The sequence below is a fragment of the Strix uralensis genome, chromosome 23 (assembly GCF_047716275.1).
Source record: "Strix uralensis isolate ZFMK-TIS-50842 chromosome 23, bStrUra1, whole genome shotgun sequence".
Lineage (NCBI taxonomy): Eukaryota > Metazoa > Chordata > Aves > Strigiformes > Strigidae > Strix > Strix uralensis.
The window spans coordinates 5325120-5439130 of NC_133994.1; the positions used below are offsets into that span (position 1 = coordinate 5325120).

Sequence of the window (114011 nt, forward strand, 5' to 3'; positions counted from 1 at the left end):
CACCAAAACATAACAACAGTCAGGTAGAAGGCACCAGCTCTGTGGTGATGCGTCAGGGAATCCCTCAGAATCGTTCTCATCTTGGTCTGAAAGTGGAAAGTTCTTTTAAAAGTAGCTTTTAAAAGTCGTGGTGAGGAGACTGGTCAGGGCATTCCCAAAGAATTTAAGTCTCACAAAAATGGGCTACCACTTGCTGTCAAACACCTCTTGTAACTGTCAAACAGCTACGTGATGGCAAAATGCTTTTATCGGGCTGCTGGCTAGATCTGTTCTTTATCTGAAAAGCTATCATGGATGTTTTGCTGCTGTTGCCAGTTCCTGATTTTTTTTCCAGTTGTGCACTAGAGTAACCTGTTAACTTTTTCTGGTTGCTCCTCTGACAGCTCGTTTAATACCGCAGAGAAGCCACTGTTTTACTGCTTTCAGATTCCTTCACTCTCAATGCTGCAAAATAAGGTGAACGAAAAAGTTGATGGGTCGGTTTGCTACCAGTCTCCATGTTTCAAATGTGCCTTTAACAGAAGGTAAACATGCTTAAAATGTAGGTTTGTCTTGGTGATGCATCTGACTGTCATGGATCAAGGGTACGAAACCAGCTTTCTTCTCTTGAACGTGATTTTAATCTCAATGCTGACACAAGGGCAGGTTTTGTTTCTTTTACCCAAATTCTAGGGCACCTCAAAGACAATCACAGCTGTGATACCTGAGGTGCGCTGGCTGCAGCCGAGGAGGGTGTGACAACAGCTGCATTTAAGGCAGTGAATACTGAATAATTAATGGAGAGAAAAGACAAAGTACGCGGTGCCTGCTGGCTGCTGTTCCCGTGTCCCTGGGGTACGTGTGGGGCTCCCCTTCTGCTGGAGGATGAGCCTGTGTCCCCGTGGTTCTGGCCTTTGCGGGGGGGACAGCTCAGCCTTTGGAGAGGGGACAGCCCTGGCCTGGGCCACCGTTCCGGTGCTCGGGGCCGCCTCTGCCCCGTTCCCGGCTCAGGTGCGGCAGTACCGAGCCGGGGGGGTCTGTCCCTTTAAGGGGACGGGGCGCGCGACCCATCGGCCCATGGGCGGGGGGCGGGGATTCCCGGCAGAGCCAATGGGCGCGCCCCGCCCCGCCCGCACGCTGAGGGCCGAGCCGGCGCCCGCCGCAGGCCGAGCCCCGGGAGCTGCTGCCGCCGCCGCCGCCGCCGCCTCCAGCTCCCCCCTCCAGCTCCCCCCCAGCTGCGCTCCGCGCCGCCGCCATGGCTCAGTGAGTGCGGGCAGGGGCTCGGCCGCCTTCGCGCGTCCCTCAGGCGGGACCGTGAGCGGGCGGGGCCTCGGCACGGGGGGGGGGGGCGGTGCCGAAAGCGGCTCGTGGTGGTGGGAGAGCCGGGGGGTGACCCCGCTCCCGGCAGAGGCCTCTCCTGGGCAGAGGCGGGAGCGTGTCCCCGCGGGCTGCTCGGGGGGAGGCGGGTGATGCCGCGCGGTCCCCGCTTTCCCGTTGGGCCGGTTCCGCGGTGCGTCCGGGAGGGAGAAGGCGGGAGAGGACGGGGCCCTCCAGCCGCCTGACGGCGGGTTAGTTCGTCACCGTTAGAGGCTCTGGGCGGCTGAGGGACCAGCAAAGAGAATAAGCGGGTTGGCTGAGAGACTTTTTGACAAAATCCGGTAGCGATCAGTTTTGGAGTCATGACTGTGAAGAGGAAACTTATTCGTGACGCGAGGAATAGAAGTAGACAGGTTGGGCTTCTCTGCGTGCACGTCCCTTGTAAACGGAATTAGACAGCCTCTAGCAGAATATCTAGCATTTTGTTTGCTCACCCGATATCTGAGACAGTTTGCGTTGGAGAAGCAAAAAAAATGGTGTAGTGCTCAGAGGTGATGTTCTAGTGCAGCATCTTAAACGCGGAGCTGTGATAGAGCTGGATCCATCAGCAATGTATTAGAGCCGCTCTCTTTACTCCCTGCCTCCTAGTGCAATGTTCTGGATAGCTTACTCTTCTTACTCATCTAGTTGCGTTTTGGTAGTTAGGAAGAAATCTTAGTGACCTGAAACATGCTGTGTGTCAGTCTCTGCTCTGTCTGCTGGGCTGACTGGGAGCCCCGCGGGCCTCTTGCTGTAATAACCTACAGAACCAACTCAGAACATGTGCTACAGTGTTTGTAAGAAAGGGGTGGGCTGGCCTAGCAGTTGACAAGAGCAGAACAGCCTGATGGAGGATATGGATGCTAGTGCTCCATCGCTGCTGCTGAGACTTACCTGGTGTTTTTGTTCTTCCACATTCCAGAGCTGACATTGCTTTGATTGGACTGGCTGTGATGGGCCAAAACCTTATTTTGAACATGAACGACCATGGCTTTGTGGTAAGCGAAGGAAAACATTGTTCAGAAAGGCTCACTCACTAGTACTTGGGCTTGGAGCTGAGCATTTTGTGGGGTTTTGATTTTTTTTTTAACTTGTGATGGTCTAATGGGTGTTGTTTCCTCCTTTTAGTTATAATCTAGGCTGCCCTTTGCCCTGTTTCTAGAGAAAAGCAGCAGTGCGTGCCTGTACTCAGCCACCTGATGTGTTGGCTACGTATGATTTTTCCCAGAAGTTTGCTTTGGGCTTGGCCATTGACCGTAGGTTCCCAAGGCACTTGCAGAGACATGCTGCAGGTTCATCCCTGCTCCGTGTCTTTAGGGAAGGTGGAAATGGGAGAGCACGTGATGCTGAACCTTGCCTCTGTAATTTGTGGTCAGAGCTAAAGTAACTGTTCCGTTGGCAGCTTTTATTAACGTGTTTTCTTGTGCCCCCAGGTTTGTGCTTTCAACAGGACAGTTTCCAAAGTGGATGACTTTCTGGCCAATGAGGCCAAGGGAACCAAAGTGATTGGTGCTCACAGCCTGGAAGAGATGGTCTCAAAGTTAAAGAAGCCCCGTCGCATTATCTTGCTGGTGAAGGCTGGAAATGCAGTGGATGACTTCATCAATAAATTGGTGAGGCAAACATCCTTTCTACCTGTGACTTCCTGCTGTCTTTTGGAGAAGTTTCCCCTAGAAGATCTCAATTATTCATTATTAATGAGGTTTCGAATACATGGAGAAAACTGAAACGCTGATTTATGTTTGGCAGGTGCCATTGTTGGAGACTGGAGACATCATAATTGATGGTGGAAATTCTGAGTATAGAGATACCACGGTAAGCCTGTTTTCTGCCTGAAGTGGATGAATAAAATACACATGATTCTTTCTCCTCTGATCATCAGAATAGTCAGTCAATAAGATGCCGTCTCCCCCTCTGCTCAGGGAAGGCCAAACTGAGTTATCTCTGCCAAACTAGACCATGCGTACTATTAAAAAGCAATTGTTACAGTAGTTAAGGACTGTTCTATAGTATATTTTTATAGAAGTTGCCCGAATCGTCAAAGAATATTTTTACTGATATCTTTTAAAGAGTGAAGGCATTTAGAAAATCTCCTGTTATTATCTTGAAGAGTTTTCAGGGAGATTTGAAAGTCTAAGGGTGTTTATAGGTTTGTTGTTATATCTTAATCCTACATGACTATGGGAAAATTCAGTAAGACAGAACTGCTGGTTTGGCTGTCTTGGTAATGACAACAGCAGAGTAATTATCTGTTTTGTTTTGTTTTGTTTTTTTTTTAAAAAAAAGCACTTGCTTGTGAGCAGGCTGTAACTACAGAAGTTTTAGAAGTTACCTTAGCATATCTGGGGTGCTTACATAAAAATATTGCATTCAAATTGGTACTTCTGAAGCTTAGAAGGGGTGCTGGTATTAGTCTTTCTGCTCTGACATCCTGATCTTGGATAAGTGAGTTGGCCATGCCAGAATAAAAACCAGGTACTAAATGAGGATTAATACTTGGGAAGCTTGCAGCTCCCCTTAGGGATGTCAGCCTGTGCTTCTCTCCCACTCAGAGGGAATTAGTTTCCCTTATAGTTGTTCATGCTTGCCCCTTCACTCTGCAGTGAACTCAGCAACTCTCTTGTCTGCCTCCCCCGCATCTTTGCACAGAGCGTGTATCACCTGACACTTAATTCTGAGCCTTTTCCAGCCTCAGTACTGCTCTTTTCCATCTGGTGCTTATAAGGACTTTGTTTTCTCAGCATGTCACTTTTGCAAGGATCCGTGTCAAAGCAACAGGAAGTTTCGTAACATTCACTTTGGTGTATGTACAAGCTTTCTTTGAGGTTGTCTTCTAGCACATCCAAAGCAGAACTGAAAAACTAATTTTAGGTCTGAATTGCTAACCTTTGTTTGTAAGTCTGCGGCATTAAAATAAATTAAATAATGCTTGTCTGCTCTTTGTTCCAGAGACGTTGTAAGGAACTGCGGGAAAAGGGCATCTTATTTGTCGGAAGCGGTGTTAGTGGTGGAGAGGAGGGTGCCAGATATGGTCCTTCGCTCATGCCAGGAGGAGCCAAAGAAGCCTGGTAAGCATGAGCTAGTATATTCTTCTTCAGGATGGTCTGCAACAATCGTCTTCTGTTTGTGTTGAGAGCTGAGGGAGGGAAGGAGGAGGGTGTGGGTGTGGAGAGAACAAGATATGTTGCCATATCACTTCCTCAAGGCTCAAGATTTCTCAGCCTAGCTGGGGTCATGGGGCAGTGCTGACTTTTCATGGCAGGCAGAACAAAGGCAGGTTTTTCTTCCAGGAATTCACAGGCAAAAGTAGTACCTACAGAAATCTGAAGGCAGAAACGTGTGCCAGGGGAGAAAAGAATTTTGTTGAAATTTTTAAAAAGTACTGTTCTTGATTATGATTTTTCTTCTGGAGCCCTACGCACTTGGAAGGCTGTTAACCATGAAACAGGCAGCAGCAAACACCCCTGCAGTGACACGCATCATAAAAAGAGGCTTCAGTACTCCTTTGTACTGACTATTGAATACATTAATTTTTTTGCAAGTTTCTGCCATGCTGCTCTTTTGTACTCATGTTTCTGTGAAGGACTGTACAGCAGTGTTCATATTAGACTTTATCCCTGGTTGCTCATTCTCTCTGTAAATGTAGAAAGAAAATGTGTGTCTGGGCTTTACCTGAGCTTTAAAATTTCTTAAGTCCCTGTCTTTTTGCATTAGTATTTCGTACCAATATCAGCCTGTTCAAATTTGATGGCACAAAGCCAGAAGCGACGTAACAGTAATCTGCTGTCTGATCATTTTTTTGCCATAAACAGCTCCGTAGACACCTTCTGTTTGCCACCCTTACCTGAACTGTGTCCCCCACCTCTGTCAAGCACCTGCAGCCCATGTGCCACCCATGCTCCTTTCCCAGGGGTCGTTCTACATGATTTACTACACTTGGAGAGCCTGGCAATGACAAAAGCTCATAATTACTGCAGTAACACAGATAACTATATCCTGACTTGCATTCGTGGAGTTTCTTCCCTCCTTCCCTCTCCTCCTCCAGATCACCCTGGATTTTTCTTGTGGCTAAAGAACAGAATGGGATTTTGTTTCAGCTCCGAGTGTGAGCCTGTATCATAACTTGCCTCTATTTCCCCATTTCTAAAATGGAGAAGATAATATTTGGGTTCCTTTAGGTTCATTAAGCTTGTCTGCACAGTACTGTAAGTGTGACATGGGCTGTCCTCATTTCTAGCAAACAGTGTCTAGTTCTGGGAAAAACATACATTTTATTTGACATTGCTGTGTGGTGGGTTATCAACCTGCCAGCATGCCCTCACCCCAAGCTGCCTTTTGGCATCATAACGATGGATATTATTTTTTTTTTTTCCTTGTGGTGTTTATGTCCTCTGCCTATCTGCTGAGGCATATTATTTCTCCCCACAGGCCCCACATCAAGACCATATTTCAAAGCATTGCTGCTAAAGTGGGATCTGGGGAACCTTGTTGTGACTGGGTAAATATTTATTTGATACTGACTTTAACTTGTGGTTAGAGCCATGCTTAGGTAGATCAGTTGCTGAAGCTCATGCATGTTTGTCCTTAATAAAATCAGCATCATTAGTGAGTTGATTTTTTGGCTGACTGCATTCAGTTCAAATCTACTGTCTCTGATAACTTGTCCTGTACAACGGAAAGACAAAGTCTTATGGCTGGGTCGTGCTGGGGGAGCTAAATGGATCTGTGACCCACAGTGTTTTCAGTTAGCACTGGGCTTGCGTACTTCCTTCCTTTAGGCAGAAGGAAGCCTTAGGCAGGTATAAAACACTGGAAGTGGGGACAGCACTGTTGCTGATGGCATTTTTGGATGTTTCCTGACAGGTAGGGGATGAGGGCGCCGGACACTTTGTGAAGATGGTGCACAATGGGATTGAATATGGAGACATGCAGCTGATCTGTGAGGCTTACCACCTGATGAAAGATGTGGTGGGCATGGAGCATGATGAGATGTCAGAGGTAATCGCTGGTTTTTAGTGTCTTGCCTTCTTGAGCCATGCGGCTGGCTGCCGTTGATGGAGGCAGCTGGCCTTGAGTAAAGCTGCTGTATGTACGTGAAGTTAATTTTTCTGACGTGCCTTTTGCCACGGCAGTGCACCATATTCCTGAGCTTCAAATGGGGTAGGGAGCAGCAAGCACGTGCACCTGAATGTTTATAGAAGTTGTCTAAACTCCCAGTCTACAGTTGATTTCTCCCAGGAAGCACCTTCTTGTATAGAGATATGAATTACTTGAGCGTTATAATGAAGCAGGCAAATCTTGCAAAGACCTTGTTGAAGCAAGTTAATAAATATGATGTGTCTTGAGAGGGCAGTTCTGTTTCCCACCTTCAGTGCCTGCAGTGATGGGCAACAGGATGAGCCGTGCCTCTGCCCTCGCAGTTGGAGGTGGGTGCTCTGCAGCTCTGAGTCTGGGGTGTGCTCCTTCCAGTGCCGGGCTCCTGCACAGTGGCCTTACAGCAGCGCTGGAATTGTCGGTAGATGTAACCAGTAACAGAGATATATGGCCCTCTTCTGTATGTATACACATATGTGTGTTCATGTATACTTACATCGATAAATCAGTTTATATATATGTAGTAGATACATAGTAAATCAGGTGTGTTTTCTCCTCTTCCAGGTATTTCAGGAATGGAATAAGACAGAGTTGGACTCTTTCCTGATTGAAATCACAGCCAATATTCTCAAGTTCAAAGACAGCGATGGTAAATACCTCCTCCCAAAGATCAAGGACAGCGCAGGACAAAAAGGCACAGGAAAGTGGACAGCCATTTCCGCCCTGGAATATGGAGTTCCTGTCACACTCATAGGTAACTGGTTCTTTTGGTCTGGCCTCGTCTTTCCTACCTGCATGTACCCCATCACAGTAAGGAGCGTGGTGATAAGTAATCTCAGAAATGAGCCCACACGAGGCTTGCAGAAGAGGCTTTTCTAGGTGTAGCTGTTGCAGTCTTTCTACCCTTGAGAGCCGTTACTGTTTTTCTTTGCTGGACTTGTTTTTACCTTGTTATCATGCCTTTGTCCACGGTATCCTCCAGTGCTGGTGATGGCTCGGAGACAGGTTAACGTAAGTGCCGTGCTAGAAGCGTCATGCTAGATTGATGCAATGTTCCTCCCTGTAATCCTCCACCTTACTTGCTACTCCAAGTCCCACCATAGCCTAAAAAAAAAAAAAGGTGGAGGCAGGACACCCTCAAAACCTTGTTGCTTGTCTACTGCTTGATAAGTACTTAGACTTCTCTGAAGGCATAAATTACTTTTCATTATTTTTTTCTACCTAAGTCTTCTGTTTCTGTGTTTCAGTATAATTTAGCTAAGCCAGCATTAGTGTGACTAAACAGGAACACGAGGGCCGGACTGTATTGTGGGTTGAGAAGCACAGACAGATTTTTTTGAGAATAGCAGCAGACTGCTACCTTATGATGGTGGCTGCTGTTTTTCCACCACGACACTTGATTGTGGTGTTTCTTTATACACTCTGGACTGCTGCTAGTTTTTCTTTTGTGGCTAATCAGGCTGCTGATCCAAAGCCAAACTAAGATGATGGAAATGTATTTTGTAATTGCTTTGACTTATATCCCTAAAGATTGAGAACTTACCTGCTCACATACATCCCTAACAGTCTCCTTGCCTACCCTTCAATCTAACCTGGCTACTGAGGGGACTTGTGACACAGGAGGTGTAATACAGCCACAACACATTCAGAGTGCTCTCTTGCCACGGGTCCAATGTAGACTTTCTCACTGAGTAAATAAGATGACTCAACAGGTTCTTTGCTCTTGGATTGGCTTTAATTTTCATGGTTTCTCTACCTCATTTTCCTTTGCCTTGGACGGTCAAGTCCTGTTGTATTAGAAGATAAGAAAAACTATGTTCAGTAGGCTAAAAGAGTAACTGCAGTGATAGCTATCAGAGAAACATGGCTGCATTCCAACAACATATTTTTACAAAACAAGTTTTGTAAATGGTTTAAATATTCTACTACAGCTATAAGCTTTCAGTTCTAGGCTTGAAACGGTGTTTCTTGCTTGTGCTGTCAATATTCTCCTGTTTGGGCTTCTTGCAAAGACCAAGGGTGGAGGGGACGCTCCCTAATTAGTCCTCTGCAGTGCCTGGGGAGCATTGTTAGGTAATGATGAGTTGATAGGGAAGTATGTGCAATAGCCCTTGTGCAAACAGGGCCGTTCTTAGGGCAGTTGCTGTGTGTGTGGTTTTACCACATAAGCATGACTTGCAGACTTCTGCTTGTAAAAGCAGTGTCATGCTACTCCTGCTTTTTCCTGGTTTTCCCCCCACACTTCTCCTCCCCAGTGCAGGAGGACGTTTTTGCAGAAACGGAGAGGAGCCAGTTCTGATTTTGTTAATCCTACTGCAGGGAGGATCCAGAGTCTTGTGAAAACATTACTCATTCATCTTTTTTTTGGTTGGTTTGTTTCAGGGTTTGGGATTTTTTTTGTAATTCATGACTCACTTAAAAGGTGGAAGAAAAGTTCAGTATGAAGACTATTATAAACTTGATCGCTTTCCTTCTATCAGACCCTGGAAAGGAATTTTTTTTTTTTTTTTTCCATTTAACAATACTGTCTTCAATTGCAAATAAGTACAACTTCAAACAGCATGATTAGGAATGGACTGAGCCAGATCAAGAGATTGGCATTCAGGCTTTCTCTTTAGAAGCTGAAGATAGTGCTTGGCGAACTCCGTAGCCCTGGTGAATGACATTTAGTAACCTGCTTAGTGATGTTATAAAACTTTCTTACGGGCTTCTGAATACTAGTGTTATGGGCCTATCAGATTTGTAAAACTTATTTCCTCTTCTAAGTTAACCTGCTGATTTATTCTTGATTTTAATTGCTCTTATTTTGTATGTGTGTATTTCAAAGCACGTCTAGTTAATGTAAGTTGGCATTTATGCAACAGCTTTTTATCTTCAAAACATGATACAATAATAAGTGAAGTCTTCAGCCTCACCTGTCCCTAGGCTGCAGTGCAACAGTCTGTCTTTTATAGAGAGGAAGAGAATTTGAAGTAAATTCTTAAAACTAAGAGCTGGTGAAGGTTCCTGGGGATAAATTTTCATGTGGGTGACTTGTGGCTTTTTTTCTTTATCATTTGAGAGCTGTATCAGTCAATATTTACCCCGCGGTTATGCTGACTGGCAGTTTGGTCCCTCAGTAATGCTGTTAATTGATTTCTACATCTCTCTTCCCCTGTGACTGTCTCACTGTGTATGTGGCTCATCATTCAGTGGCACTGTCACTGCGTGCTTGAGGACAAGTATCTCAGGCCTTACCAGTGATGCTGAACTTTCTAATTTCTCCCCTTTCCTACCATACTTAAAGGTGAAGCTGTGTTTGCACGGTGCCTGTCTTCCCTCAAGGATGAGAGAGTACAGGCCAGTAAGCTGCTGGGTGGGCCTAAAATTACTCAGTTTGGTGGGAACAAGAAGGCTTTTCTGGAGGACATACGCAAGGTGAGTCATTGTGCTTGCCAGAGTGCTGTATTAAAGCTGCATATCAAAGCAGGTTTTGGATGCTGCAAACCCTGGTGAAGAGCTCTCGTGTTTACATTTCATGACAGTTGGTTCCTGCTTCAGCTGTCCCGTTGTGTGTTGTCTAGTGGTGTCAAAAAACCTAGTGCGACCAGTTCTTTTCCTGACCAAAGAACAGGCCTGAAGGAATTCAAGTCTAAGCCACGGTGGGCAGTGACAACTAGCTGGAGTGCAGAGGTCATAATTCATGCACGGGAGCTTACTTTTTCATACCTCAACACTCCCATCTTTGTAATGGGGATAATAGCTCTTGATCGCTCTCTGTTGAGCCCAAACTTCCGAACAAGTAGAATGGATATTTTGGTTCTCAAATAGCTGGAATGGCTACTGTACTCATCCCTGACGAGATGTGGACTGAACAGAACTTGTACACTGGGCAGTTTCTCGTTCAACTTTGAGGGATTTCACTTCGCATGTGAATTTGGTTTTTTAGGCCCTGTATGCTTCCAAGATTATCTCATACGCTCAAGGCTTCATGCTGCTGAGACAAGCAGCCAAAGAATTTGGCTGGACGCTGAATTACGGTGGCATTGCACTGATGTGGAGGGGAGGCTGCATCATCAGAAGGTAATTGAGATGAGGAGGTAACTTAGTTGCTGAGGGGAGAAGAATGGACAATTTAGCTTATGTGGAGCTAGACTGACAAGCCTAGAGATTTTCCTGGAAAATCCATGGTGCTAATCTGCTGATAGGATACTGAGAGGCTGTTTCTGTAGATGGCACTAAAGGTTACAAGATGAAGCCAATTAGCTACTGCAGATTTTCTTCAATCTTTGTTTTGTTTGCATCTTTCTCAGTGTTTGGAATCCGAGTCTGACAGAGTCAAATTTTGGCACTGTAAGTTTTGGATTGTGTGCCTTTATTGGAAGCTGTGAAATTTTATTTCTGGTTTACATGTGTTCTGCCTAGTGTGTTCCTGGGAAAAATCAAAGATGCTTTTGATCGAAACCCTGAGCTCCAGAATTTGCTGTTGGATGATTTCTTCAAGACAGCTGTTGAAAACTGTCAGGTGAGTTTCTAAGTAAGAAAGAACATAAAACCAATAGTTTACAGTCTGGGCTTCTTCAGCTTCTTTCCCGGGAGTTACGTTCACAAGTATATTTAGACTGAAAAATGAAAAGGTAGAGAACACCCTTGAAACCTATTTATACAGCATCCTTAATCCCAAAGATCTCTAAAACAATCCTTAAATTCTTTGGGGCTGTGTATGTGTATCTGTAGGCACGTAATGTATGCATGTAGGAATTCATCTTCTATGGCTTCATGGTACCCTTCTTTAGTAGAACATAGCAGTCTTACAGGAACAGGACAGGAAGAAATCTGTATAGCTGGAGCTGGTTAAAACTGAACAAGAAGGTTACTGTGATGAGGTAGGCTCTGCTGAGGTCCAAACTAGAATCTTGCCAGACACCAGGGTTAGCGACCTGTCCTTGAAAAAATGCCTACAAATGCCTCTTGCCTCTATTTCATCAGAAAGTTGAAGAATATTAGTTCTAAATGAAGGAAAAAAGGGGTTGCATCACTGAAGCACTGCTTTATAAATAAGCATCCAGATACATCAAGCGATGAACCCAGGTCTCAAGTAATGTTGCAAGGTAGATTTGTACCGTCAACCTAAAGATAATACAGGAGCAATCAAACATACAGTCCTTGTTGTGTCACGGTTCTTCCCTTTGATACTAGCCATGCTACTATTAGAAAGTTAAGGCTTTCATTTTACTACTACAGAAGAGCCTTAGGCAGAAATCTAGCAATTCAGAAGAACCACGATGTCAGGAAAAAAGGGTCTAGTCTGTGTGAACATTCTCATCACTGCCCTGTATCTTGTGCCTACTGTGCACTTGGATTTCAGTTGTGCAGAGTATAAAGCTTCTATTACCATTGTTTGCAGTAGCACTGAAATAAGAGTGTTCCAGATTCGGACACTGTCCAAACTGTCCTGATTTGGATGGAGTTGACAGGCAGAACTAAAACCAGATTATCTGACCAAAACAGTCATATATTATCATTAATAATTCTTTTAACTGAAGCTGAGTATTCCATGCAGGTTAGTAAATCAGATGTACAGTTGAAATGAGAATTATCCACATGTCTGAAGTATTGTGCTGACCTCTTATGCCCTTGGGATGGGCTTTGTACTGTGCTTGATTAGAGGTCCTGAAAGTGCCTCAGTGTTTGCTCAGTATGTTCCCCACTGTCTTCGTGCTTTTGGGATGCACTGAGTAGGCTTGTGCAAGAGCAACGTGCTTGGTTGCATGTGAAGTGTATGTCAGCACTTACTGGCCTGTTTGTCAACTCTGTCTTACTTGCCATTAATTTGGGTCAACCTTGTTTATGTAAAATCAGGAATGTTGCTCAGAAAATGAGAAAATTGCTCAGACTTGGTCATTAGATTTCATATAACATGAAATAGGACATGCTATTGTACCCAAATAGTTCATATGCCTGCACATACCTCTGAGCAAGCACTGATTACTTTCTTTTTTCTTTCCCCCCCGCCCCCTTCCTCTGTCCCAGGACTCCTGGCGACGTGTGATCAGTACGGGAGTACAGATCGGTATCCCTATGCCCTGCTTCACTACAGCACTTTCTTTTTATGATGGATACAGGCATGAAATATTACCAGCTAACCTGATTCAGGTAGGTGCCTGAAATAGTGTAGCAGATCTTCTGGCTATTGAAATATCATGATGTTATTTAAATACTGGTCTAAAGGCCATGATGGCAGCATGTCCTAACCACTCCAGCATTGCAAAGATAAAGGCATAGGTTGCCTAATATAATTCTGTTAAACCCGAAATTCACAGCAGTGAAAGTCTATGAGATGTCTGGATAAAGAAGACCAGAGGTACTGGTATGACAGTGCCCAGCATGTGTTAGTATTCAATCTGTGAACCAAGGGTAATGACATCTTTGAATCAAAATGCTTTATAAAAAGAAGTATCTTTGAACCTTTGGATGTATCTCAGTGCTTATTTTTTAGATTAGTACATAGCAGAAATAATATAATTGTCTTTCTACAGAACTCCTAATTACTAGTTATTAGTAAATGTTTCATTGCAGTGATTTTGCTAATAATGAGAAAATAAGTTTGACTGTTATAATATTGGAGTCAGATCTTATTTCTAGTATTCCTATAGTCAAGTATCAGTAGGTGCAACTTCTACTACTCATATGCCTGTGATATTGATGTGTCTGTTTTGTGTGTGTGTGTGTGTTCTTATTCTAGGCTCAGCGCGATTACTTTGGTGCACATACCTATGAATTACTATCGAAGCCAGGTGTATTTATCCATACTAACTGGACAGGCCACGGCGGAAGTGTGTCCTCTTCTGCCTACAATGTCTAATGGAAATACTTCCTCTTGAGGCCCAGATACTGTAGATCTCAGATGTTCCTCCTAGATTACCACTTTTTACTGTACTGAGCTAGAACTTGTGTTTGTACACTTTTGTAATAACTTGTGGGTATATTTCATATATATATATCTCAATATATATATATCTCATATAAGAAAACTAAATAAATTTGCTTATAAATGCATTGAGGTGTTTTCTTTCCGCTGCTGCTGGTCAAAACTGGCTACAATGTCTTTTGTGCAGTATTTAATAGAATACATTTTATAATGATAATATTTCTGATGTATTATAGTGCATAAACTCGTAGGGATCAAGATAGAGATGACTGCATTTCAATAATTGCTAAAGTGGAGAATGGCAGACAGCACAGCAACGCTACACCAGATTCCAGGGAGGTAAAGGCCTTTTTTTGGTTGCCGTTGTTTATTCATAACAGGCAGTAGCTTGGTTCTTAAAGATGAATTTCTGGGTGTTCGCCCGCACACAGTCTCGCACACAGAGCCCTGCTTGTTTTCTGTGAAAGGCTGAAGGGTGGGATGGGTTGTGGAGAAACTTGAATGCAGGTCAAGGGTGTCAAGACTGATACTCCTGTCACTAAGCCATTCTCCTTCCAACCCTTGTTCCCAGTTTTAAGTTCTGCCATAAACTGTTGGCTTAGCTGTGTGCTTGCAGGCTTTTCCCCAAATCTCCCCGCTTCTTTGCCTCCTCTTCCCATGGGGCAATTAAAAATACCTGCAGTAGCATGCAAAGCTGGCCCTATTTGATATCCTCTTCCTCCAATCCCACAGTAAATAATTTTCAGGACTTTTGAAAATTCACCTGGGTGCCTGTGCCTTTTTTTTCCCTCAGAACCTCTCAAGTGTTAAATTTTGTGCTGTGCTGTGATTTTTATATTAATTTTTTTTCTCCATTTGTTTCTGCTAAGACAGCTATTTAGTTATTAGTTGAATATCTGTGTAATTAGCAAAAGATTGCTTTGAATTTAAAGCAACTTTTCTCCAAATTATGTTGTAAGACTTAGGAATCCCGTAAAATAAATGTGTGACAGGTTGCAGGCAATAGTGATAATCTGGAGGGTCACGAATATTTTCGTGGTCAGTTTGCCCCAGCATCTCCAGCAGGAGAACGGTATTAGAAACTACCGGGGTGTACAGCAGGAACAGTTTTGCTGGTTTATTGTGTGTATAGGCCTTGTGTTTTGGGGGTAAAACGGGACCCTCCCGCCACGCTACGATACTAGTGCTGGGGAAAATACCTACTCTGGGGTCCCCTTGTGCTGCGCCCTGAGAGCTGCTCGGCCGGGGTCAGAAGGGTGTGCCCCGAGAAGGGGAGGGATGGGACACGGGCTCATCTTGCTTGACGTCCGTCTTACGAGCTTATGTTTGATCTCCGCCGGACACACGCACTAACTCCCGGGAGAGGGACGGGCTGCCTTGGTCCGGGTGGGCCCAGGGGGGTGTTGGGCCAGGCCGGGCGCTGTCACCACGGCCTGGAGCCGGGCCGTGCCCGAGGCAGCGGCCGCACAGGGCCACGCGCGAAGCCTCCGGCCGGCCGCGTCCTGCTGCGGACACTGTTTTTCCTCGCCGGTAGAAAAGCGCCTTCCAACACCCAGTTTAGCAACAGGGCGGCGAGCGGGTGGCCGGGGCCGCTTCCTCCGCCCGCCGCGGAGCGGTGACGGAAGCTGGGGAGGGCGCGGGTCTCCCCCCGCCGCGGCGGTAACGGGGCGGGCGCGTCCGACATGGCGGCGGCGCAGCTCCGCCCCGCCGCGCTGGGCGGGAAACCCGGCCGGGCCGCTGAGGGCCGCGCCATGGAGGCGGCGGAGGGCGAGGAGCGGCTCCTGCTCACCCAGGTACGACGGGGCTGGCGCCCCCGCTCCGGCCCCGCCGGGGCTGGTCCCCAGCGCCGCCGGGGCAGGGCCCGGCCGGGACAAGATGGAGCCGTGGCGGGGGGGTGTTGCAGGGTGTGCTGGGGCCTGTCAGCGGCCGCTGGTGTTGCGTCCTTCTAAAAAGCCTTGAGGATTTCCATAAGAGCCGGCATGGCGGCCTGCGGAGATCTGACTGTGCTGCTTGGATCCTTGCAGAGGCTGAAGGCTGCGGTTCACTACACGGTTGGCTGCCTGTGCCAGGATGTTGCAGAAGACCAAGAGGTGCAATTCAGCAAACAAACCATTGCAGCTATTTCGGAGATCACCTTCAGGCAGTGTGGTACAGAAGTTTGCATATTATCTATTTGTTCAAGAGCAATTGGTGGAGAAACGATGCTTTAAAAAAAAAATAGTACTGAAAGTATGAGAAATAGTGATTCTATTTTTCAGACCTGGAAAAAGCATTTAATGTGTGTGGAAATATTGTGTGGGGCATCTGTCTGTGCAACAGAGTGGCATGTAATAACAAGTTGTGGTTGCTTCTCATAACGAACTTGGATAAATTGCAGTTACATCTTTCTAACAGCTAGAACTGTATTACGTATATATCTTCCTACTCAGAGTTAGCATTTTAAAATATGTGGTGTCTTCTGTGTTTTCCCCAGAGAACTTTGCAAAAGACCTTGAAATGTTTGCAAGGTAGGTACTGAAACACTTGATTTTTACAAACGCTTTCTTTGCGTTCAGCTCCAGTAACTAGCTAATCCTTAAATTATGCGTTGTAATTCAAGCTTTAAAGGGTTCTATTGGCTGATTAAGTAGTGGCTGTGAAGTTAGGAAATAGATACTGCCCTGTAGTTCTTCCTGATCTTGGAAGTTCATGCAGTACAAGTGATTGTTTAGATTAATGAGTCGAATGAGTTGATACATAGCAGTGGTGGATGGTTTGGGAGTGACAGATGTTTACTAGCATGCCTGTGTTTAATCTGGTCGCTCCAAGGAGGTCAGGGAATGTTGTAAGAAGTCAAAACTTAACACAGTGACCTACTGGGAAGTAAGAGGGAATGGTGCTTGAAGTTCTGGTTGCTAAATTCTGTTGTTTTTACACAAGAACTGTGGGAATTTAGATGTACATGTACAAACTTGTAAAACAGGGTTTTGTCTATTATAGTTGGAAAAGATAGGTATGTTTGGTTTACAGGGTCCCTATTGAGCCTATTGTTCTGAATTAGATGCTGAATGGCCTCTTACAACCTGTGTTGGCAAACACATTAAGGGGTATTTTTAAATTTTATGCAGGCATGCAAAACGAACCACAGTCACTACAGAAGACGTGAAGCTTTTGGCTAGAAGGAGCAGTTCTTTGGTGAGATTTACTGTATTTTCTGTCTCTCAACATTCTTAAACCAGTTGGTTAATTCCTAGGAGCATTTGAATGAAGGCTATAGATGATGAAGCAACTATTGCTTAAGCAATTTCAGTGGCTTAGATGTGATGGATGGGCACAATCCAGTGATTTGTTTAATTTTCATCTTACTTTGCTTCATGACAGTGTGACAATATTACTGTGGGAACACAGATCTGATTGCAATTCAAGCAACAATGTTCTGGTTGCAGCAGGGCTGCGGGGGTTCCAAGAACAGACACATGACAGCATTGTCAATCTTGGAAGTGAATCACTTGGTTTTTTCCTGATGTTGTGTTCCTTTGTTTTAGCCTAAGGTCAGGAATAGCTTGAGTCCACCTTGTGGTGCTAAGTCTCTTAATGAATGTAGTGATGATTCACATTACTGTATTCTCTCATGTGCTGATCTGTACCATGTTCAGTGGACTTAAATTCACTAATCTGTTACAACATACCTGTAAATGCTTCCATGAAGAATGCTAACAATACTAATCTTATGTGAGAGGATTTTTTTCTTTCCAGCTGTGATTTGAAATATGCAACATGAACCTGCCTGAGAAGGCATAGTAAATGCTGGAGCTGAATTTTGTGTTCCTATCATGTGCTGTTTGTCAGCTGGGTGCAGAGGAATCTTGCAGTGTTTCTGTACTCAGACTGTATCTCCACAAACTACAACTCTGAGTAACTGCTAATGTTGCTGTCTTGGTTCTAGAGATGGATGTAACATACATTTATAAAGCCTAGTCTTGGCAGGGCATCTGAGTATCTGAGGATATCCAGTTTAGACTGAGGGCTTTGTGCAGGCATTAAAACTAGTTGATGTTTGTCAGCCTTTTTGTCTTTTTTGCAATAAGAATTTGCCATGTTAATTTCTCTTAAACATTTCTCTCTAATTTCTCATGAATAAATGAAGTTCCTCAGTAGGTGACTGATTAGTTTATTGTTCTCAGCTAAAGTATATCACCCAGAAGAGTGAAGAGATCACATCAAGTCACATGGAGCAAAAGGAGAAGAAGAAAAAGAAGCCCATTGCAGTTAAGGGAGGGAGAACTGGCAAACAAGAAGCACCTGTGAGTGAAAGTGAAGATTCCAACATGGCATGATTTATCTTTCAAGTAACGTCTCTGGTCGTTTTCTCTTATTATGCTAGAGGAACCAGAGTTAGCCTATTAGAGATTTCTCTTGCAGATTAGCAACAGTAATGAATCTTTAGGTTTTTAGGTGAACATGATTAGTTGGATTTTTTTGTTCCGAAAATGAAAGGTCTGTTAGAATTCAGTAAAACTTACAGCCAAAATGCCTTAATTGCTCAAAAAAGGTATCTTACTGTTATTAAAAAGAAAATCTTTTAAATGAAGTGTTTAAAGCACAACAGTCTCACTGACCATAATACCTCAGCATGTGCTGCTACTTAGTTTCTCCAGTAATTATTTGAATTCTTCTTTCCTTCCATTTTTGGTATTTTGAATATCTTATTTTTGTTTTAACAGCCATATCTCTCACTTGTTGTCTTGACAATTAAAACATGTTTTGTGTCATTCTTCACCTGTGATCCTGGTGGTGTGCAAGCTATAAGTTTTATTGTATTTCTAAGTTTGCCTAGAGTATCATGGCTCCGGACTGGCGGTCAGGGATGTCTCGCCACTGTCCTCTGCTGGACTGACAGCGGCTTACCGAGTGCTGGGGGTGGAAAAGCAGAGTTAAAGACTTAAGGTAGATACAGCCAAGTGAAGTGAGAAGGCTGCTTAAGCTACTACGTGGGCAAACTTTATCAAGCAAGAATACGCTTGCCAAGGATAGTCTAAAATATGCAACAAGAGAGGAAGGACTTGAAACAGTGTTTCTCTTGGTCAGCCCTTGATTCAGAAGGCAAGCTCTTCCTTGGAACCACTTGTTCCTTCCTGAAGGATACAGTTTAGGGCAATTCCACAAAACCAAATTTGAAATCATCAGGTTTTCATTTTATTAATAATACCTTAAATACTACCCCAGGATGAAGAAGGTACGAGATGACAGAATATTTTTGATCACCCTTGAATTTCTGGGTGTAGTCTTGCTCCTTGTTTAAAACCCTTCTCTTGAAAGAAGAATGCACTTTCTGGACTAGAGTCACTCAGTGACACCATGGAAAAAGACTAATGCTCTGGACTCCTTACATGTGCTGCTCCCTTTTATTCTTGCTCTGTATTTGAGCTATTAAACGGTAGTGGATAGGGAAAAAAACCACATGCCTCGTGTAGGCTGGAACTATCCACTATTTATCAAATAATAAAGTGCTACAGTGTAGAAGAAAATAGGAAATGGCATGAATCCCTATCTCTGGCTCTGTACAGGACATTTTACACAATGATACTTTAATCTCCCTTCCCCCTATCCCAGACTGTTCCACTTTCAGGGATGAGGTATTTTTTAGAAGAATTCTTCTTCTCATGGATGTAGACTAGGTAGATAATAAACCACCAATTCTGTAATCAACAGGAAATCTGTCTTGGCATACCAGTGCTTACATTACTCGGTTTTCATTGCTTTTTTTTTAGTGCCACTATACATTATACTCTTGAGGTTCGTGAGGCTTTATTTACCTCAAGGTACCTGGGTCATCAACCCAATCCCACAGGAGAGGCAAAAAGCTTTTCTTGGTGCTTTATGGGAGAAATCATTAATGCAGTGTTGAAGAGCATTAATTGAGGATACTCATTCGTGGCAAATCTATTGCTGAAGAAGTAATCTGTTACAAGCTAGGTTTGTCTACTTGAATGTATTAAAGACTCAAGGCTTTGATGTTCTAAAACTTTTACCCTGAAAAAGGTGTAATGGCAGCCACCCTAGGTTTCCACACATCTTCTGGCTATTTTACAGACCTTCCATACTGTATCCCTCCCTCTTGAACACCTATACAAAATCTGTCCTTGTGAATCATGGGCAGGTCAGTCACCCTGTTCAAAACTTGTTAAATATTACAGGAATAAGATCAAGGAAATGCTAATTTTTGCATAGGTCTAGTTGATAATTTGAATTCTATAACATAACAACTGCAGCATTTAATAATTTACAGACAGCTAAAGGGCTCTAACCTTGATAACAGAAAAGAGGAAAAAGCAGCAGTGAAAACCCTCCATCTTTTTTTTTCCTTAAGGCTAGATTGGAAGGACCATCACTGCCTTCCTACAAGAATGATCAGCATGGTCTCTGTGACTCCATCTCAGTGTTTGCCTGGAAGTAGGTGAGTTAAAGTAATGATGCTATCTGCTAAGTAGATGTGGAAAAGCCACAGGCAAAACCCTTCTTTCCTCTTGTACAGCATGAGCAGTAGAACTTCCATAGCCAAGTTGAGCTTGAAAAAAGCAAAAGCATTGCAGCTTTGGGCAAGACTGAAAAACTGGTTTATAATGGAGAGAGTGGTAATCACAAGCTGAGACACAAGCTGACAGAAAAAGCTTGCTAACAACTAGTCTACTCCATGCATGCTACAGCTGTTGGTAGTCAGTGTAACTAGCTTTGCGTGCAGTAGAGCATGCTTCAAAAATTCTGTTAATGCACAGCTATATATGCTATTTCAGAAAAATAAAAACATAAAAAGCTTGTAACTGTTTAAAGCAGCAGGAAACCTTTTTACCTGCCCTGGCCTATAACGTTACAAGCCAAAAGTGTATATTGTAAGAAGCAGTTACTTGCCCTAGCAAACCAGACTGACCAAAACGCTGACTGCAAGCTTCCCCACCAAGTCCAGTCATTTCCCCTAGGGGCAGCTTTATCTGAAGTTACCCTAAGTGTTTTTACTCACTTGCTCAAAGGCACTAAACTGTTTAGTATATTTATTAGTTACACTGGCAGTCTAACTTTGAGTGCGCAGTAATTCAGCTGGAATGTCTCTATTCAGTGGTTTCATCTGAATGTCTGCATTTGGCACCCTGTACCATTCCAGGTTGTGTTAAATCAGGGGGTTTTGCATGATACTAGAAAATATTTGTACCTACTAAACTTTATCAGAAGTTTTAGCTCACTTTTCAGATTTTTTTCATATGCATCTTCTGTTCTCACAACAGAAGAACAGATTGTGCCAGGTGAGAGTTCTGGTGCAGTGTCACCAATACGAACATTAATGTCTTCTTCCTCTATCCTTAAGGTAATAGTGTACTCATCAGCACATTCTTTAATTGTAGCAGCTGATGGGAATATCAAAACTAGTCCAACAGTAAGGTAAAAAGGTTTTAATGGTATTAGAAAAAAAGACTGTAACAAATTTAAAAATAAGCCTGTTAATACAAAAGCATCATGATACTACCTTAATGATTAGGAGAGTAATACAGACAGGCCAAATACAAGCCTTCTGCCCCACAACCTTACAAGGCAAGTATTTCCACCTTTGCTGTGCATTACAAGTTAGTGCTTACACTGCACCCAAGAAGCAGGAGTTCCTTACAGAAAAAGCACATAAGTTAAAGGACTTTGAATTTACTTTAACTGCTGAAATTAGCATGAGAATTCAACTTGGTTGACCCCAGGCTGGAGCTTAAAGCCAGACAGCTGCTGGCTAACCCCTCTGCACTGTTCATGAACTGTGCTTCCCAGTGTCTTCCAGAGGTCATCCATCCTTTACATTGAAAATGGTGGGAAGACAAAGTAAGCAAACTGCCTGCGGCTTCAGAAGCCAGATCCATCATTATCAGATGGAAGCCTCTGGCTCCCAACCAGGTATTCAGAGCTGAACCCTTACATGCTGTGTTTAGCAATACCATTGTTCTAGTATGCTGCAGAAAGTCAAAATCCCTTTGGTTACACATGATTTGAATCATCACAGGAGTTTAAGCCTCAGGACAATGTCCAGATTTTAGTTGTCTATAGCCAGACCACAGTATGACCAGCAAACTATGGCTCCCAGGATCTTTCTTTGTATTGATTCTAATGCAAAACAAAAAATTGCAAGCAGCACTACAAGTCTTATTTCTTGCGTTTTGAACTAAGCCAGTCTCCCCAGGGTAGCGTTTTCTTGCCCTTTGACGTGCTCCTTAGGGAATGCAAAGTCTGCACTTGTTGTAGACGCTTGGAGAGCTCCTGATCACAGGCTTGCTGCAGAGCTTCAGCTTTCTGCTTGTCCCACCTTAGAGCCGAGGCCAGGGCTTGTGTGTCTTCTTTCAAGACCAGCTGTAGCAAGACAGATTTCTAACCATCTTTTCTGCTGATGCTCCTCCACCACTAACCCCTCTGCCCACATTAAGAACAGCAGTAATGAGACCCCTGTTTAATACTGGTAATTTGGTATTGAAGATGTTCCCAGCTTTCATCATCTATCCTGTGGGCTAGTGTCTTTTCAGTATTCTACCAACACTTAGAGCTTGAAGCTATATTCAGATGTTCAGAGGAACAGAAAACAGTTAGTTTCTACAGCAGGTAAAAAAGAGGAGGAAATTCATAGTGTTAGAAAGAACATACCTTCTAAAGGTTAAAGTTTACCTAGACTTGCCAAGCTATGGGTTTATTTACACTGTCTTCCAAAATAAGGAGATTTTTATTTTGATTTGGGATGGATAAAAAAAATATAGCTAGATGCATTTGCATACAAAAAAAACCAACCCTTGCTGTTAAGACAGACAAAGCACTGGCTGACTGATTTGACAGAGATCAAAACCAAAATTATTTTGTGGCTTTTCAGAGGACAGACTAGAGTACTTTGCAACAGCCAGCTGACACTACTCTGAGGAGCTCCAAGCAGGGGGTAGCGTTACCGAGGAAGAGAAACAGATTAAATCTCACCACATTGAGACTGAGATATATTGACATTAAAGCTTCCAGAAGCAAGAGCAGCTTCCCCTATAACCTCTCTCCCCAGAGGGAGAGATTTGCCAGAATGTGGTTATGTCATTCTCACCTACCTCTAGATCTTGACTGTCCAAGCAGAGCTCTGGAGCAGGTTTCTCTTTCAGAGCAGCAAGGATCTGGTCACTGAGCGCTGTTTTGGCTGAGGTGCCTGTACTGCTGGTACCTGTGTCAACCACGTCCATCTCCTTTCTTGGTACAGTCTCAGATTCTGAAAAGCAGCAGAATCATTACAGCCTGTGACAAACACAGGACAGGAAAAATGGCCTGGACTGCTTTGATGGTTTTGAGATTAATAAAACAGGCATTCTATTTAGGTGCATCCTCTAACTTAAGAAATCTGTAATGTTAAGGATGACTACGTGATTTAAGCTTTTCTCCCAGTATTCTACTTTCAGGCATTGTGAGAAATGTGACGCAGCAGTGAGAGGACTCCTGCTCTCTCCCAGTCACAGAATTCTTACACTACACCAGCTATTAACCGCAGTAACAGCTGCTAAGCAAGTGACTCACTCCAGTCCTTCACTGTCTTAATTTATTCCACTCAACTACTTCAGGCATTTCTGAAAACCTCCTCCTCTAGCATCCTAGTGCTTCCTACCTGCTACTTTGCTTAAGATACTGTCTTCATTTTTCAAGGCCTCTAGGTAGAGTTCCAGGAGCTGTCTTGACTGACGTTCTTCTTCCCGTCTGTCCAGCACCTGCTGCAGGGTGTCCTGCAATACTTGGATTTTGGTTTGACTTTGGGCGAGTTCTTCTGCCAGGTCTGAACGTGGTACGTCAATCAGCACCTTAAAACAACGAGAGCGCTCTTGTTACACTAGAAAGACGCTGTGAGGGACACTTGGTGATTAAGAGCATCCTCCTCAGATACTTGTGAGAGAAATTTGACTCTCGCACCACAACTAAACAACTGCAGCTGAATTAAGATCGAGATCTTGTTTACTTAATTCTGTTCTCTGCCATCTACTGAGATAAATGGATGACGGGCAGAGCCAAGGACAGGAATTAGAGATTTCCCCACTGTACCTGGAGGTCGTCTTCAGACATCAAGATGATATTAGACAGGTCATCCTTCAGCTGCCTGGCCAGCTGCTTCCACTTCTCTGCAGCACTGTCCACTTCATCCACAGCCTCCGAGAGCCAGGCCGCTCCGCTGTCTGACACAAGAGTCACCAGTTTCACGGGTCAGTCCTGATCCACCCGAGACAGCCTAATTTCACGAGGTGTATTCCAAACGCCCCTCCCCTTCCATGCTCCCTCACCCTCGCAGTACCTAAGCTTTTGCTGGACCATTTCTCATTCTTGGCCAGTGCCACAAACTTGGTGTTAGACGGCAAACACAAAAAGTAATCTTCATCATCCACGATGGTGCCATCTTCTGCCAGTACTATGGTGATGGGCTCCCTGGCCTTGTCAATAGCCAGAATGCCACTAGCTGCAGAACAGAAAAAAATACTTGATGAAATAATAGAAGTGACACACGCACTGCCCTTGTACTCCACCCCTCACAAAAGACAACTCTTAGTAATTCAGGCTAGAGCCCAGGGCCTGTCTCCACACAGCTCTGCACACCGGCTCTGGTTTAGCCCCTAGTCATGAGTTTCCCCCCCAGAAATCAATATTGATTGATACTCGAATCAATCGGGGCATACGCACGGAAGAAGGCGCGTTTCAGTGCCGCTCCGGGCGCTTACCCTCCGCCTCCCCCCTCAGCAACCGCCACCGAGGACCCGCTCCCCTCCCGCGGCACAGATCGGGCCCAGCCCCGCCGCCCCCCCGCAAAGAGCGGGCAGGGCAGGGAGCCCCCCGGGGACGGCCCCGCCGGCTCCCGCGCCCCTCACCCTTGTCCCGCAGCTCCCGCAGGCAGGAGGCGGCCACGCCGTGCTGCTCCCGCCCGTCCCTCCGCCGCAGCAGGCAGCGCTTCAGCGGCGCCGCCATGGCCGCCGCCGCGGTGCTCGCCGGGACGGGCCGCGGGGCGCGCTGGGACGCGGAGTTCTGCGCGGGACTCGGCGGGGGCGCGGGGCCGCTCGGTGGCCGCTGCGGGGTCCGCTGAGCCAGCGGCCCGGGCTCGGGCAGTCACCGCGCGGCGGGGGCTGTTCCTCAGACCTCGTCTGCGCTTCGGCGGCCGAGAAAGGCGCTGTAAAGCCCTCGGACGGCTCTTTGAGCGCCGGCAGCCATTTAATTGCTTGTGAAACAAAGGAATAGGACGAGTGTGCCCAGGTGTGTGCGAGTAACGCGCTCCCTCGCAGACAGGTGTGCTGGGTGTGAAATTAATACATAAACAAGAAATACAGGCACGCAGTAAAGGCACCCGGGCACTATCGGGGTGCGAAGCCTCGGTGTTGTGGCCCTCCTAGGAGCTCTTGCCGGCCCTATGAAATTCGACTTGTTATTTACGGCTTCTGGGAGCCGTAAAAAATAGCAGGGAGTGATATCCATGGTTACACCCCTCAGCAGCGACGCCGAAGCGGCGCACGATGGCCCTGCCGCACCGCCTGGCTTTTGTCAACGGCCCAACTGGCTTTTCCAGGCAAGGAAAACTTTTGTGCCAAGCAAGGCAGGGCGCTGCAACCCACACAGTCTCGCAGTCTGTGGCTCGCTCTCCGCGGCCCTGCCCCGAGCCCTCCCACCCGCTGGCTCCCGTCCCGGCGGGAGTGCCGCAGAGGCCGGAAACTCATGGCAGGAGTGGTTCCCCGCGGGGCGCATCGGTGCCCCGGCGTTCGACTCGTTCTGCCTGCAGCGCGAGCCGGTGGGGCCGCGCGGGGCGCGAGGGGAACGGCGGTGAGGGCGTTCCATCGGTTGGGCGGGGATGGATTAGCCGGGCCTGGGAAGATGGCCTCCTCGGAGCAAGCGGAGCAGCCCAGCCAGGTAAACGGGGCCGGCGCTGCCCGCTCGGCGCGGGCAGGGGGTGGCAGGGGACGGGCGGGGCGGGGGCGGGGGCGGGCGAAGGCGCTGCCGCCGCCTCGGCGGGGGAGCGGGCGAGGGGAGGGCGCCGCGCTTCTGCCCCCACACCCCCCCCCCCCCCCCGCCTCCTCCCGCCGTGAGGGGCGCGCGCGGCGCCGCCGGCCCGCTCCGCGCCTCTTCCCCGCGCGCGGCCTCGCCGCCGCCTCCGCCCCCGCCGTAACGGTGCCCCGGCGCGGGGGCGGCTTGTGCCGCGTCAGCCCCCGCCGCGCTGGGCCTGAAGGCGCCGGAGCCCGGTTGCCTTGGCGAGGCACCGGCACCTGGCGAGGAGTCGGCGGCGGCCGGTGACAGCGGCTCCCTGAGGGGCGCGTTGCGCTTCCCGCCCTCCGTCCCTCTCTCCCACCCTCAGGGTGAGGGGCTGCTGCCCGGGGCAGCCGGCACGGCCGGGGTGACGGCCGGTGCTGCGGAGGGCCGGGTCGTCCTGCTCGGCGGCTCTGCGCGTCCCGGCATGGCTTTCGCCCCGAGTGCACGGTGGCACCAGCAAAGCTTCGCTTGGGGGCAGTTGGGTTTGCGGTTCGGCATCCTGGCACGGGCTGATGCGGGGCGCGCTTCACCCGGCAGCCGAGGGCAGCTCGGGTTGGAAGAGCTGTACAGGCCGGGCCCCGAGACAGTGGGTGAATTTTCACCTTAGGGTCTGTATCAGAAACTCAATAAAGCACTTGAATGGCGGGAGGGAAAAGAAAAGGCACAGCCAGCTGTTTACCTGTTAGCTGGGTTTTGAAATGAGGTGGAGTACCAGTTAGACAAATTGTTGTTTCTGGCTTGCTACTGCCAGGGAGAAAGATCCTTGAACCAGCATCACAAAAGGGCAGAACAATGATAGATGTAGTATAAGCATTGTCAAAAACTGAATGGAGAGACTAAAAGAGAAGTAAGTTCACTGCCTAGAGTGCGTGCTTAAGATATTTTTGAACTGGAACCTGAAATGAATGGAGGAGCCAGAGGGAAAAGTGGAAGTATGATGTTGTTGTATATAGTGTAGGTTTGCTTATGATCCAGGGTAACTTGTATTTAATGGTAAACTCTGTCTCCCTCAAATTTAGTGACCTCCTGGCAGCTCTCTCATCTCACCAGTATCTCGGACAGACACCTGAGTATGTGATACCAACGGAATTTTGTAAAATCCTTTAGGTGGCCACAGAGGGCCCTCCTGCAGGAGACGAAAGGTCTGGCTGTTTCAGCAACAGGGAAGAAAATAGAGCAAAATCTGCCACTGACATGCTTTTAGTCATTCAAATCTATCCAGATTTGTCTAAATCACTGTGAACCTCTCTGTTGATCCTTTTATTTTGGACTGAGGAGGCTGAGTTTGTAGGGAACATTGTTGAACTAAACTGAAATAGAAATAAATTACATAAAATTCATACTCTTGACTAACGAGCACAGCTCTCCTAGATTGTGAAAGGCCAGGTTACCAAACTCACAGTAGGTTTGCTGGGAAGTTTTGTATCGGCCACATGCTTTCATCAGTCATAGTCTGAAGTGCAGGCATTAGAGTCCCTTCCTCATGCCTTGAGTGAATGCTTTCAGAATGAGGAAACCTGGAACAACCTGTGACTGATCCATAAGCTGCTTGGGCGGTCTACAAGGCACTTGACTAGAGGTTTCTGAGAAAGCAATCTGGTCAGTTGGCAAAGGTGGTTGCCTGAGAAACATTTGAGTTCTCTTGAGTTTGGATATAGTATCCTCCCATCGCACCCTTTTTTTTTAACACTTATTTAATGTTGCTTTACCTCAAAAGAAGGATTGATGTTTGGAAATAGGAAAGTCTTGCTTTTTAATGGGCCTCATAAATGTAGCCAGAGCACCCCCTGGGTTTTAAAATTAAGGACGTGAAGAAAGTCACTCTGTCACTCTCCATAGTGAAAAATGGGAATGGTAACTCTTACCTTACACGTAACCTGGAGAGTTTTTCAGGCACTGCCTGTAAAGAACATAGTGGAGTTAATGCTTGTGCTGCTTTCTAAATCAGGAAGAATTTGAGACAAGGCAGAATACTCAGGCTGCAAAGTTAACTTTTCACCACAGAGACTCTTCTGTGTCAGCTCCTCTGGGGAGGGAGGTGGTCTGAAGCCACTGTGGGTGAAAATGGTCAATTAACTGCTCCCCAGCCGGACTCTGTCACATTGTTTGCAAAATGCTGGACTCTCGAGCAGTAGCAAATTAGTTGCTCCCGTTTTGGCTCCTGGCCTGTCATGACTTCATTAGTGGCAGAGTTTGTTTAAAGAGCAGCTCTGGTGGTCTGCCTTGCTTCAGGTATGTGAGGTAACGCTCGAGTTCAGCTAGAGGGTAGCCACACTCATTTTACCCCCTCCACACACACACCAGGAGCAGCCCTGCTTGTATATTAACTTTCCTCCTTCTCCACACTGTGTGCTTGTGTGGAGACGGAAGGGCTGTTGTGTCTGTCCGAGGCTGTCGGTGCCTGCTGGTGACAGGTATCCCCACCTTCGCCATCTAGCATGTGCCTTACGCTGACTGCACGTTCCTCATCCAGATAGCTGAGAAGTGTTCAGTGCTCTCAATCTGTTGGCTTGGGTGGGATTTGAGAGAATCTTGCAGCTTTGGCCAGAAAAAGGGGGTTTGACTGAAGAATATGTAGCACAGTAGATGAATTCTTCAGGGGACAATTTTGGAATAAAACAATGAAAATACCTTTATTAGTCTAGCAGAATGTAAATGCCACTCCTCTTATGCAACCATTGCAGTTTTGATGCTATTGTCAATGCGTGTAAAAAGTTGTCCCCACTGCATGCTAAACGTTTAGAGAATTTAAAAATTATTTACTTTCTACCCCTGATGATGCTTGTTTATTTATTGCCAAGCATTCCACATAAAGCTATGAGTAGTAGCACTGCCTTGCTTAACATTTTTATGTTTGGGTCCTATCATGTTTTCTATTACAAATCTAGTTAGTTTAGATGCTGAAAAGGGAGTGTCAAATGTCTTTTGGCTTATTATCTGTCTTTCTTAGTTTAATTTTCTCATTCTCATGAATTAATATATTGCTTCAAGCACTGTGGGGAAGGGGGAGTGTTGCAGCTCAAATGAAATAATTTACATAAATAGAATTATATTTTAAAGGCAATAAACATTTCTACCAGAGGTTTTAAAATACTTGTTTTTGTTTAGGAATCATGTTCCTTGGGCCTTTAACAATGTCTTTACAAAAAATCAAACAGAAGAAAAGATCTCATCTCATTGTTACTATTCCTCATAGTAAAAGTAAGGAAAAAGCACGATGATGGTACAGCCTCTGAACAGAATGACTGATTTCTGATTTTTGTTGGCTATCAGTATTTCTCTGATGCTGAATACTTTGACAGTGTATTTGGTGAGTCTTCTTGGCTCAGCTAGCCAGCAACCCAGTCCTCTGGTATTCCATTTAACCACAAATCCCAGTAGTGTGAAATTATTTAACATTAATTGGCAGTAGTGCAGTTGGTTTAGATAAATATGTTGACATTTTTCCAAGCTGCTTAGTTTGGGACACAAAATGACACCTAATTATCTGTACAATTTCGTGCAGAAGCTGAGAATCCCGTAGCCTGGAAGTCAGGGTGTAGCTGGTCTGTGCGAGTCATAAAAGGCTTGAAATTGTTAAAATCAGTGGCTGAATTTGACTTGGGACCCAAATGGTAGTGCAGCCATTGAGGTAGGACAGGCAGAGCGGATTCCATGTGTGGGTGTCCTGGGTTCGGCTGGGACAGGGTGGTTTGTTTTATAACACTGGAAGGCTCACTGTGCTAAAAACAGACTACACATAAATTTAATGTAAGAGACTGAGAAAGGAGAGATGATAACGTGAACAGAATGCATTGGTGTTCCAACATCTTTTATACTTGGTGATGTTCTTACATGTGGTTTAGTGGGGAAGCAAGCAGAGTACAAAGGCCCAAATCTTGCTTGTTTTCTTTCTAAAGCTTCATTATACCCACTTTGGATTGAGTCTACCATCTAGCTGTGTTTTTTCTTCACATAAGGAAGTAGTTAAAGCAAATTTCAAAGATGTTGAAAGATGCCTGATTTGTTGTTCCAGAGACTTAATTCCCTAGTTGCACTGTTAGTCAATATATACATAAATTTTTCTCCCCACTTGCCTGTAGCTCTTGACTGTTAAGCCTCTAGATTCTCTGCCTTAAAGGATGGTTTATGGTGAAGAACAAAGGTCTCTGGACTGTGATGTCCATTGTTTTCATTAAATACAGGCTATTGAACAGCCATCGCGTGGGGATGAAGTCTTCTTTGACTCCTCTCGGAGCTGACATGTTCTGGAGGGTTGCTGTCCCCTACCGTGTAAGACCCATTCCTTTGCTGTTACACTGTGCCTTGTACTTGGAAATCTTGCTGGAAGGAAAATGCAGATCTCATTTAAAATGTTGGTAGCTTTGGACAATGCAGTCAAAGTACCTTAAATTATCCAACCAATCATATATATGTCATCAGGTTATGTACAAGCAGATGTCAGAATTTTTGAGTATTTGTCTTCAGGATCAAGACTTTTACCTGTTTTTACCTATTTTACAATACATGTTTTCTCACGGTAACTTAGGCTTCATTTCAAATCCTTCTTCAGGCAGTTTCCCAGATTGGCCAAATTTTGTGTGGAGTGACAGTCCATGAACTAGTGCAGCTCCTTAGGGCAGAACATACAAGCTCTGGCACTTAGGAAGCTCTGGGAATTTTCTGATGATATAAATTCTGTGGTGGTTTCTTTCTTCTTTGTGCCTTTACTGTTTGCACCACACTTTGGTAGTTTTTCTCTTTGCAAAGTCAGCTTAAGTAGTTAAAATGCTTTGAATTTTCTTTGAAACATGCTATAGAAGAGCAAAATACGTGTATTCTTAGAAAACAACACAAGTGGCTTGATGGAACAATTCATGGAAATAGTAGCTAACAGCTATAGGTGCTTTTCTGAAGTATTCAACTGGAATTGTATCTGTGCTGCTCTTTGTCTGCCTCTTCTAAGCAGTTCTGACCCTGTGCTAACTAAATTTGATGAGAATCTTTTACTTGAGTGTGCTATGAATCAGGCCCCAATATTTTAGAGTATTAGCCATAGTGAGTTACTCCTGGGGTTTGACTGAAGAAATAACATAGAGCATATGCACCAAATGAGTTTATCCACAACCTAAACAGTTTCAGTTAACTTATTAATGAATCATGCAAGCCTTATTCTTGTGTTGATTCTCATAGATTTCCCATATTTTTTGAGAAATAGATGGATCTTGAGACTGTTCATTATTTTTCTTTCATCCAGCTATAAAAAACGTGAAAGCAGATACACTATGCATATGAAAATGGGAAGCCAGTGACAAGGTGCCGTGGTTTAACCCCAGCTGGCAACTAAGCACCACACAGCTGTTTGCTCACTCCCCCTGCCCCAGCAGGATGGGGGGAAAGAATAAAAAAAAAAAAAAAGGAAAACTCATGTGTTGAGATAAAGACAGTTTAATAGGACAGAAAAGGAAGAAAATAATAATAATGGTAATAATAAAATAATTAGAATATACAAAATAAGTGATGCACAGTGCAGTTGCTCACCACTTGCCAACCGATGCCCAGCCAGTTCCCGAGCAGCAGCTCCGGTCCAGCTTTCCCCTCCAGTTTATATACTGGGCGTGATGTCATATGGTAAGGAATATTCCTTTGGCCAGTTGGGGTCAGCTGTCCTAGCTGTGACCCCTCCCAGCCTTCTTGCTGGCAGGGCCTGAGAAGCTAAAAAGTCCCTGACTTAGTATAAACACAACTTCGGAACTGAAAACATCAGTGTGTTATCAACATTATTCTCTTGATCTAAAACACAGCACTATACCAGCTACGAGGAAGAAAATTAACTCTATCCCAGCTAAAACTGGGACACAATGTTGAAGAGAGAAGTGCCCTTTTCTTGGTATCACAGAGCATTGTCTCCATTACAGATAGACCAAGCAGTGTGACTTCCAGTATAGTGCTGGAGTTGATGTTTACAGTGGTTATGTCAGGTGAATTTTCAGTGGCTGAACTTTTGCAGATATGTAGTGGAGTAACAGAAATGACGATGAAGGCACATGAAGGGCCTCTCTAGAGAATCACTGCCTAGCTGTGAGATCTGGCTGGGCCCCGGTGATGATGCTTATGTCTGGAAGCAGCTGAGTTGCAGTATTATTTGAGTTTCTGGCGCCCTCTTGTGGTAAATACGTATTTTTATCTATATTTTTTCTGTATTTTGTAGATGGGGAAAAAAAATCTTGAGATGCTTTGAAAGTGTGATATATTGCACAAAAGTGATGAATAAAATTGAAGGCCGAAAAGTCACTTAAGGACCTTTATGCTATCACTTAAAAGTTTTTTTCCCTATGCTCAATGAATAGGATTCCTTTTCTTCTAACTGAGCCTCAAAACTTGTCCTCATTACTAATAAAACTGCAATTTTTTACCATTGAGGTAACCAGTATGTGTCACTTCTCCTAAGATTAAAAAAAACACAGTGAAGGCAATATGGTTCAGACCATCTTAACATTATGTGAATCCCATTTGAAGGTAGATGGTTGACCAAGATAAGTTTATTTTATGGTAAAGCTTAGGTGTCTCTACCTTGGGAGAGCTAATACATGCTAGTTACACAGAGACCAAACTGCTTTCTTTTGGATGTGAAGAAAAGCCCAAAGAGTAATTCTGTAAAACATGGGACTATGCTAAAATGTTGTGCCTGTTCTTGATGAGTGAATGAATACAAGCAAAACTGCAGGTGAGCCTGGAGGGTGGAAGCTCCTGAATTTTAAGTCTAGTCCAATCTTTGGCTTGCTGTCCTGCTTTAATCAAATAGTTTCCTCCTGTTACTCTTTCCTAGTGTGCAAGGTAAGGTGTTCAGCATTTGCCCTAAAACTATGTCTCTTAATTATGTGTGGAAAACAAGGATGGTACTGGTATTGCTGACATTTTGTGAGATTTAGTTAAATCATAGTTGCTTTGAAATCTTTAGAAGCAGAAAACAAAGGGTGCATTACTGGATCACAGAAATGGGAGAAGCTTGGTGTCAAATTAAGCTTAGTCCTTCTAGAGAGGAGAAGGTGAACCATGGAGACAGAGTGAGGTACTTCTGCATCCACTTCAATAGCTGTACTTGGGACTTCTGCAGCATTTCTTCCCCTTAGTATCGCAGAATTCTTTGTGGATGTCAAGGACTCATCAGGTCCCTTTGAGACAGGCGTATATGATGAACATGTCCAGTCTTATACCATGCAGTGTGACAAGTGTTGCAACCAAGAGTTTAACGGAGAGAGTCCCAGTTTCACGCTGTGTTTGTTTACTGCACAATGTATTCCAGAATTTGAGTTAGGGTGAAAATTTCTTTCATGACATCTCTCTGTAGTCTCCGTGGCTCTTAACTGCTGGCTCCCTAAAGAAAGTTCTGCAGATTCTGTAAATTCTGTTGTTTTAAATGGGGACTGCTGGAACTAATTTTTTTCTGTGATTCTAGCCATTTTGTCTTCAGTCCATCACAGAACTGCTACTGATAGCAGAAACAAGCGTGTCTGCCTAAATCCTGCTCCTAGGAAGAGTTGTTTTATCGGACAAGTATTTCTGGTTGTGTCCATCAGGTGGCAATGTAACCTCACTCTTCTTTTTGCTTTACAGGCTGGCTCCTGCCCTGCGACTGAAAATGCAGCATCTCGAGAGCCACTGGTAAGTTCTTCGAGAAGCAGCATATAATTTCTTGCTGATAATATAATATACATGAGTTGTTTTCTTTGATGCATCATTTTGCATCCACTGTTTTGCGTTTCTAAGGAGCTGGTGCTTTGTGAAAAAGGTGTAAACTGCCTTATGTTGCCCTGCTGTTGACATCTGAATTCTGACCTGTAGCCATAAGCTCCCGTCTTTTGGCATTAGACATGGCTCATCTAGGCCACTGAGTTGTCCTTGAGCATGGGCTGCTTGTCCTAAGTGTGTGCAACTTATGCTCTTGATCAGTGCTTATTAGTAAGGAGTCTGTGCAGCATAATTTAAACTGAGATTCTTAGTGCTATTGTCTAATAAAAAACCCCTCTGCTGCTCAGAGACCTCATTCAAGCTGTCTTTATATTCAAGTGTACTCAGAGTGAGCTTAGAAGTGTCTGGCAGCTGACAGTGCATGTGATCCAATGTTTTCACTCTAGAACTGTTTTGGGAAGAGCTCTGGGATTTTTTGTGTATGAGGATAACTGAGAGAACCCTGTTTTGTTTTCTTTTTTGTGGTGATGCGGAGTGGGAAGTGAGCCACCACTCTCTGGAGCTGCAGTATATATTTTTTTTTTTTTTACAACCTTCTTTTTCTTTTTTTCCTTTCTCTTCAGCCATCCATAACTCAGTCAAAACCTTGCCAAAGTTCTTAGCCCATGTTACTGTCCTAAACATGTAGATCTCCCATTGAGTTTCTTCTCTGACTTCCATTTGGTGATCATAGTGAATACAAGCTGTTTGCAGTGAGAAGACTCAGGTACTTACCATAATGGTGTGGCACTGGCCACATAAAAGTATTTTCACATTGTAACTCTTATCTGGAGAACCCAGGAGATGATATTTAAAGGAGAGAGATGTGAGTAAAGATTCTGAACGAGGAAGGGTCAGTAAAATGCATCTAATGAAAGGGCTGTTCGTGACTTCTGTTAATCTCTGCAGTGAAGATCTCTCTAGTCTAGTAACACTGTGCCATCCCTTAATTGCATAGACATCTGTACGTGAGGTTACCTGAAGTTCTTATTGACACCACGTGCTTTGTGATGGATTTGGTGGTTTGTTTTTTCGGGGATTGGGTTCCCCCCCACCCCACCCTTAGGACGGTCATACCAGGCAGCAGATCATCACAGCCTATGCTGGTCGACAGTTCCTTCTCTTTCTCAAGGCAGATTCTAACATTACCTTTGATTTAATTAATTTCTTACTGTATATGCAACTGAAGAATTGCTCCGAGCGAGCACGTAGCATTTGTGTGTCTTTCTGTATAGGTGTATATTCCTACCACATAAAAATATGTATACATTTAAAGAACTCCAACATAAACTTTACTCTCACAACAGTGAGTCTTGCACATCAGCTAATTAGAGCCCTTTGAAAGGTAGAGGTTTTCTCCTTATTTTTTCATTAATTGTTTTTTTTATATTAAACTCTCTCAGTCTTTGTCACGTTTGCTTAGGAGTCATTATTGCTTCCAGCTGAGTATCTGTAGAAGCCTTATTAAATGAGCAGTTCAGTTCTGTGAGCCAGATGACCTAACTTCCACCACACTACTGTGGCTTCTCTGTAGCCAGGATCATGCATGCTGCCTTCTAATGCATGCAGTAGATCTCAGTCCATGAAGCAGACTTGTAGGCACATGGCGCCATGTCATAAAAATGTTTACGGAAACACCAGAACAAACTGTGGCATGAATCCAGCAAATGGCTCTGTACAGGAAAGCCATGTGCTCAGACATATCGCTGCTGACTTCAAGTCTGGTGTTCAGCAGTTGAAGAAGACTTACAGAATCCAGAGGAAGAAGAGGAGAACCTCATGACCAAATTCTGCTCTGTACGCCCTCATCTTTATTAACATAATTGGTGACTGAAAATACTCAGCGACTCCTAGGACTGAGACCTGTTTGGAACATGTCAGTGGTGCTATGCACAAGTACAAGAAAGCTGTAGAATTCAAACCTCTTGCATTGTAGCAGCAGATGTCATTATAGACTCAAACTGGTTTTGTATTGCATTTGTGATTCTACTGGGCACTGTATCCTGCAAGGTGCCAAATACCTTCTGCTCTGTGCTCAGTGGCACTGTCTTCTGTGCACTCTGTACCCCACAGCCTGCTGCTTTCAACAGGAATCCAGGAGAAGCCATGATTTCTAGCTGTTTGCAAGAGAACTTCAGTGTTCTGCAAGACCATGTAGCAGATGCAGTCTGAGACATTATACCGTGTCCTGCATTTTGGGTCTTCCGGGCATACCGTGCTAAGGTTTACGGCCTTACTGAGGCATTCATAATGCAGCCTTACAAACTCATGTCACACTCCTGATTGCTCTTTCTTCAACCCACTTTTGATGTTTTGAACTACCAAACTGGAGATAAGGGACTCCATGTCCATGCCATTAATCCACTGAGTTATCCAGTGTCCTTACAATAAACCATCCCAACTGAAAAATGCTCCCTAATAAGAGGTCATTGTGTTACAGTACTGACAGTGGAGAATGAGGTGGAGGGGGATGGGAAAAGCTGTAATTTTTGCAGCAGAGAGCGGACACTCATTTCCCTAGCTGTCGGTCTTGGCCCATTAAAATTTGCCGTGTAGCTCCATAGTGGGAAGTGTAACCTTGTGTTAGCAGAGTGTCAGCATCTCGCTCTGCTGCTGTTTACAGCCACGTTTGTCATCGTCAGTGCGGGATCAGCTTCTCCTTGAGTCCAGCTTATCAGTGAACACTGCTGCATCCCTTCCTGCTTGTATGTGCAGCCACCTCTGATAATGGTCTGAACACTTGTGGAATTGGAATAGGTTTGTCTTTTTGCAGCCACTCAAAGCAGAGTCCTGGTATGTACAAAAGATGTAACTGCATAGGTTAAAGCATTAGAAAATCCCCTTTTCTTCTCAAATCTTAATTTCTTTGGTCTAATTTCTCTCTTTAGTGTAATTACGTAGTCTTTTTTGCTTCTGTTTTTAGCTTGTTTTCTCTCTCCCTAGCAGCATCTTGTAGCTTTTTAACCATCCTGTCCTGCTTTTGAGATGTGTTCAGGAGCTTGAATATGTTTGCTGTTGGCCTTTGCTTTCTGCTGAATCTGCTGCAGTCTAAATTACAGCTATGATGGTTATACCTATGAGAGCCTCTAATGTGAGCCTGGGTTGTAGGAAGCATTGCTTATAAGTGAGGCCTTTCCACATGCTGCTTGTTTGTTGGTTGTTTTTTTTTCCTGCCGTGAAACATCCTCATTCCCTTGCTGGTGCTTGGTATCTGGAAGAAGTACTAGTTGTAAATATAAAAATACTGGTTGTAAATGTAAAACTGTCTTTTGGTTTCTCACTAAGTTACAAAATCCCCGGATCATAGTATGAGGAGCAGGGTATTTTCTTTTGCAGGATTATTTAACTTTTCTTCTTTTATTTTTAGCATGTGCTGTTTCTTTCTGTTTCTTGCTGCAGATGATAGCAGTTAGCACTGAAATATGGACATTTTATTCCCTTTTTTACAGGCTGTTGAAAGGTACAAGGTAACAAGAATTACTGCTGCCTCTATAGCAATTAGTGTAGAGTTTCTTGGGATGTGCTGGAGCCTTCATGGCTTTTCCCCACCTTTTGTTAAACGGATTTTCAAATTTTTAAGGGTCATGATAACGGCCAGAATACTTTTAGCACCCTTTTTTATGCAAACATCATATGGTTCACTGCAGACATTAATTACTGTGTTTAGGGAATATGTCTGTGCTATCTCCATTTTCTAGAAAAGCTAACTGTTTAGCCAGGTTCATTCAGCAAGTTGGTGGCATAGATGTGAGACCTAGTCTGTTGGCCTGGTAAAGGAGGTAATTTCTATTTCAGGGACTTTATTCTGCCCCTTTTATGTCTTTGGAAAAGCCTTTAGCCTTGTATGTGTAATACATGTTTTAAAAAGTGAATGTGGTGTACTGCTACTTCTTCATCCTTTTTCTGGTTTTAACTACTTTTCCGGTGATTGAGGAATAATGGAAAAAATGGAGAGCAGAAGAGAGACTTGACATTTCTATATCCATCACGTATCCACAGGCACAAAGTCTCATCAGTCAGTATGTCCATGCTGAACACATTCGGTGTTTGTATCTATCTTTGCTTTCCTGAAGCATCAGTTGAGATCTCAAGTGGAAGCCACCATTGGGACTTGGTTATGGGCATATTTAGTTCCTCTACATTTTTTGTGTTCAGTAGCTAGGTTTCCTTGGACATAAACCAGAAAGTTTGTGGTAAGTGTTTACAATGGATAAAACTGTTGAAACTGAAAGTGGACAGTTACCCTTTTTGTCAGCTGCCTGAATTTGGGTGCTTGGCATTCAGTGACAGACAATAGATTTATTAGATCCTCCCTGTTTTGTTGCCTCCTTTTAAACCTTACCTATTCTGTTAATCTTTCTCTTAAGTAGTCTGTGGTTAAAGAGAATGTAGTTTAGGTTTCTGAGGAAGGAGCTTTGCAATCAAGATTTTAAGTTTGACTACTTTTAGCTCTAACTGGTGTAACTAGAAGTTGACGGAGCCTAATGCTAACAATACTGTTCTCTTTAAGCATGTGAACAAAACCATGAGTGGGAAAGAGGAGAGGTTACAGAACTGTGTCATAAGATTTGAGAGAGCTTGTTGGGGCTAATGTTAGTTAAGGGTACTCAGAATCCACTTTTTATGAACAAATCTTTAGGTACCTTGAGAATTCACGTACCTCTTCTCCTTATGAAGTCATAGATGCTGTTTCTGCTCTGTCAAACCCTACAGAAAATGAGATACATGGGAATTTTTTGAAGATTCTTCTTTGCCTGAAATTGTTTGAAATGAAGACAAGAGCAGTATTTTCACTGAAAAACTCATACTTTTTTTCTGGAACACAGTCGTATGCAAGGGATACCATGTAGTATCCTTATCCTTTCTTTTAAAGTTCAAAGGTCCTAGTCTAGATTTGTAGAAAAATGTGAATTTTTTTTAAGAAGAACTTTTATTTCCAGAAATGAGGTGAGGGACCAGAGTATACTGGACGGATGCTTCCCATCACACTTTTGCTTTCCATTTTCCCCCCCTTTATTGTTTAAGACAAGATTTATACCTGTTTACTGTACAAATGTTCTGTCTGCCACAATAGGTTTGTTCGGAGTGGTGGCCTACACTGAATGATTCTCTAAAAGTAAATCTATCCAGAGGGGATTTCCAGACAGCAAGAGTCAGTAGGCAACTAACTTATAGCCCCCAGCGAAACATTAGTCAGGATAATTTACCACTGTCAGCAGGAGAGAGAGAGACTATCAGCTTTGTGACCTCCCGTACAGGAGTAACCCTGGTGGTGTGATAGTGCTTCAGCTTGTTTGGGGAGGTCTTCAGTGTGTTGCTGTGCATTTCCAGTGCTGGACAATAATTCCATCAGGCTTTGCAGGGCAATTGCTGGGCAGATTTTGGTTTTATTGGGCCAGGAACAGGGAGACAGAGGGGTGTGACTGCCTTACACAGTGTCCTTTGGTTTGCTGCAAAGAGCATTCTATGATTTCCTAAGCAGACCTCTCTTGTGTTTGACCTTCTGATAAGTTTGAGATTATTGGGTTTTTGCCTGTTTTTGTCTCTTACTTGTGCATATTCATTGACTTCTTTTGTTGTTCATGCAAAATGTACTCGCTTAATCTGTCAATTCCTTTTACTCTGTTGATTTAGACAAATATATTAATATGTGCAAAGCACGCAGATGCAAATTTACTTACTGAGCATAGTTAAAGGAACACTGTCATGTCAAGTTAAATTGCCCGTCTGAGGTCAATGGGAAGTTTTTCTTGGAATTCCTTCGAATCCCAATTTTAAGAGGGTGGACTACAGTAGTTTGTCTGTTGTAGCATTATATGTTAATGTATGAAAGCTAGAAACTTGCAGCAGGTACTGGCCAAAGCAGGTTAAGACCCTATCAGACTGTACAAAATGTAATAATGGCTTTGCCCGTCCCTAAGAGCTTACAGGTTAAATGACACTTCAGAGCCGGTGGGTGAGGCAGCATAACAACTAGGATAGGTACAGTCATTTTCTATTATTAACAGTGTGGTGAGCTGCTAACTAGCAGCTTATAATCTTTTCTGTGTACTTGTGCAGAAGAGAGCTCTGAAAGCAATTCCTACTTGCTTTTCAGACGTTACTGGTCACAAGACTTTTAAAATGGTTTTAAAATAGTTGTAAGACTCTAAGTTGGTCTTTACAAAACATGCAGGGAAATTAATGTACTAGGAATTAGGTTAGAGTCTTTTTTAATGTTAGGTATGATTTGACTTCCAGAGATCCCAGATCTCTCACTGAGGGTAAAATGGAAGCTACAGTGCTTTGTGACATTGGAAAAAAGCACTGGCACACAGTTAGGAAATATTTAGCATTACTTGATATTTTCCCCTTGAGAAAAATGAATTTTTTTGTTTATGTTCACATGATGTTTTGCTGGTCTAAACATGCTACACCTACAAACAGTTTTTTACAGATTGTGGCCTGCTTTGCTATTAGCTGGCTGTTCTGAATCGGTTGCCAGCCCAGCTCTTTGCCTACTCAGAAGGATTGGGAGCGCTTCGCTGTGTGCACCCCAGCTGTTGGAAAGGGTACCTATTAATTTCAAACAGGTGACGGCACACAGCGAAGAGGTGCCTGCATAGTGTGCACTTTGGTAATGATGGGTTATGGGATCAAGGTGAGATAATAGTATCATTTCAGCTACATGTGTGTGGAAAATACGCTATGTGCAGAACAACTTGTAGAGGGCAGCAATTGCCCACAGTTCTTTCTGCTTAGGGAGTGGAGGGACAGACTTAAGAACTTCACAGGAGTGTCTGCCTTTTTAGCTTCTTGAAATAACTTTATGCAGGAGACTTGTTCTTTGGAGTGCCTCTTGACTCCACGTTATTAAATTCCTAATCTGCAAAGTGTTGCTAGAGATTGTTAATTTCTCTCCTACCTCTAATACCACTGCAGTTGGACTCCTTTTGCCTGTATCCCGATGCTGCCTGTGTCATTGTTACTGCAATCAAAAAGAGTCTAGTGACAGCTAGTTATTCTTACAAGATTATAACTGCCTACATGCAATAATTTTCTTCACTTCTCAGCTTCCTCCTACTTTTAACTGGGAGACCACACTGTAAGAAAAAATTTGCAATGTCTGTGGCTTCCTTGTTGTACCTCAGAGCAAAGGGTATGTTGCATCTTCATCACATTAAAAAGTAAGGTAGCTGGGGCACAAATGGCAGAATGGCTTGTTCAGGAACTAGAAAGAACTTTCCCCAACTTTGATGCACATGAATACATCCTTCAGATACTTCTGATGCCAGCACCTTCATAACCAAGATTTGCCAAACTAGGAAGTTGAGAGTTGGTATAATTCTTGGATTTGGAGTTCCTGTAACCAGTTTATTGGAGAGGAGACTTCTTCCCCCGCTTTTCATGTTTCTTATATTTCTCTGTATGTCACTTATGTTGCAAATCCTTCCAAGCACCTTAATAGTTTGGGGTTTGGATTTTTGTTTTGGTTTGTATGCATGTTTACACAGCTCTTCTTGTTATAGTTGTACAGACTGTGTCCTCTTCCCAGTTGTGATCCCATAATATGCCACTTCTACTTTAACAATTACCATTCTGGAAAAGTAACAATGAAAATATGCATAGCTTTTTAGTGAAAGGGTTTTACAGCTGGAGAGAAGCAAGAAAGATAGCTTCATATCATCAGCCACACTCACAATATGCCCCACTTTTTTACATTATCTGTTTTATCAGAGCAGGATTTTCCTCTGCTGTCGACTTCCTAATGTTCCGTCAAGCACCTGAATGATGGTATTCCTTGGGATGACAATTCTACAGCAGAGTATATCTTGCTGGAATGGAGCTTCCCTGCTATACAGTGAGAATTTCCCGTGTCTTCCTTCCAGTTTGCTTCTCCTGTTTGTTTTGTGTGCCACCCTAAGTGATTCCTTTCCTCCTTAAGCATCTGCACCCTTCAGATGTTTGCAGACAGTTATCACATCATTTCTTCTTTCCCCCACCCCCATCCTGGTCTCTTAGCCAAGCTCTACATATTTAGCTCATTTAATCTTTCCTCATAAGTCAAGCCCGTAATTGACAGCTCTGACACGAAGAGTCGCATTGGTTACACATGCTGCCAACAGGATATAAATACTTTCTGTGCAGTGATTGAGAATTACAGTCAAGACTGAGACGAGCCTGCCCCCCCCCCGCCTTTCCTGCCACTATATTTTTGACAACCCCTTTCACAACATCAGGTTGCCACAATCCCGTAAAGACAGACTTAATTCTCACTCTAATGGTCAGCTACCAAGCACCCAGCATTCTTCAAAGTAGTGCTATCAGGTCACTTGGGAAATTCAGTACTAAAGCCCCACGGGATTCCAGTCTGACCCTGAATTCTTACAGAGGTGCTGTTCTCTTGCAGGCACGCAGGTGCCTCAGGCTGCCGATGGTCATTCCTGCTGGGAAGGCGGAGCTGAGCTCCCTGCAGCCTGGTGTGCTACCTGAAGTGACTGGGCCTTGCTCTGCACGTGCAAAATGGAAGAGGTGTTGGAACCAGTACCCCGTGCCCATGTGTTCCTGCACTGCCATCAGGAGGCTCCCAGCTCCGGTGCTGGCAGGGATCTGTCATGCACATACTCTTGGCACTGATGTTCTTCACTGTCTCTGCCAAGAGGAAGCTCGGATGCTCTCGATCCGATTGGCATAGCTGTGAACAAGTTTGGGGTTCTTGCTTATACATGTAGGATGTGAGAAGAGGCTTTTACTCTTACCCAGAAGGGTATTGCATTGGAGGAAGAGGTAACTCCGAACTGCATGTCCATGTGTTGGTACATACAGATCTGTTCCCAGCTAAACATATTTGGAGGTTCCTTTAGATTACTTGTCTCCTCATGTTTGTTGCATTCTCTTGAAGAAGATAGGTGCAGCTAACAAAAGTTGAGGAACTGGTAAATGAATTGTCTAGCTTCTAATGTATTCTGTGAAGCTTCATATGATACAGCTTCCCCAGCGGGGCTAGTTCACAAACATTACATGTATTATTGCAAAGCATGCAACATAAAGAGAGCATTTATGAAAGGGAATATCAGAGGAAACATTATAGCAGGGACCTTTATAGCCTTTCCATTATTATGGTTTAAATCTTGACATGGTCTTTATTTGCAGTGACACTGGGACCAGTAAAGAAGTGTTTTTTCTCTTCCCCTCCCCTCCCCTTTCTCCCATCTCCTTTTCATTCTTTTCTTCCACATCCTGTTCTGAAGCTGTGGTGCAGAGATACAAATCGTTAAACATGCAAGTAGTCAGAGCGCCAGGTTTCAGTTTGTGTGGAATCAGCCCCTTTTGACTCAGAAGTTGGAAACCAGATGACTCACTGTGATGCATGTTTGTTGTTTTTAATAACTGTCATTTTGCAAAATATGGTCAAAGCTTCAAACCGTGACTTCTGGAGTAGGGGTGGTGTGTATTTATTTTTAATTTGGGAGGCTATAAGCTGGAATGTGTTTGTAGCTGCAGTCTTCCCTTAAAATCTGAGATAAAATAAATTAAAGCATTAACAATGTGAAAGATTTCAAAGATAATTTTTTCCTGTTACCTGAAAAAATATTTATTTTCTTGATCAATTACTTGAAAAGGCTCCAGGTGCCAAACATCTGGTGGGATTGTAGGCCCCTGGTTTATGTTTATGTTTTTTAATATATACCCGAAGGGACAGGTTTCTTAAAAAGAAAGCAAGCAGATGTTTTTCATTTGTGGAGTTTTAAAGAATAAATGCCATTCCTGCTTTATCATTCCAATTTCTAACAGAATTGTCATCTATCTGCTTTCTTCTATAAGAAGCTAGCAAATGTAGTATTTTAGTGGCAGAATTCCCCATCAATAAAATCTCTTAGCAGTATGGAGAATATGAAAATATCTACACATTTCATTCTAGAGATTTATTACTGCTTGTACAACAGTTTGTAAACTATAAGCTCAGTATTAAGTGCTTTATGAGGTTTTTTTGTGGTTTACTTTCTAATTTGCCTCAAGAAGCGTTGTTTTAATTTGTCAAAGTTCTACAGGTTTGTTTTGCAGGTCAGTTAATTTGCAGTGTAAATCTACAGCCACTCCATCACAGAAGAATGAGGGTATACCAGTATAAAATCTATATATGTGAGAACAGAATTTGACCCTAGATATAAAAACTGAATGTCGTGGCCTTATGACAGAATTCATTGTGGTCATGGATTTTCCTCCAGTTCAGTTCCCAGATTTGGATGCTTTGTAACCATTTCTATCATGATTTATATTATGGTCTTTTGCAATTGCTATTGCAAAATGAAGTGCTGTGGTATAGTCCAAGGGAGGTAGACTCCTAGCCTACCTCAGCCTGTTGATTCTTGTTAGAGAGTAAAAAAGCAGCTGCTGATTTAAAACAGAGAGTTCAAGTTCAGGTTCTGCTTTTAGACTGAGATAGGGCATCTCTCTAATGGTAAAAGTGCTAGAAAAAGCGTATTGCCTTTCCTCTGAGGATATAGAGAGATCTGTGCTGGCTACTCTTGGACAGCTGTGGTCTACCTGATTCGTTATTCTGATCAGGAAAGAAATAGGTTTTGGTCTTTATTTTTTCAAGTGAATGTAATTGCTTGTGAAGGATAGTGAAGTGATGGCTTTGGAGGCTTAAATCATCTTCTCACAAAACTTTAACTGCAAGCTGTGATAGCCGCATTGCAGGATTCCCCACCAGCATGATATGGAAGGGACCCCCCTTGTCCCCCAAGAGATGAGAGGAGAATTCAGTCTCTAGCCCATTTGATGCTTGACTTCCCTCTGAAGCTGCCAAGAAGGATGCCAATTTTTCCATTTAGCTGACTATTGTATAGACCTTAAAAGGGAAGGTTTTAATGCAGTTGGCTGCGATATAGACTGTTAAAGGGAAGTTATTTATTTTAACTGGCTGCTGTATGGATTATTACAAGGGCATTCTTTTAGCTGCAGCTGCTATATTGACTAGTGAATGTGCCGGGCCGTATTGCTAGTAGCTGTCATATTGACTGTTACAGAAAAGATCTGTATTTAAGCCATAACACTGCACTGGGATCTCCCAGGCAGGATATTAATGCTAATTCATCTGCTCACCCCCTGCTGTGAGTGTTATTTGTTTAAATCTGTAGAATCCCACAGCGCATTTATATCCTCGCTAGAGTGAGCTCCGCTCCCTGTAATTATTTAACATTATATGCTGATATAAATTGTAACAGTTAAAGAATGGTAATGAGTAGCAAAAAAACACAAACTTAACCTTAGAAATGGCAGAGTCAGCTCTTAAAACAACAGCCAGCAACTTTCACTGTTCTCTGTCTTTTCCCAAGTCCATATGCACAATATTGTGCATACATTATGTGTGTGCGTGTGTGTTCATGCTCGCACTGGCAACTGTGCCAGGCAAGGCTGTAATTATGCAGAATGTACTGTGAAACTTATGCACACACTCATAATTACATACAGTGCCTACGTACAGCAAGTTTTATCTCTCTGCAGTTCAGCTTCTTGATGAGTTGTTCTGATAGATGATTTGAGTTGGGGCTACCATACTGGCAGAGGAAATGGAGCCCCCGGCTGCTTCTCGCCGGGAACGCGTGCCCGAAGGTTGAGCCGAAAGCCATCGGGTGTCACTGTTGCTCTGTGCAGGCTCAGCTGGCAGTGGATTTGTCTGGCAGTAAAAACTGGACTTTGAAAGTAGTATTTTTGGCTATAAACATCTAAGGCATTTACACATAATTTATATATAAAGTGCATGTCCATACAACACCATTTATGTGTGGGTGGAGTGAGCGGAGGTAGCTCTATTGTGTGTTAGCTGAATTTTTTTGCAGTTTCTGTTGCCTATTATAGCATTCTTGTCCCAAACTGGCATGCAGAATGGCCAGCTACTGCTGAATAGCTGTTGCAGTCTGCTCTAGAAGTGACCGTGGTTCAGCAGTGGAGGTGACCTGATTCCTGTATATAATTTGCCCGTGAACAGTAAGCTGTGGGCAAATTTTTGGATTTATGATGTGTGCAATTGTGGTGTAGAAACAACAAAATTATATTCAGTTTAGATTTTTTTTTAAGACCTTTGGAGCTACTGGGCTTAAAAGGTACTGTAGAAATTTTTAAACTGTAGTATGTGTCATAGCTCATTGAAAAAACAGGTTTGCATTAAAACAGTTCATCAGTAGTATAAGAAAACTTTCACTGACTTAAAATAGAGTTGACAGAGAAAAGCCATGTAAATAGTTAAGAAAATGTATTTTAAAAAGACTTCTTTGTAGTCTCTGTCCCTTCTGATTTCAGGTAGGGAGTAAAAACTGGTGTAAGAGCAGCTGAGCTTGTACTTGATTTGCAGAGTAGCATGATGGTCGGTTGGGCTGCGTTGGCAGCATGGACCTGTGCCAGACTTCACCACAATTCATACTGTGTCAGTTTAATAAATGCACTACTTAAATTATGAAATTACAAAAGAAAAAAGAGAATGCACTTATTCAGACTCTTAATACATTAAAAATAAGGCATTAAAACACTGCCTTTTTTTTTTCCCTTCCAGAATCAATAATGAACAGGAAGGGTTGTAGACATTAACAGTCATGGACATTCAAACTCTTATACATAAATTATCTTAGAAAAATGCACATAAGACTTGAATAATGTAAATACATTAATGCATTTAATAATTTAAACATTAAAGCGCATTCAGGAATTCGTGGCAGAAGCTGTTCTGAGATAAGGAACGGTCCTGGAAGTTGTGTGTCCCAAGATCGATGGCTGGTTTCTCCTTGAGAAAACTCTCTGGGGAAGTCAAGCTGTGCAACTAGAGTGACCGCCTGTCCTAAGAAATCCCAGGACATTAGCCAGCTCTTTTTGCTTTTCACCTCCCATTCTCTCTCAATCAGATTCATGAACACATACGTACAGAATATCTCATGGTCCAGAAAATGCCAGTGTGCATTTTGCCAGTTCTTTTTTGCACGTGTGCTGCAGTTTTCTAGAAATCGGGTGAAACAGCTTCAGAGAATGAAAGTGTCTTGGCTAAAGGTAAAATACCAATAAATGCTAAAGAAACTGCCAGCAAGATGTTTCATGGTGCCATGCAGGGTGGGAAGAACTGTTCAGACAGCATCTGGAATCTGATCTACCAGACAGGAACACAGAGTCTTAAGTACAAACAGTGAAATGGGAATCCTCTTCTTCTAGGGCATTGCATGGACCTGTAATTCAGACTCCATCCTAGCTGTTGGTAAGACAGTGTCAGCTGGAGGGAGTGAGGCTTGGGGGAATAGTGCTCTCCAGGAATGCTTAGCTCATTCTTGGAGCCCTGAAAATCACAAGGTTGGCTCCAGTGTAATGACAAGTAAGGGGTTTGTTTTATTCTGTTCTTGCCTCTCTGCTCTTTGTATTGAAGCATCATCAGCACTGTAGCAGCACGTAACTGGCACACAAAGGTCCCCCTCATGCAAGGCATTTTCCTGAGGATTTTTTGAGCTGTGTCATTTTTGCTAACATAATTAAGTTTGAAAGGTGTTGTATCAACCCCTCATGCCATTTCTCCTTGGTTCATAGCCTCACTTTCTTTGCCTCTTCTGCAGGCAGGTGCTTTGGAGGTCATTTGCACCCTACAGCCCCACTCACGAAGTGGTATAAGGTATCCTGCTTAGGCCTAGATACTGATGGAACTAATGATGGAACTAATAAAAATGAGCTTAGTCTGATCCCAAAGGGAGAAGAGTTGGGTTGGTTAATTAAAGGAGCCTGGCACAGGGCACCTAGTAATTATAGGTGCAAGAAGTCTGAGTTTGAAGAGGACTGTGCAGCTGGAGAAGGATAGGGAGGCACCCAGAACTCTGCAGGCTGTGGGCAAGAATGCAGCAAAACAAGATCTGGAAATCAGACTCTGGCAGAATTCCTTGGTGAATTCTTATTTATTCCATTTTTTAATGAGGACCTGAATCTCTCCTTATGCATTTATGTTTTTGCATGCACATGCGTATGTACAATTCCAGTTACACCCTATGGCTGGGAGGGTGATTTTATTAAAGACCAGAAGATTGAGAGACAGATGTTTTAAGAGACACAGGCCTTGCCCTATAGTAGTTTGGAGTAATTAATGCTGACTGCTGCATTGGTTGTATTATCGATGCTGCTGGTCTTTATCTCAAGCATCATCTCTACACCCATGAGTCTGTATCACTGTAGGGCAGAGCTTTTGAAGGCAAAGGGGCCGAGGCCACCAGGACCTGCTGGGAAATTGCTCCTAAACTCTTATGTAGGTGTGGGGTGGGGAACAATGCTATGTCATCACATTGTGTCACCAATGCTATGACTCTTTATAGTTAAGTTCCTTAAAGCAGTGTTTCTCAAACTTAAGTTATAACCCCCAAAGGGATGCAAAAGGCTTCAAAGGGAGTCGCAAAGTCACTAGCCAGTAAACAGCTTTCTACTTGTCATTGCTGTTAGGAGTTCTGTTCCTCCTAGTTTGAAGAGTTAGCATTTATTCCAGTAACTCTCATTTTTCTGAAGGAACTTGCTGCCATCTCAGCTGAGGAATGTGGGATGAGCCACCACAACAGATGAGTGCAAAAGGGAGTCGAGCTTGCATAAAGTTTGAGAAGCAGTGCTTTAGCAGATTTTATTTTCCAGGGATAAGCTCTGCAAATGTTGCCTGAAATGGATGTATTAACTTCTCCTGTGAAAGATAAAGACAGTTATTTTGTCCCCAGGGGATTTCTCAGTAGGCCCCATCTGGGGAAGGTAGGACTGTCTGTGTAAAAATGTATCATTAGTTTTAGTGCTCAGGACTAAATAATGAGAATAGGAAACTGTAGCTCTTTTTCTACCCTTACAGCTGACATGCTGTGTACCGGTAGGTGGATCACACTAGAAAGTGAAATGCTAGTTTTATGGGATTCTAGCTCAAAAGATGTAAAGCACCAGTTTTGCCAAACTATGGGAGAAGATGGTCCACAGAAGAAAATTGCTTTGACTTGCGTATCGACTATATGTGTGTACTCCTTGGCTGTTGTAATGTTAACTTGAGACACCTCTTTTTTTTTTTTCTTTCTTATGTTGCAGTGGGCTAGGGGAATGTTCATGGTCATTTTTTGCAGTTCAGGTAACTTTATAGCTTATGATCCCCAGTACAAAGCCAGAGCTGAATGCCCTCAATTTTCCCATCTCAAGCAGGCAGTACCCCTGTGTACCTGGAATAAATTTTGAGCCTCCCACACCTGAAAGGGAGAAGCATCGCTGGTGGTAGAAAAGGGGTGTGTCTGTTGCATGTGGGAAGCTCCTGCAGGGGATTTTTCATAATCCAGGCCTGTTGAGGAGAGGACTTGAGTGATGGGATGCTCTCGATGTGGCCTGCAGGGAAAACAGAGGAGTGGGTGGGGATCTCCCTAGGCTCTCATGGCTTAACGGCCACATTTAGCTGGATTTAAGAGGCATGAGCATTTATAGTAAATTCTACTGCTATGGCACGGCCTGCTTTCTGCTTTTCTAGCTTTGTCTCCATGGGGGTATTCCATGCTTTATCCCATTTCACAGCCTGAACTTTTTCCCCTACTTAGAGGATTACATGGGGCAGAGATGTAAGAAGAAAGGGAATCTTGCCACTGCTCCAGCTCTTTATCTCTATAACTCCATGTATATCTTTCTGTCTGCTCTCACAGGGGCCAAGCTTTCTGCCTTCCGAAACCCTGCTCTGAAATTGCTGATTCAAGCAGGTAGCAACTTTAGGACTCCTTGCAGAATAAATGCCTCCTGCGTGCTCCCCTGACACTGGGATTTCCTCTCTGATTTATCATGCTCAGGTCTGCTAATGTCCCTTGACAAAACTGGGCATGGTGTGATGGTGTGAAGGTCATTTTATATATGCCGTAGACATTTCTGGAGACATGGTGGGAGGGTAGGACATCTGAAGCAGCATATCCTGCTGGGAAAAAGAGGAAGAAAAGGATGGTCTGGCTCTTCTTTTCACAGCCTCTTGTGGTGGGATGAAGGTTTTGACAGCCTAATTCAGCATTTAGAGAAAGAACCAAGCAGAAAGATTCCCCCTCACCCACTCCTTGCAGCCCAGCTGTGACAAACTGACAGATAATTAACAAATCAAGACCTCCTATTAGCCTTGTCCCTGATGCATTAAAGCAGCTCCTATGTTGCATGTGTCCTTTAGCAAATGCCTGTACTTTATGGCTGCGGAGTGAGGTAGGTAGATCACTTTAGAAAGGCAAAGGGTTCTCTAAGATGTCAGTGCACAAATATTTCCAGGAACGGAAGTTGTCTCTAAAAGAAAATGGTGGACAGTAGGTGGAAGAGCTGTACTGTGACTGAATGGAAGCTACTCTAATGGTATAGTGTGTGTACAGAATCTTCTTTTGGGAATGTAGGACTGAAAGGGATTTATGGAATTATTATTGAGCCCCTCTTGTTTTTACAGAAAATGGCTTAAGTTGAAGCAGCAATTGATAGGGCAGGTTTTTTGACTGGGACTAAGCAAGTCTGTAGAAATTACACGCCAGGAAATGTGGTTTGTGGTAGAAACAGATCTGATGTTTAGACCTTAACATTACATTGTGGGTAGTGTATGGGTGCCCTTTCCTTTCTGTCCTCAAGTTGTTGAAACTGCATGGGTAAGCCCCAAATAAGCCGCCTTCTCTTTGCTTTACCTCCACTCATTTGGAGAAGAATGAGGAAGAGTGTCAATAACCTTCTAGTTCAAGATGTTAAATAGACACAGGCCATTGGTTCGGCTTAACACATGTTAAAGGAGAGAGAGATATCTAATTGCATCAAAGCCACTCTTAAGTTCATGTATGTGGAGCCCATCAAGCTGAAAGCATCCAGACAGCATCTGCTGTTATCAAATCACTCTTGAGTCGAGCTAATTAAAATAGAGCTTCATTTTTCTGAACCATTGTTTGGCAGGAATTCGAAGCAGGTCTAACCCAATTTCTGTGTGTTTATGAGCCTTTATTATATCAAAAGTACTTTTCTGTAAATGTACAGGGCAGTGTTAAATGAATTGATCCGCACTGTATCGCTGTAGATGCACTATGGACTTCTAATGATTTCTCTTCTAGCTTTTTCCAGATATACCCCAGAAAGCTTGCTTTGTCCCTTATCGTGTCATCTTCTTTCTCTCTTTTCCTTTCTGTCTCACTCTCAAGAAAGTAAATGTCCTTGTATTTCTTTCTTTCATATCCTCCTCCTCCACTCTATTGGGATTTTTGTATTATTAAAACATTTACACATTTGCTGCCACATGCAAATGCAGAATAATAAACCAGGACTTTTTATACTCCAGACAGGAGCAGGAGGTCTCTCACCACTGATTCTTACCCAATACTCATCCCTGTTGATTACAGGGGATGGGGAGGAGGAGAATCTAAACGTTGATGTGGTGAATATGTTTGATATAGGATTTTTGTCCTTAATTTTTTATTTTAAACATTTTACATTTCAGTCTGCAAATTCTAGGTATCACGTTCCTCTCTATGATTTGCTACATACCAAGCACAAAAGTTAAAGAGACGTGGAAATTGCTCCCTGAAGACAGGTTGTACTCTTTGGCATCTAAAAGCTAATTCATGAATATTCTCTGTAGAAAGAGAATACCACACATAGGGCCAGTCAGTTCAGAACATACGAGTGTGAGTAGCAGCTCAGTGGAACAGTAAAGTCAAGAAATAACTATTTTTCTGGTACCCAGTACAATCCATATGATATTCTTAAGTCTTAAATTTATTTCTGAGCAGTGGATTCATATTACAAAAAAAGGAAGTTAAGGATTAGCAGTAGGTAAAAATCCTGACAGTGAAATTTCATCATGAAATCTTTTCCCTAGAAAGGTAGTAAAGACTTTTGGACTTTTAAAAATAGATGGACAAAATGCAAAATAGAAAATCTTTCTGTAATATAAATATACTTTCTGTATATTTCAAGGAAGTTTGCTTCTTTTAACTCAGTTAATTCACCTTGGAATGGAATTTAAGTGCATTTTATTTTGCATTTAATGCAGTCTGTTCTGAATGCGTATATTCAACTCCTCTGTGTAAAGCCTAAGAGCAGCATGCATAAATTGATAGCAGAAGCAAGTGTAACATTTTGCTATAAGCAAACCAGTGGGTAAAGTTCTGTTAGATGTTCCCAAACTTATGAAGTATTATTGTCTCCTGTTCTGTGGTTTTAGAGAGATGAAGAAAATTTTTACTCAGAAGTTTGGGCTTCTGTTCATTGACAGTGACTCTCTCCTGATTCCTATTTTAAGAAATTTAAGTGGATTTAATGCTGACAAAAAGCAGCAGAGTCACAGTATTCAGAAAGATAGAGCATGGACATTGGACAGCGTGCTTTTCTGTTAAGTCTTGTAAACAGACCTAATCTGAGGGCCCTGCTGCTAGGGGCTTGACTAATCTCATTATTTATTCAGTTCTATCTTCTTTTCTGAGACCGTCAAGGTGTACAGTGGGTACTTGTCTTTCTAGCAACTGTCTCATCAATACGATCACTTTCCCAGCCAAGGGACATGAGGCGATGGCTTTGAGAGAAGAATTTCTGGTAGAGCACAACAGTCGAGGTAAATCCAGATACTCTTACATGCAAAAGTAATTCAAACAGCATTTCTGTTCGCGTCATGGTGAGTACAGAATGAATGTGTCAGATCTAAGATCTTCATAAGCTTCTCAGCATTTCCTGCATATGCAATTTTTGCTGTAGTTGCTACTGCAGAAAGAAGTTTGCCATTCTAGCAAGAAACACTCTTCCTTTTTTTGTTTTACCACAACAACAACAAAGTCAAGCATTTGATCTGAGGATCCAAAAGCCCAGGAAATGCATCTCTAGGGCTCCTCGTCAATTTGGGACCTAATGAAATATAGAAAATACTCAATAAAAGCACCTTTATTACTTTAAATGTTTAAATGTGGAGTTTTTAGCCATCAGGTTAATGTTTTTGTATCATTTTTTGATTTGATTGTGAGCACTTTTCCAGGTATCTCTGCCACTTGAGCACTAATTGGATTTCCACAGATAAACGGTGCTAGCTGCAGCCCTTACATCACTGTGTTTTTACTTCATCATTATTTTATTTGTTTTTACTGTAAAGGTTAATAAATCTTGGTATGTTTAGAGTATGAAACAAGGCAGGCAGGCTAAGAACTACAACGTGAAGGGGTGAAGTTTTATATGCTGCTTTCTCAAGTCTGAGGGGTGGAAGGAGAAACAGCGTGCCCTTTGTGGTATTTCTAATGGGCTGCTGGGTATGTTAGTCAGCCAAGTAGCGATCCATAATCCTTAAGATAAAAAGCGTTGATCTCTCCACTAGTTCTCAGACAGAGCTGTAAGGCATTTGAATTGGGTTACCATTGATTTAAGGTGGGGAGAAGACTGAGTAGCATGGGTCTGCTTAAAAAGGAATATGTGGGATTTATTTAACTTTATTTAATTTTTAAAAGAAAATTGGAAGCCTTTCAGTGCAAGTGCACCTGAGTTCCCCCTGGATTCTTAAGGAAGTTAGTATAGAACTTGCCAATATTTTAGGGAAGAACTAATTGAATGGCAGATTTTACTCAAGTTTTAGGCTGCAAATAAATTTCAGTAAGAGTTTATCGAGGTCCCAGACGTTTGCTGTCTCACCTATTTGTTCAGGAAAGAGCGTATTTTTTACCATTCTCATGGTTTCCTGGGAAGCTGAGCTTGACTTCCTACCGCAGTAGAGGTAACCCTTAGTTTCCAGCCACGAAAGCAGTGTGGAAGCTCTTTTTGGCCTAGCAGGATTGAAACTAGTGCATTTGAAACACCCCCAATTTTGGACTTTGTGGCTTAATAGAAATTGATTGAACAGCCTGTACTTGGGCCAAAGCAGCATTACAGACTGAATCTACTTTCTTCTGTTACAAAGATACAAAAAATGCCTTGTAGCTCCTATGGATCAGGTGCACTGTCCTGACAATACTGCAACATTACAGACTCAAGCTTTCAGTTGTGCCAGTTCTCCGTGGCAACAGTGGCCATTCTTACATTGGTGTTAGTCCCTTGCTGTGGTGTGGACCCAGATTTCAGAGAGATTGTTGATGCTTTCTGCAGCATTTGTCAAGAAAACGGCTGCTTCCTTTTTTTTTCCTGAAGTGAGTAATTGTTTATTAATTTTTCAACATGTAAAGAGTATAATTATAATAGTCCCTGACATGTGCTGGCTGTGCCAAGGTTTAAGGAGAACAAAAAACAGTAGAAGTGCCATTTTGAACCATCTCTGATTTTGTAGGCTTTTCTGGTTTGGGCCCAAATTTCTGTGTAGGAACTAGGCAGGAGCACCCTGGTTTGATTCTCTGTAGAACCAGTTCTCTTGGACATTTTAATTCAGTTTAGGATGGTGGGCTCTTACTGAAGTGTTTCAAGAGAGAGGAGTTGGTGATCAGTACCGGTGATTTTTTGGTACATACAGTGCTGTACTGGTTGAGCAGCATCTTGAGTTTGTCCTGATGCCTATATGCTTTGTTTCTTTAAGTAGTGAATGTAACATCCATGCAAAATGCCAAATTGACCCCGGGGGAAAATGAAGTGGACCCGTTGTTTGCAGAATATTTATGGTATGGACAGCTACAGTGGAAATGTTCCTCATGTTTGCCCTTATATTCTGTTTCACTCCTGTTGTAGAGGAAGCATCCTAAGAGTTGACAGGGGAAGCTCAGTTGCTTTTGAGGCTGCTCATTGCAAGTTCCTACATATGAAGGAGAAATTCTGTGATGTGAGCTTCTTTCTGTTGAGAACTGGACAAAGACAAGGGACGCAGCTGCTTTTGAATCTATAAAATTATTCCTCTTGCAATCCCCATAGACTAGGCAGCTCTGGCCAATCAGATTTCTTGCCCCTTACTTAGTTTTTCCCTTAATGGGGCAATTAACAGCAGGAACAAAGTGCATGGTCTGCTCAGTCTTTATTATTATTTGTGTTGTAATAAATGTCTAGGAGGCCAGTTGCAGACCAGCACCAGTCACTGTGCAAATACAGAGTGTAAGGACGATTCTTGTCCCAAAGAGCTCTAAGTAAAATACGAAATTTGCATAAAGGTCTTTCAGTGTTTTAAGTCCTTCTTCTTTTGCTGTTACTTCCCAACTGCTGTGGTTTGCATGATTTATTGCACACCTGTCACAATCTCCAGCTTCTTTAATATTTCCAACATGAAACCTTTTGTTTGTTAGATTCTGGTAATCCAAGTAGTTTCCTTCAGTATCTCCTTATTCAGTCATTCAGGTCTTCCATGTAATAATGCCATCATAGCCCCCTGACTTCACCCCTAGTTGTTTGGGGTTTTGTTGCTGCAAGGAGAACACTCAGTTTTTAATCTACATTTCCCGTGGATTAAGAATTCTGTTAAATGGGGTTCTTGAAATAGCAGGTTCAAAGAATAATAGCTTGCTGATTTTTCCTGTCCATTTGAGTCATTCAGTCTAAAACATCTTTATAGCATCTTCCACAGATGGGTTCTACTTTCGATCCTCTTTCACTAAATCTAAACCATTGTATTACCAGTATTTTCCAGTCCCTTGACTGTGGAATTAGAAGGATCTAAGTAAGTCTGAACAATGATCCTGTTCTGGTGCATCTCTTTGATTGATTTAGCCTTCTGGAGTCTACCATTCAACAGCGATTTTAAGTACTCAGGCACAATTGTTAGATGTGACATGGACTTCCTATCCTTACGTCATCTTCTAGCTCCCTAGCATGTGAATGAACCTCCAGCAGTCCTTGTCTGCCCTGCAGTTAAAAGAATGAAAATGTAATAAATTACAGCTTCATTGTTTTTTTACGTTCTGCACATGTGAAGATAATAGGGTAAAAGAGATTTCTTTCAAAAGCTGTTGTATTTGAACTCTTCAGTGATGGCAATATGGAGAGAGGAGTGAAAGAGGTAAGAGCTGGAGGTGCTGCCATCCACTACACTGAAAGCTGTATCATGTATTTTTTTTTTAGTTGTAGAGCCACGGAATGATCTTAGTTCTGCTGTAGTGAGCATCTTGGACACTGAGTCATTACATTCCTTTGGAGTGATTCAGCTCAACAGCTTGACACTTGCATTAATTTTACAGCACAGAGCCTCAGTGATCCCTAAGCTTTCTTCTGTAAGAAGGGAGAAGCAAGATGTATAAATTGGGTACTGTCATGAAAAGTTATAAAAATCAGATTCTCTTTAATAAGTTTTGACCTTTTACCGTCTTTCTGGCATCTTTCTTAGGTCCTGTTGAATCAGTTTGTTAACCTTATCATGGCACACTGACTTCACCCACACTTGGAAGCTAGATACCTTACCTACTTGCATGAGGCGCTGACCTTCTAGGCCATATATTATCCACAGTGATCCAGTACATTCAGCACTGAGGTTATTGCTGTTTTTATGTAAACAGAACTTCAAATAATTTGCTGCCAGTTGGATTGCAAGCATTATTTCCCCCCCGTCTTGTTCATCTTGCTGCAATACCTTCTTTGGTGGTACTGGCGATTATAGGAAGCTTGCAACTTAAGCTTCGGGAGAAGTACAAAAAGGGGATTTTTAAAGTTTATGTCTCCTCTGAATGTGAGATTGTATCTTTTCAATAAAAAGTTAAAATGTTTGAACTCTAGAAAAAAGGTTCATGCTACTCATTGTTTAAAATTTATCGTGGCTGCATTATCAGTTTAATACATTTAGTTTGCTCTTCTGCTCATATTTCTTATATTTTTCCAGCATTTAGCACTTCCCCATAACAGTTTGTATTGTGTTAAACCTCATGTTACCAAGTCTCATTTGGAGGTGTATTTCTTTCTGAAATAACAAAATACATAGATAGCACATTTTCTCTGTGTATAAAAATAGTTATTGTACATTTCTTTTAAAGCACATGTAAAAGTTTCTTGTTCTTTTTAGTTTTATGCATGTAAGTTTTACTTGAATATTATTCCCCTTAAAAAGAGAGAGATTTTGTCAAGATGTCCACTATGCTTTAAATCGAATCAGAAAAAACTGAAGATGACAGAGATATTTCACTTTGAAAGGTGACTACTACACAGACGAAGTTGCTACTTTTCATAAGGGCTTTTACTCCATATATCAATGTGTTTTAAGAGAGACTTGGGTCAATAATACCATGCTTTAGAATTCCCTAAATACATATTTACACAATAGACCTTAAAATATATTAGTCTATCATGTCAGCTCCTGTACACTTCTATCAGGGATGTTTTATGTCCTTAACATATGATACAATAAAACTTTATTTTATATAGCATTTTTCATACAAATTGTATCCTAGAATGCATTGTGGGGTTAACTAAGACTTTCACAAGGTTAAAATTAAAAAAAGCTGAAGGGCGCAGGAAAATTAAGGGCTTTGCATAGGAAATATTTATTTAACTGAACAATGGGAATCTGAATGGAGAGGCCACAGAGCTAAGAGAGCGTAAGTCTGATTCGAGCTGCAGATCAGGATCCCTGGAAGTGGTAAGGTTATGTGAGGAAAGACTGGTTCTGTGTGAATAAAGAAGGTGGAAAGGTCACGCCTTTATGAACAGCTGGAGGAAGTGTGAAGTGGCTCCTGGAACAAAGAAGTTGAGAATAGGAACTATATGGAGTCGCTTCTTTGTAGTGAGAACTGTAGAAGAAATGAGGGGAAAGTGTGAAGGGAAGAAAGCATCTGAAAGCACGCCTCTACCGCTGAGCTGGTGGGTGAAACTGGTGGGAAGAGGATAGCACTGTACACCCAGGGTTTTTCAGCTGCTTCGTCTCTGCTCATTCCAGCATGCGTAGGGAGTGGCAGGGTCCTGGCTCCGGGGAGGCTGTCCCTGGAACTAAGTAGGCACAACAAGATGACACGAAGACAGCTCTGCTTGGATTTTTCCTGGCTTTTATCAATTTTTTTTTTTTTGGTCACCCTATTAATGTAAATTAAGTAAGGCTTTTTTGTATGTGATAATTATAGATAAATGTATTTAAAGTAGATCTGGATTTTGTAGTCCTCAGGAAAAAGAGGAAGAGTAATTTTTCCCCCCGTCCCTGTCATGTGTTCATTTTAATGAGCAATTTTAAAAAATTGAAAATAAAAGAGGAAAATGAATAGGTGTTGAACCAGCCTGTGATATGTAAATGCCAACTAGTAATTACCTAAAACCTCAATTTTCTTTCTGTTTCATCTTGCAAAACATTTCATTTCCACTGAGTGAAAACACTTAATTTGGGCTTCGCCGGCGGGTGAAGCCTGCCTCTCAGCGCGGGGCCCGCCGCCGCGCCGCTAGGGGGCGCGCTGGCTCCGCGCTGGCTCCGCGCCGGCTCCGCGCCCCCCGCCCCCCCCGCCCCAGGCCGTGCCCGGTGCTCGCCCGCGGGTTCCCGGGCCCACCGCCGCGCTGGCCTCGGGAGCCGGGAGCATCCCGGGCTCGGCGGAGACTGGGCGGGAGATACGCGGCGGGGGGTTGCGTTCCGGCCTGCCTGGCTGCTCTCGGGCGGCGGATTTTGAGTTAGATTCGGAGAACTCGCAGTCGTCCGAGTTTCCGGCACCTGGGATTTTTTCCTTTTTAGCTTATATTACCGTTTTTTGGTTACTATGCTGTATTCTGTTAGTCCTGGGTTCTTAATCTCAGATATGGGTTGAAGCTTGTTTCTTCTTTGCCTTTGTTCTTCTCTCGTTCTGACTCCTGTGAATCTTGCTCTAAATTGTATTTTTTTTTTCTTTGCTCTGTTTTACATGAGGGTTTTTTTATTGTTGTTATTGCATTTTTAAACTTTTCTCCATACAACTTTGAGATCTGCCAAACTTTGTAGGTTTCTATGTTCTCTCACAACAGAAATAATTCCTGGGGTTCTGTGTGGTTTCATCAACATTTCAGTGAAATTATAGGAGCTTTAAAGTGTTTCCTTCCTCCTGACGGACCTGCAGATAATTTCTTCAGAAATAACAAGCAGTTTCTGTGAAATATGGATTTCACAGGAATTCTGGGGCCCAGAACACTGAATTGGGAAAAGGTTTGTGCTGGGAGAAGGAAGCTTGTGTTAGACAACGTTGTGTACGTAGTGTCCCAGGACCCCGACTCTGCGAGAGCTCTGCCTGGAATCTCAAGGAACAGTGCCTCTTTAGTGAGATATATGGCTTCATAATTAGCCCCTTGCATTTTTTCATGAGTGCTAGCATCAGCGTTCTATGATGTGTTTCCCTGATTAACAGCTGCTTTGCAACTATTTCCGTGTGCCACCGATAACCATATTTGTCAAGTTAGTCCTGGCAGAGCACTGATTTCTTACTAAAATGCAGCATTTCTGTTTGAAGGGGTTTTCTTGTTCAGTGCAGTGCCAGGCTTTTAAGTCAGCCCTTGTTAAAACGTAAGTTGGCTTTAGCCTGATGCTTGTTAACAGGATTCTGGGTATCTCCTTTAGAGTAGGAGTGCAGAAACCTTTCACAGACAATTTAATCTTCTGAGCCTTGCAAACATACAGCCGTACACTGAGGGGGTGTTGCTGTAGGCTAATATATTGATCAGTTCCATTTGCCCTATAGCTGTGGCCTTCTGCTCTGGCTGAAATAGGTTGAGTGTTTGTTGATACTGCCATATTATTATTTTTTAATACACTGGAAAAAAATTAATTCCAACTTCTTTTACATACGTCATGTATATTGCCAGTGTTGATTGCTTCCGCACATGTAATGTAAACTGTCTGTGCATAGTTCATGGCCTGTGCCGCCTCTGCTTAATGAAAAGAAGTGTTGCATTTAAACAGATACAGATCCACTCAGAAAGACAAAATACCATCCCTTGCAACGTATAATTCAGACCCAACCTTTACATCACAGGTCATCTCAAAGTCTCAGTCTATCAACAAATGCTGTTTAGTAATAACCTACAGAGGGTTCCCAGTATTAGGAAATCTATTAGAGCTCTTACAGGCTGTGCTCCTGGTGGCTTTTGATTCTGTTTTCCACGTGGAACTCTGTTACCAAATCCTGTGCAACTTTTATTGATGAAGGTGATTTTCTTTTACATTTTTGTTAATTGACTAGAGTTTTGGGGTTGGGGTTTTTTTTGAGATGGTAGAAAGTGGTCATTTGCCACAGTATTTTAAATTTCATGGTTTATTTTTCTAATGCTAGTAACTGATAAAGTAGCTTAGATTGCTTCATTGGAAGCCCTGCAGCTTTGAGCATAATAAGAAATAAGGCTGGTTTTACTTTCTCCATTGACACAAAAGGGAGGGAAATTAGGAATGAAGGACCTTGGCTATAACGTCAAAGCGCTGTGCTTTGGCCCAGAATTTCACCAGCCTGCTGCACTCCCACAACATCTGCAATAAAGTTCCTGTCTCCATTTTATATCTTTGACATTGAAGCAGAATATTTGGCTTGAATTTATGCAATTTGGCTGGACACAAATATAATCCATGAATAGTTACATTCATCTTCTAATTAGAAAATCAAAACTGTAGGACAAGACGTGCTGCAGGATTCCTACCCCCCAGTCAGAAATATGTCTTTGTGTATCCTATCACTGCAGAAGTGGTAGTGGGCTACCAAGTTTATGGAGTTGACTTGCTTTTAAAAGCCAAATACGCTGTCTTTCGTTAAGAGAAATGTGTACCTGATCCACTAGATAAAACTAGTTTGCTGGCCAGTGTGTGCTGGCAATCTAGGAATTAGGGTAGTGATAAAATGCATTTTATTTGGCAGTGTCCTAATACTATAAAAATTTGAAGAAGTGTTACAAATGATACAGAAATAGTATGGAGCGATGTTACCAGCTGAGTCAGAGTGCTATTTGCTGCATGATTTTTTTGGCTATACACAGGACTGCAAAGTCTTCTCATCTTCCTCCTCCTTTTTCTGTTTAAATTATGGACTGCAGTTGCCCTTGTTTGTGCAAAGAAAATGATCCATAGAAGGTAGGAAAGTTCTTGTGTATGTTTGTTGAAAATATTGGCATTTTGACATGGCCAAAATTGCTTCATAAGTTGCTCTTGTATACAAGATGAATTATAAAAAGGAAGAAGTTTCAGCTCAGCCTACAGGAGGACTGTTCAGAGGTAAATGCAAACCCGAATATGAGAAACATGGGATTACTGGGAGGAGGAATACATGTCCAGGATTTTTTTTTAATGAAGTTTGTTGTTGCTTGTAATTTTATTTTTTTTTTTTAAGATTAAAAACATTGTGAATAATGGAGGAAGTGATGCAGGGGAGAGATAAAATAGAAGTTTATTTTGGAGTGAAATTTACTACTGAAAGGTTTACATTTTTACAAGGCAAAAATAAGTTTTAATAAAGGGTTAGAATCAATAAAGTGTTCACATGGTTGTGATTGAAATAGCACAGTGAAAAATACTGCTTATTTCTTACAGGTTTTTTAATGCTTAAAAACTGATAATTAAATATGAGAGCCTGCAGAATTTCAGGTCTGCAGGCCGTTTGCGCCTGTGTCTCTAGCTCACTAAATGTGGGAGGGAGCGTTGAGGAGTTTCTAAGAAACAAACAAGTAATTATTGTTAGAAGGAAAGTGGTTTTGATATGTTCACATATCTGTTGGTCTGCTCATTTGGGCATCTTTCTTATTCAGCATATTATCTTAAGGTTATTAGTTTGGGCGCTTTATATTTCTGCATCTGGCATAGCAATATCAGCACGGTTTAAATCCGTGATTTGCCTGTCACCTGCATTTCAGCTGGAGACAGATCAAGTGCACATAAATGAAACCGAAGTGTACTTTATGTGGGGTATTTTGCTATAGTATTTTATGGTTCAAAATTACTGAATGTAAACTTAAGGAAAAAAATGAAGGAAAATAAGAAAAGGAAAAGAATTAAAAATACCCCATTCATTTTATCCTCCCAACTTTGAAGTGTGCTGGGACTTTGTCAAATTCCCGTTAAAATAAATATGTCAATTTCATCTCTCTTCCAAATTCATTTATCATGCTTTTTTAAAAGGTGTTTTCTGCTTTACCTGATGTTTAAATTGGATTCGCTCGTTTATGCTGTTCTTTGCTGTATCCCCCATGTTTTTCTTAAATGAATTAGTAATGACAGCGTACTCCATCATACCCTCTCTACAGCCACTTTAAGGGAAGCCTGGTGATCTAAACCTTTTAACCTATTAAAGATGATTTTCCCCAATTGAATCAGACCCACCACAGGTGTAATAACTAATCATTTAAACTACACCTGCTATTATGTATTTTTAAGCCATTATGCGTGTTGGATAGATGATAATTCATGTTTATTGCATTGTCCAATGGATCCGTTTTGCCTACACTAGCCTGATTAATGTATTTAAAGAAATAAGAGATGCAATTTAAAAGAAAAAAAACATTGATGGAATGCACTGAGGAGTACATTGAAAGTGCCATTAAACCCATCAGAACTTTGCTCTCTGACCAGAAATGCATATTCGAAGGGTTTGATTCAAACACAAAGTGAAACTTAGTGATTTCAGTAGTGGTGCTATTTTTTGCCTTCCTTTTCTGCTGTGAAAAGTTTTGAAAACCTTTCTGGAACTGAATTCCGGAGACTGTATTTTAAAATAGACTCTTCAAGATCTACCTAACATAGGTCTAGCAGATACCACCATTTTAGGAGAAGGTTTATGCCACTGTTTGGGGAGAAAATCCTCCTCCATGCATATGCATGGATATTTTTAGCCCTAGAGGAAGGAAGTAGACTCTTCCACTAGTTCACATGGATGTGTCCATCTCCTAAGTGTTGTTAACTTCAGGCACATCATTCCCCCGATGCCCCAATCGGATGTCTTTGTATAAACATCAGAACAGATGTCTTTATATAAAAGTAAAGTGAATCACTAGTGCAGCAACATACAATAACATGTATAATAGTATAGGAGAGTATGTGGAAAGTTGACCTACCATATGAAGAAAAAAATCAAATACCTTTCATTGGCACTAAATGGAAATGTAAAAAACTAGAAAACTAGTGCCATTGTCGTTGATGCCATTGAGTGTTATCCCATACTTTACCCTTTGTTTGAATGAGTGGTTTGTTTTAAGTGCTCTGTCACCTTAAAGAAGGATGTAGAAGTCAGTCTTTAGAAAAGTAATCTGTGATTTCTGCTGGTGTGGAACATAAATTTAACTACTCATCTACCCATTTATGTAATGAGAAGTGACTTTTTTGATATTTTTGTTACATGATTCAAAACATGTGAAGCTGCTTCTTTTCCAGGCTGAGGTTTATTTATTGCTTTCAGTAAATTAGAATGTTGGCAAAAAAGGCCTTAATCTCTTAGAATTTTCAGGGAGCTTTAAGTCAGATAGAAAGGAAGCATTCTTACTCGTAAGCCTACTGTTACACATCATATGCATTGTCTCACGGTTGCCCTCAACTGTAGGAACCAATTTAGGTAACAAGATGACAATATAAATGACAGAAACCCCTAAGAATCTTAATGGAGTTTTGTACAGGTTGAGCTGCTCCAAGAGTAATTCAACAAGAAACTTCTAGGTTGAAATGCCATAATTGTGCTGTCTGATTAGGGTTGAGCCACAAACTCTGATACTCATTGAACCATTTCTGAAAGTTGGATCAGTGTCAGCTCCAGACCATCTCCATGTGTTGGATGTGATGCCTTACTCTGCAGCACAGAATGCATAACGTAAAACAGGAATTTGACCATTCCTAACTTGGATCTTTTCTCTCTTCTATTTCTCCAATCCTCCTCCTCATCAGATTGTGACAGCAGTGAAGTTTTTACAGAATCCACGAGTCCGCCAAAGTCCTCTTGCAACCAGAAGAGCATTTCTGAAGAAGAAAGGTATGGACTCTTAAGTTTGAAGTCTCAGTGATAATGAGGGAGCTTGAGTTAGCGTAACGCCAAAATGTATTGCTTGGAAAATGAGATGCTAAGGACAAAGCAAGTAGTCTGTCTCAAAAAAAGGTTTGACGTTTGTAAGAAATATCAGTCTCTTTTCTTCCAAACTGACTAGAGCAATATTGGCACCAGATGTGGAATTGTAGAATACAGAAGACACATTGGAAGTTTGGGGGTTAACTATTATCAGATCTTTTCTGCAATGGGGACAGTTTAGAGTTGTGGGCTAGTTGGTCAGTTCTAACCTTAGTGACATTGGCTGTAGAATGACCAGCTTCTAGGTGAAAAGGTCAAATGTTTCCGAAGAGAGCCAGAGAGAGGAATGAAGGGCGAAGGACTTGGTGAAAGTAAACAAGGTCAGGTTAAGGTCAAGCTTGGGGTCAACATGACTTTCAGGCTGAAATGGTAAACTACTGACTGAGTTTAGCCCTTTTCTGTAGCGGGGATAGAACAGATCCTGACAAATCCTATATCGTCTTAGACAGATGGAACATACTTTGGCCATTGCCTACTGAGAATTTATTTTACTTTCTGACTCATAGCGGAACTATCTTTTGGTTGTTTTTTTTCCTTTCTGAAGTTTTTAGTCCACAACTCACAGTGCATTTCAGGTGAAGTTCACTCCATATTATGCTACCCTCCTGGGACCATATTGCTTAGATCCTTACCGCAAAATGTAAATAAGGACAGTCTTACTCGGGGTTAATTACATGCACTATGGAGCACTTTTAGCAGTTGGAATGATACTGAAAATACAAACTCAAAACTTTAGAGGGGAGTGACCCACTTATACATTGAAGTCTTAAGTACTTCAGGGTACATCAAATTCTATAGCTAAAGATCATGAGTTTTGAAAAGTAGGGAAGCCTGTGAAATATATATTACTTGGTTTGGGGTTATGAAGTGTTTATTGAGATGCCTGGGACCTGATGTCATGAGATGGAGAGTTCAAGTATATGCACCACTTTGCTCATCTTGAATAGCAAAGGACCTAGAAGGGAATGGCAGTCTTGCACTTTAGCAATGATGTCATGACAAGGGTACACCACTTCGGATGTGATCCTCTCACTGCTTGTCCTCATGCCAGTTAGAGAACATTCCAATCACATAGGTATGTTGTTTGCCCTGCCTTGCCATCGGGATGGCATTAAAATTTGGAGCCTGTTGGCCGCTGTGCTCCATGAGTTTTTCCTTGAAATATGTGGACCTACGGGGAGTAATTAATCATAAAAGCTTGGGGATTTCAACTCTATCATCGAAGCAATGAAGCAAGGGAAAGCTGAGCCTAAAAGCTGTGCTGATTACCCGGGGTAACCTGATACAAAATCTATTGTTGCTGAGAGATCCTTAGCCCCCAGTATATCGTGCAATATTATAACTGCCTGATCTTCTTCTGTGCTGACAATGACCAGTTATTCCTCATTTTCTCTCTCAACACAGCTGGGTTAGAATTTCATTTGCAGAAGGTATTTAGAGCAATTTAGAGACAAATGTCTCTGGTGTTTGCTCTGCACTTCCCCACCGCAGGCTTCGCTGAACAGTTTTTAGTATCAGGAGCTCCATCTAATCTGTTTAATTTTAATAAATCCCTGACTGGGAGAAGAGGAAGGGTGGGGAGATGGAGGCACAGAGAAACTGTGGCCCGACTAATACTTCTTATGAATTACTTGGCTAATAATTACTAAAGAGCAGAAATGGTTTGGTAGAAATTTGTTTGTTCCTGTTTGTTAATTAGCCCTCCTTCCCTTTGTGCTAATTGTTTGTTTGAAAACTTAACAGTAGGAGATAGGAAGGAGCAGGGTCCAGTAGTGCCTGTACCCACAGTCACCAGAAATACATCCATATGGAATCTGACCACTGAATTTACGACATGGCCTCTGGTCAGTGCTCAGGAGCAGAAGGTACATACTGTCATGGCACCTCTCTGCTCTAGCAGATGGAGGCAATTATTCTTGAGATGTAGATGTTGTGGCTAGTTTAGTCCTGAGTAAATGAGGGATTACACAGTTTGGTAGGCTGCTCCCCATACTCTCTGATCTACAGTCATTATCATCCCAATGGTAACATTTATCCCCATTTTACAGATAGTTAGGCTGTTTGGTAGAGAAGCCCTCACTGCCAGTCAAAAAAGCATTTTCTGTAGAGAAACCATTTCAGTTACAAGAGTCTCTTTTAAAATTATCTTTGCAGGAAATAATACTGACGTACCCTTGTATTTTTTTCACAGTTGCTCCAATCCATGCTTCTTAAAGTAGAAATTGCAGTAGAAGGTCTTTTTATGGACCCCAGAAGAATTTTAGTGGAGGGGAATTTTCATATCTATAGATAGTTGTACACCACGTATGAACTTCTCTTTTGTGGTTACTTCCGTGGAGCCATACAAGAGAGGTCTATGACTCCCCACTAAGTCTGGTTAAAAACTCCTGCAGTGGAGAGGGTGGATCACCTTGTGTCTGTGAATGCAGAGAGAGAAGACCGGGTGCCCTACCCCTGCAGGAGCCTTCCACTATCCCAGCTACAGCCCCTGTGGGCTACAGGGGTAGGACTGGAGCATTAGCTCCAGTTGAGCTTTTGAGTCCCACAGTCCCGACTTTGCCTAAGAAATTTCACTTCTGGAACTTGCAGAGATGGTTCCACTTTGAATTATATTTTTTTTCTTCTTTTTTATAAGCATCTCCTTCCTAAAAAAAGGCCAATCAAATTTTATTTCCTTTTAATATTATTTTATATTTAGTATAGGAACTGGATTTTGTTTAATACATTTCGTGCAGTGAGAAATGAAAGTTTCTGCAGGATCATCAGCTGCACCGGGTTTGGTTTCTTGTGAAACAGTAGCTGCAGAGGCTGAAAGTAGGTTTTCCTGGTTACTTGCAGGTCAGGGGTTTGCTGAACTGCTCTCTCCAGAACATGGGATGATACTGTTGATGACAGTTGGGAGAGTGAGGGTGTCCTGGATTTGTAAAAGGTCTTTCAAAAGTTGGATGAGATTTCTCTGTTGTCTTAAGCACTTTTAAACTCCCAAATACAGAGGCATTAATGAGAAACATGAAGTTATTAGAATCATTTATCATTTTCTTTGAAGCTTACACTGGCATTTTGTGTAATTTATGACATTTCCTCCTTTTTATCATGAACTTCTTCAGATGAAGGGAAAAACAGCTGTTTCCCCTCAGAGTATCTGAAAGAAAAGAAAGGAAAAAAAGATGCTGTTTGTTTTTTGTCCAACTCGCTGATTCTGCTGATGACATGCCACAGAATCAGCGGCGCCTTGGGAGTAATTAGACAGCATGTGGGGTTTAAACCCTTGTGGAAATGTGTCTGTCATCTCACTGTTGTGCCTCAGATGTCCTGTACTGCTCAGTTACCCATCCGGTAACTCATGTGGCTTGTTAATTTTGTGTACTCTGAATCTGTAACTTCTGGCAAGATAAGAGAAAGGGGATGGAAGTTCACTATGCATGTGGAGCTCTCTTTTTTGGGTGCTAGTCTTTTGGGGCAGGGAAGGGAAAAACTGCTAGGTTACAGACTTATTGTGTAATCTTGGATGAAGAACTTTTTTCTTAGTTGATTGTTCTCTTCATCTGTAAAACGAGTACAGTAATGCCTTCCCAGAGTGGGATTGTGGGATCAGACAAAAGCATATGAGTAGCTCAGAAATTATGGTGATGGGAGAACACATTAGGGCAAGTAAATGTATAATTGTTGAGTTATACTGGGAAAGTGTTCACCCAGAAGGTTGGGCAGTCTTCAGAAGATATGCTGCCTGGATTGGTCTTTTGTATATATATGTAACATTGGGCCACATGCTTCCAAAAACAGTCTCACTCTTGCTTGGTGAGATGAGTTGGAGGTTGTTGGAAGCATTGCCCTTTTACATGTTGTATCTACTAATGTCTTTCATTACTTTGGCTGGTAGGAAGTGAGTTACTGCACAAGGTTTTCCTGTAGGTCTTGTGCAGTTTTTTGCAGTGCATCGGCGTTCCAGCGAATGTTGCCAGTGTCAAGATGCCAGGCTGTGGTGATTTCTGTAGAGATTAATAAATTATTTAATTGTACATGCCCTTTCCCAATCAGAGCTCCAAGACACTTGGTTCCATGAAAACAAATGCCATCAGCCCCGGAATCTCCAGTAGAAAACTTGATTTTCTTCTTCTTTCTGCATTCTTGGAAGCTGAACCCCTGTCTTTTCTCCTTTGCCAAAGAAACCCAATTGGGTTGAGGCCTTGAGGACCTGAGAGAAGGGGGCACAGCCCACTGCTGGAGGGCTTTAAAGAAAGTAAATTCTTCAGCAGATTTCAATTTAACCTGCTTTTATTACTTTTCTTTTTTATAATTTAAGTCCATTTCATGAGGCAGTTTGCATGTCCTTGAATGGAATCTCGTTACCATGAAAGCTTTTTTAGCATTGATTTCATAACAGTCTTAATTTAATAGCGCCGTCATTACTGAGAAGCCCTGAGAGTGAGGCCCAGCTTTCCAGGTCACTGACCTTTTAATTACAAACCTTGTTCTGATGGCCAGGTTATCGACTGGACAGCTCCCAACTCCTGCCCCCAGCACGAAGATGAAAATAACTGCCTTTCCTCCCCCACTTCCAGAAAAGGGAGGAAAAGAAAAGTAACCTCTTGTGTTTCCAGAATTAATTTTCTCCTTCAGCTTTACTTTGTAATTAATTCTTTAACATGTCTCAGTGAAGCTCGAACAGTTTTTACAAAGCTTTTCCTTGAAAAGAAAATACAATGCAAGCCAATAGAGTCCAGTGACAACTCATACAAAAAATATAGTTAGTAACCTGTGCTGCCAAAATACCTGTTTGGGACAAACTGCTATGCCCTCCAAACCTTATTTCTAGAAATGACCACGTTTGATACGAGAATGTGTGATTAGGCTGAAAGTGTAGACTATTCGAGGAATGCTAGATGAGTTGTCCTTCTCTTCAAAATTGCTGACAGGATATGGATTTAAGAGATGATGAAGAAAAGGAGTAAAGACTGCACTGCACAACTGATTGTGTGAGTGAGCACTTGTTTTGTACTCGCAGGTCGGGTAACTTGTTCTCTAGCGCCAGTGCCTGCACAGACCTCATCACTTGCACTTGCAAAGCTACAAGCGAGACCTGGAATTCAGATACTGATAACGAAAATTTATTGCAAAAATACACTCGGTGTATTAAGCATCTAGAACAAATTACTTTTAACACACAGTAAGAGAAAGTTCACTAGCACAGCTAGAACCAGGGGGGCTGTGCTTTCCGATTGTTAAAGTTTGCAACAGGTGTTCAGGTAGCATAAAGGAAGTCTAACAGCTTGTGTAGACCTACAGAAATGACTGTACAGGTTAAATGGAAGTCAGTGCATTCTACATTTTCATAATGCTTTTCATCTGAGGATCTTAGAGCACATCGTACCTATTAACCATTGAAACTTCACAGCATGGAGCATGTTTGATGGTGTGTATAGGGTTATCTAGATCTTATTGTGCTTCCCACTAAAAATCATCCGCCTCTGAGGTAGAGGACAGCAGCTGCTTAACATCACTATGTGTTTTTTAGGAGAGGAAATGAAGAATGCTTTATCTGAGTGATCTTGCAGAGGGAGCTTTAAGGATAGAGAATGTAATTACTGAGTAAAAATTTTACTAAGATTCTTGAAAAGCACTGTGGGATATTTAATTACTAAAGATGCTTAGGCCTCTGTTTATGACTTTGAAAGACAGCTAATGGGCCTTATAATATTTTGCTTAGGTTAAACAAAAATACGTCCTACACCTGTTCATGCAACCAGTTTGTTCTTTAGTTGCCTCCCATCCAAGCTTTGGGTCAATGCCATCCTGCATAAATGGGGAAATCTGGTTGTTTCCCAAGGAACTTATTAGGGATTTGAAGAGGGAAGCGTGAGAGAATGAATGCTTTCATTGCTAACAAACTCACAACAGTTTCTATCTGAATCAGCGTTATCGGTGGTCACATCCGGTTTTGGCACTCTGCTGTGTTTCCCACGGGGAAGATTTCCACTGCTGGGTCTCATAATCCAGAAGAATAGATATGCTTATGATCCAGAAATTAGTTCCACAGTTCCGTATTTTGTATTAGTTGCCTTCTTTTTTCTTCCTGAAAATGATTGAGAATCTCTATCCATATGCTGTGAGGAGACTGTCCTGCCAGTCTTCCATCTGTGTATCTGTCACTTGCTGTTCAGTACCAGCCTATTCATCATGCTGACTCTTTTCCCCCATCAATTTTACCACTGTTTGTGATATCTGAACTTGTCATGAACTCTATGGATTTTCTTGGCTTCTTTGGCAAGAAGAGACCTGCAGCAGTAGTGCTAACAAAATGTGATAAACTGATCAACCTTAGGACATCCTGGGGAATTGGGGATGGCTATTCTTTGGAGTTGTCAGAGTTTCTGGAAGAAAGTCTTTATAGCTGATAGAAGAAACCTTTCACTATCATTCATATATTTAGTCTCTATCCAAATTGAGATAGATACCAGTTCATATCTCATCTTTGACTCTTGTCTCAGCCACTAGTGATTCACGAGAGGGCGGAAAACCACCTGACATTAGTTAAGGCATAACTAGCCATGTGATGCAGTGTACAAAGGAAGGCAGTCCTTTCTTTTTCCTACCTTTTAATGTTCGTAATGGCCAGATGATTAAGAAAAGTGTTTGTATATTTGATAGAAACTATAGTTACTTACAAGTGACTTTGTTATTTCAGAAGAACATTGTACTCGGTGTACATTTCATTGTTTTATACCAATTGGTTTTTATAGCTCAATGGTTTCTCAAAACTAGTTTGAACAATACATTTCTATCCCATTGGAATTTCTGAGATTTGGAAATTTGTTTTTGTACTAAATAGGAATTAACATTTAAAATCACAAACTTTTTAAAAAAATGAAATATTATAGACACGTCAGACCGGAGTCTTTAATATTGTAACTGATAATAAAAGAGATTGTTAGAATAATATAGTATGTACCATAATATTACAGTGAAAATATTTTGGAAAATGGTTTTTGAATTGTTATGAAATCATTACTTTCCTCCAGAACATTTTGGGGTTTTTTGAAGAAACACTTTCTATATGAAAAAATTATGTCCTAGAAGTTGTTGCAGAGCTCTGCTTGGAACCAAAGAATTCTTTCATAAAAGTGCTTTTCACTAGCGGGAGAATATATCATCATTGTTACTGGATAGCTCCAACAAGCTTGTCATCTTGCACTGGTTTGTACTTGCATGTTTGCCTTGAATACTCTAGACTGCTGCCTCTGAACTCAGTATGTTGCTGAACATGAGGTGAAAAGTCCTATTTGGGCCTGTTTAAAGGGAACAGAAGAAAAACAGTTATGGAAAACTTAAGGCTACTAATCTTCACAGTGTATTGGTTTAAGCAAGATTATTTTAAAAGGTTTTGGTACAAGATCTGCTATTTAATATTAAAACCATGAACATCTTGGTGACTTTCTCTTTGGTTTCTGTGTGAGGTTTTGAGAAGGTGCATCACAACAGGCACCCGGTTGATGTTTAATGATGTTGTGAAGAAGACATTGAGGAAGCAACTCTCAAATTTTACATCCTCTAAACGTCTATATATGTGTTCTATGACAGAGGATAGAAGTCACATTAGTGGTAATATCCTCCCTCTTTCACTTCAGGCTCAACCTGCAGTAATCTTGAACCATTTAGATCTATACTCCACAGAACAAGAGAGGTGATTAATTTAGAGTATTGGGTAAACAGTCTGCTACATCTCCGGTTTCTTTTGGGCCACAGAAGTTCCTCATGATTTCAGTGAAGAGTCCAGAATCACCTTTGCCATGTTTTTGTAGCTTGAAAATTATTGATAAATTGGACCAGACCGGTTTGGTGCCCAGGAAGTTGTGCATGCTATGAAATATTGGTTGTAAGCTTAATTTTAACAAATAATTGGAATGTCATGGGTTTAATGATGTCTCTCCACTTGGCTATCTGACAGTAACTATGTAATGTAAAAGAGCCGTTAAAAATGGCTTTGCAAAATTAACTCCTATTGCTCACTGAGTGTGTTTTGAGTCATATCTGCCTTGTTTACTGTAAAAATAATATTTCCATTCCTGGTAGCATTGAAAAACCAATATGATTACAGGCAATGTTAAAATAGTCAGTTATATTCTGAGTCCTGAAATTGTTGGCCTTAGTGATGGACAAAAAAGACCCAGACCCTAAGTCTGATTTGTAAATTTAATTTACAATATTTAATTTACAATAAATATTTATCATGTTTTCAAGTGAAAGTAAATGCAGAGTGCTGAAAAAAAGTCACTTTTGTAGTTAAAATCTAAGAGCAGCTATTGGAGATCTGAGATACGACTGCTTGCTTGGCTTTGGGCAAGTTACTTGTTCTCAGCTTGCCCATCTGTAAAATGGGGTTAATTGCCACTTTTGCATTATTGACTTAGTAAGATTTATGTTAGCTATGGTTATAAACTGCTTTGATATGCTTGTTTTGGAGTTCTTGGTGCTGCGGCGTGTGATTTTTGAAGTTGCTTGCTGCAGTAAAAGCTACACTTGCAGAGAGGTTGAGAATTTACTTCTGTCAGCTGTGTATGGGAGGGGAAAGCTGCAAACTCTAGAATGTCAGACTGTCAATGCTCAGGCAGATTGCGTGCAATCCTAATCCAGCCCTGCAGCTTTGACCTTTGAAGCAAGCTTCACCTTGAGACAGTTGAAGAAATCTATGTACGTTTGTATAAGAATATTTTTGTGATAGAAGGAATTTGCTCTTCGTGGTCATCCAGCCCAGGGTTTTCCCACAGTCTTCCTGGAGCAAGTAAAGGAATTCAGTTCCTGATCTGCTCTATGAATGAACCTGGTATTCTAAGTCTGAAGAGACAGCTTTCTCTCCTGGGGCTAAAACAAGGAGTGTAATTAGGATAATCTGTGTTGCTCTTCTGCTGAAATCCATCTCAGACCTAATGATACTTTCCTGCTAGGAAAGATAAAATAAGTTCCTGTATGAGATAATTCTCTAGGTTCTCTTAGACAACACTTCTACTCTGTTTAAAACTGTGTTCTGGGTGCCCGTGAACATGACATCCTACTGTTTGCTTTTCTGCTATGCACTGTTTCATCTTAATTTTAATCTGGAGTACAATCATTCTTTCCTTAGCTAAAAGGGGAATTTAGTTTTTGGTTCATTCTTTCCTATTCTTTCTGATGGAACCTAGTCCAGGCGAGACTCCATTCCCCGAGGAGGAGGGCAGAGAATTCATTCTCAATGAAATCTGAGGCTCTCTGAAGTAAAAGCTGTTGACTTTGTCATACTGTGCAAATGTGCATTGCTTTTAGCAAGACAATAAAGGGTAAATGGGGTGATCTCTGCTCCTGTGGAGAGGTCGGGTGGTTACATTACACAATCTTCTAGAGCATCTTGCAGCAAATACATGGGTTATATTAAAAGTTGCAATCATATCATTTTTTAAAAGTAAATTGCTGACCTTATGCAGTGGAATCAGCTTTATTGAATTTCGCCAAAAATGCGTTTATAATCCCCCCCGCCCCCGCATACACATGATATTCATGTCCTTGCTGCCCATGTGGAAATGTCCCTTTTTATGGTGATAAAATTAAATTTGTCTTTGTCTCTGCCTTGCCTCACCTTTTAAGATTCCATCCTTAAGAGACACCAGTGGATATCCGTACCAGAGAATGAAGATGGGCAATATCCCTGCATGGCTGGCTGGCTGATTGTGAACCAACTGCCACGGAACAAATAAATAAGCTTTTCACATTTAGAGGACAAATAAAGCTGAGGACAGGTGTAATATGAGTATTTTTCTAGGAGTGTTGTGGCCTTAGCATAGGTAAGAATTTGTTTTGACTTGCAAGTACTTACACCTTGCTTCTGGATTTTTTTCTAATTGCCACGCAATACAAAATGTAAAATCCACAAATAGTTATTGTGCTGCTCATGTGATGCTGTGTTACGTGTCCTCCTTCAACATTAGTAACTGTAAAACCCTCTAGTCTTTGGCCACCTACAGCCCCCTTCCTGAATGCACGCAAGAAAAAAAGAAGTGTTTTTCAGCATGCTCAAGAATTTAACAAACGTATATCCCATATTTCTATACCCTTTGCATATTCAAAGTACAAATATTAACTGACTAAGCTTGTGACACCTTTTGTGGAATGGCAAGATTATAAAATTAATGTAATGTACTTCTGATTACGTTTTCTCTTCTTCGTTAGACCTTTACATTCTCCAAACAGTTTGCAAATTCCAAATCTCAGTGGGGAACGGAGGAAATAGCATCCCCCTTTTAGATGGGAAACTGAGTCAGATGTATTAAGAACAGTTAGATCTGAAATAATTCTGACTCCCAGTCATGTATATATAAACATAACCATACTGTGCCATAGTGTCAGTGTGATGTACTGATGTTTATAGCATTTTCAGTAAAATTAGTCAAAGCATTTTTGTGTTTATCCTCTCCAGGTCCCAGCTGCATTGAGGGGGGTGGGAGAGGTTAAGCTAGTTTTATTCAATAAAATCAACGCAAACCATCCAAGTAAATGAAGGGGCAGGTTGGCCTCTGCAGTGTTAGCATGTATCCCTTCGTAGAGCATCTCCCCCAACCTGTCTTCCTTTTTATGTAGCATTTAAAAGCCTAGTTGCTCAGAGGTATAGAGAAGAATATCAGAATATCATTGCTTCTGCTCTTCAAGTAACCAGGAGAATGCAGCTGTTAAACTCAGAAATATAAAATACATGTTTAAAAGATGACTCTGTATGTGTTTTAAAAAGAGAGCGAGAGAGGATTCAAGGGAACCAAAAAATAGCAGGTTCCATTACTGTAATTAAATGGCAGCATTTAACCTATCAGGCCGTTGCGTGTATGTGAGAGACGAGCAGGGAGCTGCATTTGAAATGATCACTGTCTTCCTTGGGGGATAGAGTAGTTAAATAATTTGTTTGTGAGGTGTGAGTTCAGTGTCGGGTAAAGCAAGTGCTTGCGTGTGTGTGTGTGTGTGTGTGTGTATCTTAGAAGCTAGGGATGGCTGTGTGTTTACTGAGAATACCCTGGAGGTTGGTATTTACTAGCACGTGCATGTCAATAAGAACACAAGCTGCTCTTGCCCATTTGTCAGGTTATCTGCAGAGTCAGGGCCTCACCTGGTCCCAGATATTGCATCATAAAAGGAGAGCTTTTTTCACGCTAGGCCACCTGAGACAGACAGGAGTAGCAGTAAAAGAAAACTGGGGAGGAAATGAGGGAAGAAAAGAATCGGTGTCCTTTTAGTGAGCTTCATCTACTGTGGTGACTGTAAAGGGTGAGTTGTTTTATCTGGTCTTTGGACTTGGCTCTCAGGAGCGTGGGGGCTGTGTCATCCCTGGGGGACCAAGGGCGAAGCTTCTGCACAGAGGTCTGCCCCTTAAACAGCACGTCAAACAGTCGCTTCCCCTGCAACAGTGTTCTACCTGTGCCTGGCTTGATTCCTATGCCTCAGGACCTGTAGTGTGCAAAATTGAGAGAGAGAGATCTGCAAAGTGCATCCTTGGCGCTTCATCACTGACTGTGAAAAGCTCTTTGGGCACCCTGGTATAGTGGTGTTGATCACCTGTTTTGCTTTTGGTACCCTGGAAAGGAAACGTATTCTTATGTAGTGCCCAGAAGGGAATATCTTCCCATTTTTATTCTTTATTGGTGAGGTGATTCCTTTGTTTAGGGGATATTTCCTAGTCCTGGAACTCCAAGAGCTATCCTCATACAGCTGAGTTTATACTAGTAGCAAGTTTTTCAACTGCTTCAGCTGCCTCACCTACTGATCTGACTTGTGTTATGTTGCAGGAACATGCCCATGAGTGTTTCTCAATCTTCACTCCAGTTTCTCTGTGAATTCTGTGTAGCCACTCCCGTTTTAACTCCTGGGCTGGAACTTTCATAAGGCTCTAGAAGACAGCAGACAGTGTTAAAAAATTAGATACTTTGGTATTTCCATTTTGAACATTCAACCTCAATGACTGGATTTTGTGAGGGCAACACTTGGCCAAAAAGAGACCAGAGAAATGCCATGTATTTTAGCACCCAGTCGAAGCAAAGCATGAATTGAGTCCTTGTGCAGTTTGGTGAGAGTTAGAAATCTGGAAGTATTTCCAAAGATGATCTACAACCACAAAAAAAAAAAAAAAAGAAAAGGATAAACTTGTTACTTGAATAAATTATTTGTTGCAAATGCCTTACCTAGCTCAAATGCATATAATGTATGTATAGATTCTCAAAACTGGCAGTTGGTCTCTGTACATGATAATTGTGTCAGTCTCAACGTTTTACAAAGGATATTGTGTAATATTATTCCTGTTTTACAGATGTAGAAACTGAGGCAGATGGATGTTAAATGACCTACACAAGGTCAATAGCAAGGCTGGGAATAGAACCCAAATGTGTAGAGGCTTTTTATTATACTAATAAGGAAACTCTGGAGGTGTGTTTGGCATGGTAATCAGAACCCTAGAGAACTAGAAGCAGTTAGTATGTTCTGTGCATGTCCCAAGGGAGCAATGATGAAACTCCTTTTCTACCTTACCACTCCAGTTCTCTGTGTGTGGTCACCATAGTTTTTCCACCACTTAACCTCGTTATTTTTAGTATTGTTAGCATTAGTCGTCCTTTGGGCGTTTAATCCAGACTCCTTTAATTTTCTCCAGAACTCTGAAGAGCTGTTGAAGGCACATGGGGAGAAAAAAATAACAATAAACAAACCAAAAGATGAAAAATGATCTTTTGAAACTTCTGCTATTTTGTTGACTTGTCCCCTAATGTTTTTTGTCTTTGCTCTTCTTTTATCACGAAGGACCCTGCTTGAATGTGTAATCTTGGTTTCTTAAAAGTTCATTTGCTATTGTTTCTTTCTTCTCCACCCAAGATTAACATCCTGTGTGATGACATAGATGGTTGTTGTCTAAATGGACGCGATGTAACCAACAAAATTGTGAAGGGTGGGTGGAGAAATATTTATACAGTTGTGTTAAAAATTACAAAGTAGGTTTGCCTTTTAAACTGAAGGTATTTCAACACTGTTATTGGCAGCATCAGCCTTTAATTTTACAGGTGGCTAGCTTTGTAGTAGCATTCAGCAAACAATATTTTAATGGCATGTAAAAAAATTTCTCTAAAACAAAAGAAAGAAGAATGAGGGTGATATATAATCTGTAATGAATACTTGCTGACATGTCTTTTTATAATAGTTTATTAGTGTCTCTGTCTTTCTGGGGGAAGTGCAAACCAGATTTACCTGAAACATTTGTACCATAATAATCAAATATGTAGTATTTAGACATATTTTTCTTAATTGAGCTTATCTTCTCAGTGCGATACCTGATTCCTAGGTGTCTAACATTGATTCCACTTCATAGAAACTGGGTTAGAGGAGCAGAGATGCTCTATAAGGTTGTGAGAAAATATCTGTCAGAAAAAGGACTTAGACTCCTGTGTTCATGACTCCTCACCCAGTGTTGGTTTCTTTACATTTCCACATATTTTCCCGTACATACTTCCATGTGTTTTTATATTTTCTTAGAAACATGCTTCTGTAGCTGCTGTTTTCCAGTGCTCCTTAGAGCAAATTCCTGACAGAGTGCACAGTATGCACTGTCGCACTGCATATTCAATGTTCTGTTCTGTGCGTTCTTCAAACACTAAAACTTCATTTACTGTAGACTTTATATGATTTTTCATGTGATAAGTCTGGACTAATGGGTTTGTTTTGTTCCTTTCTAAAGTTAAAAGTTTTGAAAGTAAAAGAGGAAATAAATAACATCGAGGCAAGTTGCTCTTTACATTGCAGTTAATCTTAGTCTGCAGAGGCTACTCTCTGACAGGTATTGTCTAATGTAGAAATATCAAGATGCTCTGTTAGTGTGTTTGGGGCAATCAGTAATTCCAGAGTAATATGAGGAACTGGGAATGGTATATCAGGACAGACTTTCTCATTCTTATATATAAAACTAAGTCATCCTTCAGATATTCTGACAAATCTGGTTAAAGAATTCCTTATAATGGCTTGAAATGGCTGTTCTTTTACACAGTTCCTTTTGTTTGAACACACAGCTGGGGAGAAAGAGAGTCTAGTTCTAGAATTGCAGGCCAGCCTAGTCCAGTAATAACAGATCAGAAGTCACTGCTATTCCACGTTAGGGCCAGTCTGCTAGGTCAGATCTAATATGGACCATATTCAGGCCCGTATCACTGAAAGGCCTGGTTATTCCTGGCTGCAGTAACAGCGGAGATGTTGGCATTATAGATGTCTGGTTGACTGCAGATCCTACAGGCCAGCTCCTTCTACTTCAGTGCTGGAATTCTTGTGACGTGCTGGTTCAAGGAGTTGGAACTACAGTTTAAAATTGGAGTTTCAAAGGTAGATCAAAACCAAACCTCCTGTATTGCCGGTGTTTTACCTTACCCAAATTTAAGACAACCTCTGGCTTTCTCCTTAGAAACTCCTAAAGATCGTATCACAGATCAAAGAGTAGCCAAAGGCCAATCATTTTGTTACTATTGCTCAACAAGCTGCCTAACAGAATATTTTTCTTCCACACAAAGTAAATGGATCTGAAGCACAAATGTTTTCTGACACTGCTGTTTTAAAAATTTCTGCTAAGTTTTGGTAATGAAGTTTAGTTTCTAGGTTTTTGAAGTGCCATGTACCAAGCTATTCTATTTTTGGAAATGAACTTCCAGAAGAAATTAATATCCTTTCACCTTTATAGAATGTTTTTTTGTTGTAGTTCCTAATTCAACAGAAAGGAAATTTCATAGACCTGGTGTGTTCTCTGGGTAAATGAATTCATTTATGTGTGCAGTGTTTCTCTTTCCAACCTGTCTTTCCTCCACATAGACTGTTGAACGCTTTGGGTCTGACTGCCTTCTGCTCTGTTTCTGAACAGTACCTGGCACAATACCTGCACAATGAATGCCTTTTGGGGTCTCTAAGGACTATTATAATACAAGTAACAATGATCAGGAACCATCACCATGAGACTTGTTTCTCTGCAGGAATAACAGCAAGAATCTGCAGATCATAGGTTGGGTATGCTTGGAAACTTACCCGTTTAGTGTATCTAATACTTGTTTTCTCTGGATGTGTAGTCTTATTTCTAGGGAGGTTGTCAGTTGTGGTAACAAATTACGACAGCACTGTGCTTACTAGAGTAGTGTGTCTTCCATTACCTGGATTTTCCGCCCTATACTGGCCTCTTTTAAACAAATGTCAGAGCCTTGGTTATGTTCTATTCCTGATAAACTACCTTGGAATTGGCATCCTGGCATAGAGTCCTCAAAGCCTTCAAACTCCAAGGTAGATACTAATTTGAAATAATTTCAAATATGCAGAGGTTTTTGTTCTCTGTGTAGTGTTCTCACATCAGGTACTGGCTGAATTGAATGTCCTGCGTTCCCATGTTACATTGGCTTCCAGCTTAGTCACATGCATTGTCTCTTCATCACTAGTGGTGCAGTAGGCAGGTGGACTTTATCTGCCATCGTCCACTCAAAGGAGGCTTTCTATCACGTACCGTTCTTCTGCTTGAGTGATGATAGGAAGGAAAAGCTGAAGGCAGGAGACCTAAAAATAAAACCCATAGATGATAATAAAACAAAATTTCCCCCCATTTTTAGAAGGAGGGATTTTTATTTATGTTACAGGTCTTCAGAAGAAGGTACCCAAGATTGAAGTTTTGCTGTGGTTTTGCATATGCTTGTGTAGAAATTTAACTGGGCTTTGTAACAAACCTTCTGGTTCTGTAATTCAGGTTACTGAGGACTCCTGGACATGTCTTGTTTGATTTAGAGTCATGTTGCTGTCTGCCTTTTTTCTAATTTGAACTTTTTGTGAAGCAAAAATTGTGCCTGTTGAATTATGCTGTCTGCTACCTGAAGATTTGTTGTAGATTAATTCAAAAATGAGGCATTCAAATCCTCTTAAGGCTGTGATAGCACTGCATCTAATAGGACTTTTACATTTCAGAATCCCAAGTGTGAGTCCCATTATCCAGCCACTTCTTGCATGTTGTTCCTCGTATTCTCCTCTTAGTGCTTTGGCCCCTGAAATATATAGCTTAGTATTGGGAGCTTTTACTTAAGGTATCCCTTCCTTTTTTTCTATATGGATCAGAAATAACATACTTCATATAAGCAGGGAGCTTACTTTACATTAGAAGAGGAAGACCTGACCTCTCTTAATACAAGTGAAACTGTATTTTCCCTGCCTTGAAACTACCAGTGAAATACATTTTGCACTGACTTATAATGCTGTGATTTATGCTGTGATATGCTTTGTGATATTACAATGTCCTTTTGCCTTTGTGTTTGATTTTTTCCCCTCGCATAAATTTTAGTGGGTATGTTGTCAGTGAACAGGGGTATTTACCCAAAATACTCATAGAAGAATGAGGCATTCTCCATGCTGTCTGCTGCCTCAGAGAAGGAATCCTGTGCATTTTTTTCCCCTCCCATTAATCTTACCGCAATTTTTTTTCCTATATCTTTCCTCCTTGTTTGAAATAGTATTAACAAGGGAGATATTTTTAAATAGAAAACAACTAGAAGGAAACATATTTCTCTTGCTCTCTCTCATGTGCATACACATACGTGTTACACACATACATGAATGAGTGACCAGAAGCAACTTTTTCATTTTACATTTTGAACTTCTCATATATAGAAAACTGACAAGAAAAGTTGTAGTACTTGTTCCTTTTTTTTTATTCCGAGACATGCTGAGCAAGTTGCTTGCCCTTTCTTACTCAGAGTGAAAATACTTTGATCCAGTTTTCTGAAGACAATACTCATTTCATAAGAATATTTAATCAGTAGAAAATAGGGAGGATTTAGTTTGTTTGTTTAGTATTTAACCAAGTGAATAAGGCAGATTAGGGGAAGGGGGGGAGACTGGACCCATAAACAAGGTGATATATAATATTTTTTTTCGTTCTCCTTTTAAATAAATACCGATCAGCTTTATGTTCAGAGACAATAGGAGCCGTTGGCTTAAATTTGCAGTTTACTGTATTTATGGCTGTAATATCAAGGTGCTGCCGTCGTAATTTCATGCCCCAATGAGAAGAGCAAGGTCGAAGCAAATGCTTCCATCGGCATCTGCTAACACACTAACTCATAAACAAGGCCCGGCTGGATCAGGTGGCACGGAATAATACAGGCTAATGAAATACAGCACAGCTTTCCATTACTGTTAGTTTTTACAGTGTCGTCATTACGTGTAATTTATGTTTAAAAAATTCAATTTTATACAAGGCTCTGGGAAATAGGGGTCTGCAGGTCACCCGACGACTTTTAACGGCTCTGAGAGTCCTTATTGCACTCTACTGTTCCAACAAAATGTTAATAATAAATAAAAAAAAATCCTCTTTTACTTTTTCTCTGGTTTGCATATCTTGCTCTGTCTTTTTAATTACAAGTGGCTAAGGAGAGTTTGGGGCTCTGGATGATGTCAGGAGTTGTCCCCTTTACTGATGCTCCCAGAGGGGGGTTACTATCTGCTTGCTTTGCTTTTGTCTGTCTATCAATCACCTGGGGTCCTGTAAATGGAGTAAACACAGCTGAGGAGAGGGAGATACTTAACAACCTCTCTCCCAAACCCTCACCCTCTGACATTGCCCTCCTCTCCTCCATTACACTTCATTTTATTATAGACTCCAAAAAGCTTGGCCAGGAAGAGAAACTGCTGCCAGATTTATTTATTTATTTATATTTGTTATGCCAAAATACTTTTTATTTTAACCTTTTCCTTCCTGGTTGGCTCACTATAATTCTTAGCAGTGTACCATCAGTCAGGTTTTCCTTCCTTATTTTAGTGCTGTGCAACTGAGGTTAGAGCACCTTTATCAGTTGATTGCTGCTTAGTCACCCTGATGGGTTAAAGTATATAATGTTCCTTAAAGACTGCAATTGCATAATTAACAGTCTCCTAGATGAATAAAGCTGTAAGAATTCAAAGCCCTTTCAGTAACTTTTCAAATTACTTTTATTTCTGCATTTTTTGGCCTGACAGTTGAGACCAATCATTTTTCCTTTGATGTTTGGGTTCCTTTACAGACAGTTTGAGCTGGAAGTGCAGCAGCAGGATGTTTATATTTGAATACAGTGTCTTAATGTAAATGAAGGGTAAAAAAATCAGTGATGTTTCTGAGACCTTAGGTTTTGTTAAAATATTGGGGTTGGGCTCAACCTCATGAATGCCCTATGAACTAAGGTGTGTGAAAGAAAATGAATCAGGAGACTATGCCTTTTTGACCTTTCCGAAATGTGTTCAACTAAGCACAGAGTAGGATATAGGACAAACATTTGATAAAAGACTCATCCAGCACTGCATGTAACTGACTGAACAGGTGGAATCATTAGTCTGGATCAGATCCCAGAAGGTTTTTATGATGATTCTTTTAAAATGTGGCCATGTTCTTTCTGAGCAGAGTTGACTCAGTGGCTTCCAGGAACAGGAGCGTAATGTCGTTTCAGGGTGTCTACCAGTAGCTCTTCCTTTTAGTCATGCACTAACTTTGGGTAGTCATATAGTTTGTTGTAGCTAAACAATTTGTCCAGTTCTATCTTGTTTTCTTCTTAATAGAAAGTGTGTGCATATGTGAGGAAAGCAACAGATAGCACCCTGCGCCCCATACCCCTCCCCTGCCTTTTGTCCCTGCAAAAGGGTAGGTGTGATGATTGTTCCAGGGTGGTCTCTCAGAGTGGTAATAAAGCTGGCTTTGGAAACCCACAAAAGGAGCTTAATTCTTTCCGCCACCTCGCCCTATTATGGCAGAATTCTTAATTTCTTCCTAACCAGAAATCTTCTCCCTAAAACTAATGTTGCCTTCAGGTTGTGAAAATCTTGCATGAATTACTGGATTGAGCAATGCAAGGAGGAATATAATGAAGAAAAAGTTATGCTCAGTGCATGAAATGGGAAAAAGGGTTGTCACTGAAATGTCAGAGCCTGTGTCAGAGGAGAAGAAGACTTAGTGGCTCATCTAGTTAGGTTCATGCAAGGGTTTTGCATTGCAATTATTGCTACTGTGTTTCATCCAGAAAATAGAGAAGAATGGATTTATAGTAAAACAACGGATTGGGACTCACATCTCCTGAGTTTTATTTTCTGACTGTCGAGAGATTCAGTTCTGACCTTGGAGCACTTCTCATAGCTGTATGTCTCACTTCTTCCTCATCTGTAAAATATGGATAACAGTACTCCTCTACTTCAGAGTGGTCGTAAGAGGAACAGTATTTTGATGTACATGAGGTCCTTGTATTAAATAGTAGTAGGTATTATAAAAGGGCTTAAACAGTCAAGTCTTAAAAGTTCTTGGGCAGAGGAGCTTTTTATACAGTACCTGAGGTGCAGGCACCAAGAGATGTTTGTGACAACCCATTTTATTCTCTGACTTGCTCTGATTTTGTGTTTGACTACAATTTACAGAGGCTGAGTGATCCCTGAAAATTGAGTGGCAGCAGTGACAATCACAAAAGAGGGTCAGCAGGAACCTTTGAGTGCAAAACAATCATGGGTGCTGGATTATTCAAATCAACACCCTGAAGCCTGAAAAGGAAATTTTAAGGCTTTGTGAAAATTATGACTAATTCTTTGCAATGGCTGTGGTGCTGTAGAGGAATGAAATGGATGGCTGGGGGAAGGGAATAGGTTTGCATTCTGTAGGGCTATGAAGACAGTTTCCTTGCATCCTTCTCCTCAGCTCAGTCCTTGCTCAGTACCCTCTGCGGTTAGATTATTCCTTGCAGATAGCAATCAACTGGAAGGAAGTGTGTGTCTAATTTGCATGAGATTATTTAAAACAAAAAAAAAGGTCTGCATTAGTCAGGGTGATGGTAAACAACGCAAAGAGATGCCTTTTATAATATAGCCGTGGCTCAGCTTTCAAAGCCAAATATAATTCACTTACAATTGGCAGTTTCCTTTATTGTTCCTTTTAACCTTTTGCATTCTGCATGGTCTTGATCTTGCTGCAACTCCAGAAGAACTAAAATGTTTGTTTTCCCAAGTGTTGAGAAAGTGGATTTAGAGCAATTCTTCTGTTAAACTGAGGTGATTTTCTTGACATACCTATTTGAGAGTTATATTAGACACAAAGCTCCCGTTCTTGTGACACTGCTTTTGCGTCCAAGGGAAGTGGTATCATTTTTGGGTTACCAACTTCCTGCTAGATTAGAACAATGCGTGGACCATGGATACTTTTTTATATAATGCAGTGATAGAAGGACTGTGATAAAATAAAGCAAGGTGAGATATTGGAACAGATAATGCTTTGATCTGGTTTAGAAATTCCCACTTTTCTGTGTAATTAATATATTGAGGTTGAATAATTTGGGGCATAGAAAACTCATACTGTGTGCATACATGTGTGTAGGTGGTGAGTCTGAAAAATATTCAGTCCAAAGGGAATTTTGATGACTTAGTTATAATTGCCCGAGGACAGTCTTAGAATATCTTGTACATTTTTGTTAGTGTGAGTGAGAAATGACAACCATGAAGAGGACAGGTATATTTCTGAATCCACAGATGACTAGTTGCAGTGCAGACTTACTCCATATATATGCTTAAGGAATCAGATCTGGGAGATTATTCCCTTGATGCTTGGAGGCCAAGATCACAGGGCCTTAAAAACATCTGGTTCGGATGAATAAAAAGGAGGTGTTCCAAGGTGATGGCACTCCCAGTCTTCTCCTCTGATAATCAAGAAGGGATGTAGTTGTGATGTTCTTTTGAATAATGCCACTAGTACCATGAACAAGACCACTTCACAAGGTAACAGAATAGTCCAGGGAAGTAATAACAATTTTAATTTGCACTGCTTTGCACAGGATTCAAATGTGAACTCAAATGCAAAAGGTTTCCCATCATTCTATCATTCACATCAGCTTTTTTTGCACAGTACAGCAGGGTTTTAATGGAAACAGTGATACTTGAGTGTCCCTACTTGGCAAGATCAGAATAATCCTAGATGTGCATTTTATCTGCAAAAGATTTTAGCTTTTTTTTCTCAAACAGGATGAGAATAGAAGGGGTAGTATGGTTAGGAAACCATAAGCATTGTTTCCTTCTCTTTTTGTAGAATGAATTAATGATCCTCCATAACTTCTGTATGTTTCTAAGCATTAAATATTATCAGATTTGCTATCTTTGTATGGAAATAGAACTAAATTCCCTATTCTAGTGGGAGCCACATTTGCAGCCAGCAGATAATGTCTCCGTCTTTATGAAATTCCATAGTTGCTAGTGAACTGCAGTGTTGGCATCTGTTTATGCTTTCTCCTACACTGGATAATTAGGAGCTGGTTCAAATAGTTTCTTTCTGATTAGGACTTCACTTTTTAACATGGATTAGACACCATAAATACTGCTTTTGTGACTAGAACAGTAGGCTGAGTTGTGTTCATGTGTCTTTTATTACTCTTGCTGCAAGTCTTGTTCCATACTGTTACGTGTGGTTTTGGTTCCTTACTATTTGAGGCTTGCATCAAATAGAAATAAAGGGGTGATTTTGTCAGATTGCAGGACCAGAGATCAGAAACAGTTTTCTGATACTGTTTCTGACTCTGACAATATTCTGTTATGTTAGAAAAATCACCTGACTTCTCTGTGCATCAGTATCTGCACTGTAGAGTAGATAGAATAGTATCTCACAGGAACTCACAGTATCTCATGTACTCACAGGAATAGGGAAAAGATCTGTTAATAGTCATAAAGCCTTCTGAATACCAGAAGCACTGTGTTAGTGCTTTACAATATTAAGTGACAGTTCTGAGACAGACTTGTGTATTTATTTCTGGCAATACTGTTTGTGCTACAGATTATTCTGTCTAGACCCGCAGTATGCAGTGAAGTTTGAGATCCTGAAAAAAATTTCTCAAAACTTAGGTAATATGCCCAGAAACGGGACCATTTTCTATATTGTGTCTCCCAGTAATGTTAAAAAGCCAAGTGTTTTAAAGGATTAAGTTCAGGAATTTAATCTACCAGCACTACTTCATGGATCTCGAGTGGAGGTGATGGAGAGAAAGTATTCCCCCATTTTTCCCCCACTGCTGTCATATTCATACCATTTTCCTCACTGTGCTCAGTTCCTACAACAACTGTGTGAGAATCGAGTGGTCTGTCTCTTTCCTTCTAAATCTCTTTCCTTAAATCTATATTCTCCCAACCTTTCCAAATGTTTTTGCATACATGCTGCATGTATAGTAAAAGGTCCCGAATCACTTCACATGTTCCTCATAGTAGGGACACTGGCTTTCTATCTGCTTCTGTGCAGGAGAATAACATAACAAATACACAGCTGTCCAGGCCCCACATCATGATTGCCATCTGAGTACTAAATTCTTTTTCTAGAGGATGTTTTCTCCTGTTGGAAAAAATAATCCAGCTGTGCTTGCATCTTCACAGATGCTGGTCATTGTGAATCCTTTAGCTGCTTTTCTTTTCCCCCTTGTTGGCCAAATCCTTTCCGTATGTTGTGGCCAATTACAGATGGTCATCTGGGCATTTCCTGATGGCAGGAGTGACTGCACCAACATGTACCATGTGTGCAGTGTTACTACAGCTCTGTGTGAAATAAAAACCAGGCTGCCCTAGGGCAATCTAATCATGCAGCAATAGGCCGGGGCAATGCTAAGCTGAAAGTTTGGGCTTGGCCTTGTTTTGATCTGTTTTGTTATAGTTTTATTTCCTCCTTACATTCTGTGTCCCATTCATACTAATCACAGTCAGTCCTGATTTTTTCTTTTTATTTCTGCATTTGTCATAAAATAAAGCAAATTATTCCCGTCTTCGGAAACGATCTAGACTAATTAGTCGTCTAACCCAATAATTAGTTTTTTGTTTCCCTGTCTGTTTTCATGCATTATTGTTAGTTTTTTCCCCTCTTTTTTTTTTTTACACCATTACAGATTAAAATGAGCCACATTTGCAGTTGATGGTATCTTTTTTTCGGGGGAAGAATGGAGAATTGCAATAGAAAGCTACTTCAAAAGCAGCAATAAACTCAAGGATAAATTAAGGAAATTGAATGAGCCACATTTGGAAGCAGCGTTGAGGCTAATATTCTGTCGCTTAAGGTTAAATTGCAACAGAGAAAGAGAGAGGGAGACATTCCAGTGAATCCAAAATTGGGGAGGCATTACTGCTCAAGTCAGTGCCAAAATTCTTTGCAGCTTGAAAGGGTTCTGCCTGGCTTGAGAATTTAATTATGCGTGCATCAAGTGGGTAAAGGTGCTAAACTGATTTCATTTCCTCTGCTCCCCCAGGCCTGACAGATGAAGAGATTGACCTGGCCTTCCAGCAGTCGGGCACGAGCACGGATGAGCCACAGTCCCCAGGTCCTCCTACACAGCTGCTGCCAACTCAGCCCGCTCACCCTGTGGTGCATAGTAAGTAACACTTTGAAAAACAGCTGGTTCCGTTGCTTTCTGCAGTGATTTCTGCAGCATTTTCACAGATTTCTGTGCCAGATCCTAGGTTTCAGTTCAACTAATGCCACACTTTTTGTCAGAATCGGACACCAAATGTTACTTTGCATGTACCTCATGCTTGTTGATGCAAGATCACATTACGCAAGGAAAATGAGATACAAATGATCATCGTCTACAAACAAACATCATACGTACTGGCCTGTGACACCTCTTGACCTGAAGATGTGTGGTCAATACAAATTAGATTCTGACCCACTATAATGACTTGAAAAAAGCATTTAGTCAACAGAGGACTCAGTCTTCCCCTCTAAAACTTAAGGTCATGCTTCCCTTCATCAGTAGGGTTTTCTAATATTTAGATCATTAATATATGATAGAGCTGATAGATTCTTAGATAGAAGGTGCTGTGAAAGTACAACACTATTAAATCTTTAGTTATGGCAACAGTGGACTCTGTTCAATAAGCTGTTGGACTCACCGCAAAGTTTTGTATTTTAGTTAGAGGATTTGTTTTCTTAACTAGTCAGGCAACTGATCAGTTCATAGAATCATAGAATATCTCAAGCTGGAAGGGACCCATAAAGATCATGGAGTCCAACTCCCTGCTCCTCACAGGACTGCCTAAAACTAAACCATATGACTAAGAGAGTCGTCCAGATGCTCCTTGAACTCTGACAGTTAATGCCTCAAACAGTTACTTGAAAGAGGTGTATTTTTGGCACGAACAGCAAGCTAGAATGTAAGGTCTGTAGGACTTAGTCTGTGACTTCCATGTGTGAGTTTAAGGTCTGACACAATGGACCCCCAGTATGAGCGAGTTTTAAAAGTGCCATCAGGTTACAGGTAATAATGGGCAGTTAATATGGATCCTTAATTTTAACAAGCTTTCTCTCTTCAATCTAAAATAATCTGAGGGGTGACAGCAGAAATTCTGTGTAGACTGTGTGGATGTGATTGTATGATTTTGTGTACAAAATACACTCTCAAAGAATTTTTAAAGTCCCAACATAATCTGTGTAGACTCAAAATTTACATATATATTTGCATTTTAAAACAAACCTCGCAAAAAAGTATCTAAGCTCCAAACAATAAAAACCAAAGTACACACCATTAAAAATCCATCAAAAGAAGCTGTTCAGCTCACATGTGTGTCTGGCAGTTTGAAAATCACTTCACTTACCTGCCAAGTATTAAGAACAGGATTTTTATACTGTTCCTAAACACCTCCAGGTTGCATATTGACCAAGGCAACAGTCCACTTAGGACTCTGTTTATTAGTTTATGGCATAGTTTTGCTATTGCTAGAGACAGTACTAGACTTGCTTTCTGAGTTTTTAAATACTCTGGCTTGGCACAGTTGGGAAGAAAAACATTTGTGGTGGAGTTGGGCTCAGAACTAGAATATTTTTAACTGTTGTATTGGGCGTGCTGGTGAACTTCAGGACTCAATTCTGCCTCCTGGGCTAATACCTGTCTGCTGTGTTCCACAGAAAATACCAGAAAAGCAAAATCTGCGCTCTTGATGAAGAAATGGCGCCAGATCCCTTAGTGCTATCTGTTGCTCATTCACCTAACTCTTATCACAGCCCAGTATTGGAAGAGTTAATCTTCCCTTATTTGTAGTGTTCTACTAGTATGAGTAGGGCAGGAAAGAAGTATGCAATTCAAACTGGAAAACATTGTCATCACTGTTAACCCTTGCAGCTTTATCACTGGTTTTTTCCCTTTTACTATTCTGGCTTTCCTCAAAGCACCAGCTCCCAATTTCTTCTTACTAGGTAAGAATCCTAACTAGTATTTAGACATCAAAATGTTCCCAGTAACAGTTTCAAAGAGAAGTCTGAAAGTATCTGAGCATTACAGAATCTCAGAAACCAAAGGTGAATAAAAATACCACCAAAGTAAAGCTTTTTTAGGGGTTATATTGTAAACTGGTGCTCTAGCTTTGTGATCTGATTGGTGCTTTTTGAATAATTTGAATCAGAAGCTTTTGCCTGTGAGCCAGTCCTTTTTAGCAACCCCCAAAATCAGGGAAATGGTGACAATAGGTTCATTAGGTATTGTTCCTCCCCTCCTTAGCCATTCTTTGTAGACCTTCTATGTAAGCTTAACCTCTAAATGGATGTATAAAAAGAATAAATAGTTAAATATACATGGTATTTATTTGACCAAAATATTTATTTTGATTAGGCATCATCTGTGCCCTATTCTAGTCCTTGACTGGTGTAGTTCTGGTGTTGTTAATGATGGATCCATCTTTGTGTCTTCCTGTTAAGTGTTTTCCATGGTATCAGAACTGCAAAAAGAATATGTGAATTTCTCTAGAGCTGATGGATGAGACTGTGCAGTGGCTCAGTGCTCTTTCAAGGTGCCTTGTTTGCTGTAGGTTATTTCATCAGTTGGTTGCTAATCCTGTAATGAATATTTCTGAATTGGTCCAAACCTGCTCCAGGACAGTTGTTTCTGTGATAGTTTACTAAGTCAATTTATCTTTCACAGATTTGCCAGGGGTTGTCATGTGGAGAGAAAGATAGATACTACTTTTTATGTCTATCTGTTATGCTTATCTTCTTACAGAGTACTCATGACACTAGTGTTGGAATGCTTCAAGGTTTGAAGTTCAAAAGTATATATCTAAAGGACTAATGAGATAGGTAGACTGCTGAATCTATAAGTTGACTCGTTGATGGGAACAACTCATACTGGAAGAGCTGATATTGAAAAAGTTTATGAGTTATATTTACCTTCCCCAAAGAAGACATCTGAGTTTTGTGCAAAGCGGCATCTGATCTGCTGGAGTGTAGGTCTTGAAGACTGTGAACCACTTTGTGTTTGATATTTTTGGTTCTTTTTAAGGTTTTTTTGAGTAGTTTTGACACCTCTACACAAAATCACAAATCTAGAGAGAAAGAATTACCCCCCACAGAGCAAAAAGGAGAAACAGTTGAGGAGGGTACTGTGCTGAAAAGCACCGGCTAGTGTCTTAAGAAACCCAATTTCTCTCTGTCCCCCCTCCACAGAAGGTGTTGCTGCTTCATGTCTAAAAAGTATGTTAAAACTGTGGGTTAAGAGTACAGAAGTTCAGGAGGGCTTCAGAACCATCTCGAGAGTTTATCCAGCAGGAATGGAGGAAATGGACAAGTTGGTGATCTTGCCATCAACTCCAGTGCAAGATGTCCACTCTTGTGTGTCAGAGCAATAAATCCTATGCACACCTTTTGATTTTACTTGCTTGATCTTCTGCTGTTGTCAGTCAGCTCAGTCTGTCCTGATTTTTAAAGTTTCAGGAAATAATTCATACCACTTAAATACTTCCTTTTGTACAATTGAACTGCTAGTGTAGGTATTACTTCATGTTCTAATGTTTTGTTGGAAATAGCAGTTACCTATGTAAGTACTTTCTTATTCTTGAAGAGTTGACAAGAAAGAAGCGTGTTTGTAAGCCTTCAGAGTGGCATAGATCTTGTATGCCAAACTCCTCCTGGGTTTGGTTTAAGAGAAGCAATAATAGCTTTTGGGAGGAAGAGACAAGAGTTAAGTTTCTAGACACTGTATTTTCACTCAATACCATCTCTACTATTTCTCCTCCTGTTCTGGAGGAGTAATTCCTTCCCTCCAGTTTGTACTTTTGCCAAGAGGTGTCAAAACTGCTTAAAAAAAAAAGCTTAAAAAAAGCTTGAATTTGATTAATATAGAGAAACAAGACTTTGCCTGACTGATAATAAAACTGATAAATGACATTTGAATTACTTGTAGCAGTAATTTATTACATAAAATATCTTTTATTTGACATGCGATTAGTTGCTGGAAGCATCACTCAATCTGACTAGTTTAAACATGCTCTAAAATGAACCCCCAGTAAAAAACCAGGGCTGTCTGCTGTTGGCGTTATGAAATATACTAATCCAGCAATGAGGACAAAAATCTGACTTTAAATATTTAAATGATTAATTGGGTTTATATTATTTTTTTTTACCTTTCTAACCCTTATAATTACAAGCAAACTCAGGGGAGTTTCTGAGCAAGGTGTGCAAAGCTGCATGTTTATCATCCAGGTATTGTCTGTGTTCTTCCCCATGGTGTTTATGGTCTCCATTTATGGGGTTTTGTGCAGATTTTACACCTGCTTAAAAATCAGCTCCAGTGACTGTTTTTCTTGCCGTTTGGATCTTCTTCTCCCACCCCTGTGTCTTCATTATGTGGGAGGCTGTAGAATACAGACTGTTTTCTCTAACAATTAAAAATGGTAACTAGAATCCAAACTCTTTTTTCCCCCAACTCCTCTCCATAAGTTCACTGTTTGCTCTTGGAAAATCACCTCTTCCAATCTCAGTTTCTATAGGTTTAAGTGTGGATACTAGTGAGGCTGACCTTACTTGGATGCACAAGGCCTAATTAATTGATGTCAGGAAAGTTAATTCTGAGATGAATGAGGATCTTAAAAATAGTGTTTACTCTGAAAGTGCAATTTACAGTTGCTGCAGTGAAAATTAAATATGCTTATAGAAAACACAGACTTACAGCTGGATAAAATGTCTGTGTCCCTTCCGTTTGCCTTTTGAGTGTCTCTTAGTAGAATGGTTTGTTACTTCCCCAGTGCATAAACTGAAGAGTAACTGGGCTATTAGTGTGTTTTCATTTTCTCTGAATATACTCCAGTTTTACAAGTGGGGAAATTGAGGATATGCAAAGAAGTCAGTGTGAGCACCGAGGTTACAGCTGAGAAACTTCTAACCCTCCACCCCATGTTTTAGAGTATTGCAGAAAAGAAGGAAGACCAAATGTGGATTTTAGGCAGAGCTGTGACATTCTTCATAACATTGTAAAGTTGATGTGGTCAATGCAGAGCCTTTACTGCGTCCCTCACTCACTCGCTTATCCTCTCCACCCCCCTCACTTTTTTTTTGCCACAAGACAGAATTATTTCACACATCTCTAAAACGAGTAAAATGGCATTTCAGCTTCTTGTCTTTATAGACTCTCTGAACTTTAGGAAAGATCATTCTGGTCCCTTTTCATTAATAATGAAAACCAGGGGGCAATAAAATGTTCTTAGCTCAAGCATTACAGGGATGGAGGGAGAGATGAGTGAGGTGAAAGGGCAAAACGGACAGGGTCCCACAGGTGTCTCTCCTTTCTGCTCAGAGGTCACTGCAGCTGGGAGGTAGGTAGGGACAGCCGGTCAAGGACTGCCATGGACGGGGCACGGTTGGACCCACAGACCCATCTGAGATTCATTAACCCTCTACAATAGGCTGTTCAGCCTGGAATAAGTTCTGTTGTCACAGAAGGATATTTTTAGTCAGAAGTTCAGGACAGAGAACTGGATAACCAAGAGACAGAAATGACAGTAGGAGTGGAGTAAGGAAGGAAAAGTGGGATGGATGACTGGGGTTTGCGGCAAGATTAGCCAGAGATCATTTTAAATCCTGACATGTACACAGCCAGTTACTGCAGCTTAGCTGACGTGTGTTAACTCATTAAGTTAAAAAGTTATGATAATTTGATCATGTGCTTAAGCTCCAAAACTGCAACTGCAGCAACCCAAAATACTACTGGTGACACTATTCACCAATTCTGACAGAGCTGCTTTAATTTGTTCGGATTTCTAGCCAGTGGATAATTTGAGGAGCTGTGTCCTAAAACGTAGCAAGATGCTGTGAGTGCCAGTATTTGAGAGTCAGTGCCAGTGTGTAGGGCCTGAGGGCTGGGATTAGGAGTAACTCATGCAATGAAATGCCTGTAGATCTCAGCAACAGGAAAAATGGCACTAGGTGAACAAAGCAGAAAGGAGACAAGCTTCCAGTCTTTCAGCCAGTTAAGTCTCCCTTTGAAAGCCTAAATTGAAACTTTGGAGAACAGAATGCATTTCTGAGACATTGTAGGTCACATGTGGATTTGGATCTGTCTGTTTGGAGACTGTATACCGGCCTCCACCTCATCAGTTCTGCCCACATCCTGCCACTGAACTTTAGGAAAGATCACTCTGCATCCTCTTTATTATTAAAGAAAACCGGGGGCAGTACAAGATTTGTTAAGGGAACTGCGAGGGAGTGGAAAGGATAAAGCTGGTGGAAAACTACAGGTGTGTTCTGATTCTGCTTGAAGGAGCACAGCATACCATATCTTTGCTTTGCTCTGTGGAGTCTCTAAGCTTCTGTGCAGAATTGTATGTTAAATATCTCAAGCTTTTATCTACTTCTTTACCTCTCTCTGTAGGTATTTAATTGCATATTTTCTCTCTGCTGTTTATGTGTGCTTTGCTCCCTATTCGTAACTAAGGCTTGAAAGACACTGTATCCTTCCTTATTGAAATGGTCAGTAATTGCTGACATGGTGTTCATAAACCCATTTATGGCCCTGCTAGATTTCTCTTCTTTCTCAAAACACTTCCTTCTTTCTTTTTTTCTGCAGTCTTCTGGGTCTCTGGCTTTGTCCCTGTTTTCAAAAATTATGATAGTGGAGAACGATTGGTATTCAGATAATGAGTTAACCTTAGCTAGTACTAACACCACAGACAGTCTGGGGAAAGTGCAGTAGGGTTCAGAGTGCCTTCTACAAGGGAAGAGTAGGGCAAAACAGCTTGATGGAACTTTTTTAATTGCTGCTGTGATTTGTCTCCCTTTGACACTTTGTGCAAGGCCAGTGTCAATGCTGGAGGTCTGGAGAGATGTTTCAATGTCCTAGGGCCAGAAGCCTGCACACTGCACCTGAGGGACTACCAGCATCTCAATGCCCCCTACTCAGTAAATCTATGCCTGCTAAGAAGCAGCAAAACTGGCATTATTCATTACTCTTTTCTCTGATAAAACGGGTGTATGCAAATGTTGTCACCTGCAGTTCTGACTATGATTATTTCTTGATTTTGGCCTTTAGGTCCACCTGGCTCCAGATGGAGAGATTATGGGGCTTTGGCTATCATAATGGCAGGAATTGCCTTTGGATTCCACCAGCTCTACAAGGTAATATCTCCCTCACTACTTTCACACTGTACTCTGAGAACATGATGTTATGCTGGTTCCAAGTTGGTGAAGCATCTCTGTTCTTACTGGCCATCAGTATATTTGAGAAACGCAGAAACTTAACATGAAAATGCATAGTCAAAAAGTGGCAAGCAGAAAAAACTAGTTTTTAGCAGCGGATCTCAAACTGCTAGAAACAAGATCATTTTCATCGTGTATATGTATTTTGGACTTTCTAAAATTGGGGAAACTAAGCACATTTCAGCAAAGGGATTCTCTCACATTGGCCAGCCGACATTACTGTCATAGCCCCAGTCTAATGATTTGTGTGCACTGGTGATCCTGCACCATGGGTAGGAAAGAATCTTCTCTGACCGACCAGAATGTTGGAAGAAAGGTCCTAATTTCCAGATCTGCCGTACATCCTGTAGTTCTACTCCAGTGTGCTTAGAACAAGGTAGAGTGAGTGTGTGTGTCTGCTTGTGTACTGTAGAGACAGCATCCCCTTCTTACTTCTTGTGCAGTGTTTCTCTTTCACTCTGGATTTGCTTTCCAGCAATGTGGTAAGTGACATCTAGATAATATCTTTGGTAAACAATCATATTCTGTGGCTACATAGAAAGACATAAGTGGTTTGGGTCAACACAGCAGAGTGTAAAGAGCTTTGGTTCAGTAGAAGTTGTGTTTTATTTTTGGAAAAGGGACAGAGATGAAGACTTAATGAGAGCTTGATGGTTTTCATGTTTGTTCTTTAATTAACAATTACTGCCTTGCTTAGTAAAATCTATTTTACAAATAAAAGTGTTGGCCTTCTAGGTTAAAACTACTTTTCTTATCCTGTCCTATAATTAATTTTCTGGGCCAAGCAACACGTTCCATCTCTGCAAGTAAAGTTACATGACTTAAGAGAATGGCCTTTTGTTGAGATATGTTGTCCCTATGGTTTTGTATTACAGTAGTGATGCCAACCTTACTGATCTTTTCATTCTTGCAAAGAAGGGTGAAGCTGATAAGTGTCCAGAGATGTTAAGACAACAGCTGCTGGACCTTGCAGACCTGAACCTATTGCTGTTACTAAATGACACATATCTAACACATATTGATGATTTACATGATTTTTTTTGGTGCATCACTGATGCTGTTAATATATCCTACTGCTGTATTCTTTGTTTACAGATCTTGCTCTGCTGTCTATCCAAACTTCATAAGGCCTATTGTGTGCCTAGCAGAAACCCATACTCCTTTGTAGGAGTTAAGAAATCTTTGGAAACAGTTGATAAATTCCCTCTGTCCTTTATGCGATTTTGAGGGAGTTTGCAAATAGTGATTTTATATGAAAGATAGGATACTAGGATACAACATAGTTGTCCACATGTGTTCTGTGAAGATTGAGAGAGACCTGCGTGTGAAAGTCATCAAAAGCTATTTGCTTTTCAGAATGTCTGAGTGTAAACATGTACACGTACACGTGCTTTGTGAGGGTAAGAGCTGTGTACAGCAACACTGAAGTCTTAAACCAGTGCTATTACATGTAAAATAAAGAAGGCTGTCCCACACATGTCAGTTTGGATAGTCAGCTCTGTCTCAGGAATAATCCTGTATGTTCAGCCCTGAAGTGGGTGCAGGGATCAAAAACCAGGATGAAGGAGAATTGATAGGCGCTCTCAGGGCTATTTCCACATCCTAGACCATCCTTCTCTCACATTTTTTTCATCTGCCACGTTGTGCTTGGATGTGCCCTTGTTAAAGGGCATGTTCAGTTCATAGGAGCAGTGCTGCAGAAGGATCCACGGTAGTTAGAGGAGAGTTGTGACCTGTTAGGTCTAGTCCATCCTCTGCAAGAGCAGAGTGAGATAGATTTCATGGCTGTGTACGGTGTCACTGAACTGCCTCCCATCCTGTACTAGCTTGGCTCTCACTTCCTTTAGCCCTGGTTCCTTAGTTCTACTGCTGTTAACTCTGCTCCGTTTCCTTTTTCTTCCCATGCTCCAGATCTCTGCTTTTCCCTCAGTGACTCATAACCCTTCCCCTGCCGAGGTTCAAAAGATTTAATAATACCTCTCATTCCCTGGCTTGTGCTTCCTCTGGCCCTTTCCTGGGCCTTTCTCCTCTTCTTCCCACTTCTGCATTTCTTGCCTTGTGGATGTAGCTCAGATGTTGTGGCACATCAGTGTGTTCACATTCGAGAGCGTACGATCTGAAACTGTACTCTATATGTGATGGATGTTTCTCCAGACTGAGAGCTGCCCCAGGAAACCTTCAATGGCATTAGGAACTGGTTTTTAGCACCCAAAAATGTAACTGCAGAACTCATATCTTATCTTCTGCAACTTCTTTTAACACCTACTGTAGAGGGAATTTCTTTTCTCAGCCAGGTGTGTGGCTCTGTGATAAAGGCTGAGGTTTGGGTGGTGGGCTTTGGGGATGTTTCAGGTAGATCAGAAAGACCGCTTTGCATATCCCTGTTTCCTAAGAAAGTTTCTGTACTCCATGCAGAAATACCTGCTTCCTCTCATCATGGGAGGCAAAGAAGACAGGAAACAGCTTCAGAGGATTGAGTCAAACATTTCTGAGATGAGTGGCAGTGTGACACAGACAGGTAAAGATTAATGACTCCATCAATTCATCCCTCAAAGCCTTTCTCCCTGTATCCTCCATTCTGCCAAGACTCCCACCCTTTTCTTTCCCTCCATCTCCACTTTATGTGGTGACTTCATTTATCTGCTCTGAGAATCTGTTCACATTTGCAAATGAAGCCGCCGTCATTTCGGTTTAATTTGAAATTGCTTGTTTACTGTCGGCGCGGCCTCAATTAATTATGTTTTTACGGAAAGGCTCCCAACCTCAGAATATTAATAAGGGGAATAAAATGACAGCCTTTCGGAGGGCTGTAAAGTTCATTTTTAATTTCTGCTTCTCTGATGTTTTCAGGGGCTTTTTTTTGGTGCTTTCCCCCCACCTTCCATCTGAAAATCCGAGGAAGGGTCAGGAGAGTCTGTAATTACTGTGCCTCCCTGACCTTAGCCACCTTCTCTGTTATTGACTCTATAGGGTGTCTGTTCATTACCCGATGCCCTAATGATGGTCTGGATTAGCTGTTACCTGTCACACCAATAGAGTTTTTAATTTTATTTTATTTTATCAGCTTGTTTACTGCCTAGAAGCTTTGGATAAAGTACCAAAGTAGAAAAAGTTCTCCTACAGCTGGAGTTGGAGTCCAGGAGAAGTTCTTCCATGTTTGCTGGGGTGTAGGAGGGAATACAGGGTGTTCCCTTGAAATAAAAGGGGAAAAGTGCAAAGTATATTCAGTTGGTGGGATGGAAAAAAGTATGATTTTCAGCACTAACTCCGTTGAAGATGTTGGGGTTGAAGGAGCTGGTGGGTTGAGAGTGGGAGGATGCTAATTACACTTTTTAGTGGAGGGTTAGGAGAAAAGCATTTTTCATTTCTCATGGTACCCTAAGGTCAATCCTAAGACCAGCCTCTTCCCAGACTGGAGCTACCCAGTGTTTGCCTGCATGAGGCCCGAGACAGATAAATGATACAAACATTGTATAAGTTCAGGGAGATGTACAAATCATAAACCAATATAATTAGAAGGGAGAGGTTTTGGACGGATATACTGTGGGCTATAGACATCTATACAATGGAAAGATAAACTAGAAATACTGGAGGTTAGATGCAGTGCAGGTAGATTACCCGTAGTGCAGATAAATCATATGGATTAAAGTGAGCAGGCGGGCGTAGATAAATTAAATATAGTAGGAATAGAGGCATCTTTGTAGCTAGACAGCAGGAAGGACGTGTGTGAGCGCGCATATGTGCATGCATCTCAGTTAAACACTCTCCTGCTTTTTCCCTCACAGTGACTCAGTTACAGACAACTTTAGCAGCTGTCCAGGAACTGCTAATCCAGCAACAACAGAAAATCCAGGAGCTCACCCAAGAACTGGCTGCTTCGAAGGTATCCACTTCCAACTCTTCACCTTTAGAACATCATCATCTTCTTTGGAACATTTATGGCTTCTTTTGTGGGCACATGGAAAGCACCTTATTAGGTTCACAATCCAGCCTTCAGCTCTGTCAAATACCTAGGCAGTTTCTCTGCATCTGACTTCTCTGTAGGTGCTCTGCTTAAAGCACTGGATATTAACTGGGTACTCAGTGAACTATATCTAACTTCTGTGAGGGCTTTGCTATTTAGCTCTGTCTGCAGCCTGTGTGTCTGAGGCCTCAGACTTGTTCTCAGCTCTGTGTCTTCTGCACTGCATTTGAGATGAAATAATTGTGCTGTTAGTCCACTGACCAAAAGAGGTAAAGGCCAGTTGTGCAGAGGTTTTATTTGTGTGTAATATGTAATTTTACATGTTTGTATTTCTCTTGTACCCTTGTACATTGTCCAAACAATGACTTAATCCTGTTCAGCCACGGCTGGTTTCTTGCTTCAGTGATTTTGGTCATCGCAGTGTAACAGGTGGCCCCATCACAACCACATTAGTGATGCACAGTGGCCCATTCCCCTTGCCTCCTGACTTGACCCTGGCAATAAAACCATCACTTCTGACTAGTTTGTGTTGTTACACGTGTAAATACAAGTAACCACTTTTAACCAAAACTGATTTTTTTTTGGCAATGAGAATTACTACTCTTCATCTCCAAAGTACTCTGCAGCCCTTGGCCTAAGCGTTCTATCAGCCAGTAAGTGTTGGTTGCGTGTGAGGTGGGATGAATTTGAACTAGTCACATAGAGGTGTCTTCCTTTCACTTGCAAACTTAGGATTATTCAGGGCCCAGTCATTTTGCAGTATTCTCTGTACAGGGAGAGATTTTTCTTTTTACTGTGAAATCCTTTGGACAATGCTTACAGTCTTTTACCTGTAGCATGAACAGTTGTCTTCTCCCCTTACCCATACTTTAATCTCGTACAAACCCTTTGATGGTGTGTAACTGGTGGGCCACAGCTGACTATGCGGTGTGCACGCTGTACAGTAGGAATCCCTCAGTGGCACAGCTGTAAACCCAACCATGAAAGCCAGTTTATGGCCACAACACTCTACTTCAATTTTCCTTGGGAACTGTGGCCTGTCAGTGGCCTGGAGCCAGTCCGGAAATTGGAAAACTGTTTTCAGGTCTTAAGTGTTAAGATTAAGACCACATGTTGAGCTTTAAGAAGGAAAAAGGGTATAAGAGTCTTGGTGGTTTAGAGAGTCTTGAAGAAGTTTTTCCTCCCCCTCTCTACCCCCTGCACTGAAATGGTAGCACACATTGTTATGATATTTAAACCTCATGTGTACAAAGAAAAACTTGGGCAACCCCACAAACCAAAGAATAAAAGCTGTGTTTTCTCAGCTGTAATGTAAGTTTTTATATCTGCTTTTCAAACTCCTACTGGCATGCTGTAAAAAATTAAAAAGAGGGACTTTAAGTAATTAAAAAACGTACATAAAAATTCAAGGCTTGAATTTTCTACAACTGTTTTTTAAAGAGACTGGCTAAAAAGCCCCAGATGTCAGATTTTATTTCTAAATCCTAGGCATCTGGCACCATATGTGTTTTGGAAATTTGAGTCCTTTGCAGGCCAGTGAGTGGAAATCACTCCCTTGTTAATGTGTTGCTGTAGCTTTCAAGGTCTTGGAAAGCCAGAACAGTGGCTCCTGGATTCTTTCTGTCTGAGGGCTGGGAGTGTGAATCCCAAGGGAGCGCATCTGTGTATATCACAGCTACTACAGGCTGAGCCTCTCCCAGCCCACTGGATTCACAGCCCAGAAGTCACTGAGGAGTGCTGGCTGTGAAGGTGTTCAGGGTTACTCAGCACTAGCTGAGGTCTGTTTAAAGAATAAGTGGGAACAGCCAGTTCTGGCTACATCTAGTAGGAACTGCTGAGGAGGAGTTTTGTGTTATTCCAGTCCTGGCTTCCTTTGTCAGGGGATTTATTAGGAGTATCTCTGGAGTGATGTTCACAAATGGTTTCATTCCTAATGGGTTTTACTAGAGATTATTGTGGGAAGCACTAGACATGAGTGTTCTTTTAGTCCCATATGCAGCCCATGGCTACAGGAGTTGCTAGAGTGATAGGATGGGTTAACTGTAGGCCATGATCTGTCTTTCAGAATGTTCCTCCTCACTGTTCCCAATGTTCTCAAGTTCCCAAAAGGCTGGAAAGAAAGATTGCCAAAAGTGTTATCTGCAGCATGTTCTCCTCACTTGTTACCTTACTCTAATTTCTGCCTGATATCCCATAGCAATTCTGATCAGTGCTGACAGCAGCTGCACCAGGCTTCCATGAGTTGCTTATCATCTTTCCCCACCAAATTGCATTCATTGCCTTGAAATATCCAAGAGACAGCGCCTACTCCAGCTGCTTCCTGGAGATACAATCTGGTAACTCAAGCATAGCTCTAATTCTTCAGATCTAGTAGGGAAGATTTTTGCAACTTTCAAGCATCAATTTATCAGCCCACCTCTAAACATCACAGAGTGCAGATAATCGATCCTTTATTTCATGATTTAGGAGAAACGAACAGATGGTTTTAAAATAGTTGTTAATATTTGAATCTGTTGCCTCAGCTAAGTGTGGTCACAGGAAAGTAAAGGACCTGATTCAGTGTAACTGCCACTGCCTTTCAGGATCCAGTTCTAGTTCTTCTTCTGTAGAAATCATTCATTAGATCAGAGCCAAACGATTTAGTTTACTTCCTTTTGTATTATTCTCTGTCTGATATGTTGGTGGAAAAAATCCTATGTAGACCTAGCTTTGTCTGAATTCTTACAAGTGCTGGCCTCCTTCTAATCCATAAAGAAAGATCCCCTTGAGATGTTTCAGCAATGCTTGTGCATGATATGTTGGAGACAAGATTAATTAGTCCTCCAGATGGAAAGCGAGTATTTGTATAGTCTTAGCACCTTGAGACAATTACCATTTCTGAACATCATGGGGATCCATTCAGGTCCTTCTTTATTGTGGAAGTTATTTTGCTCAGATATGAGAGATTTAAAATTATTTTTTCATGTTCTAGGCCACAACTTCCACCAACTGGATCCTGGAGTCACAGAATATTAATGAATTGAAATCTGAGATCTACTCGTTAAAAGGACTTCTCCTGAACAGGTATGGATGGAATATGTGAGCAGATTATTGCGTGGGGACAGGGTTGCTTTCTGGGATTTTCTCAGTCATGGAGAGGAAAGGCATTTCCAACAGGAACTAGCTCTATATCCTGTTATTGCTATTTTAGTAATACCACTTTGCACTCCACTATCACTTTCTATTTGCAGGTCTCAAAATGCTTTTCAAACTTGCCTTAAATCACAGAGCGCTTTGGATAATTAATAAGATTTTTCCTTTTTGTTTATGGTAGAAGAATTCTCTGCCATTTACCACAGTCAGGATGCCTCTCACCTAGTCTGAAGTGTTGTCTGCATCCGCACCTGCATTCTGTTACAGAGGGAGTCACTCCTGGACACAGTTCAGCTGGCCTGTTCATGGTTAGGGCATAACCAGGATGAAAAGAATCACACTTCAGCAGAGCCTTTTTCTCTCGCTTAGCTAGCTCAGGTATAGACATCCTATAATGTAGTAGATGTCTGAAATGAGGTGATATAAATTCCAGCCTGTGGGACAGACGTAAGAACAGGGATCAGATCTCAGTTCTGGAGGAAATTCTTTGTTTCCAAGTACATTATTTAAGAATTTATCTAGCTTTTCAGCTATTGATCCTTTCACTCTGATATGACTCTCTTGCCTCCTTCTACATGTAACGAAGTCTTCTCAAGTCATCTGGTTCCTAAGAGATGGACTTCACAGATCAGTCTGAGATTGGACTAGACATGTTCTGGATCTCAGCAAGTGGGATTTTCAGAAGTCTGAAACATGTATTGTCTTTAATATCCTTTTAATGGTTGGACTAGATGATCTTCAAGGTCTTCTCCAACCTAGATGATTCTGTGATTCTGTAAATTCCCGCTACACATTTCATTCCTCCCAGGAGTCACAGTAGAAAGCTTTGGAGGATCGAGGGACACATACTAAGTCTGTTAAGTTGGGTCGTACTAGCATCACTGCTGGGGAGAGAGCGTTACTTAATGACACCTCTTCAGCTATGAGAAAGTTGCTGTTGAGGGATAAGAGCTTTCTGGAAAAAAGAAAACTTTTTGGGGGGTTGTTTTTTAACAAAAAGGCAAATGTTTCTGCAGTGAGGAGGCAGCAGCAACACCGGAGCCAAGAAAATCTCCTGATTTAATTTGTTGATTGCATTTATGATACTGGTTGAATAATGCAGACATTAGCTTACTGCAGTCACAGGAGATGGAGGTTAGTTCAGCAGAGTGCTTTGATAGCTGGTGGTGGCAGCAGGAAGAGGGGGGTGAGAGCAACTACTGTTCCTAATTCAGTCTAAGAAAATGTAATCTGCTGTGTTTGAGTGCTCACTGTAGGAGAGCAGCCAGCTTTTGTCTGCTCTGGTCTTGTCTGTGGCACTAGCCAGCTCACCCAAGGGGTGTGAGGACTCCCTGCCCCACAGCATCCTTTTCAGAGCTTCATCTGATACCTCTTCGTACTCCCGCTTTTCACATACACAAGCAAGGATGCATGGGGAGTACTAGATCAGACATGCTTTTTGCTTTGCTCTTCATGATGATTGACTTTCTTAGGGCACCAGTGCTCCCCGCTGCACTTATATTTGTCCTGTTTGGTACTTGGATTCTCCTATTAGGGCTGGGCCACTATCAAATCCTTAAAGGCCACCTGGAAAGGACTTGAGGACAGAGCCGCCAGCTTTCTCAGCTGGTGCAAGCTAGTGTGACTCCATTCGAGTCAGAGAAGCTGAACCAGTTTGTGGCAGCCAGGACCTGGCCCAAACATGTAAAGTGCACGCTGGGACTAGGAGATGGGCTCTGGATTGTGATGAGCCAGGATGCTCAGGATTGTGAGAGCCAGGTGGTGAAATTCCTTGGCTCAGGCACAAGAACCTGGTATGTCTGACTTCTTGCTCCAGTGGGAATTTTCTTTACTGATTAATTAATAATTGCTTGATAAAGGGGCACCCATGTCTTTCCACAGGCAGCATTCCTGAGTGCTCACTTACTCTGTGAAATTGGCCAAACCAGATCATTTTAGTACTTCAGATTGCCCAGCTGTGGTATTTCCCCTGTGTGCAGGCTCGATTACTGGGTGCTTGTAAAGCACTTTGAGATGCTGGCTGAAGAAGTGAAGTGGCCTTGGTTTTGCTCATTTATGGCAAAGGAGACTTGCAGTTTCAGTCTTGCTCTACATGGCTTCCCCAGTGCAAATACCATTCTTTCTAATGATAACCCCTCAGTGTTTTTAATAAAAGCCCCTTTCTCTCCTTTTCTTCCCCTCTTCCCCTCCCCCAAGGAGGCAGTTCCCTCCCTCCCCTTCGGCTCCTAAGATCCCGTCATGGCAGATCCCAGTGAAGCCAAGCTCACCTTCCAACCCTGTTGTTGCCAACCATAATAGCAGCAGTGACATCTCGCCTGTCAGCAACGAGTCTACCACCTCGTCACCAGTCAAGGAGAACCACAGCCCTGAGGGTTCGAAGGTCAGCTGCCATCTGCTGAGCACGGAGGAGGGCAACAAGGCAGTGATTGACGTCAAGAGCCAAGTGCGGATGGAGGTGCAGGGAGAGGAGGAGAAAAGGGAAACTAAAAGGAATGAAGAGGAGGAAGAGGACGATGAGGATGATGATGTTAGCCATGTGGATGAGGAGGAATGTCTGGGTGTCCAGACTGAGGACCGGCGAGGAGGGGATGGTCAGATTAATGAGCAAGTGGAAAAGCTACGAAGACCTGAGGGGGCCAGCAACGAGAATGAGATTGACTAAGGCACCCCGGCTTCTGCTGCTGCTGCTGTACATCCTCCCTAGCCTCCTGCACTGTCCCCGGTGCCTCTCCCATTTTGTGGAGAGAAGTGCCACCATCCCGTCCAGTGATTCTCCCATGATTGACCTTGAGCAGGGTCGTGATTGCCCAGAGAACCAGCTGGGCCCTGCTTCACCACAGGGCTTTGCAGTGTTGCAGTGGCTTCTTCTCCCCTCCCAGACCCACCTTCCCCCCCTGAGCTGGGGTCACTGCCTAGGCTGGAAGACCAATCGCCTTACCATGCACCACAGCTACAGAATAAGTCCTCTTACAAAAACACCATCTCTCCCAAAACAGTCAGCCTCTTTGCTGCATCCTAGAGTCCTTCTATCCAATTTCAGAAACCAACCTGTCCTGAGCTCTTTGATTTCACAAACCTTTAATCCCCATGTAAAACCCAAACCAGTTCTCTGTTTCCCAAAAATAACCCTCTGTTTTATTTCTCAAACTCCTTGATATTCTGTTGCCAAAAAAGGAATGTTTTAACCCTGAATTCCTCACCAGATCTCAATCTTGGCTCTTCCAATCCTTATGTCAAGCCTCAAATTCCTGAAACTACCTAGCATCTAAAAACACTAAATTTCTGTGGGGTCCAAAGAACACTATTTCTACCCCACAGACGTACACTCATCAAAGTGGCCTCTTGCTAGGGACCAAGTCCAGGTTTCACGGCCACAGTAAAATCCATGAGAACAGGTGGCTTTGTTACTGATTGCTCCCCAGTAAAAGAAGGCTTTGAAAGAAGTTGATTCCACTCATCCCAATTATTACCCTTCCTCCTCCAAAGACAAGGAGCTCACATCAGTTTTTGACATCTTACATTTTATTTATAGCTACCCTGAATGAACGAATGAATGAGGTGGTATCAGATGCTGAAATAGTTGGTTAATTCTGAATCTTTAGGTTTTTAGCCTGTTTTTCTCCCGAAATGAGGAGAAAACCCATCTTAAATGATCAGCTGAGATCTGTACCTCCCCAGTGACAGGCACCTGCTTCAGCAAAGCAGTCTTTACAGAAGAGAGAACAGTTCCAGCTCTGACGTTAACCACTGGCCCTTCTTGCCCAGTCCAGCCTTTTTTTGCCCCATTGGGGCTCTACACAAATTAAAACGGTGAATTTTGAAACCTCTCATTTGCAACATTGTGTTCTCAGCTGGTAAAATGGTGGTGTCCAATTATATTATTCACTGCATCAGAGCCTCTTAGCAGAGCAATTCTTGTAACAACTGAGTCTCACTGTCCTCACCAAGCAAGTGTGCTCGTCTGTGTGATCATGTATAGATTTCAAATATAAAATACGATTGTATATAATTGTAATAAATATGAGTTACCACTATTTAACATCAGGCTATTACTGGATTACTGTGGCTCTTATTTTGGGGAGAAATATGCATGCAGGGTGGTAAAGGGAGGGAAAGGGACTATTTACAGAAATTCAGTGCTTACAAAATGTTTTCTGAAGGACATTTATGGTTGATTTTCTGACTGCTCCAATACTAGGTTATAGCAGCAGGAGGCAGTGTAGAGAGCAGTGTAAGTGCAAGATAAGGTGCACTATAAATAGCTCCAGCCACACTGTAATGCTAGGTTGCCTCCGATGTTGCAGAGGGTGAGATGGATGTGTCACCCAGTGAGGGAATGCAGCTATTGTGGCTGCTTTTCCTCCCGGCAGGAGGCTCTGCAGGGTGCAGGATGCACATCCCGCTCCGTTCCACCCTGGCAGCAGGAGGTGCTGAAGGGAGCATGTGAGAGATCCCACGGCCCCTCGGGCTTATCTGCCAGCAGGGATCTGTGCCGGATCCCGTGCCTGGGCTAGTCCTGCCACGCCAGTACAGAAGCCACTGAAAGAAATGGTGTGCAGCAAGTGATTCATAGCTACTGCAGTCCCATCTTTGTTCAACAGAAGTATTTGGCTCTCTTCTTAAAAATGAGGGATTTACTTGATTCCTCAGTATTTGGGTGTCTGGTACACAGTGACATTTTCCTGCTCAGGGGGAGCGAAAGGGACCTTCATATTACTGTATTTAGACCTGCTGCTGGATGTGATGATTTCTCATTCCATAAATGGACGAATATCTTCCCCAGGAGTGAGTGTGTGTGTGTGTGTGTGTGTGTGTGTGTGTGTGTGTCTCTCTCTCTCCCCCCCTCTCCCTCTCAGTCTCTCCGCTGTTTAACGTTCACAAAGAACGTCACGTTTAGCTAAAACAGGGCAAATTTGAAAGTGTTTAAAAGGAAAGGCTGTTCTTAAGAGGTGGCACTTTTCATTTCTCCAAGCCAAGAAAGCCTGTGAAAAGAAAACACAACTGAACGCAGGGATGTGATGAAAAAGTATTGTCCTGCCTGTGTACATTTCATATACATAGAAGGTTTTGAAAATAGAAAGTGCCTGGACAACAGCAGTTGGTGAAATGTGGAAAATATGTTGCTGAGGTATGTGCCTTGCAGAGTGACTTACGAGGTTTACAGTACAAGCATCCCTGTGGGTTCATTTTTCCCCCCTTTTCCTCCATGTTGCCAGTGTTCAATTCATCTACCTCAAGATTTCTGGTGCAGTTCTCTTCAACTGCCCTTTTCCCTCCCTTAGTTTTCGCTTCTTACAACCTTTGCCAATTCACTAGGTCTCAGTTTTTTCTTTCCTCAACCTGATGAATCCCAGAAAACTCCATCTTGGCCATTGTCGCTCAAAAAATCTAACTCTGGGCCTCTGGCTGCTGATGGGGTGTTTGTGTTCTTTGTTGAAGAGATCCAAACCACCAGCAGAAAATTTGGAAGAAGCCAGACCTTCGAACCAGCAGGTATTGTTGTGAATCATGAGTTTTAGTCCTCTTGTCTTGTGTTCCTTGTCTTTCCACCATAGCAACAGTTGTAGGGAGAGTATTTTGATCCTTGTGAACCGTATAGCCCAACTGCTAAATTGTAATTTTTTTTCTTTTTTTTTTTTTTGCTAGAAACAAACTTCTTAGATTAGCTGCCCTGTGAAATGTTTAGCCCACTGGCCAGTAGGCACTGAGAATGGCATCATATTAGCTGAAAGGTGACCAGGTAGCAAACCTTTTTCTGCAGAACAAGACAGACAGCAGCAGCAGTTACCCATTGTCTGGCTTATTCAAGCGCTCTGTGTAATCAGCCTTTGTTTTCACACAGGAAGAAGAATAACAACACCCCGATTGGTGAGTTCAGTGGGTTCGTAACATGGTTTCTATAGGCCCTTGACAGCGTATGGGAAGCAGGTGAAGGGAGTTTCCTCATTTGAGGAATGTTTCAGTGTGTCATTTGAGCACTTTCAGTGACACCTTGTGAGCCTGTGCTCTCTCCTAAAGGAAATGGTATCAGGCTGGTGCATTTCAGTAATTTGAGGATATAAAAGCTCCCTTTTCAATAGCTGCAAAAGAACCGTGGGGAACTCAAAAAATGTGATGAAGTGGGAAAGGATTAAGGGAGATGTTGCCTCATTGTCTTTGTCCAACCTTTCTCACCTCCAGATGTGACAAATAAGTCCTATGCGCATCTTCATCAGAAGCAGGAAGATTTTTTTTTTTAATTGCCTTTTGTGTGTTGGGGGTGTAACCTAACAGTGTTTGGGATCAGAAGGAAGAGGGTGGACTGTAGGACTCCTTGTCATCTTGCCGCTTTGCTGCTTGATGTTTTGCAAAGTATTTTACTTACAAGTGTGCCTCAGTTTCCACGTGTGATGGTAAAAAATACTGTCTGGTAAATACAGAGATGTGACAAAGCCAACTTTGGGAGCTGGGTTTCATGCTCGGTCGTGCAGCTCCCACAAAACCCACAACCCCCATGAACTGTGCCGCGGAGCGAGAGCCCCGGCCACCGTTGCTGGCTGGGCTTTGACCTGAGAGCAGAGCCCGGCTGCAGCACGCCACACAGCTGTAGCCACTGTCCCCTGATAGCCTGGACTGCACAGCTGCGTGAGAGGAGCTGCCCTCCCGCCCTGGAGCAGCCTGCCTTGGCCAGTCAGCCCCCTTGCCCTGGCTTGGAGGTGGACATTTTAGATCTGGCCTTTGCTTATAGCAACTCGGGTTCTTCTGGCAAGTAAGTGCTTTTTAATAACTATGTTCTTTCTTGATTTTGTCTTTGTAGAGTGGGGGAACTAGCTGTGTTTCCCATGGCTAAGGGTGAGGTAGCTCTGGGGTTTGTTAGAAGGTTTTCCAGAAGGTCTATCCTGATGAGTACTGGTGGAAGGAAGCATGGTATACGCTGGGCTGCTGCCTGGGGCGGGGAGGGGGCTGGGGAAAAACCCAGTCTGTGTCTACTCCATTGCTTTTGTTTGCAGTGCTTGTAGAGAAACGGAGACTGCCTTTGCTTTTCCTTTGGTGGGGCAGTATGGTGCTCATGGAAAACAAAGACAGCAGGTCCAGAGTAGCTTTTTGTTGCAAACCTGTTGTGTTAAAGTCAAGGTCCCCACGTGTGACTAGGCCCTTCACACCCAGAGGTTGTGGAGCACGTGTTTCCCAAGGGCTTTGACAACAGGAAGCTTTGGAAGGTCCCTTTTGTATGGTGGTGCTTTCTGTTCAGCACAATTTGTATGTGGTGGTGACCCTGCACACCACAAACTGATGTTAAGCTTGAGCTGAGTCTTCCAGGCTGGACTTGACCTCTTATACCATTGAGTGGTGTGCAAGTGCAAAGCAAGAGAGGGGCTTGGCCTCCAGGGTTTAAAATGTAAATAAAGGGATGCTGTGAGGTGAAACATAGGAAATAATTTACCTGAGGGCACAGGAGAGAGCTTCCAGCTTTCCTCCTTTTCCCTTTTATCATCTTATCCTCAGACTATGCTGCTTCCTCAGGAATCAGCCTCTGTAGGCACCTTTAGAGCTGTGTCCACCTATTATGCTGAGGAAAGGCTGGCTCTTACCACTATGTATGCTCTCAAAAAGTGAAATAAAATAGTGGAAATGTACCTAGGGTGAATTTCGGGGTATCGGGGAAGAGGGAAGATGGAAGGCAGGGCCAGACTCCTCCACTTGCTGTGCAGTAGAAGCTCTGAGCTGCGCACTTGTAGATTGAGGGGCTGGCATGGTCTCTCCCAGCTCAGGGAAAAAAACAATCCCATCCCCAAAAGGGAGCAAGCACTAACCTAATAAAGGCACCAGCTGGACGGAGGGAAAACCGGCTCTTTGGAGGAAAAAAAAAAAAACACAACCTCCTTTCATTAGAAAAATAATATATTTCATCCAAATAAGGTAAAAATATTTGAAATGGGGCAGAAGTGAGCACTAGGCAGCATCTGTCAGGCCCTTTCTGAAAAGGGGAAGATTATTAAACTCAATTGAAATTTATTTTTGTAAAGTGTCTTTCAGACTAAAAATCTCCCCAAATGCTTTGCAAGGACTGTTCAGGGGTTCCTTACAATATGGAGCATCTTAGAACACCACCCCTGTTTTCCCACCAAGCCCTTGGTTTCTGCATCTGCTGAAGGATTTAACCCTTCAGGATTTTTTTTTCTTTTATATTTGCACAAATAATGAGAGATGTTTTATGATACTGACTGCAAGAACATGCCTGAGGAGGGATGTGGGGGGATTTGACGTCATTTTTTTCTGTTTTAGGTAAAATACTTGCTTTTCTTTAGGACTGTGTCTCCTGAGTGAGAAGGGGATTGGCTGGATAGGGCTGATTCAGAGGATCTGGATGTACAACTGGCTTATTTGTTGTCTATTTTTCTTTTTGTGTCTGTCACTTTGCCAGCCTGCTTGTATGTCTCTCAGTCACTTTGTCTGCGTGGCGTGTCTGTTTTGTGCAGCATCCCTGTTGTTGGTTTTTCAGTCTTCCGTCATGCCTGCCTGTCTCCTAATGCCCTTTCCTTTTTCTTTCTAACCCTTCAGAAACAGACTGCTTCCAACTTTATCCCTCTGCTTCTAAAAGCTAGTACTGAGGTTTTATCTGTGTGGAGCTGGAGTAACACCTCTTTAAAATTAATTTCTTTAACTTATTTAATTAAACCAGACCAAATTCTTGGGTGGACATTCTTCCATCTCTTTGAACAGATTTGCTGTACTTAGTTTCAACTGATACGTGCAGAGACAAAAGACTGTGCTAAATTGCTGCAGCTTTCCTATGTAGATGAACTATTCTTCGCTTCCTGCCCTCTTACAGTATCAACAGTAGGTTTCATCTCTGTGTGCCTATTTGCCTGCTTACTTGTATGTTTTTGTGCCTGTGCATTGCTGTACAGCAATATCAACGCTTCCACCGCAGCAGCCAGCAAGTTTTGGGTGCGAGATGGAGGTTGGGGCTCCCTCTTGCTTCGCAGTCTCTTCTGTTCCCCGGAATGAGCTAGCTGCAGCCTGGTGTTTTGACTGAAACAGGAACATCACACTATTGCATCTGTTTCTTACCTTTTTTCCCCAACTCTGAAAACTGCAGGCAGAGTCTGCTACTGTGTGTAAAAACAGAAGCATAGTGAATGCCCCGGCAGTGGGTGTCCCCTCCGTGGTTCTGCAGAGGGGACGTGGAGGGGCTGCAGCTGTGCCACAGGTGGCTGCTACCGGCCTCGGCGCAGGACACGGGCAGGTCAATGCGGTGCCACCTCCAGCCACAGGCCAGAGCCGGTTCCCTTCCATCTTGTGGGCACAAGTGGCTCTAACCGAGACACGGCTCGCAGGGCTAGTGCCTCGCAGCTGGAAGGACGGGCTTGCTTCCCTGTGAGGGGCTCTTGGACTTGCTTTGGCCACAGACCAAATGGCTTTGTTTTATCCTCTTTAATGACTCGGACTGTAGGGTCTGATGTTTAGGCAGAGCTCAGCTGTGGCCTGGGATCACAGGAGGGTCCTAGGGGCTGCCGGTGACAGCAAGGGCTCGGGGTGAGTGCTGTTGGCTTCACAGCGAGAGCACAAGGCAGCACCCTGCCCTGTGGGAAGGGAAGGGGGCAGGGAAAGGCTCGGTCTGCCTGTCAGATAAATCTTCGTCTGTTTACTTAAATCCTCAGCGTTTCTTCATTTGTTTGTTTAAGAGTTTCCCTGCCAAAAAAGAGCAAAAGGAAGGAGGGAAGCTGCCTCTGTTGGCCACCCCTCCTCAGCCAGGATGGGTCTGGGGCACTTCAGGGGCAGGAGCAGGACTAGTGGCCAGAGCACGCTGCCTCCCCCAGGTAAGATGCAGGGGTCTGGCTCAGGAGGGGCCATGTTCCAGTCTTCTGAGCAAACGTTTGGCCCTTGTAAGGGAAGATGCGTGTTGGGGACTCCAGTGAGCCCACTTCTTGCCCCAGGGCTGGCATGAAGAACTTGTCATCCCTTCTAACACCTACTGCACCTACAAAGCTGTTCAGTGCCTTTCTCCCCTCTTTGCCCTCAGCTTTTCGGTAGAGATTGTTGCCTCCAGAATTAGGTGATGTCACCTTTCAGGTACTGGTGAAGTTTGTTCAAGACAGCAGGCAGAGACCCAAAAAACGGGTTCAGGTCCTGCCTGAACGCTGGATTTCCAAATAACAGTGTCTGCAACAGAGGGACAAAAGCATCTTGCCTATCCTCACCTTGTTATAGATACCCATAAAACATACCAGGTATAGTAAATATCCCACGTGCGATTCCTTCACAAGCTAGTACGTGCTTTCACTGGAACTGGCATATTTCCCTTGTCCTCACACAAGTATTGGGTAAACCTGGATATTTTGCATGTGCAAGTCTTGTGTACAAATACATTCGTGTATGCTCTCACTCTTTCCAAGTTTGGTCATATTAAATGAAGTTCTGTCTTCATTTGTAGAGAAAGACGGAAATTATTTATTCATATGTGTGTGTGCATGCATGCACGTATGTAAAAATCCCAAAACATTCCCAACAATCTACATGCTTCTTTGTTTGGAATAGGTACAAGATGCTCATTGACTTTCAGAGAATTCCTTAAAGTTCATGTTCCCCTTGAAGATGATGCGAGATTTTATTGTCATGTTTGAAAGCTTCAGTCTTCTATGCAGATTACATGCAGATTGGGGGGGGGGGGGGCGGGGGGATATTTAGTTAAAGCTCCTCTCCTTCCCTTTCCCAAAGAGCTGCTTCTTTATAAGGGCTTCCCACAGTCTTCAAAAAAGGCACCTGTAGGTTTGTGAACAGAATTTTGTGCCTGTGTGCGTGCTGCAACCCAGCTGTGACACGAGCAGTTGATGCAGTCTGTATGTACCACATACCAGGATTGTTGGGGCAGAACTTCTTGAAAAGGGCTTTTGCAGAGCTGTGAAGGAAGTTTTAGAGGTCAAGTGAAGGTCTTGCATTTAAACATTTGCTCCACACTCTCTTGTTCACTTCTGTGTCATAATACTTCTCTCTTGCTTTGTGTTATTATACCCAATGCCCAGTGAAAATATTTTTTCCAGGAAGTCTCAAGGCGTTTATTATCTATTAGCTGGTTGTTATCTGTTAATGGCTGGTTTCTATCTTAGTTCCCATACCTGAGCAACATGGACAGTACCAAACGCTGGCTTAATTAATTTTTTCTGCATTGTGTGAATGTTTTTTTCACTTTTTGTGTCTGTGTTCTGTCAAAATTTCTACTTCTGGCCTCTTGTCCTCTTATAGGCAGGAGGATGTGTTAGAATAACTCTTGCTAGCAGTCTTCCAAGGGAGCTAGAAGTCTCCAGTCCTGCCACCCAAGCAGAGGCATGCCCTATTTTCTCAACAGTAGGTTTCTCTAAAGCTGCAGCAGCATATATGTAGTTCCTTTTCCTGCCCTATGAATTCCCCTGAAACTGGGCTCCTGCGGCCATCTCAGCCACACTCATACCCAGGGGCTTGACTGCCGCTCTTCTGTGCGAAAATCCTGCTCAGTTCCAAACTTGATTCTCTAATCTAGAGGTATAAAGATGGGCTTAACAAACCTATTTCCCTAGCAAGTCTCCAGGTCTTTCTTAATGTCATTATGCCTTAGGAAGCCAGTGTTGAGCATTGGTCCTTGCGAGCTGTAAGTTATGCCCAGTATGTGTTGTGTGTCACAACAGCTGCTTTTCCTCTCGCCCAGTAAGTATCAGAATTCTGAATTTCCTTCTGTCTGGGTGTAGGAGGCATTGTGCTACTAGAGTAAATATCCTCCCGGAGACAGACATGCTTTACTGCATTCTGTACTCAGCTGAGCAAGCTGTGAGGAGTATTTCACGGGGCACATGCTCCAGCTCTGCACACCTGATGGTGACACCGACTGCTCTGCAGTCTGGTCTTCACGGTGCCCCGTGAGCTGGCTGCTTGACTAAAGGGGAGTTAAGTTTGGAGCTGATAAGAACTTCTAAGAAAGATTCCTGCAAATTAAATGAATGGCTACCACAGTGTAGAAGCTGTTCCTTCTAGGTCTGGGACATAAGGAGAGGTGTAACCCAAAGTATTATTTTCCTAGTAATCTCTAAAAACACCCTTGCTAGACTCTCTGTGAGAAGCACTTGGATGAATAGTGATGATTGTCTTTCTGAGCCACTGTGATGGCTGTTACCTTGATTTTGGCCAACACTGATAATCTGCTGTCTTTATTTCTGTCCTTGTTGGCCCTTATGGCTCCAGCAAGGACAGGTCTCCATGTGCTAAGGCTGGACTAGGCATGTTTGGTTAATGACATCTAAAACCCAGGATGATTGGAAGCAGCAGCAGAACCATCTGGTCTCCCATTCTGTGTCCTAGAATACCTTGAATGCTGCTTGTTTATATTTGAGGTGATTGAACTTTTGCTGCTTCTATTGGTTTAAAGTCTTGAATTCTTTGGTGAGGGGAAAGCAGTGCCCCTCTGTTTGAGTTTTATGTTTGGGCTGGTGCCAAGGGATGCTCCCGCTGTGGGTGCCTGTGTTGGTGGGTGCTGCGGGAGACTTGGTAGTGTGCTGAAAAGTGGATATCCAGTGTCTTATGTAAAACAGGCAGTGTAGTTTTGTGGCGATGGGTGTAACTGTAGGGTCCTGCACTCGCAAAAAAAAAATGTTACAGGAGTACGCGTGATGTAATCAAAGTATAATGGCAGCAGCAACTGCCCAGTTTTTGTCGTGATGTTACAACAAGCAGCCTCGCTAGGTCTCTGCTGCTCTCCACGGCTCGTCAACCGCAGGGGCTGGCTGCAGAGCTGCAGTGTCACCAGTTGCGAGGGCTTGGAACGACTGCAATAGTGAGGCTTTGATTTGTTCAACTTGCAGCGTCTCCCATGACTTAGTCATTCTTTTATGAAGTGCAGTCAGAGTTCCACAGAGAGCAGGCAAGTTCCAGCAAGAGCTTTCAAGCAGTGAGTCGTGCTGTTCACGTCCCCTGTCCAGTCCCCCCCCACCCCGCCCCTCCCCAAAAACAAAGTCATGTAAATATCCCATGTGCTGTGGGCAGAGCTCCAGTGAGAACAAACCGCTGTGCTCCGAGGTCGGATTAGGAGTGTGTTCAGATAATGACATCTGAAAACAGGATGGCTGGGAGCTGCAGCAGAGCAACGAGGGGGGCTTTGAAAGAGAGAGGAGTCTAATCCGCTCTGCTAATAAGGAGGCAGCTGCTGCCAATGCATCAGGCTTGGCTGCTTTGCTGCTCCTTGGTTCTGTGGCGGGTGGCAGCGAGGCGCAAAGACCGGGCTGCTTCGAAATGGGGGGGGGGGGGGGGGGGGGGCACCACACCACCCAGGAGGGATTTTCTTTGGGTAAAACAAGACCTTTGACATTGCTCTTCCGCCCATCCCCAGCAGCACTTTGGTGGGACGGGCATCAGAGCAGTGTTTCGTGCCAGGCCAGCGTCTAGGAGCAGTTCCTCTGGCACTGCAGAGGCTGTGATGGAGGCTGAGAGGGGATGGCTACGCAGGCACCCAAATACCTGCCCTGGGCACAGAACCAGTTGCGTTTCCAGGGCACCCAAGCCCGGCCTGAT

General features: G+C 42.3%; 4 protein-coding genes across 8 annotated transcripts; 3 read left to right on the plus strand and 1 right to left on the minus strand.

Moving 5' to 3' along the window:
- The first annotated feature begins 1110 nt into the window (after nt 1–1110).
- PGD (phosphogluconate dehydrogenase) lies at nt 1111–13467 on the plus strand. 2 transcript variants are annotated; one of them, XM_074893201.1, is made up of 13 exons: nt 1111–1242; nt 2258–2333; nt 2769–2948; nt 3085–3150; nt 4285–4403; nt 5764–5833; nt 6199–6333; nt 6994–7183; nt 9716–9846; nt 10358–10491; nt 10834–10933; nt 12442–12564; nt 13154–13467. In XM_074893201.1, exons 1-13 carry the CDS (start codon nt 1235–1237, stop codon nt 13271–13273), a joined length of 1452 nt encoding a protein of 483 aa, XP_074749302.1. In that variant the 5' UTR covers nt 1111–1234; the 3' UTR covers nt 13274–13467. The 2 variants fall into 2 exon arrangements, with proteins under 2 accessions (XP_074749302.1, XP_074749303.1); XM_074893202.1 differs by lacking the exon at nt 1111–1242 and adding an exon at nt 1597–1709.
- A 1483-nt stretch (nt 13468–14950) lies between these two features.
- Nucleotides 14951–23144, plus strand: CENPS (centromere protein S). Of its 3 annotated transcripts, none has more exons than XM_074893211.1 (7): nt 14951–15132; nt 15364–15487; nt 15813–15846; nt 16447–16513; nt 17503–17622; nt 19689–19775; nt 23009–23144. In XM_074893211.1, the coding sequence occupies exons 1-6, from the start codon at nt 15022–15024 to the stop codon at nt 19773–19775; spliced, it is 543 nt and encodes a 180-aa protein (XP_074749312.1). In that variant the 5' UTR covers nt 14951–15021; the 3' UTR covers nt 23009–23144. The 3 variants fall into 3 exon arrangements, with proteins under 3 accessions (XP_074749312.1, XP_074749313.1, XP_074749314.1); XM_074893212.1 differs by lacking the exon at nt 23009–23144 and adding an exon at nt 19854–20468; XM_074893213.1 differs by lacking the exons at nt 19689–19775; nt 23009–23144 and having other exon boundaries at nt 14960–15132; nt 17503–18097.
- DFFA (DNA fragmentation factor subunit alpha) lies at nt 18101–24327 on the minus strand. 2 transcript variants are annotated; one of them, XM_074893207.1, is made up of 6 exons: nt 24214–24327; nt 23646–23807; nt 23399–23529; nt 22971–23160; nt 22426–22580; nt 18101–18232 (listed from the first exon to the last, which is right to left on the minus strand). In XM_074893207.1, exons 1-6 carry the CDS (start codon nt 24308–24310, stop codon nt 18152–18154), a joined length of 816 nt encoding a protein of 271 aa, XP_074749308.1. In that variant the 5' UTR covers nt 24311–24327; the 3' UTR covers nt 18101–18151. The 2 variants fall into 2 exon arrangements, with proteins under 2 accessions (XP_074749308.1, XP_074749307.1); XM_074893206.1 differs by lacking the exon at nt 18101–18232 and adding an exon at nt 20749–21697.
- A 645-nt stretch (nt 24328–24972) lies between these two features.
- On the plus strand, nt 24973–104540 carry PEX14 (peroxisomal biogenesis factor 14). The gene is made up of 9 exons (XM_074893203.1): nt 24973–25240; nt 32954–33001; nt 62739–62823; nt 86190–86312; nt 93231–93316; nt 95813–95915; nt 97183–97280; nt 100333–100424; nt 102690–104540. The coding sequence occupies exons 1-9, from the start codon at nt 25049–25051 to the stop codon at nt 103153–103155; spliced, it is 1293 nt and encodes a 430-aa protein (XP_074749304.1). The 5' UTR covers nt 24973–25048; the 3' UTR covers nt 103156–104540.
- The last annotated feature ends 9471 nt before the right edge of the window (nt 104541–114011 follow it).

Bases quoted from the DNA above. Each gene is read 5' to 3' on its own strand.
- PGD (XM_074893201.1), top strand. The intron at 4,404-5,763 runs GTAAGCATGAGC...TTCTCCCCACAG, and splicing joins GGAGGAGCCAAAGAAGCCTG to GCCCCACATCAAGACCATAT. The intron at 7,184-9,715 runs GTAACTGGTTCT...CCATACTTAAAG, and splicing joins AGTTCCTGTCACACTCATAG to GTGAAGCTGTGTTTGCACGG.
- CENPS (XM_074893211.1), top strand. From the start codon at position 15,022: ATGGCGGCGGCGCAGCTCCGCCCCGCCGCGCTGGGCGGGAAACCCGGC. The intron at 15,133-15,363 runs GTACGACGGGGC...GGATCCTTGCAG, and splicing joins AGCGGCTCCTGCTCACCCAG to AGGCTGAAGGCTGCGGTTCA. The intron at 15,488-15,812 runs GTACAGAAGTTT...TGTTTTCCCCAG, and splicing joins GATCACCTTCAGGCAGTGTG to AGAACTTTGCAAAAGACCTT.
- DFFA (XM_074893206.1), bottom strand. From the start codon at position 24,310: ATGGCGGCGCCGCTGAAGCGCTGCCTGCTGCGGCGGAGGGACGGGCGG. The intron at 23,530-23,645 runs GTACTGCGAGGG...CTCTTGTGTCAG, and splicing joins ATGGTCCAGCAAAAGCTTAG to ACAGCGGAGCGGCCTGGCTC. The intron at 21,698-22,425 runs GTAGGTGAGAAT...GTCTTGCTACAG, and splicing joins TGGACAGTCAAGATCTAGAG to CTGGTCTTGAAAGAAGACAC.
- PEX14 (XM_074893203.1), top strand. From the start codon at position 25,049: ATGGCAGGAGTGGTTCCCCGCGGGGCGCATCGGTGCCCCGGCGTTCGA. The intron at 97,281-100,332 runs GTATCCACTTCC...TTCATGTTCTAG, and splicing joins AAGAACTGGCTGCTTCGAAG to GCCACAACTTCCACCAACTG. The intron at 100,425-102,689 runs GTATGGATGGAA...CCCTCCCCCAAG, and splicing joins AAAGGACTTCTCCTGAACAG to GAGGCAGTTCCCTCCCTCCC.